The sequence below is a fragment of the Micromys minutus genome (assembly GCF_963924665.1).
Source record: "Micromys minutus genome assembly, chromosome: 1".
Classification (NCBI taxonomy): Eukaryota; Metazoa; Chordata; class Mammalia; order Rodentia; family Muridae; genus Micromys; species Micromys minutus.
Genome location: NC_137969.1, coordinates 92083171 through 92224231, shown reverse-complemented (window position 1 = coordinate 92224231; position 141061 = coordinate 92083171). Strand labels below are relative to the sequence as shown.

Below are 141061 nucleotides of genomic sequence, written 5' to 3'. Positions count from 1 at the left end.
CCCGGGTACAGCAACTGAAAATAGCTTCCTTATAAATCAAGTCAGTTCTTAGTATAGTGAGTTTTATTAACTTCATAAGCCATACCTAGACAAGTACACACACACATACACACACTAGCATGTTAACTTCTATGATCCAATGGCCTATATAAATCCTGTGGCTTCAAGGGCCTTTTCGAAGTGATAATTTGAATTAGATTTCAATATAGTTACTTTTTACATTTTTAATTATGTGTATGCATGTGACTATGTGCATCTGAGTGCAGGTACCCTAGGAAATCAAAGAAGAGTGTCAGATTCCTTGAAGCTGGGGTTATAGGCAGTTGAGTGTTACCTGGTGGGGATACTGAGAGCTGAACTTGAGTCATGTTCTTAATCACTGAACCATCTCTCCAGACCCTAGATTAGCACTCAGAAAAAAACAAAAACAACAACAACAAAAAAAAAACCAAACAAAAAAACATGTAGACATTACAAAGAAGAATCAATTCCAGTCTTTATATTTTCTACTTAATAACAACCCACAAGATCAGATCTGAAATTCTTTCATTATGGCTGTGATTTACTTGAGGGCACCAGAGACCCCAACTGAGACATGCTGCACTCACCAAGTGTCTTGGGCATAATAGGTGTGTCAAGGATCTAGCCAGGTGCCTTAAGGCCCGTCTCCATTTAAGGTCAAGAATTTTAGGGTGAGCAAGTGTTGGTATTTGGTGGTTTTTTTTAACTGTCCTCCAAGACAGCTGAAGCAAATGAACAGCCTTGAATTGCCCAGAGCTGGGATTCACTGGGCAAATTAGGCCAGCAGTGGCAGGCAGAAGATAATAGAGGAATGTAAGACAAATACTATAGAAATAAGTTCAGAAGGAAGAGTCTCAGACCATTCTACATGAAGGAACTTAGCTGTGAAATGGAGCACGGCATAAAAATGTGCTCAGCACCCGTGGTCCCCGGCATGATGCATGTTCACTACACACACCATAGAAAGGCTGAAATGAAAATAGTAGTTCTCAAAACTACCGAGGCAATGCAAACTGGTATGTCTGAATATACAGGTCTCAGCTACAGGTTCAAGGGGAAACTGAGAAGGATTGTTGGGAGTGAGGGGTTTACTAGTGAAGTTATTAATGTCATGGAAAGACTAGCAGATGGTGGTGCGGCTCTGGAGAGAGGAAGTCAGGCCTCCTGTGGCAGAGAAAAGGATCTCTGTTTGAGGATAAGGTGGTTTCACAGAACAAGTCTGCAGCCATGCTCTCTAATTCTCAGGCAGAAAGTAGGAAGGCACTAGAAAGAAGGATGCACCAGTGCCCACTTAGATGTAAACTCAGTCTTCCAGGGGAGAAGCTCCAGGACCAGAAAGTCTGTTAGCTATAGAGTAAATAAACATGTCTCACGCTTCAGTAGGGGCCTGTCATATATGCAAGGGAGGAAGGGTGGCTACATGCACTGTGGCCTGAAAAACTGCTATATTCTAACCTTAAACCCTCACAGTATTTACCTTAGGAATATCAGCTAATGTAAATTATATATATATATATATACATATATAATATGTCCTTTTCCTGAAAACAAAACAAAACAAAATTTCTTGTCCCCTGTGTAAGGATCTTGGAAGCCATCACTCTTTAGATAAGGAGAAAAGAATAAACAAACTGAAAGTTGAGCATCTCATTTTAATATATGCCACAAGTAAACTTGCCTCTTCACTCTATGTCCTGGTTAGTTTTCTTTGTCAACTTGACACAAGCTACTGTCATCTGAAGAAGAGGGAACCTCAACTGAAAAAACTGTCTCCATCAGATTGCCTGTGGTCAACAAATCTGTGAGGCATTTTCCTGTTTAATGACTGGGGGGAGGGCCTGGCACACAGTGAGTGGTCCCATTCCTGGAGACAGGTCCCTGTGCTGCACAAGAAAGCAGACTGAGTAGACCAGTGAGTAGTACTCCATAGCCTCTGCTTTAGTTCCTGCTTCTAAGTTCCTGCTCTGTTTGACTTCTTGCCTTGGTTTCCCTCAATGACAGACTGTGATTGGGATATAGAAACATATATTTTGACTTTCAGCTCCCAAGATTGCTTTTGGTAATGGGACACCATTACCGTAACAGCATTCCCATTATCATAGCAACAGAAAGCAAACTAAGACACCTTAAACGAGAAGACTTAAGTATAGAGAACACAACCTACTAGATATAAGCAAAACTGTAACTCCCAGTGCTGAAGTAGGGAACCAGGCTCCTAAACATGGCAAATCCATCAGATGTAGATGAGTCTGGGAACTATGTGCTCCAAGGAGTCAGGCAAACTTGTGTGCATTTTATGTCTTTGAGTCTTTACCAGAGAACCTCGGTTTTCACAGTGAGGCTAAGGGAAGGAAGTTCCTATGTGCTTCAACAGAAAGCCGAAAATAAGTCAGACCACTCATAAGGCCTCCCTCGAGAGAGCTAGTTTGTCAGAGCCCAGATACAGGCTTGGCAGAGCCTAACTGTCTAGGAGAAGGAACACACCCATCATTATACCTCTGTAGAAATTCTGACCATCTAAGCTTAAGGCATTACTGAAAAGCATTGCATGAACACAGCCTGGGGACTCACCGGTTCACCAGAAGACAGCACAGCACAGTGTACCACAGATAGCTTTTCCAACACCTTCATTACACTAAAGGACTTTTTTTCACATTAAAGAACTATATCATGATAGGCTTTCAACAACAAAGTAACAAGCTACATCAAAAAGCATATACATACACATACACACACACACACACACACACACACACACACATATATATATACACACACACACATAAAGTCCCAAGACAACAAAACCTCTAAACTTGCATACAGAACAGGCACTATCACCAAATTCAGACATGGCTGGAATATTGGGTTCAACAGAAAACGTAAAACAATCATGTAAACATGTTTACAGCTCTAAAAGAAACTACCAATTATCATGTAAGAGCAAATAGCTAATACAAGCAGAAGGGGAGGTCCTAAGAATGAATCAGAAGGAAAAACACTGAAGCAAAAATGAATGCATTTCATAGGCTTATTACTAGACAGAACTGAGTTTAAGGCCATGACAACAGAAAGCTCAAAAATTCAAAAGAATAACAAAAAGATAGAAAGAAAATCAAACAACTATCCAGGAACTGTGGATGATTCACAAAAGATGTGATGTATGCATGGTGGGAACATAGGAAAGAGAGAAAGAAAAAGAAGCGATGCTGGAAGCCAAAGGGACCTTGTTCTCTGTATGCCTGTACACTGAGGATCTGTACACACAGTGACATTCTTGAAAACAAGAATAACCATTCTCTCTCAGATGTACGCTCTGCTTTCCCTGCCTGACTTATCAATTTATCAATTGACCGCAGAGGGAAAGCTCCCCTTTTTACTCCACCGATCAAGCTTTGCAACTTCTGGAAAGTCCACCTTAGGTGCTCCCTATATGACTCAGTGCCATGCTCTCTGCTGATCAATAATCTCATTATGACTCCCCAGTGCACACTTTTAACAACTTTTAGTAGAAGAAATGAGTTGCTGTGTAGATGTTTACTTCAAGCGATCTCTCCTCGATTATAGCTAGCCAAGTCTATTCTAAGAAAGTTTCCTTCTGAAAAATCAGAATGGTCATATGTCAATGCCAAGTGCTCATGTTTGTTTGTTTGTTTGTTTGTTTTTTGACAGTCTGTCCTTCAAAGGTGTAGAAGACATCCATGACGATCATTTTCTATTGTAACAAGAATTTTCAGAAAGATGTCCTTACTTAGTGACCCAGAGTTTATGCATTTCAGATTTTACGAGAAGGAGACTGAAAAGCTGCCATGTGCCCAAGTACAGTGGACAGACAGACTCTGATGTGTGAGGTGGACAGACAGACTCTGATGTGTGAGGTGGACAGACAGACTCTGATGTGTGAGGTGGACAGACAGACTCTGATGTGTGAGGTGGACAGTAGCTTCTGTTAAAGATAACTTCACAGCCAGTAGTTATATTGGGTTGCCATATACCATTTATCCTCTGTAAAACCTTTTGTTGAAATTGAATTCCATTGTGAGGTAGTAAGAGAGTAGAAACAATCTGATTATGTCGTTGGAGGAGGAGCCTTGGTGAGGCGCTTAGGGTTAGATGAAGCCATTAGGGTGGAGATTCTGACCTAATGCTAGCAGCTTTGTAGAAAGAGAAGAGACTAACCCCCCCCCCCCCGCCTCAGACACACACAGACACACACTCGTTTCTCAACATGTGCTACCCTGAACTATCTAGATGCTGCATATGTGTTTTACACACACACACACACACACACACACACACACACACACACACACACACACACTCATTTCTCAACATGTGCTACCCTGAACTATCTAGATGCTGCATATGTGTTTTACACACACACACACACACACACACACACACACACACACACACACTCATTTCTCAACATGTGCTACCCTGAACTATCTAGATGCTACCAGCAAGAAAGCCAAAGCTCCTTGACCTTGGACCAGAACTGTGAGCCAAAGTAAGCATGTTTTTCTCCACTCTTCTCTTCTCTTTTCAGCCTGTACAGTCCAGGCTGCTCTTGTAATCCCTTTACCTCAGTCTCCCAAATAATTGAGGTGCATCTCTGCCTAGTTTTCAACTTTTTTATTACTAACTTAATTAACTATGGTATTATATTATTAGCAATAGAAGAGAGATTAAAACACAGGTTTTCTCTTCCCAGCTGCCTGAGGAAACTTGTATTTAATTCTGGCTGATTTGGAACCAGATACAAATCCTTTGAGCACTTGGGGAGTGCCAGAGAGCCTAAGTATAAGATGAAGCTGTGAGGGACGAGGGCTGAGCATTAGGATTACAGGTTCAGGGCCAGCCTCGCCACATAGTGAGATCTTGTCTAAAAACAAGGATTGAAAGTGAAGGGACAGAGTAAAAAGAAACATACAGGGGGTTGCAGGATAAAAGGAAACACAAAGGAAGATGACCATGACTAAAAACAAAATACTTGAGCACTGATTGTGAAGTTAACAAGAACATTTTTAACACCATTACTTAGTTTTTAATCTTTTGTGTTAGTTTAGGTCATAGCAGATGACTCAGTTGCTGCATAACCCTATTTTAAAGGCATGTGATCAGCATTGCCTTTTGCCCAATCCTAAGCAGCTTCTCCTCCTTCGATCTGTTAACTCCTAGGTGAACCAACGCCAATTGCAGCTGTAGAGAGAGCATCGCTGCCACCACCACTCAACAGACAGATTCTTCAGCCCAGTGTTTCGCCCTTACATTGGACAGGTAGAGCACGTGGCCTGAGAATCTATCTCAGCTTGGGCTATAAAAAAGCAGCAGTGGGGAGCATTCTGTACTAACCACAGGACCACAAAGATGCCCAGACTCAAGTTCAATGTGACCCTTGACTACTCAGGTAAGTTCATCTACTTCTTTGCTATGTTACTGAAATAGTACAGTGATTTCCAGACATCCCACTTAGGACACCTGTTAGGTGTCACCAGCTCAGAACTTCAACTCCATCCTCTCCTAAGGTTTATGTAAAGGTTGAAAACCTTTAACACTGAAAATAATTAAAAACATATTGACCTCCGTGAACATAAAGGTATATGCTTCTCTAGAGTATTAATGTCCTCTTCATCCTGAGAATGCAAGGTATTTAGAAATGCAGATAACTGGTGTTTCAAGGCTTGCTGCCTACAGTTTATAGATTTTCTTCCTTGGATTTCTATTCAGACGTGGCTAACTTGCTTGTACAGGGTACTGGTTCATTATGTTTGTTATTCTGTATTAATTGTACAGAATAGTGGGCTTCCTCTACAGAAAATCTTTAAAAACAAATAACCAAAACAACAACAAAGACAAAGTCACCAGAGAAGGCATATTTAAATACTAGAGGTCAATTGCTGTGTAATTAGACAGGTAAAATTAAGGATTTTAGAGCTGTTCAGGATAGAAAAGCTTTGCACAGAAAAAAAGAAGAAAAAAAAACCCAAAACACTATGACATTCATACCTGAGGACCCAGAGAAGATGGGACAACTGAGATGAACTCTTAGCATTCCACCACTTGTTAAATTTTAGGGCTAAGGTTAAATGACAGTGAGATCAAGTTTACAGGTCAGGGCTGATCAGCTTCTTCAGACCGGACTCCTGTCTCTTGAATGGTGGCACTCATCTGCCTCCAGGCAGCTCTGACTTGGGGCTAACTGGTCCAGGAAACCCAGGGTTCACGTTTCAAAGTTTAATGCCTTTGTCCATGCACTGGCCAGATTCAGCAGCTGGCCTGCTAGTCTTTGACCAGGTTCAAAGCTGGGTCTTCATACCTACTGTACAATGAACTTGCAAATCTAATGCCTTGTAGGACAGCTAGAACATCTTAGTATGAAAACAGGAACAGAAACTTAATTAAGCTGTCAGAACAAAAACTGAGAATACCCAGAGCTTAATTTTAGGCTGTAGGGATTTCCCAAGACCTTTTTTTTTTTTCTTCCTCACCATTTTTTGGAAGCAGCTTCAATCTGCTAAATCCTTCACCAGTCAGTCAAATAAAAGTTCAAGGAAATGTCAAGGAGCTCTGTTTGATCCCTAAAGTCATTGCCAATAATCAAATGGCCTTGGCAGCTCAGCTTAGGAGGCACAGTGGGAGCATCATATGGCTTTTGTCCTTGAGATGCCACTGACTTGATGGCAAATCCACAGTGGCACTCTACTGCTCCTGGAGTCACTGGCCTGACTCTCAGCCTTGCCTTTAAGATACCCTGATGCTAATCTGCAGACTGTAGATACTTCAAGGGAACTTAGGTTTTTTTTTGTTTTCTCTCCTATACTTTCTACAACCCTTTTCTACTTTCTGATTTTCTGTTTATCTTTTAATGGATAAAATTTGACCATACTGTATCAAATGTGACTACTCTTTATTGTCATTTTAAAACTTCATCTCTTCCAGAATGCCAGTTTTCTTCCAAGTTTTTGGATGGCACTTGCCTGATTTTGCTTGTTCATTCATTCATGGTTTCCAGTGCCTAGCATATTTTTACTATGTGGTTAAGTATCTTGTGTCATCTTCCTCTACCACACTGTGCATCTAGAGGTGAAGACATCACATCATATCGATCTTTCCAATTGATTGTGGGGCAGAAAATAGCGGTGATAGTATTTCTTGGTTCACAATACACAGTCTTTAGGTTTCCAGAAGCAAATACTTCAGGCATTTATTCCTTACTTCATTCCCCATTACCCCCCTTTTCCCCCTGTATATCTGTTCTGATAAGTTTGATATATATCATAAATACATAGCCATGTGCTGCAGGACATTTTGGCAAGCAGATTGCACATATGTTGTTCTTATAAGACTGCATCACCGTGCTTTTTGTTGTTCATGTAAATGAATTTTATGATGTTCACATTATGACAAGATTGCCTAGCAATCTATTCCTCAGAACACGGCCCTGTTAAGTGATGCCTGGCTGCATTTTTTCAAAATGTTGGGTTGTACTGTATTTTAATCTACACAATACTTATTTATTTACAGCAGGATTTAAAGACCTTTTAGTATTGCTCTGTGGACATCTGTTAGTTCACACTGTCAAAGGACACTCAGTATATGTGTGACATTTCCTCACCTGTTCTTTCAGCATACACCAAGATTTCCTTTAATACCGGGGTACTATAGTGTGCCACTGACTACCAAAGACCCGATTTCTGTGTGTCAGCATGTGACACAGCCCTAGTAAGAATGAGCTGGTTATCCTAGATTACTGTTGGTGTGATAAACACCATGACCAAAAGCAACTCAGGGAAGAAAGCTTTTATTTTGGCTTATACTTCCCACATCACAGTTCAAGGGAAGTCAGGGCAAGAACCTGGAATCAGGAAGTGAAGCAGAAACCATGGAGAAATGTTGGTTTACTAGCTTGCTCCTCTTCACTTCCTTAGTTTGCAAGTATACACCTCAGGACCACCTTCCCCGGGGTGGTACTGCCCCCAGTGAGCTGGGCCCTCCCACATCAATCAAGAAAATGTTCCCATAGATTTGCCTACAGGTTGATTTTATGGGGGCATTTTCTAAATTAAGATTCCCTCTTCCCAGAGATGCCTAGGTTGTGTCGTGTTAAGCACTTGAGTTGATGAGCACTGAATTTGACTGACTGGTGGTTAAATTCTGCTTTCTCTAGCAGTGTGTATAAGGTACTGTTTTACCATATAATCTCACTTTTTTTTTTCAAATGTTTATCTCATGGATGGCTAATAAATGGTTTCTTGTGAGTTTGAGCATCTGTTAACATATTTTTTTGGCTACCTAGATTTACATTTGTTTAAATTTGTCTCTATATATTCTTTGTCTATTTTTTTTCAGGGGGGAATTTCATAAATGAATACAATGCATTTTGATCATACCAACCCTTTGTCATTCCAACTCCTCTGTCCTCCCACACAAATTCATACCCTCTAGAAGATACTATGGAGCAACAGGTGTTCTGACCCTTTACAATCTTTCCACTCCCCTCCCTTCCAGGATGTTCCATGAACTGTGGGGTCTAGTGGCGAGACTGCATTGTAGATGTCCTAAGTGCACTGGGTATTCATTCCATGGTCACTTACTCTCTACATTTTGACCAGTTCATGGATCTCTGCAGTAGCCTCCATCTACCCTTAAAAAATAAGATTAAGAATAGTGAGGAGGAGGAGGAGGAGGAGGAGGAGGAGGAGGAGGAGGAGGAGAAGGAGGAGGAAGAGGAAGAGCTTGCTTGATGAGGGGTGAAAGCAACATTATTAGGTTGGGTTGGTTCTAAGCCTTGGAGTGTGGGGACAGTTGGGGTTCTCTTGTTCTTAATTTTAAAAGAAAAACACTTTCAGCCTTTTTTTAATCATCAATATGCAGTGGAAGTTATGGGCTATTCATGTTCATGTTTAACTTTTCCTCTAGCCTTAGCTTGTTGATTTGTTTTTTAATCAAAAGATTATTAAAATGTACCAAATGTTTTCTCTGCATCACTTGAGGGAACTATATCTTCTTCATTTGCCAGTGTGGTATAGTGCATTGATTTTTGGATGTTGAATTCCAGGAATAACACCCACTAGGACTTGGTGTCCTTTTAATACACTGCCAAGTTTGGCAAGTGTTTTGTAGAGGGATATTGATAATTTGGCAAGTATTCTGGAGAGGAATATTGATGCAAGTTTTTTTCTTATAGTTTTTTTCCTGCTCTGATAGAACGGTGATGTAGAAAATGAGTTAGGAAGGCTTTTTCTTCCTTTTTCTGGTTTCTCAAGACAAGGTTTCTCTGTGTAGCCCTGGCTATCCTGGAATTTGCTCTGTTGACCAGACTGGTCTTAAACTCAGAGGTCCACCAACCTCTGCCTCTTTAGTGCTGGGATTAAAGCTATGTGCAAGCTTTTTAAATGAGTTTGGGGATGGTGTGTATTAATTACTCTGAGCATTTGATAGAGTTTATCAGTGACTCTAGGCTTTTCACTGTTGGAAGGTTTTTGATTACTTAATATCCGTATCAATTTATGGGTCTATTCAGACTTTCTACTTATTATTTAGTTCTGATACATATGTATTTTCAGAGAATTTGTCCATTTCATCCATGTTATCCAATTTCAGTAATTGTTTATAGTTTTTTACACCTCTGCTCTAATCTTTTTTCTTTTCTCTATTGCATTTCTTTATACTAATAGATTTGTGTATGAAAACGATTTACAGATTATAACCTACATTGTTCAACTCTAAGAGTCTGTACTATTTCTGTTCTAGCTAATATCTGAGACACAGTACAGACTTTCAGTTTTATGAAGTCAGAATCATGAATTTTCTGTTCATTGTTTTATCTCCAGTACTAAACAGAGTTTCCAGCATATTGTTGATTTGCTAAGTAAACATTTGTTGAATAAATGAATGAGTGAATGTTTAAATACTCAGGGAATTGCCAACTTTTCAGACAGTTCTTTAATATTATTAATTCCTTTTTTAACCCTGTCATTTGCTTGAACATTTTTACAGCAGGAAAATAAGAAATAATCATTTAGTAGACTATAATGTCAAAACAGTTTCCATGGAATGGACTGTAGAATATATGTCATTTAAGAAAACATTCACAAAAGGAGACATGTAAATTATGACTGGCTTATACATTCATACCTGGAGTCTGAACAACATACTAGTCCTAGTTGAAATATTCAGCCATTCTTTGTGCATGCCACCATATAAACACTGCACTGCACTTAGCCACAGACCCCTCTGCCCCATTATAGTGTAACCAGCTATCACACATCTTTTCTAGGAATATTGTAGGTGTACTGTACTCCATTTGACTTGGGATATATTCACTAAAAGAAATTACTAAGATACCTAGAATTGAGGTGATTTTCCTTACTTCAAAAATATCCACAAATATTAATGAATGCTAAATGAACAAATTGAAATGGAGGGCTTTGATTAAACAACCCGTGTGATAATTATGTTGTGTGTTAAGATTCTAGGTGCTTGCTTGGTACAGGGACTTTACTCTAGTGACAGCCAAGTGTGACCTCTTTCACCACACTACACCACTGTCTATTATCTTAGAACTGTTTATGCTCAGCAGACATGCAAATCTTCAGAGTGCTGCAGACTTAGTGACTGAAGCAGCTATCTTGGATGAAAAGCAACAAAAAAGTTGTAAGAGGAAGAAGAAAAGCTGGTTTCCTATGGTTGTAAATATACAGGACAATGAGAAGAGAGCAGGGAAATGTACTTTGGGTGGCAGCCTCCTTGCAGGCCTTCAGATTCTGAGAAACTATTTGTAAAACTGAGCTATATAAATAATTAGAAGAAAGAAAAACAAAGCCTATATTTTTCTACAGAAATTGAATGAATTATCGAAATTTGAGAAGGTGTTAACAGTCCTGAAAATATGAATTCTTGGGTTTTGCATTTCCACTGTGTATAAATGGTGTGGGATATTTCAGCCATTCTGTCAAATAATCTATGCATAAGTTGGAGAGAGTGAACAGTTCCCCTGAAAGAGTTGCTTTATGTTGAAAAGCTAGTATCCAGTTTAAAAACAAACTCACTTGCCTTTTACATATTTTTCATATTTCTCACATCTAAATTAATTCCTTAACTTACTTCTAATCAAATACAGTTGAAGCCCACATCTTATTCAAAATGTAATGAGTTTAGGACAAGGTGGTCAAATTGATCTTTGTATTTCCATTGAGAACAAGCCCTTGAGGTTAGAGCCACCACGGGACCCCCTTTACCCTTGTTTCATGGCAGCCACAGTTGTTGCTCACTGGGGAACATTTTTGAGAAGTAAAACTTCAGCAACAATCTTTTCACAAAGTATATAAGCCCATTTGAAATTCTGAATTGAAAAAGTAGAACCACACAACCCCTCTTTTTTTTTTTCAGTTTTCTTTTCTTAAAGAATTTAAGTGATACAAATTCCAAAGACAATCTTCAAAGATCAAATGATGCTCCCTGAAATACCTCAGAGAAAAGCTACCCTAAAAAGAAATCACATGGGCAAGAGGGCCAGGAGAATCAATAGAAATATGCGGCTGATGGAGGTGAGGGTGGGAGTTGGGGGACCTCTAGAAAGTCCCAGAGACCTGGAATGTGAGAGGCTCCCAGGACTCAACGTGGCTAAACTTCGCTGAAATGCTCAACAGTGGGGAAATGGAACCTGAAGAAACTACCTCCAGAGGTTAGGAAAGGCTCCCAGTGAAGGAATGGGGACACCTTCAAAAATTTGAGCCAGAATTGTTCCTGTTGAAAAGAAATGAAGGACAAAAATGGAGCAGAGACAGAAGGAATGGCCAAGAAGTAACATGTACGACTTGGGATCCATCCAATGGGCAGGCACCAAACCCTCACAATATTACTGATGCTATGTTGTGCTTGCAGACGGGAGCCTAGCATGGCTGTTCTCTGAGGGACTCTACCAGCAGATGACCAAAGCAGATGCAAATACTCACAGCCAACCATTGGACTGAGGTTGGGAACCCCTATGAAAGAGTTAGGGGAAGGGTTGAAGGAACCAAAGGGGATGGCAACCCCATAGGAAGACCTTCAGCATCAACTAACCTGGACCCCTGAGCACTACTACGCCACCAAAAATAAAGAGCATGCACAGTCAAGTCCGAGGGCCTCAGCACATGTGTAGCAGAGAACTGCCTGGCCTGGCCTCAGTAAGAGAGGATGCACCTAATCCTATAGAGACTTGATGCCCCTGGGAAGGGGGATGGAGGGGCTCTCACAGAGGGGAAAGGGTAGGGGATTAAGAACTCTGGGAGAGGGGCAACATTTGGAATCTAATAAATAAATAGTTTTTTTAAAAAACTGAATATCCTTCTCAAATTTTAAGAAACAATGGAGTCACACGGAGTATTCATGGGTTATGATGTAACGTGAAGAGTATTGGAAAAATCCTCTGTAAGGTCCTAAAGTATTTCTACCCATAATTTTAAATTATGATCCAGATGGTTTTTTAAATCATGGTTTACTGAAGCTGCTAAAATGTTGTAATTTGCCCATTTTCTCTTATCTTGATGCTACTCAAATGCAATTCAAACTAATTTAATTATTTTCTTCCTTCCTTCCTTCCTTCCTTCCTTCCTTCTTTCCTTCCTTCCTTCCTTTTTTTAAGCCACGGTTTCTCATTGTAGCCTTGCCTGTCCTGGAACTTGCTCTATAGACCAGGCTGGCCTCAAACTCACAGAAATTGGCCTGCCTCTGCCTCCAAAGTGAGGGGACTAAAGGAGTGTGCCACAGCCATCCTGCATCAATTGACATTTTTAAGGAAAAATTCTACTGTAAATAAGCAGTGGATTTTGAGACTTTAATTCCTTAAAGAAAGATACACTTCTTTTTAGGCTGGATAGATGATCAGTGAGTAAAGATACTTGCCGTGCAACCTTGGCAACTTAAGTTCAGTCTTCAGAAAGATAGAAACGTGGAAAAAATCCAACTCTTAAGAGTTCCTCTGACCTCCATGGACACACATGTCATACACTCAATATATCATAACACAATAATAAAAATTTAAAAATTAATAAGACTGTAAGTTTAGTACAGATCAAAACCACATTTTAATTACTTTTTTTTTTCTATTTGGGGAGGTTTTTCCATAGAACTTGTATTAGCTAATTTCCTGTGCTACAATGCTTTTGATATACACGAGGGAACACAAATAAAAACAAAGTTTAAGTGTTACTTATCAACCTTTTAGATCAAATTGTATTTAGTTCAGTTAGCTTTCAACAATTAGTTTTGGCATTAAAAATGTCAGTGTAATTAAGTCTATGCTAATTTACATATTTTATGCATAAGCATATGTGTGAGGGCCCGTGCAGTATGCAGAGGCCAGAGGATATTTAGGTGTCACTCTTAGGGCATCCATTTTTTTGAAAATTTGGAATAGGGTGTTAAATGTTACAGCTCAGATAGAAAGTATCCTGGTAATTGGGAGCCAAGAAATACCACAAAGTTACACTGTACAACAAACCTCACAAGAGAGTTACTGGGAGGGAAAGGCCCAGGAGGGTGGCTGCCTCCACAGTGAGAAGCAGCAGAGGACTGAGTAGAAACAGGGCTTATATAGGATTTCTTGAGTGGACGAAGCTTTTCAGGGTAGGGATTGGTAGGATTTCAAGTCCAGACCAGAATTGGGTCTGGCTGGGTACTCAAATGCTTCAAGGGTCTCACACAGAGTCTCTTACTGTCCTGGAATTCATCAGGTAAACTAGGATGGCTGGCTGGGATCTACATGATTCTGTCATCCCAGTGCTGGTCAGAACTGCACCTGATCATATCAGGATCCCTCCAAGCCCTCTCACATACTACTCCTTGCTCTTTCTCAAATAACTACCCAGAAGGTGCCTGATCTCAACAGACATTTTTTACAGTGCTGGTTCTGCAAGGCAAGCACATTACTGTCTAAGCTATCTGACCAGCCTGCATTTATTGTGCTTACTTAAATATTTTTAATATATTGATTTACATTTTCATTTTAAACAATCTACCAGCAAAGTTGGGCAGTATGTTCTTGTATGACTATACTAGTGTTTTATTTTTGATCATAGTCATAAGTTAATTATATATGATATTGAGCTTTTATAAATGTATCCCATTTATACATTTAAAATTTTGTTGTTAAATTTTTACCTTAAATAAAATGAAAATATGCCAGAAGGAATGCTTTGAATATAACTGCACAGGCAGGTGGGTTTTTTTTTTTTTTTGTTTTGTTTTGTTTTGTTTTTTTTAAACATGGAAACAATAAAACACAGTCCTGCTCAAAGATCTAGAATGGGGTGGCCACACAAGGCTACACTGCTTTGCATACAGTCCTTCCCATGCTTTCTCAGTTGAGACTTTCTTTATTGTTCTAGTACTTTGCCATTCATTTGGTATTTGATGGTTGTCTTAGTCAGGGTTTCTATTCCTGCACAAAACATCTCGACCAAGAAACAAGTTGGAGAGAAAAAGGTTTATTCAGCTTACACTTCCACATCGCTGTTCATCATCAAAGGAAGTCAGGACTGGAACTCAAGCAGGTCAGAAAGCAGGAGCTGATGCAGAGGCCATGGAGGGATGTTGTTTACTGACTTGCTTCCCCTGGCTTGCTCAACTTGCTTTCTTATAGAACCCAGGACTATAAGCCCAGGGATGGCACCACCCACAATGGGCTGGGCCCTCTTCCTTGATCACTAATTGAGAAAATGCCTTACAGCTGGATCTCATGGAGACATTTCATCAACAGAGGCTCCTTTCTCTATGATAACTCCAGTTTGTGTCAAGTTGACACTAAACCAGCCAGTACAATGGTTTACTGGGATGACAAGAAAATCTGTACACCTAAATTTTTTTCTTTCTTACTAAATTTAAACTATTTTTTTTTTTAGCACTTTATACTTAGTTTCACAGTGTCAGTCCCAGTGCTATTTATTCAATGTCCCTTTGAAGTCCTGTCAACAGTGCCCTTGCCATTCTTCACATATGCTTTCATGTAAATCCTTACAATCTCAGTGTTAAAATCTGAGGGAAACCTAGTTAGTAACTTGGCAAGTAACTGTTCTCTAGATTTAGCTTTATTATATTGGGGTTCTTCCAATGATAGGTCTCTCTTTATTGGAGATTTTTAAATTTTAGTATTACCTTACAAATATCTTCCATATATTTTAGATGATTTAGTGTAAGTTTTGTTTATAAGAATTCTACTTAAAATTATATTATAAAGTTTGTTTTGCTGCTGAGTAGAAATATAGTTGACTCATGCTCCCCATTAATTCTTTTATTCTAAACACTTATCAACATTTTCTCATTTTATACATGGCTGAAAATCTTGTTTATGAACAATGGCCTTTATAATTGGTTTCTGGTTTCTTATAACTTACACTCAACATTAGTTTATAAGAATGATTAGTACAATGTTGACGAGAAGCAGCAACATCCTGGTCTAAAATGGAGACAACACTTTACCATTAGTTACAATAGAGAGTTAAGTTAAAACACATTTTGCTAATATTGAATTGAAACATAAATATTTTCTGCCCATCGAGACACTCTCATAATTCTTCTGCTTTGTTAACGTCATAAATTGAACTGCTAAATTTTCCTATTTCAAAATATATTCAATTCTCGAGATAAGTTCTATTTGATTATCCATGCACTAATATTATTATTCAGAATGAAGTTTAGTTGACTAGTATTTTACTTAGAAAATTACATAGAATAAAATTTGTTTATAATTTCACTTGCCACTGAGTCTTTATTAGACTTTGCTGTCAAGGAGCAGCCAAAACACAATGTTGAGGAATGTTACATATCTTACCTTTGTATTTACCTGGAGGTTATCTTATTTTCCTTCTTAAAAAAATTTTTTTTTCGTGAAGTCCTCTGAGTTACAGATGGGTTGTGAGCCACCATGTGGTTGCTGGGAATAGAACCCAGGTCCTCTGTAAGGGCATCAAGTGTTATTCAATTGCTGATCCATCTCTCAAGCTCCCGTGTTATCTTTCCTTAGACATTTTCAGCTACTTTTTGTGTGTGTACATGTGTATGTCTACACATCATTCTCTGTATATGTAGGCCATGAGTTAATGTTGGCCATTTCCTCTCTTATTCTCCCTCTTAGGTTTTGAGGTAGGGTCTCTCTCTGAACCTGGGGTACAGTGCCATATAGCTAGTCCCTCAAGTTTCCTTTATTGATATTGACTCAGGATCTCAAATGTTGGGCCTACATGCCAAAAGAGGGCATCTGGATCTTATTATAGATGGTCATGAGCCATCAAGTGTTTGCTGGAAATTGAACTGAGGACCCCTGGAAGAGCAGCCAGTAACTTCCAGTAACTGGAAGTGCTTGTAACTGCTGAGCCATCTTTCTTTCTGATAGGCCTTTTCAGGATATAGACATTCAATAAACTGGCATAAAATATTTCTGGCAATTTTTAGTATCTCTGAATATTCTTTGGTGCTTATCTTATTTTTCATTTGTAATATGTGAGTCTCTTTTTTCTTAATGCATCTTATCAGTAATTTGTCTGCATTATTAATCCTTTATAAGAGTTTTAGGTTTTGTTGATCATCTCAATTAACTTTAAAAATTCTACAACTAATTTTGTTATTTTTGCTTTGATTCTATTTTCTTAGTTTCATTTTCAATATAAGCATTCTTTATCTTCTATTAATTATTACATACAAATTTTGATATGTAGCATTTCTATTATTAATTAGCCTTTGTGGATATTAAAACAGCAGGACTCATGGGATGAACATGAATGTGTTAATTTATTTACATGATGCTCAATCAAACCCCACTTTGAGAGCCTATTTTTCTCCATACCCCTAAAAGTAGAACATTCCTTGATTCTTTTGGCCTGTTTTCTTCTCCACCACCTGTGGTCATGTCTAGCCACTAAGAAGAGACAAATGGCCAAAAAGTTCAGTTTGGTAATTGCTAAGTATAAAAAATAAGGACCTCAGCCTTCATTTAGCCTTAAGGTCATGGTCTTTTAGAGTCCAGACTTGCTGTAAGTTGTTGACAGTATGTGGTGGTTATTGCTTCATTATATGATTTATGCTTTGCCTGTGCTCCTCCTTCCCAGGTTACTTCTAACTTCCTTAGGATTGGTTTGGGAGATAAAGTAAGGTGTAGCAATGATCTTCCATGAGGTTGTATAAGTCTTAGACATTCTTCCTCCAGGACGTTCTTCTGTATTCTTCAGATTCAACTACTTCCCCAAGAAGCCAGTTGTCCAAGTTCTTACTGGGCTTATCTTGCAATCTCCTCTGGCTTTCTCTTACCTATGACTCACATCTCTTCCAAAGGAAATGTGCATCTTGTCACTATAAACTCTGGGAGTAAGCCTGCCTCAAATGCATGAGTCTTTCTACTGAACTTCACAATACCTTTCATATTTACATAGTTTATGTAACTCTAAGGCTCTCTGCATTAAAGTTTACTTTGTCAGGTCTACTATCTTTATGAGGCACTGAGCATTCCTTTGTTCAACCTTGATTTTATTCTCAATCTTGCTTTTTTTTTAAGTTTACACCTGTCTTGTGACAAACAACTGGATTTCATTTCATTGAGTCTTCTTTAGTCAAACAATCCAGCATGCCTGTTCTTTTTGGAAAGTGTGGGTTGTCTTGTACTATTGGTGTTTTCCATTAATCATAGTTTTACTTATCTTTTCTTCTCTGATGTGCTAGTTTTCTCATCACTGACAGAATGCCTGATTGAAAAATATGAAACAGGATTTATTTTATTCGAAGTTGAAGTAGGTAGTCACTGGCTCTGCAGTTTTCAGGCTCATGGTGAGGCTGAACTCACAGTAGTAGAAGCCTTCTTCTACTTCTGGGATTTGTCTCATTTTAGGAAGGACAGAGAGGGAGAGAAAGGGACAGAAAACCAGATATAACCTTCAAAGCCATGATTTCAGTGACCTACTTCCTGTAACAAAGCTCTACCTCCTAGATTCCAGAACCTTCTAAACCAGGGCTGCCAACTGTGAATCAAGAATTCAGTTGCTCACTGTGGGGGGTGGCACTTCATATATATTCTATAATAACTGCCATTACATTAATTCTGCCATTTAATGTGCATACTTCATCAGAAGTTTACCAATCTGTTCCTCTATCCAGTAAAAACTGTTTACCTTTTTTTTTTTTAGGCTAATCATTCCTTCTTATTTGATTTAATCCTTTAAAAGATTCTCTAGTAAAAGTCCACTGGTCTTGTCTGATAGTATTTGCTTTAATTAAAATCTAGGTTGGCAGTTGTCTTCCCTTGGCACTTTGAAGTGGCTCTCCCATTGTCTCCAGGCTTCAGTGTTACTATGGAGATGCCTGCTTTTCTTGGTGTCATTCCATTCAGAGGTAATCTGACCTTTTTAAGGACTCTCAAGAGTCTCTGCTACTTTATCCTGTAAATTTTACTTCTGTGTCTAATGACACACTTTATTTATATACACACTCTTCATATTTCCCTCTAGCTTTTTGAACTTTTGCACTTTATTTGGGGTCATTCCTTCAGATCTTTCAGTTTGTAATTTTAGATGCCAGTAACTAAAATTTTCATTTCCAGAACTGATTTTTAAAACTCTGTCTTGAAGGTGGGTTTTTGTTTGTTTTGAGACAGGATCTCATTGTGTAGCTCTGGCTAGCCTGGAACTCCCTTTGTAGACCAGACTGGCCTAAAACTTAAGAGATCCACATGCCTCTGCCTCCTGAGTGCAGAAATTAAATGTATATGCCACCATGCTTGGCTCTCTGGTACTTCTTGACCTTTTATTTATTCTCATGCTTCCTGTCTAGTAATTTAAAACCATCAATGCATACTTAACTACAGTTTAAAAATACCTACTAATCTAACAATGGAAACTACCAGGGTTCTACTTCTGTTGCATTTTCTGTACTGGATCTTGTTCATGATGGCTTGATTTTATTTATTTGTTTCAGTTTGGGGATTGTAAACTGCTTGATAGGGCTTTATCTCTGTGGTCTGAAAAGTGTTAAACATGGTTCTCCTGAAAGGATGTGCCTGGTTCTTTCCAGCTACCTGAATGCATCTAATTTGGTAGTTATTGTTTTGGGATTTCTTAGATTGTGTGAATTGTGCAAATGCAAACCCTAAATCTGTCTGTAGATGTAGAAAAGTACCATAGAAAATCAACAGTGTACTTGAGAAAAGATGCTCAAACAAAAACACCCTTCTATTTTTCTATTTAGATTTTTCTTTTAGTTTTTCTATTCTGGAAGGACATTACATTTCAATGTTTTTTTTTTTTTTTTTTTTTTTTTTTTTTTGTTTCTGTTTTTGTTTTTGTTGTTTTACTTTAAATGGAGGTGTTTTTGTTTTTACTTCCAATGTGGTCTTTAATAAGGCTTTGTATGGATGAAGGCTGTATTCTGGAGGCAAGACTATTAAAATTCAAGATTATGTAACTAACATGGCTAATGCTTTCAGGATAGCAGTATTACCAGTATCATGTCAATAAGCTAACTTTCAGTTCTTTACGTAGATGTCCTGTGAGTGTGTAAAAATACATTTTTGAGAGGTAAGCTGTACATCTTGAATAGCCTTACAAAAATACTTTATCTAGTACTTATTGGAGCTTTTTGGTGTGAAAAAAAAATCACATGCTCTAGGAAATCCCTGTTTATATGTGCCACGGAGGCCTGAGGTTGATAATGTAGATCTTCCTTGATTATTCTCTACCTTATTCTTTGAGAACCTCTGTCTGAAACCAGAGCTCACTGAATAACTGGCTGGTGAGCCTAAGGAATCTCCCTATCTTCTTCCCTCTAAAACCAGTGGCAGGGTTATAGATGCAAGCACCCAAACCTAGGCTTTGTATGCAGATTTTGGCAATTTGACTTGAGTTCATTTTACTGATCAAGCCATCTTCAGACACCAGTTCTTTTTTAGCTGCAGAATTTTCAGGCTCATTATGTGACATGAGATGAAATACTACATCAAATCTAAAATTCTCATTATGCTGGGACCATAGCTTAGTGATAGAGCACATCTACCACATACAAGGCCTTTTGTTTGAGACAGCCTCACAAATCTCAAGATGCCCTCACACTTGCTATGTGGCTGAGGATGACTTTAAACTTTGATTTTTATGCCTCTGTGTCCCATGTGTTTTTCACCACTCTGCTTATGAGACTCTGGGGATTGAACACAGGGTTTCATGCAGGGTAGACAAGTATTCTACCAACCACACCAACCCTTCGTTTTAAACGTTAAAGATTTAATTTACTTTTTTGGCAAAGAAGATGGATCTATTTCATTTCTTTTATCTTACTATTATTTATATTTTCCTCCATCTACCTTTCTTTCCATTAGCTAATACAATGTTATCAAGGGAGAAAGGCTACAACCCAAACTCACCTGACATTCTTATGTTGTCATAACTATTGTTTTTCGTGGACTTTTTGATGACTCCATTAAAGATCTATTTGTCAAATAATATATATTTGCCTTTTATATTGTGAACGTAAATAGAAACCAATTTTAATAAAGTATTGCAGGGTTTTTATTAAAAGTCTCTTTGGTATTAAATTCTTTTAAAATGCTTCTTATCATGGCTGTTATTGGGGGCTAGGTGTTGAGCCTAGGGTCTCACACATATAAAACATAAGCTATCCTACAGTCCTATTTTTGTAGTCTAAGTTGGCTTAATTTTGTTATGTTATCAATTGTCATTGGTTTTGAATGCAATATAGTCAATCCAACAATACTTATATTGACTTCAAAAATTCTTAAGTATATCACAATTTCACCTTGAAGTAACTGGCATCCTAGTGATGGAGGTTCACAATATCAGCATCCATACAAGAACAAAAGCCACCCTAAAAGCAGGATACTTTACTTCATGAGGCATGTAATTCTTTAAGACATTTTCATGTTATGACTGTTCCCACTTCATTAAACAGGACAAGCATGACAATGCAGTTACATAACAGGAACTCAAAGGTGAGGAGTCTTCTTGTTAACTAGAAGGGTATTCCTTTAACCAGATGATTTCTTTCATTTAAATCAAAGTTTATTTTGGATTTATCAAGTCACTTGTAGTTTCAGCTTTGTAAGGATTTACATCTTAAATCAACAGGAAAGGCCAGCCTGGTCTACAGAATGGGTTTCAGGACAGCCTGGGCTACACACTGAGAAACCCTGTCTCAAAACCACTGCCTCCACCAAATTTTATTAACTCTTATTTTTTGCAGTTACTCCCTTTTACTTAACTAGCTTAATCTGTATTCCTAAATGTTTCTCTTTAAAGTTTTCCTATTGTTATGCAAACAAGTGACACTCTTGATAAAGCACTCCTATGAAAATAGTCTACTAATTTTTAGTATCTGCAAGGAATGGAGATCTCTTGGTTGAACAGCAATAGTTTATCCAAAAAAAGATGCTACGGTAAACAGGATAATGATCCCCCAACAGAGAAATTTTTGTTTCAAAATCCAGGAACTCATAAACGTTATCTTACATGTCAAGGGGCCTTTTCTGATGTAGTTCGGAGTGTACACCTGAAAAATGAGACTATTCTGGCGAGCTCCTAAACAAACAAAACGCACAGCAAAAACCCAGTTCGGAAGGCTCTGGTAATGCACCGTCCTTGGCTTGGAAGAGGTTAAGTCAAGGAGTAGCAGTTCTTCCACTTTCTAGGATGCAGTTTCTCTGACATTTGGATATTAGCTTTATGGGACCCGTAAAGGAACGGTGGCCAACAAAAACCACAGGATACTTTAAGACTACATTTGGCTTCATGATCTTGTCTGGGAGTCGTCGGACAGGCAGAATCCATTCAGCTCGTGCTCAGAACGCTGTCCTGGAGAAGGCAGCAGGCTGCGTGCGGTGCGCTTCTGCCGCAGGGTTAGGAAAAAACCGAACCCTGGGGCTTTACCTTGATTGTGCACAGGCTGCTGGTTTTTCACTTGCACGAATGAATTACGACAAACTTGGCAAGCCCAAGAAAACGTCCTCTTAAAGCTCGCCTCTTGAAGCTCCTAAGCGACAAAACCAGGGTTCACACTGTCCCTGTCGGTCCTGGAAAGCTGTCACACGCCTGAGGCAGTGGATTCCCCTAGAGAAGAGGTTCAGAAGTAAGGGACCCAAGACCAAATCTCGCGATGTTTGGGCCGGTCCAGGACTGCGCGCGGTTTACTTGGCTTGGAAGGGAAGTCGCTTCCGCCCGTTGAAAGGCTAGCCGGTCTTCTCGCGATATCTGGAGCAAAGCAAGCGCTAGAGCGCTAAGGCGCTCGTTCTCGCGGGATGTACGGGCCGCGGCGAGCGTTGGTTGGTCGCTGAGGTGACGCCGTCGCGCCAGCCCCCCCCCCCCCCACCAGCGCCCAAAGCTCCGGGCAGGCAATGCCGGGCCGCCGGCTCACGTGCCGTGCCCTCCTCGCTGCCGAGAGCGGCGGGGCTGCCGGGCGCCTCCTCCTGGCCCAATGGACGCCTCGGCCCCCCAGCCCCGCGCGGACTCCCGCAAAGGTATGAGCTCCGAGCTCGCGCCTCTGCGCGGACACACGCCCTCAGGGCACTTCCGGAAGAGGCTTCCGCGTGGTTCGCGTGATTGACAGCGGACGATTCCTGGGCTCTGCCACCCAGCCTTAGGAGTGCTGTCCCCCACAGTTGCCCTCTGAGCCGTGGGAACAGATTCCTCGTCTGTAAAATTGAATAAGGGTTACTGGTTTTCTTGACTGTTCGATGAGACGTATGCCAGTGTCTCCACTTTCGACTCATGGAGTCCAGTAAATTGCCATTTTCGTCTGTATACGCTAGTTAATAGTTCAATAGCAGGGATTTGTTAAGTCGACGAGCAAAGGCCTGTTTAGTTCAGTATACAGTATTATGGCGTATTGAAGCAGAATTTTCCCTCTATCTGGTCACCAAGAGCTTTTGAAGGCGTAGTTATCTCACAAGCCATCAGGGATGCAGATGAGCCCCCTAGCTTCTATTAATAAAAGTGATTGCAATAACAGATTACAAAGCTACTCCGCGCGCGCCAGGCGTGTGAAAACCAGAGGCCAGCTTGGGTAAATCAGTTCTTAGGAGTTCAAGGGCTGGAACCCAGGTCACCAATGTTAGCAGCAAGCTGACTTAGAGGTGGAGCCAACCTGCGAGCCCTTACAGAACTGATTTGCAATTAACTGTTCTGTGCCCAGGAATCACCTGATAAATCTTGCCTTTCCTTTGAGGAATATATCTCATGAAACAACCCCCCCCCCCCCGCCCAGTTTCACCTTTCAGAGAGAAGTCCTCCATGTTCAGCATATAATTTCTGTAGTAACACAATTATTCCTGGCTCCAATTTCCATCTATTTGGTTCTAGAAATCACCCAAACTCAGGTACAAAGGTGCCCACAAAAGATGTTGTTCTGGTGTGTTTTCCACATATAGTCCTACCTGAGAAACTTCTATGGAATGTGTCTCCCAATACTTCTTTCCCATAGCACTCTGTTCTCTGCTTCCAAAGCACCTTCTTCCATTCTGTTTATGCCTATGAGTTTTTAGGGGCTGTCTGACTCGGTAGATCAACAATTTGTTTTCACTTGAAATTTCAGTTTATGTTTGTTAACTGCTTCGTGTGTGTGTTAGTCTAAGATTCTTTTTTAACCAGAGGCTTGATTATTTCAATATGTGTAGATAAAGAATTAGATATTTAGAACAGTTAAAATATATTTAAACTATTGATACCCAAAGGTTCTTTGATAAGTCAAACTAGAGGACATGGTATTAGAAAGCAGTAGTACTAAATACTCATAAATTGATGGTACAAGTGGGAGGTGTATAAAAGAGGAATAGAGAGGAAGGATATGAATAATATATTTTGGTCACTGAGGTTTTAGGCATATTTACATGAATTGATTGATCAATTGAAAATCTCCCTGGGGACATAGTCTTAAAAAAGCAGTTATCTCTAGTGGAAAAAAAAAACAGACAAAACCATATAAACATTAAACACATTGTAAATGCTCTTGTCATAAAATGCTGAGAGAGAATAATGGGCTAGCTACTAAATAAGGTGGACTAGAGAGATTGCTTGTGAGTGCTTCAAGATAAAGTGATGGTGGCATATACTGAGAAAAGTCATCAACTACTTACTAAATCAAATCTGATGCTGTCTTTCAATATAAAATTTTATTAGGACAGAGCCATGCTTGCTTAGTTATTCTCTGTGGCTGCTTTCTGCTTTAAAGAGTAAGAGAATGTATGGTCTCTAAGCTATAATTTAACAAATAGCTGGTAGCTGGCTATAGAAAAAGTCTGCCAGCTCTTGCTTTTCCCAGAGATGTTGGCATAGAGAAAAATGATAGTTTTTGTTTGTTTTCATTTATTTTTTGAGACAGGGTTTCTCTTTGTGGTCCTGGCTGTTCTGCTCTATAGTACTTAGTCAAGACTAGCCTCTAACTCAAAGGCAGAGTTCTGATGGCCTCTCCCTCCTGAGTGCTTGGATTAAAGATTTGCACCACCACATCCAACCGTGATTTGATTTTGAGGTAAAACAAGAAAAGAGATTATAATGGAATGCATGCATGGTAGGAGTAATAGGAAAAGAGATATAAGGGCTACCTTAAAAAGTTTTCTATGAATGATCCTTGTTAATAAGATGCAGGGAAACTGCTCACCACCATTTTTGACACCATTCTTCATCTTATGCCCATTATGTGGTACAGTGTTTGATGAACAATTGATGTTCAAAATATGTATGTTCAGTGTCAAATTAAGGAATTAGGTCTTTAAAACGAGAGGGTATATCCTAGGTAGGGAGATGCATCTTTTAAAACAGAAATGATGTGTTAAGAATGACTATAGTGGTATCATTAGCTTAGGCTTAGGATGCTTTGCACATCTTATCTGTATAGTAGACTAGGGTGTTAATTTCCTAATAGTTCTCAGTTTGGATCTAAAAGAATAGAGTAGAACATGTTTTTTCTGTGTGTACTTAGGATAACTATGGTTAAAAAAAAAAAGCCACCTCAGCAAAGTTAGTGGGACTCATGTTTTGAGGAGCAAATTGATGGAGACTGTCACAGTGAGCTTTTCTTGCTTTAGACAGCATATACCCATCATTGTAACCACGAATGTTATGAAGCTCTAACTGGAGCTCTGTAAGAAGATCTCAGAAAGCTATTGATGCTCTTGTGGGATTAGTGTGGAATGTGTAAGAAAAATAATTTCCATTATCCTTACAGATACAGTGCTATATTTCTTGGATCCTTGCAATAAGGAATTCCATTGGAAAAATTATTTTTAGTCAGTGTCTTCTATTATTACCCTTTAAATGTGCTTTGTAGCATATGTTAGAAGACCTTTCTTCCACTCATAGTGCTGTGCCTTTGGCATAGAAAATAAAATAGAAGGCTGGATAGTTAGCACAGAATAAATTCATATGTATAGGAATCAGAATCTTCAGTGAATGACAGGCTCTTACAAAAGGATCTTGGAATTCATCTCTATTTTTAAAAGACTTATTTTGTATGTATGAGTATTTTGCCTACATATATATGTGTATGTATATATGTACCGCATGGCTGCCTAGTGCACAGGGAAATCAGAGGAGGGCGTTGGATAACCTAGAATTTGAGCTATGGTTGGATGTGAAGTACCATGTGAATACTGGGAATTGAACTCTGGTCTTCTGCAAGAGTTTTAAATGCTCTTAACTTCATAGCCATCTCTCTAGCCCCTAGAACTCATCAACTCTTACTACTTGAAGTATTCTAAGCCCAAAAGGGATAAGCTGTGATGGTTGTGATGTCATTGTAGTGAAATAAGAGGTTCCCTTAGTTGGTTGTATACCCTGTGTCCATGGAAGGATAGAGTAAATATAAAGCTCATGCCACAGAAGCATTCCTGTCCTGAACATCTCCACTTACTCCTGACTGCATCTATTTCTTTTACTGTATTGTATTAGGAGAGTATGTATAATGTTCATGAGCCAGCAAGACTATTTAAAAGAGTGGTTTTCAGCTCTGTATATCAAATCCAATAATAAAATTCAATAACCCAATAAAATCCAGTACCAAACAAATAGTGAAAATAAATGTTTGTAGCTCTCATCCATTGATTGGAACCACCAGAGGTAGTCTCCTGCCAATATAGTTTTAAACCTGGCATTTCTACTTTGAATGACAAACAGCCAGGACAAGAACTACAGAAGATAGATTATATTGGTGATTATAGGAAAATATCTGATAATATAATCTATTTTGTTTCAGTTATTTGGAATATGCATTAAATATATTGTGTTAATTTTTTTTTCTCAGTAAGTAACTAAGGTGTGACTTAAGCTTTTTGAAAAGTTAATTTTCTTCCTTTTCATAGACAGGTGGTGTCCAGGAGAAAGATGTCTTGCTCCTTCTTTGGATAATAAAGAGCTTTGTGAAGCAAGCATAAAATCTATCACTGCGGATGAAAATGGGAAGCCTTTCGCAGTTGTCCTGTATCCAGATTTTCAAGAAAAGAAAATACCTCTTCAAAGACTTCAAGAAGTGAAATCAACTAAAGATTACTCCAAAAGTCTTATATTTGATGATGAAGATTTAGAAAAACCATATTTCCCAGATAAAATTCCATCGTTGGCTAGTGCTTTTCACTTATCTGAAGATGGAGACTCAATTCCTTATACTATTAATAGGTACTTACGAGATTACCAAAGGGAGGGAGCTCAGTTTCTCTACAGACACTACATCGAGGGAAGAGGGTGTATTCTTGGTGATGACATGGGACTTGGAAAAACAATACAGGTATTTAAATTAATTACCTTATAATTAAAGATAAGCTCATATCATGTATAAGAATGAATACACTATGTGAATCTCTGTAATAGCACCTGTTACTGTGAGTTTTTATTTGTGTTTATCTCACTAGCTGGATGGAAAAGTTTCAAAATTGAGGAAAGTGACTCAGCATCTCATTGTTTTTTCCTCAGTACTTCATTAGTATTTGGGGAAAAACATTTTTAAAAAAAAGTTTATTCTTAGAGAATGTACAGTGTACATTGTAAAGCTCCAAGTTCTTTAAAACAGAAACAAAATAGCCCTTGCATTTTAAAGACAGATTGTGGTTTGTAATTCATATTGTAGGACTAGAGGTTTGTAAAGAAAAGTTAGATCTCCTATCAAATGACACTTAATTTTTAAAAAATGTATACTATTTATAAATTATAAATTTATAATATTCTTCCCCCTCTCCCAACTCCTCTGAAATCTTCCCCCTTTCCCAACTTAATGTTCTTTTTTTTCTAAAAAAAAGAAACAAACAAACCAAGGAATCAACTAACCACTCAAGCACACACACTCAAAAGAAAAACAAAGCAAAGAAAATCCATGGAATCTATTTCATGATGGTCAACTACTCTTGAGCATAAGGTCTGCCCTAGAGTGTGGTTGATGCATCCAGTGTCACTCCACTGAAGTGACACCATTTTCCCTGTGATCAGTCTGTGGAAGTAGTTTCTTGGTTAGGAGTAGGCTCTGCCCACTTCCATTGGTGTGCACTGTGCAGGTCTTGTATCCTGTTGCGGCTTCTGAGTTCATGTGCACAGCAGCCTAGTACAGCTAGAAAGTGCTGTTTCCTTGGAGTTGTCTGTGACTTCTTACAGTCTTTCCATGTCCCCTTCAGCATCGGTCTGTGAACCTTGAGGGATGGGGTGGGATGGAGACATTCACTTTGTGCTGCTCTCCAAAGTCTCTCGCTCTGCACTAGCCCTTTTTTAAAAGGATGACTCTGAAGCACTCTCTGTTTCTTTTTATATTCTGTGAGATGAAGAAAAAGGAGGAGGGAAGGAATGTGGTTGTCTCTTATTTTTTTATGAGAAAAGCTTTTGTGGGGGTTGGGAAGAACTACGCCTTTTGTGTTTGAATGTTTGAGGTGCTGTTTCCCAGCCTCATATTCTATAGCATGAGGTGACTGCATGTGAGGAAAGATGGCCTATAAAAGCATTTGCTTGCAGAGTTTGGAAAGGAATGTCTGTGAAAACAAAACTTTCTCTGACTGGTTTTTTTCCCACCCCTCTCTGAAATACAAGGTCATGGTCTTTTATTATTCTAGATGTGGCTTAATTTTTTATTTTATTTTATTTTTTTCTGTAAGCAACTTTGTAAATATTCCACAAACAATAAAGCACCCTTTGATGTTTGAAATTAGTTTTGTAAATCTTCACTCTAAATTTGTCATAGATCTACAAATTCTGGTTTTTATAGGCCTATACTGTGCCAATGGATTGTGGTAGAGCAGGCCTGAACTTTTCCAAATATTCATCATGTTCTCCTTGCTGCTGAGTATCAGCCTGACTAAAGTGTTTCTTTGATCTTGTATGTCAGTGCAGCGTTGGACAGATTTAGGCCAGCAAAAATAACGTAGTCATTAAGGCCCTGGTCCAGGAACCACCTGTATGATTCTTCATGTCCTCCTTTTTTCCCTTTGGATATTAGCATGTTATAGTTAGTGTTACTTTAATTAACATACTAAGCTGATCGATTTCCATGGTTTTAATTTCCCTATTCACTTAGAGAGTATATTCTCAGCTAAAGTCAAGTTACCCTAGATTGGAGTTGTTATGTCTCCTTTGCTCCCACTAATCCCGTTAATCTCTAGCTGGCTGGCTGGATACAGACATACACACACAGACATACATACACAGACACATACACATATTTATTTGTGTGTGTGTGTGTGTGTGTGTGTGTGTAACACAGTCATGCACATGTGCTACAGAGGATGACGCGTCAGGTACCAGAGAATTGAGCTCAGGTCATCAGGCATGGTGACATGTGCCTTTGTTCCCTGAGCCCTCTCTCTAGCTCTCCCTGGATTCTTTAATAACTAGTTTCAGTTTGTCTCTGTCTGTTTTTCAACTGGTCTGCAGTCTGTCTCCTGTCGCTTCTGTCCTCTTGCCCCCTAATCAGCTGGGTTTCATGTTGCTAAGTAACCAAAACAGCCTGTTACTGGAGTCACTAGACTGTCCTGCCTTGTCATGGGAAGCACATGTGTGCTGTCTATGTGGTTGCTTTAGTCCTTTTTAAAAATCTAATATTAAAGCTGTATCAATTTTTATTTGGTTTCTGTTTTTATTTTCAGTCTTTTTCAATTTTCATTTAATTACAACTTTCTCTGTCCTTGCTCTTTTATCTTTTGCTTGGCTTACATATGTTGTGTCTGCCAATCCTTGTCTTTGAAAAAAAATTATGATATTTAAAAATATTTGAGTATGTGTGCTGTCTGTCTGTCCACATACAAGCACATGTTAAGGTCAGACAACTTTCTGGAGCTCTCTTTATCTACCATATGGGCATCAGATCTAACTTAGTCTGTCTTGCGACCTTTTTACCTGTTGAGTCACCTTGCTGGCCCAGTCTTTGCTTTTTATGTAGAGCATCCTGTCTGCTTATACATAGTGTGTTGTTGGGCTATTTCATTATTTACTTTTTATTTATATGTAATCCTTTTTTTTTCTGTCTTTCGGATAGATTGTGTTGCATTGCCTTGAACCCTGCTTGTTAAGTAGGTAGTTATCTTTTCCTAGTGATTACCCTAGAGCTTCTCATAGATGTTTTCTACTTAGCAAACATAGCGTAATTTTTTCCCCTTTGTGGACATAATATGGATCTCAGTAACTATAACTGCCCTTAACCCTAACCCTGGCTTAGATAAAATAGTTGTAGCCTAAATTCTTGTTATTTGATGCCAACAAAAGGTGGTTTGGTTTTATTTTTAAGTCAGTATACCTGTTTTCCTACCTGTTTACCATTTTTCTTGCTCTTACATTTGGCTGTGCTCTTTCACATAGAATCATCTACTTGTGCTTAGATGTTTTTCACTTAGCTGCTTTTATATTTTATATTAATACTTTTACATTTTACACATTATAAGAGTGTGGTTCTTTTTGTGATGAATTGGCTGGTTTTGGTTGTCTGAAAATATTTTCACTTTACATTCTTTAATATTGTTACTAAGTATAAAAACCTAGATTGTATTATTCCCCTTATTACTTACTTTGAAATTATTCTACTGTATGGTGTCTTTATTATTTTGTATTTAATTATTGCTGTATTGTAGGTAATCTGATCTTATTTACTCTAGCATCTTTTAAATCAAACTTTGTGTCTTAGTTTTATTTTATAAAGTACATACTTGTGAACTTTTGTTAATCTTTAAACTTTTGCCATGGCGAGTGATGTGTTTATAAAATGATAAAGAGAGGGGGGATATATTCTATGGAGGTGTGGTCAGGTATGGGGGAACGGGTGTCTCCATGGGCCCATGTAGAGGCATCCTTTTGCTTTGAGGGACCAGCCACAGGAAAGTATAGTATAGAATAGAGTTTATTCAGAGCATGGATGGAGATGGGAGTTAAGAGAGTAGTAGAGTCAGAGAAAGGTGTGGGGGGGGGGAGAAGAGGAGAAATAGGGGAGGGGAGGGAAGGAGAGGAGAGGAGAAGAGAAGAGAAAAAGAGAAGTAGAGGCCAGCCATGAGCCCGTGGAGGGAGGTGGGAAAGGGAATGGGGAGAGAAGGGGTAAGGGGAGGCAAGAGCCAGAGAGAAAGGAGAGGGCAAGCAGTCCCTTTTGTAGTGAGTCAGGAATACCTGGCTGTTGCCAGGTAACTGTGGGGCGGAGCTTAGACAAAATGCCAACAACATCTAATTAATGTTCATTACTAATGAGCCTATGGTTTAATATATTATTTTAAAGGATCAATTTTTATTTCTTCAAATCTCATTACCATTTCTTTTATCATTTGGAATTTAGATCATAGATATCTGTGTATTAAAAATACTTTTCCTATAAGGTGTGTACTGACAAGAAATTTTATGGAATTACAGACACATCTATAATTTGTAAACAACCTGGGAAAGTTGAAGGATTGCTAAAATTTGAGGCCACCTTGACAGGACTACAAAGTGAGTTCTGGGATGCATGGGGCTTGAATGAGACCTGTCAGCTCCCTTATTTAGCCCCAAATACGAACATTCCTTTATAGGTTTTCTACTTCCATAATGTGTAATTTATGTTTTAAGGTAATGAGTTATTTCCTTATATATGGATATCCACATGCATATTCACCCCACATCTTTAAAATAATCCTGCTGATATTATTTTTGTCATTTTTACAGAAAACTATTTAGGAAGTTCAATTACCCTTACTGAAATTCTCATAGTTGCCCAATAACCAGAGCTAACATTTGAACCAATCAGTATCTAATTGATTGTTTTTTTGCCATTGATATTAGGCTCTGAATTCTTTTCTTATTTTTATCCTCCTCATTTATATTTTGGAGAACAGCAGCTATTCAAATGCTATGTTTGATGAGTGTATTAGCCTATTATAAATTAACCTCTGCTATTCATTAGATAAACATAGGTACAAACTTGTGAGGCAAATACTTTCTCCTTGAAGGGATTTATTTTCTACAAGAAAGGAAAAAGTGTATGGTTTATTCTAGAGGATTTGAGTGGGTAGTTTCCATGGATAGAAACAAATATTAAGGTACTATCTCAGATGATGGAACCAAGAAAGGACTCACTGGGTGGCAGAATTGTCCTGAGAGGAAATGGCAGTGTGGAGCTTTGTGTGTTGCTTGTTAATTCAAAGAAAGTCCCAATGTTTTTATGTTGCCGCTAACATCTTTTTGTCTGTAGTGTGTTTCTGATTGGGTTGTCACTTGTATAGTAAAGTTATACAAAGTGATAGAAAAAGTCTTTTTTCTTTCAGGTTATTTCATTTCTGGCTGCAGTTTTGCATAAAAAGGGAACACGTGAAGATATTGAAAATAACATGCCAGAGTTTTTACTAAAAAGTATGAAAAAGGAGCCTTCTTCTACAGCCAAAAAGGTGAATATCTACATGTGTTCAGCTTATAAAGCAGACATTGCAAACACAGAAGCATTTAAACACAATATAACGTATCTTACCCTTTTAATACAAGAGTTTGGACATAAAAATATTTATTTTTGAAAGGTGCCAATATCATCTGCTAGTTAAGTTGGGATATTTCTCAAGAATGACAAGATGAATTTCAGCTTAACCTTGTTTGGGAGTTTCAATCTATTATTGACTGTATTTCCATGGCTTACTTGTTAAATTTCCATGTATATGTATGTAAAGTTAATTCAGATCTTGATTAATTTGTTTTTAATGTATGTAAGAACAAATGGAGACAATGCAGATACTGGTAGCAAAGGTGTATCATGGATATTTTGTTTATTCACATCAGAAAATTGAAAAGACCAGGTTTGTGGTTCTCTCTCTTCTGCTCTTGTGACAATGAATGGTACTCATAAATATGTTTATAAATATATATATAGTTTTTATACAAACCAGAGATTTTTCCTATTCAGGTAGCTAATCAGGCCTGACAGCTGAGATTAGACAAGATTGGGCATGTTCAGGGTGGAGTGATTATAGACAATAAGAGATTTGTGATAAAACAATAAAATTATTGTAGAGTGCTATGCTTATGTTCTTTTTGTGTGTACATGCTTGCATGTGTGCATGTGCATGCAAAGGAACATGCAGAAGTGTCTAAGAGAGTCAGAGGCTGATGTCTTCTTCTTCACCTTAATTGTTGAGGCAGGGTCTGTCACTTAATCTGGAGCTTGCTGATCCAGCTTGACCAGCCAGCCAGTGAACCCCAGGAAGCCTATCCTTTATTTCCTCAGTGCTGGGATTACAGATGTTCACTCCACCCAGTTTTTTAAAACATGGATGCCGAGGACTGAGCTCTGGTCCTCATGCTCCCACAGCAAGTGCTTTACCAACAAGTCTTCTCCCCAGCCCCTGTGTGCTTTTGTGCTGTCCTTAGTCGCTACAGAATTGGACAGGAGTAAAGATGGAATGTTTTGATGAAAACGGTTACTATTTTATAAGTGTAATGAACTATTCCTCAATTTCTAAGATATACTTTATTTTATATAAGTTTTATTCACAAGATTACTGAAAAGTTTAAGTTTACTCCAGTGACCTCAAAAAGGCCATTTTTATATAAAAATTGGAAAGTACTGATTTTGGGTATTTTTGTTATTATTTTCAATTGTCTTACTATTTTAACAGCATCCATGCATACTGAGTGTCAGATTCAGTTTTATCCTAGAGTGGTGATCCTTAAGGTGTTTAAATATTGCAAAGATTTAAGCTTACTTTTTTTTAGCTCTGGGTTCAGTTCTGTGGTGCTGAATGGCTCTATAGCGCTTATATACCCCATTATATACCACTGTGACAACTAGACTGGGAGAGAAAAAAGACTAGTGTGATTTAAAAGATAAGCACAGTTAAATATATTCAGAATGTTCCAGCAAGAGTGAGAGTGGAAAAAGAGAAATGTATCCGCTCTGTGGCTGACAGTTGACAGTGGAGCCTCCACTTCTTTCCTTCCTTGCTTTCTTTCTCTCTTCTCTCTTTGTATGTGAGTGCACACACACTCGAACATATACTGAATTGTATGTGTGTGCATAGATACTGAAATCCTTTGCCACAGTGTACATTGCTTTTACTAGATGTCCTGAAGGTAAAATTTTATTAATTTGTGTTGTTTATATTCTAATAAATTCTATTAATGTGCAAATCTTTCTTTGAGCACTACTTTAGCTCCATTCCAATTTTGGAAAGTAGAACTGTTTTCATTATTCTTTAAATATCTGCAGCTCCAATTTTATTCTTTTTACTCAAGTACTATTTAAAAGAGAAGTCTTCAAATTTCCAGATGATTATACTATTTGGTATAGTGATGGAACGGCTTAGCTTTGTGTGTTTTTTTACAGAATAATATAACCATATTTTTATTATAAGTATTTTTAATGTTTTGATGTTTTATTTTGTGTACTCTATTGTTTGGAAATAGCTACTTGTTTCTTTGTAACTGTCACCACATAATTGTATTTTTTTTTTTACTTAACCAAGCTTCATTGCCTTGTTAAAAGTCTTAATCCTATAGTAAAGGCAAATTAGAAGTTCAGTGATCTCTTGCCTGCTGAATTTCAAGAATTCCAGCACAATTAGTAGATTACTATGAGGACTGCCTGTATACAAACGATAGGGACATTCCAAATACGAATACCAAGATAATGAATTTTACATAAGACCTAAGTTTACATTGTAAAGGAGCTTTGAGTTTGCCTTACTCTTTTGTGAGAGGCTGACTAGACTATAAACTTTGTTTATGGGAAAGCCTAGATTTATGGGGGAACCTTGTGACCCAATATAATAAGGATTCCTTCAACATTTGTCACCTGTAAACCTATGCAGTATATCTCAGGAAATACCCTATGATCTCATTTACTGAAAAACAGTTTGGAGGGAGGGTATTAGAAATTATTTAACATTTAAATCTCATTTCCACCAGCATTATTTATATGGCTACTGCTGTGCTAAGGCACTTAAGCTCAACTCTCTTGAGAAGCTATTGTCTATAAGTGGATATGCACTGCTCTTTTTCTAAATACCTTTCTCTATGTTAAAATCCATGCTTGAACCTAAGCTGAAATCTCTTCTTAATAAACTGCAACTCTGTTTCATACTTTCTCATCAGCTGATTGGATTTTTTGTTTATTTCAGCAACTGAGTTCTAAGAAATCTACGTTAAATTTTCTGTTACGACTGAGATTGTCTCTTTATATTGTGTTTGTGTTGATTCTCATTAATCTCTTTAAGTTTGGTTTCATAAACTTCATTTGTCCATTGGTTACTCAGTTGACAAACTATGTGTTGATTCCTTTTTATCTTATAACTTATCTAAATTTTATCTTATAACTTATCCAAATAATTATAAACTATAAAATCAAGATAAAATTATTATTTTTCTATTGCATATTTTAGGTGATGGTTCAATGCTAAACTTTTTTTTTTTGTTGTTCTTGAAGGGAATACATAAGATCCCATCTTTGAAATCTCCCCATTCCTCCAAATCCCTAATATTTACTGTAGAAATTCTACCAAATAAGTTCACTTTTGAAAAAACTGTGCCCAGGGGCTAGAGAGATGGCTCTGCAGTTAGGAGAATTTACTGCTCTTGTAGAGGACCATTGTCCAATTCCCAGCATCCACAGCTCACAATCATTTTTAACTACAGCTCCAGGGCATCTGATGTTTCTGACCTTTATAGGCTCCTGCATGCATGTGGTGCACATATGTATAGAAACATACCTTTAGTAAATGTTTTTTCTTAATTTAAAAATAGTCAGTACGTTTTTATAGGGGATGCTAAGTATTGGTGGCAGAGTAGACTTTTTTGACAAGGGACTGATTTCCACTGATTTTTTTTTTTTTCTTAAAATCCCTGGGCATTGCTTTTGTTGACCCGGTCCTTCCAACTGCTTCTGTCTGTTGCATTCTGTTATTGTTTTTATGGATGCTTGTCTTGTGATTCTTTTCTTATAGGTACAGCATGGCCTTCTCAGTTCTGTGAGAGATGGGGTGTTGTACTCATTGCCATCTTCTTGAACTGTTCACTCAGCTGGGTTTTCTCCAGGAGTCACAGCCCAGTTATAGATTGGTGTTCATGTTTATTCTTTCTATTGTTGGCCACATGCATGTGTGTTTTCAGAGAGTCCATTTGAAGTAGCATACATATGCAGCTGGAGCCATGGGTCCGTCCATGTGCACTCTTTGGATGGTGGTATAGCTAGCTTTCTTAGACAACCCAGGATAGCTTGCCTAAGGATGCTACAGCACACAGTAGGCTAGGACTTCTACATTGATTAATAAAGACAGCTCCCGCAGACTGTTCCAATAGAACAGTTTGGTCTAGAAAATTCCTCAATTAAGGCTTCTCTTCTTAGATCACTCTAGGCTATGTCGAATTGACAGTTAAGGCTAAACAAAACAAACACTAGGAAGGAAAAGTAAGGAGCCAAGCAGGTTTAAGAAGGGTCAGTTATGGGGGTTTGCATTGCAGTGGTGATGCCACTGTGAAAATCCTTATGTATACATCTCATCAGCTTCTGGAGTGACAAGTGTGGGTTAAGTTCTTAGCACTACAGCTGTAAGGGTAGCAACTACTAGAACTGTAGAAAACTCCTGAGGATACAGATGGAATTTGTACCCAGGATTTTCCTATTGTAACAAACAAAATTCAAAGAGAGGCATCACAATTGGCCATAGCATTTTGAGCCTTGACTTTGTATTTGAAAGTAGAAGAAAAATTAAATTGTAAGCTAAACTACAATAGCAAAAGGTATTTGAAGCGAAGCCAGATGGGTAGGTGCTCCTGTGCTTAGTGAATGGGGTAAAGAGTTAGCACCAGCTAGACTTTTCTTCTTTCTCTTTACAAATATGGTCACATATTTTGTTTGTTATAGGTCATAAGTGGCCTGATGAAACATTATATAAAACCTTTTATTTCATAGTATATTTTTTGCTTCATCTCTTGGGAGTGGGTTATTATAAACCTCATATACATAATAATCTAGGAGTATTGGTCATAAAGAAAAATAAAAGCAAAAACTTTTAAGTAATTGAAGAGAGTGATATTCAGGGTTAAAAAATAAAAGTGGAGCCTCCAAGTACAACTGCAAAAACTAGACTGCTCTAGTTGAAAGCTGAATTAATCAGCTTTCTGTCATTGTGACAAAGTACCTGAGATAAGTAACTTCAAAGAAGAAGTTTATTTTGGCTCTTAGTTTTAGAGGTTTTGGTTCATGATCAGTTGTCTTCTTGGCTTTATAACCTGTGGTGAGGCTGTACGTCATGAGAGGAATATGTGGCAGAATAAGTAAGCTGCTCACTTCATGGAGGACAAAGTGAAAAGACAGGAGAGATGTTCTCCAAGGGCATTGACCTGCGTCCCAGTAGTTCAAGTTCCCTTCACAAAGCACTGTCTTCTAAAAGTCCCAGCATCTCCCGGGGAACCAAGCCTTTACCACACATACCTTTGGGGAACGTTTCATGTCCAGACTGTTGCTTATTTCAAAGTAGCTAGAGGTTCAGTGGAAAACCAGGTTAGAGGTAACAAGTGTGGGTAAGTCTTGAGAACATAGCTCTGAAGGAAGAGCCTGGCAGTCAAAGATGTGCAGTGGAGAAAACATGCTCTATCTTGTTTCAGTTTGATTTTTGTTTTGTTTTGGAAAAATATGTCAGTTGATAAAAGTAGTCCTTTATAAAAATAAAGCTGTTGTGTGGGGAAGGCTGGGGCCAGTTTTACCATGTTGATTTTAGATTGATAGACAGGTGGGCGCCATTGAGTGGAATCAAACCTTGTGGTCTTTGAAGAGCATACACAAGGGGGAAGTAGTCACAGGGGGAAGGCAGGGTGTGTGGAAATAGACACAGGTAAAGTTACTAACAGAAACCTGGGTGGAGGCTCCCTACTTGGTCCAGTTTTTCCGACTGAGAGTCTGGGAAAAGGGAGTAGAAAAGAGAAGAAGAAAGCAGCCCGGAAGACTGTTCCTTTTAGTGGGTTATCTTCTTTGTTCTGACAAAAAACTAATTAAGCAGAGAATATTTTTGAGGATCTTTTATTTTGTCCACATTCAGCAAACCAATCAGTTGTATTAATTACATATAGGATCAAAATTAAAGAATGGGACTATTGATATTGTACCATTTCATGTTGGAGTTCTTATTAAAATGTGGATGCCTTTCTTCCTGTTTTTAGATGTTCTTAATAGTTGCTCCACTTTCTGTCCTCTACAACTGGAAGGATGAGTTGGATACCTGGGGATATTTCAGAGTTACTGTTTTACATGGTAGCAAAAAAGACAGTGAACTGGTTCGCTTAAAGCAGAGGAAATGTGAAATTGCTCTGACGACCTATGAAACACTGCGCTTGTGTCTGGAGGAGCTTAACAGGTAAACTCATGAGAGTGGTGCTGTCAGTATGCTGCCAACATCAGTCACGTGCATCTTTACAGCATGGCTCAAAACTCAAGCTCCTTAAGCCTGGTTTTCATGTATGTGATAGCTGGCTCCATCTGGACGGCTTCCTACCACTTCAGACCGAATTTGCTAAACCCAGAACAGAAAGAACTCTTTTCTAAGCAGTGCATTTTAGAGAGTGGAAACATTTTTCCTAAGTCCCATGTACATCACTTTGCATAGATGATGCCTACAACAATATTGAAAGCCACTTAGAACATTTGTATCTGCTCCTTAGATCAGTAGCACACCCCTGATATATTTCCAGCAGGTTATGGAAAAAGCCCCTGTTGGTATGTTGAGCCACATTGATGGAAGTAAACCAATTAAGAGATTTGTTCTGACCTAGTTTGTGTCCAAATTCCCAATTCATGTGTACAGGTCCCAACATTAGAATGTAATCATGTTTAAAAATGTGATTAAGAAAAAATTGGTCTGTTTACATAGGGATATAATATATAGTATATACTATAAAGTACATAATATATAGTATATAATATAAAATGCAGTGTCCTTACTAGATAACAGACAAGTACCAAGAGCATATAAGCAGAGGAGAGGTGTGAGTTACCTAATGAATCTTCCAAGTGCTAGCATACCATGGGTTCCACATGGCTAGAGAAATGTATCTATAACAAATAATGATTTTCCTAAACAAAATTTTTATATAGCATTTACATTGTGGTGGGTATTACACATTACACAGATTATTTGAAGAATACAGGAAGATACATGTAGATTATATGGAGATGTCATGTTATGTGAGAGACTTGAACTTCCACATACTTTGGTCCGTGAACCAATCCTCAGATACTAAGGGCACCTTATAGAGTGCCGTGAACATTGACCTGGCATAGTCAGATTTTTTTTTTTGGAAAGGCCCAGTTAGTAAATACTTTAGGCTAGACACAGTTTCTGTGGAATATTCTTTTTTATTTTTCAACTTACTAAAAATATGAGAGTATTCTTAATTTGTTGACCATGCAAAACTATTCACAATTTGGGTTTAGCCCAACAGCCACAGTTTACTGACACCTGTTTTGAAAAATGAATACTTGAGCTCAACCCCTGTCCTAAGGAAGAGAGAAAATATTTGTATTACCCCAAATGTCTTCCTCCTTTCAGTAAAACATTCTGTAGTTCTCACCATGAACACACATCTTGATTTCTGTCAAAATTTCCTCATTCATCTTTGCCCAACATGTTTTTAAGATTCATTTGAACCATTCAGTAAATCAGTAATTATTTTTTTTAAATGTTGAATTGCATTCCATCTTATGAGTATGTTCCTCTTTTGGTTACCCATTCATTTGAAAGTAGTTATCTGATTTGTTTCTTAGTTCTTTATTGTTACAGGTAAAATGTCAAGAAATATATTTATGGAAGTTCTTTTTGACATATGGTTTTTATTCTTGTTGGGTGGATAAATGAGTGGAAATTTGAGCTTTAGAGTAAGTGCAGGTTTAGTGGAAGACACTGCACACTTGCGTCCACAGTGACTATGTCATCATCCTTTAGTGGGATTATATAGGGTTCCGTAGCTTCATACTCTCACCAGTATTAACATTGTGAGTCTTTTTGTTTCTACTCATTTTAGTGAGATATAGTACATGACATCGTGATAGAAATTGTATCTTTGAGATGCATGTGTACCTGGAAAGTTTATTCTGCGGATGTTAGGTATAGAGTTCTCTAAGTGTCAAGAAGCCTAGCTTGATCTGTGTAGTTTTGACTGTTCCCTGTCTTTGCTGATTTTTTTTTTTTGGGGGTTGGCTTATAATTTCTGAGAGGAGATTCGAAATCATATATAGTTAGTTAATGCTTCTCAGTTCTGTAACTTTAAGTAATATATTTTTAAGTTCTGTTTTTAGGTTTACATGCATTTCAAATTTTTATTTTTTTCTGGTGAATTATTCTTAAAAATACCTCTTGTTTTTATTTCTTATGTTGTTTGTATAATACTAATATAACTGCCAACAGTCCTTTTATGCCTACTGCACAGCATAGATTTTCATCCCTTTATTGCAATATTTTCTATATATTTTTATATATAGTGACTTTCTTTACAAGTAGAATTTAGTGAACTGTGAGATTTTTTTTAATGTCCATTCTAATAGATAGTCTTTGCATTTGTGAGGTAGGAATTTAGACCACTCATATTTAATTTAGTGTGGGTAAACTTAGATTTTCCTAGATAGGCTTTGGTTGTGATTTTTACCCCATGCTAAGTTTGTATTTTACTGTTTTATGGATTCTGGAAAAAGACAATAATCTTGGTCATAAAGAGATTATTAACTAATTTGTTCAAACTTACACAGTCAAATCAGTAATGGACATGAGATTTTAACATTGATTACCAACTTAACTCCAGACCTCAGTGTTTAAAGCAGCATGTTACCTGAAAAGATGTTATTCAATTAGATAAATGTAATAAATTCTCTTTATAGACACATTTTAATTGTTTATCCTTTTAGAATGTATTCCTTGACATAGATTTTATATTTAACTTACATGCTTCAATCCTTACTGCATTTTAACATATATTTGCTAAAGTAATGTGTAAGTGGTTATTTTATGTGACACAAGTATTAAAAATTCCAAAAATTAAGTAACAGTAAACTATATATTTATAAAAGTAGAGGAATGAGGACATTCCTTTTTTGTAGTTACCTGTTAGTAGTTCAGATATCTTTGTTGTAATATACTTTAAATGTCTATTTGATCTGAGTGATTCTATTTTGTGTGTGTGCCACTCTGTGTATTTATAGTGAACAATCCACAAAGTAGATAAATGCATGGTATACTATTACTATTATATTCATTATATTCTCTGAAGTGTTGATAGATTTAATATATCTAAAAAGCCAAACAAGACTGCATTTTTTTGTGCACTCCTCCTAACCTGTTTCTTGAGCTCTTACAGACACTACTCAGTCAGGCTGTCTGTCTGTCTGTCTCTCCTTTGTCCATGCTCCCCACTCCCCGACTTTGTTCAGTTTGGTTTGGTTTTCAGATAGTTCATATAACCCAGGCTAGCCAGACTTTTCAGTGTACCTCAGGCTAGCCTTAAATTTTTGACACTTCTGCCTCTACTTTCTGAGTCCTGGGATTAGAAGTGTATATCATCATGTCTGACTTTTATGCCCACAACTCTAACAACATAATTTTGCTACAATTTTTAAAGATTTTTGTATATCAGCTGTCTTTTACTTGGGTAAAATTAAGATTTTTCTCTGCTTTGCCTTTTATTTTCTTACATGAGAATAATTTTTATGTATGCATCGGAGAGTAAGAATCACTGTTTTTGAACTTCTTGAACAAGTGGTTGGGTATTTGTGTGACTCCAGTTTCCTGAGTCATCCAGTATCACCACCTGCAGTTCTCTTAAGAACTGCAAATGTGTGTCAGTCAGAGTGCTTGTTGACTGCTGCTGCCTACAGAGTGTTTTCTGTTTCTCTAAGTCATCTTGTCTGTCCTCTTTCCATTTCTTCCTTTCTGTGTCCTTGAGAGGTTCTATCTTTTTGTACCTTTAAATTAAGGGATCTGTAGAAAAGTTGGACAAAGGTGTATGAGTATTTATCTACCTAACATTTAGAGCCCACAGATCTTTCTGTGAATATCTGTGTATTCATGTGTGTATATAAGCATGCATGTGTATTCACATATTAAACGCACATGAATATACACATTGAGTACACTAGTGAATCACTTCAGTAAGTCTCACATAGCATGGCAGCTTGAGCCCGTACTTTAATTTTGTTATCTATCTAACTTAGTGTTCTTTATACTTGTTATTCTTGTCATATGGATGGGTGACTTGGTAAAGTGCTTGTTATGAAGCATGAGGACCTGACTTTGATTCCCTAGAGCCCACTGAAAATTGTGGCACACATCTGTAGGGTTGAGACAGATAGATCCCTGGAGCTCCCTGGCTAGCTAATTTTACCTAATTGGCCAACTCCAGACCAGGGAGAGAGCCTGTCTCAAAAAAAAAAAAAAAAAAAAAAAAAAAAAAAAAAACAAGGTGGACAGCATCTAAGGAGTAATACCTAAAGTTGACCTCTGTCTTTCACATGGCATGTGCACACATGTGTACCCATATAGGTAGGTATATATGTACATGCATACAAGCGTGCATACATACATGCATATGTATATACATATATACATTCACAAAGGAAGACAAACAGAAAGCAAATAAAATTTTCTTTAATTGTTCCTGAGATATTATTAATAGCTAATATCTATAAAGCAGGATTCAATAAAGGTTTGGGTGGTAACTTTAGTTATGAGTCTTTTATACTCTGAGGATATAGAGTGATCCCATTTATTATTTATATTTCAATAAACTCAGCCTAGCCTAAAACCTTTGTTGCATGCAGGTTGACATTGTTGGCAAGGATGCTTTATGAGTATTGTGTGAACTTCACATTTGTCACTTTGGGGAGTGCCATGTTGTTCATTGTTAATACACTAAATTTACCTATAGGGTAAGAAGGGAAGCATCCATACAGTATCTTCAAAATACGGTCTATGCTTAACAATAGAAAATTAATAACACATTTATGTGTTGGCATCTAAAATTTATCCTTACTTGAGTCCGTTTATCTTATTGGGTCCTATAGCATAATCTGCTTCTGTAGTTCACCATTCTCTTTATCTTAGTAATGGTATTCCTCTATAAAGAAGAGTCTCACTGGTTAGGAATTAGATACAATTTTAACTTAAAGCAAATTTGAATGAATGTCTGATTGTGGTAGAATGAGGAGTTAAACCAATGAGTAAGTCTGCAATGACGGTAGTTTGTCCTTTTCTGCCTGAACTATAGACATGCTTAACTGCAGTGTGTGTGTTTTCAGTCAGTAGAAGTAACTTGCCCATCTTAAGTTAGGATGTTGTGCTGTAGTAGCATATAGTCCATAACAGATGTTTTATCCAATTATAATTTGCAGATGTTTTCTCTCAGGCTATATTTTTCATTTTCTAAATGGTATCTTCAGAAGGGCAGAAGTTTGTGACTTTGACAACATCCAATTTATCACAAAAACTTGTGAGAAGTTTATGTCTGACTAGAATCTGAAAGTTTGACTTTTTTAATATTTAGATTTATAATATATCTTAAGTTCATTCATGTATGGTAGGTATCTGATTTTTTCTCTTTAGGTCCTAGATATGTATTTAATTATTTTACACCCAATTGCCTATTCTACTACTGACCTTTTTTGCAAACTGTGTTTATTACAAGTTTCAAAAAGTACTGAGGTCTGTACTGATGCTTTTCATTCAGATTTAACATAAAGTTTCTTTCTTTGTGTCTTTCTGGTTTGTTACTTAAAGGAGGAATTGTCATTTAATGAAGCTTACATTTTTTCCATAATTATCAAGCTTCTCTAAAGCAGTTATAGTATCTATCATATACAATTTATCGGGACTTACAAAGTCACATCTTTTCTCATTTCTCATGGTTTTTATATTTATCTGTGGTGTTCTGTGACATACAGTCACCTAGTCTGATGAGAACTCAGTAGGACCATCAAAGGATGAAGGTGTTAGGGATTTAAAAAAAAAAATGTTGTGTAAATGTCTAAGGTAAGGAAATGTTCTGTTTCTTCCTCCCACCCATTCCCCTTTCTCTTGTAGTTTGGAATGGTCAGCTATTATTGTAGATGAAGCACATAGAATCAAGAATCCCAAAGCTCGAGTTACAGAAGTTATGAAGGCTGTGAAGTGTAAGGTCCGCATTGGCCTCACTGGTACTATCCTTCAGAACAACATGAAGGAGCTGTGGTGTGTCATGGACTGGTGAGTGAGGTGCATGGACATTTCCAGGCTAGCATTCAGCTGAATGCTGCCCTCGTTTTCTGACTGCTGGTTCTTTAAATCACAGCCCCTTCCCCAGAAAAGTGGTCACTTAACTGTTTACAGAAATACCCATTCCCAGGCAGGTTCCAGTGTTCGAAGTCCTGTGAAAGTCTTAGTGTGTTATTGTTGACCCCCAAAGTAAATAAATGCTGAATTACCAGTCCATCATCTTCAGTTATAAATAGTCATAAAGAAGGAATGCTGTTTTCCTGGGACTTGTTTTTGTTGTTATTAAGTAAGCCACTGAATATATCCCTTAAAAGTAATAGAATTGAATGCTTTTCTTTTTAGATAAATTAATAAACTTTGTTAACTTTTCTTTTGCTGCCTTCGTGAAGGGCTGTGCCAGGACTTTTAGGTAGCAGGATTCACTTCAAGAAGCAGTTTTCTGACCCAGTGGAACATGGCCAGAGACACACAGCAACAAAAAGAGAGCTTGCTACTGGCCGAAAAGCCATGCACAGGCTTGCAAAAAAGATGTCTGGCTGGTTTCTCAGGCGTACCAAGACTCTTATCAAGGGTCAGCTGCCTAAGAAAGAAGACCGGGTGAGAACTGTATCTGTGTATATTAATTCCTTGTCACACTTTTTCCCTGAAAAGCATTGCATTCCTTTTTAGGGTTACTTCTGCAGAATTAATTTGTTATGTGTGAGATTTCAGGAAATATGGATTGTACCAGTGTTATTTCTTTCCTAATTTTACCAACCTGATAGCTAATAGGCTTGTAACTAGTACATGAGTTTGCTAGCTTTCTGTTGCTATGACATGCTCTGGAGATAAATCACTATACAAAGAGGAAAGGTTTACCTTGGTTTCATAGGTTTCAGTCTGTGGTCCCTTGGACCTGTAATCCCTAGGAAAACATGGTAGAACAAGCACTTACCTCACCATATTGGGGAGAAAAAATGATACAGGAAGGGGCCAGGAACCCAGTGTCCCCTTCAGGGAAAGTCTCAGTGACCTCATTTCCTTGTAAAGGCTCCACCACCTCCCAGTGGATCCAAAGGCCATTGAGCTGGATTTTGTGGACCTAGGTGGGGTAGGCTTTTGGATCCAAGCCATGAGAGAATGTGTCTAACACACATCTTAAGCCAGGTGTTGTGGCTTGCACTTTTAATCACAGCATCAAAAGGCAGAGGCAGGCAGATCTCTGAGTTCACGACAGCCTGGTCTTCCAGGTCAGCCAAATGTACACAATGAAACCCTTTCTCAGAAAAGAAAACCAGATCAAGTTCTCATGTCCTATTGTGGCTTTTGGTTCATTTCTTCCTTAAATAAGTAGGTAGAGCTTCCCTTTGTAATGAGTTTTTCCTTCATACACATAGTACTACTCAGTGTGCTCTGGCATCTTAATCCTAGTTACAGGGCTAAAGTGGTTAAGAGCTTTTCCTTTTGGCTTTATGGGAAATGCTGATTGTAGGTATGCTACTGACCTAATTTTTTATCTATAAGAAAGTAATATTGTTATTATTTTAAGAAAGTTGTTGTCTAGGATTTAGAACTTGGGCTCTGGCTCTCCCAGTTAAAGGTTTCCTGGGTTGATCAGCCCACTGAGACCAGTGTTGATTGTTTAGTGGAACCAGTGGTGTCAGGTAGGCTTCACATGGTTGTTCTGAAATGCATAACATGTAAGGAACACTTAATAACTGTTAGTGTTGAATATTAGCATAAATATACTGTACATTTAGTCACTGACTGTCACCTTCTATGTTCTCCTGCTATTCTTGAATACTTTAATATCCAAGACTGAGCAGCAAAGAGAAATTATATTCTGTAGACATGTTTATAGCATTGTTTTTTAAAAGATATTCCTTTGCTGAATGTATACTTTTTAAAATACTCTCCCATTGTAGTTATATAAATACTGAAAAATTGATGACTATTCCTTATTGTTCACACTTCTATGGCTTGTTATGGATACATTTGATTTTGACACTGGTAACGTGCATGTATAGAGGAATTTTATTAATTTCTAGTGCTGCCAGAAGTAAGAGGGAAACTGTGTTCCTTATAATTTGGTGGCATTGTTATACTATTTTGTACTTGAATTTGGACGTACAATAGCAAATTATGTTTGCTTTTACATATATTTAATTACGTTCCTCACTAATTTTAGGAATGTATAGCGAGATACTCAGAACAAGCTACTAAAGTAACATGAAGTTTTTAGTGTTTTTGTCAGTTTTTCAATATTTCAGTAGCATTTGTAATTTATACTAATGTTCTAAATCTTTTGTTTTACCTTATCGTGATTTGTTTGCATGATAAACTGATACAGACACCCAGGGAGACCCACGACACACTGAGGCTGTATAAGTCACAGTATTTGTTTTTCATGTAATTTTTTTCTTTTAAGTGAAAACAAGAACAAATGAAAAGTTTTGTTTAAAGGTGCGGTGGTAGTCTGCACAATATCAAGTGGGTTGAGGAGGTGGAGTAACTGCCAGGCAGACATAGACAGAGGTATTAGTGTAGGTGATGGCACTGTCCCCTCATCAAATCCATTGTGATGATTTCTCTCACCACTACAGGAACCCTAATGACTGTCCTTTCCTTTGTGCACAGATGGTGTATTGTTCTTTGACAGACTTCCAGAAAGCTGTGTACCAAACAGTGTTAGAAACAGAAGATGTGGCTCTGATCCTCACATCCTCTCAGCCTTGTACCTGTGGCAGTGGCCAGAAGCGCAGAAAGTGCTGTTACAAGGCAGGCATTTCCATTCATCTCTACTGTTCACTCTTGTGTCTGCAATACCACTTTTCTTCACATCTTTAACTTTAGAAGTGATGTTTTTAAAATGTTATCAAGGGGCCAAGCCTGACAGCTTAGTTCTGATCCCCAGAACCCACTCACTCGGGTTGCAGGCATTAACGCGTTCTGTCGTCCTACCATTCCTTTGAACAGTTTGGGGGCTGATGGAGAATCCTGGGAGCTTGTGATCCCATAAAAGAACCTGCTTCAAAACCGGTGGAAGGCAGAATCTGGCTCTTAAAAGTTACCTTCTGGGGCTGGAGAAATGGCTCAGTGGTTAAGAGCACTGACTGTTCTTCCAGAGGTCCTAAGTTCAATTCCCAGCAACCACATGGTGGCTCACAACCATCTGTAATGAGATCTGATGCCTTCTTCTGGTGTGTCTGAAGACAGTGACAGTGTACTTATATAAACAAACAAACAAATAAATAATCAATCTTTAAAGAGGAAAGGTTATCCTCTGACTTCAGATGCATGCCATGGTACACGCATGCCTGCATCACTCACTCACACATAAACACAACTTATTAGAAATGCTTTACAATTTTAAATTACCACATACAAAATACAATTTTCAAATAGCTATAAAGTGTAGTTTAGAAACTATACTTCAAATTGGTATCTTCTTACTTTGTATTAGTAGAATGCTTTCATCTTAATTTTTTTTTCTTTTCACAAATTTCCCATCACTACTTTTGCTGGGAAGACATGACTCTTAGCCACAGTGTCCATTTCATAGAGATTTGGGTTAGTAAAATAAAATGCTCTTTTAGAGACAAAGAGTCACTTGGTTTTCTATCTGTCTGCTCTTTATATTTCTTGCTCTTCTTTAACCTCATCTGTCATAAATCTGTGATGATTACAGGGACCCTATGCATTTATCTAGATTGCTTTTTATGTCACCTAAGTGGTTTTGCTCTTTTCAGTCATTTCCATACATGGTTAGTTTCGTTATCATATTTAAGGGCCACAACTTGTTCCACAAGTCGGATCTGGCCACTCATCCGTAATACATTAAAAAAAAAATTAAAAGTGGAAAGCATAAAAAGGAGATTTAGTCATTTCAGTTACATTGGTCCAGCAAACTCCTGTCCAAAGTTTAAATAGAGGGCAGAGGACTTGTATGTCTAAGCAGTGTCAGTCAAAGCGAGGTCCTGCCCACTACTGATTCATCAGTGCCTGGGCTTCAGTCTGTGAGGTGGTTTGACAGGTTGTTAGAACTGAGTGCAGTCTCTCTTCTAGGAGTTCCCTTTCTGGCTGTGGCTTTTTTCATCCTCTCAGTGTGAGATTCCTGGGGAAATTCCCATTTTCTTGGGCTCTGTAGTTTCAATAGTCTGATAGATTGAGAAACAAATGTCTCTAGAATATGTTCATTTCTGCTAGGATGTAAAGTTTTCTTTAGAGCACTGTGATTCTAGTGTTGTTCCTAGTACCCCTTAGTGGCCCCTTTCTGTCACATGTGTCAGCATGTTATTAAATTTATTAAATAAACATCACTACATATGGTCACTGCATCACCAAGAGTGATTTTAGGTCAGCGATTCATGGTATCCTCTGAGTACTTGGCCTTTACCGTCTCAGATAATTAGACAATGAGTACTAAGTGGTGCATTTTGTAACTGGTCATATAGCCCTGTTTTTAATGCTTTTCTTGTTGTGTTTTTTGTCTGTTCTGTTACAGACCAACTCACAGGGTGACACCGTAAGAACCTTGTGCCTCAGTTACCTGACTGTGCTTCAGAAAGTAGCTAACCATGTTGCACTGCTGCAGGCTGCTAGCACCTCCAAACACCAGGTTTGACTTTATATGTCTTGTGATACTGTTGTTATAAAACAGTTACTGTACACTATTGTTGACACAAAAATCATAGTTCTTCTCATCTAAAAGAGAGTAAGAGATACTTTATTCTGGAGCCATTTAGTGATAGAGCCTGGGAACAGAGAATTAGATTATACCAAATTTCTATTTTAACATGGAAATGGTTTTATGAAGTTTTCTAGTTTATTGAAGAAAGTCAGAAATAAAGGTGTTTTAAAAATATATTCGTGGGTACATCAGAGAGATGGGTACAACAAGATGGGGGAAGCTTTTCTATAGTTCTAGGATGCTGTCTGATAATAGTCTTAGCTTTTGGAATGGTAGAAACTAGAATTCCAAAGGATTATTCTGTTAGTCACAGGATGCTAGTTCTGACACAGAGGTGGGCAAGGAATGGCTGTTAGGGATGTGGGGCTGAAACTCCACCCAACCAACATAAGATAATTAACCTCTGAATGTGTAATATTCCAATCTCTCTGCAGTGTTTCAGCTCTAATCAGTCAGTCAGTCAGTCTCTTCAGACACAGCTTTTTTCCAGTTTATCTTCCTGTAGCTAAATACTCTTTTAAGTGTTTTAGGTAAGGTTGAAGAGGAATCTGACTTGCTTATTTTGTAATTTAGTAGTTGAATGGCATAGCCTTGTGCATGTGCAAGGTACTGAGTTCATTTTCAACATCAGTGCTAATAATGTTTTAGTAAAACTTATGTATCAAGAAACATGTGCACTTACATTTTTAATCAAGCAGGAAAAGCTTGAGCTTAAAGTAGTAGCTGTTTATGTGTCTAATAGTGTTTATGTACTGTTCTTATATGTTCATATGTTTATATGTTTATGTGTCTAATAGTGTTTATGTACTGTTCTTATATGTTCTGGTGTAATTACTTGGATATCTGATAAATCAATTCCATTCTGCTAATACTATGTTTTAATTTATATGTTTTTAATCCATTTTCTAAACTGCCAAAGATCAGTCCTCTCCGTGTTGAGTCTTGAATAGGCATTTGCTCTGGTACCTGTAATTGTGTCTCACTCTAGAGCACAGGTCTCACCTTCATTTAATAGTACTTGCTTGTGATGTAGCTGTGTGTTTAAACTCATCTTGAAAATTGTTAAGAGTCTAGTACAGTAGTCTTGGATAGTATTATTTATTCTCTAAGGAATGTTTTTTTCCTTGTTTTGGAAATCTTAAGGAAGTAATGATATAGTATCTTAATCTATAGATAGTATCAAGAATTCATCAGTACCATACATGTTTAACATACAGCTTAAGAATTTTCTGAATTGTTAATTTCACTTAAAGAAGGCAGATTACATTTCTGTTTTTCAGAAATAAAAATTTTTATAAAGTTTTTTTTTTCAGGTTTAAATATGTATTGAAATATTTTCTTCCTTCTCTTAAGGAAACACTTATCAAGAGGATATGTGATCGGGTATTTTCCAGATTCCCAGATTTTGTGCAGAAAAGCAAAGATGCAGCCTTTGAAACACTTTCTGACCCTAAATATAGTGGGAAAATGAAGGTATGAACTCTTCCTTCAGTGTACAGACAGGGATGCTGCACAAAAGATCAGATTTATGCAGGGATACAGCAAGCATGCCAGCGAACCAGGACAGCCACCCAAACAGTGAATCAGTTAGTTTATATTCATAAGAATATCATGATTTATTCCTAGTAATTAAAATAATTTACTTTTTATAAAATTTCAACATATAAAGTCCAGGTTCATTTAAAGTTTTATTTTTAGAAATTATACTGTATAGTTAAGATAATGATTATATTTCATTTCTATTCTGATTTTAGTTGTTGGAAGCTGAGTAGACATTTTGGTTTCTATGGAAAATACTGATTTGCAAGTTCTAACTGATTGACAGTCAAACAGATCATGACAGTAATAGCTGGGGATATGTATCATAAGACTATTTTTACACACTTAGTTATTGTTATTATCTGTGATATTTACTGATTTAGTGATATACAGCCTATAGGCTTTACATAGACTTATTGCCTGTGTGGTTAAGATCTTCAAGTCCTTGATTTGTGTATCTCTTGTGAATTCGATGTGTAAAGGTTCTGCTTCTCTTGTAGCTCAGCCTTCAACTGCAGAGGCTTTGACACACAAAGCTAGTCTGGACACACAAAGCTAGTCTAGCTGTCACGGCCTTAGAGCTACAGTAGTGACCTGGCTTGATGTCAGTTGCTTACTTACCTCACTTGCCTGGCAATGGAATAACCACAAGCTGCACCCATTTAGCTGAGGATATTTTATTAATTAGGTGACACCAGGATCACAAATCCACTTACAAAGAGAGTAAGAAAGACTAGGGAACGCAGCTAACTGCTGTGGGAGCATAAGCATTTCTGACTAATTTGAGAAAGTTATTTTCAAAAGTTCTTTGCTGTGAATACTCTCAAATTCATAGATAGATTGACATATGCTATGGAGGACAAGTAAAATCTGTATTATTAAAGTTACAACACACATTGATGTATTGTCAGTTTTGAATTGCTTTGTATGATTTTTGATTTAGTGAATTTTTTCTTTAAATTAGCTTAAGGAAGACCTACAATGAGAAAAAAATTCTCCTCTAACTACTTCTTTTTTCTTTTACTTTTAAATACCCCAAATTATAACAGATCTGAAGCCATAGCCAATGACAAAATTAGATTTCTGTTTAGCTTATTGCTGGTTTAACACATTAGCATCTTCCAAGGGATTAAAAAGACAGACACAGACCAGAATATCTTCGCAAAATAGTGAAGAATTGGTATCTAAAGTATACAGAGTATACTTTAAACTCGGTAGTAGAAAGGAGACAGTCTAGCTTAAAAACGGGGAAAGGATCTGAACAGACAACTCACTACAAAGAGAAGTGCGGATGGCAAGGAGGGGCAAGGGGAGATGCTGCCCACTGTTAAGCACCCACAAGCACAGGTGCTGCTGACCTTCTTCCAGCACAGGTGAAGCTGCACAGTGAGTTGGTCCCTCTGGAGAGTCCTGTGGTGGCTTTTGTCAGAGTTTTCACCTCAGTAATGTCAGTTACATCATTTCTAAAATGTGTTCCACATTTAAAATATGAAAATGAAATATTCTTACCATGTTATCCATTAAGTCACATTATTTATTTATCTAAGAGATAAGTTTAGTGAATTTTACTAAACTTATGCCCACATAAGAGCCCCACATACATTTATTCATAATTTTCAAAGTTTAGAAGCAATCAAGATATCTTTCATGGGGCAAATGGATAAACTGTGGTACAAAAAGAGTAAGAAGTGGTGGTGCGTGCTTTTAAATTCACTCTGGAGACAGAGGCTTGTTGATCTCGTTCAGTGAAAAGGCAGCAAGGTCTACATAGCAAGTTACAGGCCAGTCAAGGCTACACAGTGAGACCTTCTCTCAAAACAAAAGCAAAAAATTCAAACACTTGGAGAACTATTAAGTGTGTATTGCTAAATTAAAGAAACTAGCCTGGAAAAGATACATATTGTGTGGCTGTGTGATCCCATCTGTGTGACCCTCTGGAAAAGGAAAAAACTCAAAGACAGATCAGGGGTTCTGGGAGAAGAAAGGTACCTAGGCAGAACATCAGAGATTTTTAAGCAGTAACACTATTTTTTATGGTGTAATGTGAAAACATCATGATACATTCATCAGAATTCAGAACTATAAACAAAACGAGTGAACTCAAACACAAACGGGACTCCCGTTAACAATGGCAGGTCAGTGTTCTTAATCAGTTGCATAGATACCTCATAAATAATAATGACAATCATATTTTAATGACATTAGCTTTATATAAATGCTAATAGGAGGCAATGTATGGATAGATAGCTCAGAAATAGTGTTTGTCTCGCATGAACGAGGCTATGAATTAATGCCCAGTACTGCAAAAAGAGAGGTGAGGGGTGGTATGTAGAAGATTTCTGTAATTGTACTCAGTTCTGAAAACCTAAAAAATTATGTCTATCATTTAAAAGCATTAGTCTTATATAATATAAAATTAAAATGCACATGCTGCATAAAATCAGTTATTTCACTTAAAAATAAAACTAAATGCAAATAAAAATTTATATATGTCCAGATATTAAAATATTTCCTTAAATTATAACATTTTTACTCGCCATATGAGTAGATTTTTAAAAAACTTCCAAAGCATGTTTTTTCTCAAAGATTGAAGGTAGATTTAGAAAGAAGTTTTTACTAAATAAACTATTAAGAGATTGTTGTATTGAGTATATTTTGTTTTTATACCAAGTTTAGTAAAACTTGATACAGAAAATTCCTCTTCCCTCTGTGGATTGTCTTTTCATGGTGTTTCGTCTTCCCAGTGTAGGAATGTCTGCTAAAAACAGCAGCTTCTGCTGTGCAGTCTTTGGACTTGCTTCCTCTCTAAAGAATTAGGGCATATCATTAGCAGTCTGAGGTCAAAAATCATATCTGAAAGTCAGGGCTGGCTGTAAGTAAACAAAGAGGAGAGAGTGAGAAGGGATGGGTATCTCAGAGGGGAGCATCAGGCCTCAACCTGCACAGATGCAACTGTGAGCATTGCATGTTGTCTGTCCAGAAAGCCATTAACTTGCTAAAGGTAAGTTTTTGCTAATTTAGTCTTAACATACTGTGGGTATAAAAGTGTATTCTGAAAATTAAATTAAACATCATCTGAAATGTTCCTTTTAATAAAACCAGATGAGATGAAACAGGCTTTGGGAGCTTTACCTCCTTACTGACAACAAGGTGATGAATAGTATTTGGTGTGATAAATAGTGTACTTGGTAATTTTGAATCTATAAAGGGAGTTAGCAGAGATGACTGTGGTTAATGTTGAATAGAACACTTTCAAGAAGTCTTCAGTGCTTTCTGAATGTTTAATTTTGTAGTTGGCACCAGTTCACTGATACCCTGTGTTCCTTCCCAGGTCCTCGAGCAGCTTCTGAATCATTTTAGGAAAAGCAGAGATAAGGTTCTTCTCTTCTCCTTTTCTACCAGGGTGAGTTCCCACAGTGTTCTTGCTTGGTTGGCCTGGGTGCCTAGGCCCTAAGCACAGGGAAGTAGCAGATTACTGTCTCCACCTCATCCACACAGTAACTCACACCTTTCCAGCACACTTAGTTATGTGTGAAATTAGAAAGGGGTGCCATCATCCTGTGAAACTGAGAGGTAAAGCTGTATTTTCTTTTGAGATATTTAGGAGTTTTAGAGTTTAGAAAATTACATAAAAATGGTTTAAATAGGTTATTTGACCAATGATTTTCTTTTTATTTGGTTTCAGTTTGTTGTTGTTTTTAAAGAAACACTTGCTAAAAAGAAAAGAATTCCTGTTTTACAATAACAGAAGGAAGAAATGCATGGGTTAACAGTGAGAAAAAGGGTTTTTTTGGTACTGGAAATAGAGCCTAGGCCTGGTACATATCAGGGAATCAGTCTCCCACAGTGTGACACCCAGGACTTCATATTTATCTCCTATTAAGTAGAAGAAAGAAACTAGCCATCGCCTCAGTGATTGGACAGAACTTGTGACAGAAACTTTGCCTCCCTGCCTTCCTTTCTGCAGCTGCTGGATGTGCTGCAGCAGTACTGTATGGCGGCAGGCCTCGATTACCGGAGACTCGATGGAAGCACCAAGTCGGAGGAAAGGCTCAAGGTTGTGAAAGAGTTTAACAGTTCACAAGACGTGAACATTTGTCTTGTCTCCACAATGTAAGAAAATAAAATAAGACATGATAGCTTGATTTCCATCTGGCTGTTTTCTAAACTATATTAGGATTAATTTTCAACGAATAGGCTAATGTTGCTTTGTTTCATTTGATTTTAAAGAAATGGTAAAAAACACCGTCTATAAGCAGAATAGCAGGCTCTTATTTCCTTATCATTCTGGCATTCCCTTTGTAAAGACAAGCTTAAAAGATAAGAATAAAATCAGGAATGTTGACTCCCAGGAATCCCTCTGTAGTATGAGTGTCCTACCAACAGAACAGATGGGTTTCTTACTCAGAGCTCACCACTGCTGCCTTCTCTGCCTTGTCCCAACTGGAGCTGCTGCTGGATTTTACAAAGAATAGATTTATTCCAGCACCTACTTAATGAATCTCTAATGAAATGGCTTAAAAAAATGCATTCATTCGAGAAAGATTTCAGTCAGTAGAAATGCCTGCAGAAGGCATCTGGGTCATAATAAATATTTCTGACATTGTGTGTGAAAATTTATAGATTTGCTATCACTGTTTTCAAACAGAGAACCAGAGGACTTTAGAAATAAACTGCAAAGTGCAAAAGTAGAACTCAAACTAAGTGCAGGGATGGGGAGTGAAGCTGCTATGGCGTGACTGCCACGGGCTGTTTTATTGAGTAAAGGAGAGAAGCTTTGAACTCATTGCTGAGGATGAAATCCAGCCTGTCCTCACCGAGTTCTTACGTACAAAGCACTGAGTGATATACGCATGACGGTCTTTGGTTGGTCTCTATAGTAAGCCTGATTAACTTCTGATGTGTCAACTGTGTCTGAAGAAGTACTATGTGTCAACACGTTCCTACATTGGAAGAAAATCTTTCCTTTTTAAAAATCCTGTTAGATCTTTACAAACCCACCTTATCATTTTATTTACATGTTGGTTTCTGTAATTTCTAGTCTTTCACCTCTTTAGTAATTTTAGTCACATTTAAATTTTCTTGAAATTATGTAGGTGTATGTGTGTGTGTGTGTGTGTGTGTGTGTGTGTGTGTGTGTGTGTGTGTTATTGTTGTTAGGGAAGGCTTATGCCATGGTACATATGTGGAGGTAAAAGAACACCTTTATAGAATTAGTTCCCTCCTACTTTTATGTGAGATTAGGGCAGTGATTCTTAACCTTCCTAATGCTGCAACCCTTTAATACAGTTTCTCATATTATAGTGATCCCAACCATAAAATGATTTTTCTTGCTACTTTATAACTGTAATTTTGGTGCTGTTATGAACTGTAATGTAAATGTCTGTCTTTTCCATTGGTATTAAGTGACTCCTGTGAAAGGATCATTTGACTTTCAAAGGGTCTCAAACCACAGGTTGAGAACCACAGGATTAGGGCATCAAATTCAGGTTCTAAGGCTTATGTGGCAAGTGCCTTTACCTGCTGAGCCATCTTGCTGTTTCTAGTTTTCTTTAAAAGCATACACTACCATGCCCAGCCCCTAAAGCCTTTTTATTAGAAGTAACTCACTACATTCCATTTGTTCTTGGGGATGCAGAGCATCTGGTTATTTCCTCAGGTTCTTGTTTTTGGTACATGTTTTTTTCCTACACTTTATAGTTTTTATTTTGTTTTCCTGGTGGAAAGCTTCGGAGAGCAATGGTTCTCCACTCAATGTGGTTTCCCTGTGCCTTTTAACTGTCTTGACCAAGACAAAAGGCAAGTTTTCTGTGTGACTGAGTTCACCAAGTAATTCTTAGTATAAGCCATTACTTAAAGAGCCATACCGACTGTGTCTTTGGCCTTTGTCTTCTGTCTGTATCTGCTAACTAGGGTCTTTTACTTTGTTGGAGGCTATTATTGTTTTTAAGTCCTGAAGTGTTAACTAGATTAGTAGTAACTAGGTTAGCACTAAAAATTTGAAAAGTAGAATCTGGCACTTGAATTGTGATTTTCTGAACATTGTTTAATGTAGGATTAAATAGAACTAAGCTAGATTCTCTGTTACTTTTTAGCCAGTTCAAGGGATATAGTCCAACCATAGCCAAACAGCTAGCTCTCTGTTCTGATACTTGGTCCATTGTTTCATGTTTGCACAGTTGAATTCAGTTTATATCTCAATCAGGAACCTTTGGCCCATTTTTCCCCTCTATCAACTTTCCCCTTTGCATTTTCTCTTCTTTTGAGTTCACTGTATTCTCAAGATATTTTTGCTACCATCCTTTGATCTCATTGTTTTTGACTAAGCTAATTATTTTCCAGGCTGGTAACATGGTCGTTTTCAGCCTTCTTTACTAGATTATTGCATCGGATCCTTTACCCGTATCCTGTACCATCCTTAGTCTGAATTTACTCCACTGTAGTCTTAGAAAGTTTTCTCAAAGAACTTTGTAAGTCAAAGTGTGCAGAAAATAACTGTCTGTACCCCTGAATTCAGAAAATGTCATTTATTCGCCTTCCCTTTTGAATTCATACTTTGGCAAACTCTAGAAATGTAGATTGGAAATAATTTCCTTTCAGGCCTTTGAAGGCCTTTCAGCAGTATTGTCTAGTATTTAGTGTTGCTTAGTACTTAGTCCCCTTTGGGTCTCAAGAATTTTTCTTCCTCTGCAATCTACTAAAGCTTAACAGTGGTGTTTGAGTCTTACCTTGGGTGGTACTTATTTCTTATACCACAGCCTGGAAGCATGTCATCTCCATTTGGGGAAATGTTTTTATACTTATTTTGAGTGCTTCCTTTCCTTCTACTTTCTTTGTAGTTGCTTTGGGATTTGACCCAGATAATTCTCTCTTGATCTGTTTTATGGGTCTTATTCCCCTTACCTTCCACTTTCTTTAGCTGCTGTTTTGTTTTAGACCAATGGCTCTCAACCTTCCTAATGCTGTGACCTATTGCTACAGTTCCTATGTTGTGGCGAACCTCAACCATAATATTATTTTTGTTACTTCATAGCTGTAATTTTGCTATTATTATAAATTGTAATGTAAATATTTGATGCACAGGATATCTGATATCTGTGGTCACAACCCACAGGTTAAAAATCACAGTTTTAGATGATGCGCTCATCACAGCTGACATTGAGCTTGCTGTCTTCTTGCTTTCTCAGTTTTGCAGTAAAACCTCATACATTAATTCTTTAAGTCAGATATTTCACATTTTTTACACCTTATTCTGTAGTCCGTGAGTGTCATTTTCTAAATCTTTATTTTATTTGAAGCAATCATATTTTTAACCAAAAATTTTTGTGCTTTCTAATCTCATTTTTCTCTGAGTTATCTTTTTCCTAAATATTAGCACCCTAGCTCCTAGATTTCCATAAATGCACTTGAAACATGTTTAAAGAAAACTTATCTGTCATTTTCCTTGGAATTATGTTTAGGAAGTTCATAGATGAGTACTGACTGCAGTTACATCATCTCTCCCACCTGGGTCTAGGGTTTCTGTTGTTGTTGGGTTTTTTTTGTTGTTGTTGTTTGTTTGCTTATTTGTTTTTGTTTTAACTTAAAATCATTGAGTTTATAAGTGACTTTGAGGAAAGTTAGTATCCTTATGATATTGTCCTTTCTACCCATTCGGGGGTTTTTTGGATGAGCTGTTAAAGCAGATACTTAATTTGACTCATTATAATACTTAATATTATAATAAAATGCGATTTGTTAAAGATTTTTTTTGTATGACATTAAGTGTAATTAAAATTGATGTATTCACTTGGTACAAAAGTAGAGTGTGAAAGACTTTCTTAGACAGACGATATGCTTGGTCATTAGATTTCTGTCTCAAAAACTAGTCTTTGGCCTAAAATAAACAAGTATTGCTTTTAAATAAGTCCTTGTCATTAGCCATGTGACTTACAAGTAGGCTTTAAATTGTTTTATATCAGGAATCATCTCATCAGAGATCTAGATTAAAGAATTTCTTCTTTCCTCTTTGCCTCTGCTTTAGCCGGCTACTTTCAGTTCATTAGAAGATGGTCCCCCCAATTAGGACCTAATTAGGAGAGGACTTTTTGAAGCTCACTGTGGTGTCTAAGATGTATCCGTGTCTGCTTTCTCCATCAAGAGCCTACCTGGAACAGTTGGAAGGTTATTAGACAGGTGCTCCTGTAACTTATACTTCTGCGCATCTGAATTTCTCTCATGTTTATTCTGACTTTACCATACTAGGATTTTATTGTTATCTTTTCCAAAACTTTTTCTCTGTCTCACCTTTCTGCTTTAAGAGTTTGTTTAAAACTCTCTGAAATCTTCTTTGCTATCATCTTTGGAAATTAATTCTAAAAAGATAGAATTCAATTCCTTTTGAGCACTAAAATTTAAGAGAATGCTTCAATTTGAATATACTCAGACTATTTAAGAAGATCCTTTGTTCCTACCTGGAAAGTGTTTGGTTCTGAAACTCACCTTGAGGAAAGCCAGGCCTATTGATGCACAGCCTTAATCCCAGCACTTGGGAGGCAGACCCAGGCCGATCTGGTCCACATAGTGAGTTTCAAGTCAACAGATCTTCACAGGGAAATCCTGTGTCAGGGAAAAAAATGCCAGATGTGTCTTAAGGATTAAAGACATGAAAATGTCTAGCATGACTCCTTCTGTGAAGAGGATGCATAGTCAGTGTGAATTTCTTTCCATTTGGCGCATGTTTTAAGGAAAGAATTATTGCCGATTTTTGTCTTGAGTGTCAGTGTCGAATAGCCTGAGTGTAGGATGATATTCCTGACAGAGTGGGAAGCTGGTGAACGAAAGGCTTAGAGATAAAGTTAGGGAAACAAGAAAACCTCTTTTCCTCGGGTTCAGTTTTGCTGTTCCTTTTATTTAATGCCATACATCAGAATTAGCCAGACCCAAAGTCTAAAATTTAGTGAACTGCTAGACAGTTAGAACAGAAGCTATGGAGTTTTACTTTTACATTTTACACTTCATTATTGAATATACTTTATGTACTAAGCCACCACCAAAACCCGAATGTTCGCGGCAGGCTTAGAACTAAAAGAATAACTGTCTTTACATCATCTCTCATGACTCCTACCCATCACCTCACTGTCCTTCCCCGTCTCTGTATCTTTAGCCTTTCTTGTTTTTTTCTTCATGTTTTACATTTGTTTACGTATATCTTTGGCTGGATTCCATGTGTGAGAGAGAGAACATTTTTTCCTTTCTGCAATTATGTGATCTTTTTTTAATGGCATAAGTGCATTTTCATGCAAATCCCTAAATTTCACTTTTCTTTAGCACTGAGTAGTATTCTGCTTATGTATGTATGTATGTACATATATGTATGTATATGTACACATATACAGTATAATGTTCCTTTTAATTCACATACAATTTTATCACTACTGTAAATTAACTGTTAAAAAGGCAATGTAAAACTAAAAAATTCACAACATGAAAAGGCCATAACCACTGTTACACAAGATATACTTCTGTGTGTGTGAGAGAGAGAGAGAGAGAGAGAGAGAGAGAGAGAAGAGAGAGAGATACAAGCACGTCAGTCTTGGTACTTGTGTAAGTGGGATGCACACACATCAGTCCTGGTACTCATGTGAGTGTAATGCACACACATCAGTCCATGATGGAGTTCTACATTTCTTTGGGACCAGCTTTAGTAGACAAATATTTTATAACTTCTATTTGTTTCAGGCGATACTAAAATTATTTTGATTGTATTTGAAAATCTCATAGAAATAGTATTTGAGTATATAAAAATCTAAAAACTAGCATATCAACATATTTATATAGATTCAAATGGCCAATTTGTTTAAGGGTTTTCTTGAATTGTAGAAAAAGAATATGCCATAGGTATATAAGCGTATTTCTGTTTGAATCGCCCACTTTTATATAAAAGATGGCAATGTAGTATTGTTGACTGCAGAAAGTGGGTATCATTGTGTTGTAGCACAGTGGTTTGTTCTGTTGTGAATGGTGGCTTGGTTTGAGATAGGGTCTTACCATAGAGCCTAAACTGGCCTGGAACTTTGACTCCTGCTACTGCCTCCTGGGTGCTGAGATTACCGTGTGTAGCACCATCCCTCACAACAGTTTATGCTGTTTTCTTTCCAGGGCTGGTGGACTAGGTCTCAATTTTGTTGGTGCCAACGTTGTTATATTATTTGATCCAACTTGGAATCCAGCTAATGATCTTCAAGCTGTTGACAGGTATGATACTGACAAAATGTAAATGACCTGTGAATTCTTATCATCTAAAACCCAGCTTTGAATGTTATAGACTGCTTATAGGACTATTTAGAAAAGTTGGGTACTATTAAGAATTTATATTAAAAGTGACCCTAAACTTCTTAGTAGCCACGTGCTTCCTATATCCACGTCCTACCAATTGTGACATAAAACCATAATAACAAATAAAGCAGAACAGTTTGTTACTAGTAATTCAGAAATTTTAAGAAACTCCTGAGAGACTCACCAGAGAAAAGCCAAAGTCAGAGTTTGCAGAACAGAATAGAAACTGACAGTTGGCAGTTGCTGACATGCATTGAAAACTGTGGGGTGTGGGGAGATGAGGGTGCTAGTCCTGGGAAACTCAAGAGTAGTGGGAGACCACTGTAGATTCTTCTCTGTACTCCATGCGTGCACACGGTTTGTCTAGAGTATGTTCCTCAACCATCTCATGAGTTAAGTAGGACACTGAGACTAGAAAAATTCCTCGTGTATTAGACTCAGTGGAGCCATTCAAATAATTCTAGATCTTCATAGACCACAGTACGGGAAGTAGTTGAATAATCTGTGGCCTGCATTGGAATCCAGACCATCTTTCTCATGTAACCCATGTGCGTTTTGATTTTAATTACAAGAGAGAAAGTAAGAATTATGAGACATTTTCACAAAAATAGTAGAATAAAATGAGCCATGAGGAAAAGCAAGTATTGAAAGGACTAAAATGAGGAAAAGACAAGTATAATATAGTAAAAAAAAAAAAAGTATGTATAGTTAGTAAAAAAAAAAATCTCAGAAATTAAAGCCTTTGCTGAGATAAAACTCATTAGCATGTCTGAATAATAAAGTAGGGAGCAATATGGTAAAAAGGTTGCATATGTAAAACAAAGTGAAATCAGATAGATGTAGGATATGAATAAAGAGAAAGGACTTCCCCAAAAATTTAACTGTTTGTTCAGAAATAAAAATAGCAGCCTGAAGGACAGGGGAGGAAATTAACAATATATCTGAAGAACGTGGTTAATTTTGAAGAGCTGCCCAATAGTCAGTAAAAATAATGGCAAATTATTTTGGGAGATGGAATCTTTATCTTTGTTATATTTTCAATTCTGAAAATAAAGAGGACTGAAAAACCCCAGAGTGAGAAATAAGAGGATTTATAAAAATAACACCCTCTCAGTCAACTTAGCAATAGATGGGAATCAGACTCATTTCTGCAGGTCATACTTCTCATCTCTGACTGCAGTTAGGACCCCATGAGAAAGAAAACTTCCTTGACTTGTAGTTGTGATCAGTGACTAACTGACACATTAGCATGTAGGTCTCTGACACCAGAGAACTCAGGAATGTACTGCCGTGGCCTGAGCACAGTGTTCAAGCCACCAGATGATCAGAGAAGGGTCTTATGTGTATAGTCAGAGCTAAAATTATTGACAGTGTCACTAAGAGGCTTCCTGCAATTAATTAGGAAAAATTCTCCCAAACACTGAAGGGTGATATAAAAATATCAATAGTTAAGAATTGGAGCTCAACATAATTCTGGCGAAGTATCAGGATTGTGCTGGAAGAAGAACTATTAGAAGTTTCGTTTCCTTTCAGGAAACAATATCCTGATCAAGTCTAAAAATTTGTAACAATGCTATTTTTAAATGCTAGAAAACATTAAGGAGCAAAACCTGTAAAACTGAGGCACAGTGGTCACTTGGTCCCTTTGAATACACAGTGGCTAGTTCTGCCTCCATACATCCTGCTTCTGTAAGTGGAGGACAACTCTTCAGCAGTGGCTTTCAACATGTGGGTCTTTCACGGTTTACCTAAGATCATTGGAAAAACACATTTTTATGTTCTGATTTATAAGAGTAGTAAATTATAAAGTGACAACAAAAATAAATTTTGATTGGGGGCACCACAATGAGGCACAGTGTTAGGAAGGTTGAGAGCCACTACTCTGTGGTTTCACTATTTTATTTCACATGTGTGTGTATATCTCTGTGAGTGTGTATACATGTGAGTGTGCGTGTGCATCTCTGAATAGGTTAGAACTCTTTAAGAAGAAACAGTGAAACAGTGATAAAAAGGAAAAGTTAGATTCAGACATACAGTTATCATGAAACTTGTAAAATAAGAGAGATGCAGAAGACTGGAAATAAAAGTTATGAAATGTGAGGGCCCACAGAGGATGGCTTCCTGATTAAGACCCAGATTCTCTTCCCAGAACTCATATTGGGCAGCTCACAACCTCCAATGTATCTTGCCTCTGAGTCATTGCACTTCTGTGCACAGATTCACACATGCAGATTCATACACAGAAAATACACATATATACATGATTTAAAAATATGTAAGATACTACTAGAAAGATGGTAATCAAACTTAATGAAGAATGGCAATATTAGTGTTAGGTAAATTCTTAATAGAATTTAACCAAAACATTGTAAAGCAAAGAATACCTTCTGATGCATCAGAACGGTGTAACAGTTGCTTCACATCCAAGCCCAGAGTCCTATGGAGAAGAAAGGGCAGAGAAGAAAGGAGAACAGAGAAAGAAAATACAATGGCAAGAACATGGAAGAGTCTAGAAAAAAGAAGAAAAACTAGAAAAGGCAGGAGGACAGAGGAGAACAATATAGAGAAAAGAAAAGAGACAGAGAAGAGGGAGGAGAACAGTGGAGAAAAGAAGCAAAGGAAGAGGTGGGGCAGAGAGAGCCCTGGGCAGGGACACTCCTGTTAGGAACTCGTGATAATCTTTCCACATACAACAGCCAGGTATAAGAAGGGACAGATGATAAGAATTCCAGCTTAATGCTATAACTTAGTAACAAAATACTCAATATTTTCACACACAGGACATTTAAAAAATGACCATGCATTTTAATTGAAATCACAAAGGCATGTTCTATGTATCTAAAAGATAAAAGCCCTCAAATAAGAAACATGCAGCCAATGTAGTTTAACCAAATCAAAATGTTGAGATATATATTAGAAACTCAGCAGCAAAGAATGATGCTATAGGAATTGTGAACACAGACGGTACCGATACGTGCTCCTCTCTGTTGTGTCAGTGAAGCCAACCGTCTCAAGCAACAGTGAACTCCCCAACAAAGGATACACTGGAAATTTTATGTTTGTACTCATCCTTGCTAATCTCTTCCCTCTTCCCTCCCTGCATACATAATTCAGTGCAACAAAGAAAGGAAAAATCTTGGTCCCCTCGTGAGGCTGTAAAGGACAGTCCACAACTCTTACCTTCCAACCTGTCTGGGCTTCTTGGAGAATTGGTAGAAGGCTGGCAGAAGCTGTGAAGGACAGCAGTTCGTCCAGTTGTACATGGAAGCCACTGTGGACTTAACAACATTGGATACTTAGGGTGAAATAGGAGATGGAGAATAGCTTAGTTACATCCTTTAGAAGAAGCTGCTCTAAAATGGTTGGAAACTAAGACATTTAAAAATAGTCATACATACGGGGACATTTTAAACATATCCGGACATATGTTCCACGTAAGTCTGCAAAGATTTGGAGAAATAGCTGCTTTTGTAAATGATAAATTTTCAACAGAAAGCCTTTTATCGTTCATCTAGAGACATGTACTATAATTTCCATTACAATGTATGATCATTTTATTTCCCAGTTCTTAGCATGGCAAGACTGTGCACATGACATGCTAAGCAAGTGCTCTACTACTAAGCTAATCCCAACCCCTGCAGTTGTTTTTAAATACTGTGCAAGTGTTTGGAAGTATTGGGAGTATTTTACATTGTTCTGAAGTTATAACAGGAAAGGATGGTCTCTTCAGAGTGACAACAAACCAATCTCAAACTGTCCTTAAAGACAGATAGCATACATACAAGACAGATGTTAAAATAACCATCTAAAAATTGGAAGAACACACAGAGAAAGAACAAAAGGATATTAGAAAAATACTGGTGGACAAAATGAGAGTATCATTATGAGAACAAAAATATAAATATTCTGGATCTGCCATTTAGTTCTGGAATTTAAAAATGCACTAGATTTGGCATTGACTTAGACAAAAGAAAAATAATCTGTGACTTAAACTTATCAAGCCTGAAAAGAAATCTTTTAAAATATCACCAAAAAGACATATTTTCCTGTATTATTCTTTTCTTCTCACCAAATAGATCACTTTGTTCATTATGAAAATTTCAGCAGAGAAAACAAACACATAATTATTGAAAAGCTTCTTGAGTTTGAAGGAAAACACAAGAAAGAAAAAATTCCATGCTGAGATAATTCTAAAGAGATCCATACCGAGACAGGGTATCAGCAGATAAGAACAAAAAGAAAGGCCTGCAGTGGCAGGATTAAACTGCATATTGTGTGGACCTGATCTCTAAAAGGCTTAGCTACAATTAGCTCAGCTAAACCTAGAGATCAGAAAACAGTGTGCTAATGTATTTAAAGTGTGTGTATATATATATATATATATATATATAGATATAGATATAGATATAGATATAGATAGATAGATATATATAGATATATATGCAAAACCAGAGCTGGTTCTTTGAGAAGATTAACAAGATTGATAAACCCTTAGCCAGACTAACTAGAGGGCAAAGAGAGTATCCAAATTAACAAAATCAGAAATGAAAGTGGAGACATAATAACTGAAACTGAGGAAATTCAAGAAATCATCAGATCCTACTATAAAAGCCTATACTCAACAAAGCTGGAAAATCTCGAAGAAATAGATGAATTCCTAGACAGATACCAGATACTAAAGTCAAACCAGGACCAGGTAAACCATCTAAATAATCCCATAACACCTAAAGAAATAGAAGCAGTCATCAAAAGCTTCCCAACCAAAAAAAGCCCAGGTCCAGAAGGGTTCAGTGCAGAATTTTATCAGACATTTATTGACGACCTAATACCAATACTCTCCAAACTATTCCACAAAATAGAATCAGATGGAACACTACCTAACTCATTTTTTGAGGCTACAATAACCCTTGTTCCTAAACCACATAAAGACCCTACAAGGAAAGAGAACTTCAGACCAATCTCACTTATGAACATTGATGCAAAAATACTCAAAATCCTTGCAAACCGAATCCAAGAACACATCAAAATGATCATTCACCATGATCAAGTAGGCTTCATCCCTGGGATGCAGGGATGGTTTAATATACGGAAATTCATCAATGTAATCCACCATATAAACAAACTCAAAGAAAAAAAAAAACCACATGGTCATCTCACTAAATGCTGAGAAAGCATTTGACAAAATTCAACACCCCTTCATATTAAAAGTCTTGGAAAGAACAGGAATCCAGATGTCCTTCAGTAGATGAATGGATACAAAAATTGTGGTGCATTTACACAATGGAGTACTACTCAGCTATCAGAAACAATGACTTTACGAAATTCTTAAGAAAATGGATGCATCTAGAGAATATCATCCTGAGATAACCCAGTCACAAAAGAACAGACATAATATGCAGTCACTGATAATTGGATACTAACACCAGAAAGCTCAGAATACCCCAGAAACAACTCACAGACTATATGAAGTTCAAGAAAAGAAAAAACCATTATGTTTAATCCTTACACACCAAGAAAACTGACTAATTCCAGGTTACATCCTGTTTTACATGTACTTTATGCTCATTATAACTAGTAAGATCTTAATGCACACTATCAAACCTTAAAAAAAAAAAAAAAACAAGCACTAACAAAAATGTATTCATATACTTTTATGCAAAAATGCTTAAAATTTGTACATTTATCTTTGTTTTTTAAAATAAAGTTGTTAAAAAAAGAAAAAGCATATATATACATAAATACATATAACTGCTCCAATATATATTCCAATATATCATATATTTATATACTTATTGGATATATTAAGATCCAATATAATACTACTTTGAATATATATTTAAAATATATAATGTATGTTAATATATGTATCAACTTGTCAGCTGAGAAACAATGAAAAAGAAAGACATAAATTTAGAATTTATCATTGTACAAGATAGTCACTGACAAAGAAGAACTTAGGTCATTCTCACATAAACAAAAGGTGAACAAGTCATTGGCTGCTAGTGCTTCCTATAAAAAACTTCTGAAGGAAAACTCAAGTTGAAATGAAAAGAAAGACGACAGTAACTAAAAACCCTATGGGAACAAAATTCACCAGTATACAAATACAAAATACAAAAATCAATAAAATTGTAACTTCTGTTTTCAATAAAAATCAAAAGAAAAATGCATAACATGTTTATGAATCTATCTGTGCATATATATATATATATATATATATATATATATATATATATATATATAAAGATGTCATTTGTAACACATATATGCATGTATATTTTGTATATATGTAAACAATAGAGTCAAGGATTCTCACCAAAAAAATCAACTAAAAACATGAAGGAAAATCAATAATGTCAGAAGTGTAACAGTTAAAAAGAGATGGCTTAGCATAGAGGTGCCCTTCTTTAATCTTGGCACCCGGTAGACTGAGGCAGGAATATTTCTGCACATTTTAGTCCATCTTGGTCTACACAGTGAGTTCCAGAACATCTAAAGAGAGACCCTACCTCAAAAAAACAAATGAACCAGCAAAAGCAAGATCTCCTTTGTTTTCTTGTTCAGACATTGTCTTAGTCAGGGTTTCTATTCCTGCACAAAACATCATGACCAAGAAGCAAGTTGGAGAGGAAAGGGTTTATTCAGCTTACACTTCCATATCACTGTTCATCACCAAAGGAAGTCAGGACTGGAACCCAAGCAGGTCAGGAAGCAGGAGCTGATGCAGAGGCCATGGAGGGATGTCACTTACTGACTTGCTTCCCCTGGCTTGCTCAGCCTGCTTTCTTATAGAACCCAGGTCTACCAGCCCAGGGATGGCACCACCCACAATGGGCTGGGCCCTCCCCCCTTGATCACTAGTTGAGAAAATGCCTTACAGCTGGATCTCATGGAGGCGTTTCCTCAACTGAGGTCCTTTCTCTGTGATAACTCTAGCTTGTGTCAAGTTGACACAAAACTAGCCAGTACAAACATAGATGGATTCAACTCCCAAATCAAAAGACATAGATCTAAGAACAGATTAAAAAGATTTAAAACCTGATATCTATAAAAGTCTCAGTGTAGATTTAAGGATATGTGTAAGTTGAAAGTGAAGGGATGGAAAAAGATACTCCATGAAAATATTAACAACAACAACAAAGAGCAGAGGTCTTGTTAATAGAAGGCAAAGTTCAGTTTTAAGTCAAAACCTGTTACAAGAGTAAAAAGGGGACATTGTGCAATGACTTTAAAGTCAGTGTAACCCCATCAGCAAACTGTGCTTTCCTCCAGTACACATGAAATGTCCTCTAGAGTAGCATCAAAATCATCAAAAGACTTAAAACAAAAATAAATTTTCAGTGTTTTTATTTGCAGTAGATAGCTATTAGAAGTTAGCAACAGAAGGAAAAACTCAAGTATTCACAAATAACATTAAATAAGACAACACACTCAAAACCCTTAACTGGTCAAAAACAAAATGCCAAAGGAAATTTAAAATATCTTTGAAACAAATGAATACATCGTTTGAAAGGTCATGTGATATAGTGAAAGTGGAAATAAAAGGGAAATTTATAGATATAAATCCTTACCAAGAAGGTTTAAGATCCGTGATCAGACTTTCAAGAAGGAAAAAAAAAAATCTACCAAATTAATCCCCAAATTAGAAGGGGGGGGGGGGAGAGAAAAGAAAGAAAAATAGTTTGGTTTTTTTTTTTTTTTTTTTTTTTTAAGAAACATGAGATTCAGTCCTTGAAAATATTGAAAAATTGACAAACTGTTGCCTAGATTGGCTCAGAGAAAAAAAAAAGAGTTAAGGCTCATATAACAGAAATCAGTAAAAAAAAAAAAAAAAACAAAAAACAAACAAACAAAAAAAAAAAACGGCATTACTGCCTAACTTGCAGAAATCTGATTTTCAGAGTACTGTGAACAAGTTTATGCCAACACATTGAATGGCCTAGGAGAAATGGACAATTTTCTAGAATTGCACAACCTGGCAAGGCTGACTAAGAAGTACAAAACTATGATACGTCTGTATGTAAAGAGATGAACACACAGATACAACCCATCAAAAGTGAAGCCAAAAACTGGATGGTGTTATTGTGAGTCCTACAAATAATCAACACCACTACAAAAATTTCTAAAACATTGCTGAAGAATCACTTCAGTTGTATGTTGTGAGACCTGCATTATATAACCTAATCTGAATAAACTCACTCTATAGGAGAATGAAAGACCGGTGTCCTTGTACATGGTAATGTAGAAGAGTTCAGTAATCAAGTGTGCAAGCCAAACTAAGAAGCAAGTTGAACAGATGATATAAAGAAGGATTACTTTTGGTGTTCAGGGATGGTCAAACACTACACACAAATCATTGTACACTGATAAATGAGGAAGGACACGTGCTCAGTTATCTCAGTTGATACAGCAAAACATTTGACACAACTAACAGTCTCTCATGACTTAGAAAGCACAACAAATTAAGAATGGAAGAAAATTATCTCCACATCAAAACCATTTATAAAAAAATAAACTAATGCCCTACTCATTATTAGTCTAGATTATCAGCAACAAGGAAAGTGCATTTTTCTGCCTAAAAACATCACACACTATTGTTTCACTGTCCCTCTGTATGGTTTCACTGTCCCTCTGTATGGTTTCACTGTCCCTCTGTATGGTTTCACTGTCCCTCTGTATGGTTTCACTGTCCCTCTGTATGGTTTCACCATTCCGCTCTTTGGTTTCACTGTTCCACTGTTTGGTTTCACTGCCCCCCAGACAATGACAATCAGTAGAGAAAGTGGCATAGTATTGGGAGGGAAGCACCACAGTTTGTAAGGTGCTGAGGGCATGACTTTGATCCCTCAACCAGTGTAAAACAATAAAACACAACACTGGGCATTTCAAGTTTGCCTGTAATCTCAGTACTGGGAACATAGAAACAGGTAGATGCCCTAGGGCTTGCTAGCTAGACAGGTCAGACAAATTAGCAGAACAGGTCAGCGAAAGATTGTCTCTAAAACAAGATGGTGTCTAGGGAATGCCAGCAGATGTTCTCACCTCCACACATACTCATACATATACCAAGTAGAAAGGTGGCTCCTGGGCACTGCTGGGCAGCAATAGGGAATTGCTGTTTAGTCAGTAAAGAATCTTCCTTATGAATATCAATACAAAAATACTCAATAAAATTCCACAAACTGAATCCAAGAGCACATCATAACAATCATCCATCACGTAGGCTTCATCTCAGAGAATGCAGGGATGGTTCAATATACAGAAATCCATCAATATAATTCACTGTATAAACAAACTCAAAGGTAAAAAAAAAAAAAAAAAAAAAAACCGCATGATCATCTCACTAGATTCTGAGAAAGCATTTGACAAAATTCAACATCCCTTCATGTTAAAAGTCTTGGAAAGATAAGGAATTCAAGACCCATACCTAAACATAGTAAAAGCAATATACAGCAAACAGTAGCCAACATCAAACTAAATGGAGAGAAACTTGAAGCAATCCCACTAAATTCAGGGACTAGACAAGGCTGCCCAGTCTCCCCCTACCTATTCAATATAGTACTGGAAGTCCTGGCCAGAGCAATTAGACAACAAAAGGACGTCAAAGGGATACAAATTGGAAAGGAAGAAGTCAAAATATCATTATTTGCAGATGATATGGTTCTATATACTTAAGTGACCACAAAAATTCTACCAGAGAACTCCTACAGCTGATAAACAATTTCAGCAAAGTGGCTGAATATAAAATTAACTCAAACAAATCAGTAGCCTTCCTATACTCAATGGATAAACAGGCTGAGAAAAGAAGTTAGAGAATTGACACCCTTCACAATAGTCACAAAGAATACTAAATACCTTGGTGTGACTCTAATCAAGCAAGTAAATGATCTGTATGACAAGAACTTCACGTCTATGAAGAAAAATTTGAAGAAAATCCCAGAAGATGGAAGGATCTCCCATGCTCATGGTTTGTCAGAATTAATATAGTAAGAATTCAGTTTGCAATGAGGAAGGTCTATATATCATATTGGTTCCAAAGCACTGAGTCTACTTTCTGTGTTTCAGCCATAAGCTCAGAATGATTAGGTTTGTTGTATATATTTTTATCATTTTGAAAATAAAATAAAATAAGATGTATTTGATTTTGTTAGAAATAAATACTATTGAAATCACTGTGGGTCACTTCATTCTCACATTAATTTATATTTTAATTTCTTCTTTTGAGATTTTATTTGTATTTTTGAGTGTATTAAGTATGTATGTATGTATGTATGTATGTGCACTGTGTATATGCAGTGTCTGTCCATCTACTGAGGCTAACCTAGAACTATAGTTACAGATGGTAATAAGCCAGTTCAGTGGGTATTGGATGTCAAGCCCTCTGCAAGAGCAGCAACTACTTTTAATCACTGAGCCATCTCTCCAGCCCCTATTTTTAAATTAATTTCTTTGAATAGACTGAAAGTGAATGAAAAAGATGGTAGAAAACAAGCAAGCAAACAAAAAAGCAAAGAAGTTGTAGAAGAAATTACTATTATTAGCATGACATAAAAATTAAATCATTAATTGAGAAGGATACAATACAATTTTTGAAAATGGCAAATGCACAGAAGAGCCTAAAGGCAGAAAGGTGTCAGGTGTGTTAGCACACACCTTCAGTCTCCGAATTCTGGATGTAGAGGGCACCCTGGTCTATGTAGTAAGGTCCAAGACATCCAGAACTACATAGGGAGACCTATCTTTTTATTTTTATTTTTTTTAAGGTAGAAAGGCTACTAACCAATAATTTTTTTTCTTTCAGTATTGAACTTTTTATATAAGACTCTGTGCTGATGCATTTAGAAAGACACAAGACAATAATTGCACTTATGTTTATTATGAGCCAGGTACTCCATGAATTCTCTCATTTAACTTGATGTAAGTGCCTGTCCTGTCTTACTTTGTAGGGAGCTGAGACAAAGTGACCTTAGTTACTTCCTCAGGTTCATAGAATGAGAGTTTCAGGTTCTGATTCCATGCAGTCAAGTAAAATCCTGAAACAGAAATCCCCCCTCCCTCTCTCTCCTTCTCCCTCCCTCTCTCTCTCCCTCCTTCCCTCTGCTCCCCCCTTCTTTACTTGGCACATTTGGTGTGACTTTGCACTTTCTGTGCATTTGTTTTTATGTCCATGTGTGGCATGAATACTTTTCTTCAGGAGTGACACCTTGTTTCTTGAGACAGGATTTATCATTGGCCTGGACCTTGCCAAAGCAGCTGGGCCTGCTGCCCAGCCAGCCCCAGCCCAGGGTCCTCTTGTCTCTCCATACACAGCACTAGAGTCACACGCACTTGCTACCTCACCTGGTTTTTATGGAGGGCCAGGATCAAACTTAGGTCTTCATGTTTCATGTGTATCACTACGGTTTATTATCCTGCTCCCCCTCAAAGCACAGTGTATTCCCCTCCCAGACCATCTTCTTCTACTTACTCTCTAGGAGAATACAGAGAAATCAAGGTATTTACCTGTGTGTTGTAAAGCTAGTCCTTTTATATTTATCTCTACATAGTAGAAGACCCTTCACTTGCAAGCCCCTGCTTGATGAACCTGATGAATGAATTATAGGTACAGAATAACGTGCGTTCAAGGATAAGCATTCTAACTCAAAATAATGGAACACACACACACACACACACACACAGTCACAAACACACAGTATATTCTTGGATCCTTTTCTGATTTTTTTTTTATAGCCCCTCTATTCCCTTCTGCAGAAACAAAGTTTGCAGGACTCAAGTACTCTCCATGAGAGAATACCAAATATTCATAGAGCCTTGCCCATTCGCCTCAAGAACTCAGCAGGTGCTTAGGGATATGACTCATTCAGAGCATCCAATATAGCCTGTTTGAGAAGTAATAAGGAACAGACCTGTAGGTAAGCACTGTGGCAAGTCAGCATAGAGTGTTAACTAGTGTCAGTCTGCAACACAACCTGGGGAATTAGGCAGCCAAGTGACTCACTCAGACCCAGGAGATGGGTGTCAGCTCTTAAATCTGCATATCATAGACTTCTAAATTAATTATGTTTAACAAGATTGATTGGTGTTATGGGTGTATTCTTTTAATCTTTTAAATTTTAGCCCATTTTATTAAGGTATGATTGGCATATATTACAGTAAACTTGCCTTGATGTTTACAGTTGGTAAGTTTTGATGATTGTGTACACCTGTGAAACCATTGTCACAGTTAAGATAACAAATGTATCTCCTGCCACAGGTTTCTGTACACCTTTTGTAGTTTATTCTTCCTGCCCTTTACAGTCTGTTTTAGTTGACTTACTGTTTTTAATTTTCAGAGCATATAGGATTGGGCAATGTAGAGATGTTAAAGTGCTTAGGCTGATATCCTTGGGGACTGTGGAGGAGATCATGTATTTACGACAGGTCTACAAGCAGGTAAGAATGTGCCTCATTCTGTGTAAGAAGTTAACATCTGTCTATTTTTAGAAATTAGAAACAAACTTATATAAAGAAGTTTTAAACTTTACCCTAGTATGGAATTTACTTACATTATCATATATACTCTTAAATATCCTTCTATGACATAGAGTAATTGTTAAATTTATTAGATTTTAATCTGTAGTATTTTTTATTTATTTTTCTTTTTTCATGTGCATTGGTGTTTTGCCTGCCTACACGTGTGTCTGTTTAAGGGCATTGGATCCCCTGGACCTGGAGTTACAAACAGTTGTGAACTGCCATGTGGTTGCTAGAAACTGAGCCAAGATCCTTTGGAAGGGCAGCCAGTGTGCTGTGATGAGCCATCTCTCTAGCCCCCAATGCAATGCTTCTTAACCTTTAATGTGCATTCAAATCACCTAGGGATTTGTTACTCTGACTAAGTAGGTCTGAGGTACAGCCCAAGACTGCTAGTTTTTAACTAGTTCCCAGGAATGCCAGTTATTAATCCACTGATCACAATTTAAATAATGAGGCACACCTCCCCAGATGGTGAGCCAGGGTGTGGTATGTGTGCAGTAGGTGAGTTTCAGGTATATCAAGGCATTGATCTCAGTTCATGGCAGAGAGAGTGTCTGAGCAATCTTACAGCCTTAACAAACCTCCTCTTTTCACCTCAGGCTGTTGTCCATATGTCACCCTCTTCTGTATGTGCCTCGGCATGAAAAAGATTGAGGAGCACTGCCTTAGAGAAATGATATACGCCATTAACTGACTGCAGAGATGCCCAGTAAATGAGGTTGAGCAGCTTTAGCTGCTGCTGCTTGGTTCTCTGCCTGTTCATCTGAAATCTCATTGGCTCTTTAATGATGTGTAGGATGTTAATTTATGTTCCCTTTATACCTAAAAATAAACATTCATTTAGAGCTGCTCATTTGAGAAGCTCTGGACTGAGGTTCAAGTTTAATTACAAGTATTAAATTTGAATTGCTCCCTGTATATTTGGCTGGCATCTATTTAAGAACAAACATCTGTCACATGTGGTGGTAGTTACTAAAAATGATCCAATCTTAAAACTCATGCTAACTTCTTCATTCTAAAAATAGGATTTGCACAGCAGTTTGTGTATTTTCTTAAATCATTTAGGTCTGAAGGAAACAATTTGGTTTCTGGTCTTTGATATGACACAACTACTTGAGAGAATTTCTATTCTAACCTAACCACTTGTGAAAAACATGAGGCTCTTTCTTAGGACCTGTTGTTCTGCATACTGTCTTAAAGTAGTCCTCATTACTGTTTCCTTAATCGTGTGTTTCTTTCAACATATCATTAAATGCATTTTACTTTTATCTAAAAGTGCTTATTATGTACTGTATAATAATATACAACAACATTTTCAGGAAACAGTGTGATTTAGTGTTTAGAACTTTATATGGCATATACAAAGATAAGGTACTCGTCATATAAGAGAAGGTGTAACACATGGTTTGAAGATACCCTGGAATTTGAAACAAGGATGCATATCAACATACATATATTGAATCTCACAGTCTTTGGAGAAAGAATAAAATGAAAGAAAAATAAAGCAACTATAAATGTGTTAGAACACAGAAAGTTTCTCAAGGGTCCAGAAATTGTTTTGAAAACCTTTAAAGACAGAAAAGAAAGAAACCCAAAGAGACTCTGCCAGGGGGAGACTAACAGAAAATCAGACACAATTTACACATTCTCATTGCAGTGTCAACGACTAACATAAAAAAGGACTCCTGGGATTATTTGGAGTATCGAGTGACACACTTGAGAGATGCCTTAGCAAATACTCTTCTCAGCTGTACACAGTGTAATCAGCAGTTGTCTGTTCCAAAGTGAAGGCAACAGATAGAGACACTGACAGTAAACAACAAATACAGCTCACACTTCTTTCTGGTGTGCACAAGAAAATCACTCTCAATGCCCAGAAGTACATGACAAGCCATTTTAGGTAGGACTTGGATTGATAAAGGGGATTTGAATGTGCTGTGCTCACATGCACTGACTCAGAAAGTCTGTGGTTTAAAGTAACCTTTATCTACAACCTATGCTCCTTCATTTGGAGCACCATATGCAGTCAAGTTTGGCATTTTAAAATTGTCTCATATACCTGGGTTACATATGTATACACATACATACCATTTTATATAGAAAAAACGTTACAGAAAAACAGCTCACAGAACTTCAAATTGCCCAAATTTTCTGATGGTAACATTTTCCTTGTTTGCCTTCCTTCCTGAAGCTATTACTTCTTTTTCTGGGCCATTTGAACTCGTGTGTCACAGGGTTTCCTCAGAGTTCATGTTTAGATTTTACACGTTTACATTATGTTATGAAATAGTCAGCGGTGGAGAGTGCATCCACATGGTTGTGCTAAAATGGTATGCATCCTTAATGGCTAACTGTTGGTGTTCTTAAAACTCTTGAGGATGGCACTTCTAGGGTTTTCACAGTAGTTGTCAATTCGATTAAATCTATAGTTAGCTTGGCATCGGCGTGTTTATTGTATATTTTAGATTGTAACATAAGTGATACAATAATTCTGCCAATATTAGTTTTTAACATAATAATTTTTTAAAGAAGAAAAGTGTCTTCAGATGTCAGTTTTCATTACTAAACATTTATAATAATGTAATCTTGATTCAATGGTGAAATAGGAAATGTAAGATGCATGCTAGAGTGAGGTGGCCAGATTATTATTATTTCACCATAATGACAACATCTGCAGGGAAATTAAAACAGAATCTCTTCCCTAAGGCTGTCCAGTCAGCCACAGCTAAAGTTGTGTGTATGCAGGGAGTGCCAGGAAATTCTGACATACTGTTGGAGCAAACACTTCGAAAATATCTTGTATTTTTCTGTTATAGCAACTTCACTGTGTGGTGGTTGGAAGTGAAAATGCCAAGCGATACTTTGAAGCAGTACAAGGATCAAAAGAACATCGAGGCGAGCTCTTTGGTGTCCACAACCTCTTCAAACTAAGGTCCCAAGGGTCATGTCTTACGAGAGACATCCTGGAGGTGTGAAGTTCTTCTGTGATCTCTTTAGTAATATTTTATGTACAGTTTTATCATTCAGGAATTTTGAAATTGGTGTCTCCTTTTTAGAGAAATTTCTAGTCTTTCTTATCAAAAATACATGTTTAGAATTTCTACATTTAAAGAAATGGGAAATTAATTGTACCTCAAAGCCAAAGCTTACTCGTGGATACTTATAGATAATACACATGCATTATGAGTCCAATCTACATATGAGATAGTATGCTCTCCATGGCCATTTCCAAACAGACAAAGTTGAGAGTGGTTTATTAGTTTAAAAACAGCTGTTGAAATTGAGAACTAAAAAATTAAATTTTTTTTCCTAAATAAACAAAACTGTAAAATATGTTTTGATTAGAAGTTACAAAATACTCCCTGAGATGGACTCTCATGTCTCTGAGAGATTTTTATTTTCTGTTCCCAATAAAAATTCCACACCAATATTTCAACCCTCTACTATGTTCATGCTCAGTACAGATGTTTCTTATTCTTCAAATGAGACACTTACATGGCTTTAAAAATTCCTTTAGTTCATTAATTTACCAGAACACTGAGAATATTGACCTGTTTTCCAGCTGATATTAGTGTGGAGATCATAAAGCCCTGGCATATCCTTTTCCATCTCCTTGCTACACAGATAAGGAATCAGCTAAGGAGAGCTCCAGATTATTTCCCTTGGCTTATGGGACTTTGTAGTAAAATTCTTAATTGTATTTCATCTAGTAAGCATCGTAAATAAAGTTCAAGAAAAATTATTCCCTGTCTTTGAGCAATGCCAGTCTTGACTGAGGTGGAGGACATTCACACAGGGGCATGTACTGTCCGCGCTGCACTGCTTCAGTATCATCCATGATGAGCACTGGCCAAGGTGCAGGACATTCATGTAACCATGTGCTGTCAGTGCTAGTATAGTGTCAGCACGTCTGTGACCATTGGGATGAGCACCTGTGGATGGAGAGAAGGCCTGTACTGTCTGTGTCCATGTTCTACATAACGACTGACTCCAAGTAGTTGAACTGCCCAGTAATGTTCCGTAGTAGATAAGAATAGCAAATGACTAGTGGCACAAGCTGGAGCACCATGGTTTTTACACTCAGCATGGTGATGCTTGGCTGTGGACGCATTATGGTGTACTCGTTAGTGATGTAATAGCAGCTGATGTAAGCAGAATTCTTGGGGAAATGTTTGACACTTTTGTGCCTCCCAGCAGTGCTTTTAGTGAAACTGAACACAGGCACTAGTCTTTATTCTGTGAAACTGCATGAGTTCCTTACTTTGCAAATAAGAAAGCGTTGTTAAGAATGAAAATCTTCACACTAAACCTGCTTTTGCTGTTGTTTTGTTTGGTTGGTTAGTTGTTTTGTTTTGGTCTTGCTTTGTTTTTTTGTTGTTTTCACTCTGTATTTACAGCTGTTTATATTCTTCCGTGTGGACATTACAGAGAGAAGGCCAAGTGGAAGCTGGCATCATGACAGCCACAACATGGTTGAAAGGGGAACCTTCAGCACAAGAACTAGAAACAGTGAGTACCAGAAAACACGGACTGTGACATCTTTTTCCTTTACTATTTTCCTTCATTCTTCAGTATGAAAAAAGAAACTTCTAAAAACTTAGGGACACAAAGTGAATGAAATTAATTATTTAAACTGATCAATATTTATAAAAACAAATTCAGGAGCAGTCAACCCCAAATTAATCACCCTGTGTAAATAAATACACCAGCATCATTATCATTATCATTATTTTACTAAAGGGCAAGTTAAATAGAGAAATGATCATTAGTGTTTATCAAAACCATTCTGTAAATCAAAGCAAGTATTGTATTCATTGAGTCTGTGACCTTAGGATCTCATCACCCATTCATGAGACCTATGCTGTCACCAGAGGCCATTTTAGGTGTAAGATGCAGAAAACATGCAGATTTTTTACATTGCTGTTCTTGCTGGATTATTTGTTTGTTGGTTGTTCTTAGTTTTTGTTTGGGGGTTTGTTTTTGTTTTGTTTTCTGAGATTTAAATGTATGTGAAACAAGTGACTTTGAACTTAAGGAACGTATTTGTATTCACTTATTTTGTGTGCACACTAAGTTGGTTACTGGAGAGCAGGCTCAGTTTGTTAAGCTTGGTGAAAGGTGCCTGCCTCTCCCTCTGAACCATCTTGCTGGCACAGGTTGAACTTTTTCTTTTTTTAATTTAGATAAACACAGATGTTAAGTATTGGCAGAAGTATCAAGTAACTTTCCCAAAATCTCAACAAATTAAGCCTCAATCTTAAGGAACTGAAAGTTATCCTTAACTTGGATTACTGAGAAAAGGGGAATTGGATAGAATTTTGTAGCAAATTTTCTTCTTGAGACAAGGTCTCATGTAGTCATGACTGGCCTATCATTCCAGGTAAAGTAGAGGATGGTCTTAAACCCCTGATCCTTCTGTCTGTTTTTCAAATCTTTTGCTTTTCTTACGGCAAACATGCACTGCTGCATACAACTCTTCCCTCATGTTTTCTAATGTTTCTTTCTGCTTTTCATGTAGCCTAGAGACCCTGACTGTCAAGAACCCACAGATGTTTGTGAGCTCTACAGTGACATCAGTGATGAGGAATCAATGGGCCATTCTCTGGGAAAGACTACTAAACCCAAAGTCTCTGACGCCAGTAGAACTCCAGGTTCCACAGCACAGCTTACTTTGCTACAGTGTGGATTCTCTAAATTATTTGAGGCAAAGTGTAAGGCAGTCCAGGATGGCAGTGGAAACCCTGGCTCCAGTGACGAAAGTTCTGATGAGCAGCCCATGTGCTTTTCAGCAAAAGCCAGACAAGCTGCTTGTCAGGAGACTTGGGACTCTGTTTGTACTTCAGAGCATCAGAAATCAGATAACATCCAAACTCCAGATGAAAAATGTGTTTCTGATAAAAGCAAGACTGTAGAACAGAATGTTTCTTCTGAATCTGATGATGAGACAAAGGGTCACAGTGCAGCTGGACATCATTGCATGGGACAGGGTGACACAGAGTCAGAAGACAGTGATGTCATCTTTCCCACACAGTATCCCACTCAGAGAATCCCTAAGAACCGTATACGCTGTAACCTGCTGTTGAGTGACTCTGAAGACTCTGAAACAGAGAACCCTGTGAGGGTAAAGCATGGTGCTGGCAGACTGAACAGTGGCAGAGATGGACCAGCTTTAAATCTCGGGTGTCTTGAGAAAAAGACCTTGAAATCTGTTAGGAAAAGAAAAGGTACAGATGATATTAGCGATGAGTCTGATGACATTGACATGTTCCCCAAGTCAAGAATAAGAAAGCAAAGAGCCACTACTTCTTCGAAATTTAAGAGAGAAAAGGAAAACAAAAGGAAGCTTTATAATTCTCCCGTAACGGCAAAGGAAACAAATCAAGTGTGTGCAGCAGATGGAGACTGCAGCTCTCAGGTTATTGAAGAATTTTCATCCTCAGATGATGGTTTACCTGTCAGCCACCTGAGTTTCACTAAACTAAGTCACAGAGCAGAAACTGTAAAAGATAAAATTAGCTTGTTCCCCAAGCTGCATAGCCCAGATAAGAAAAATAACAGTTTTATACCAAGAAAATCAGCAAGCTTTTTAAATGAAAGAGTTGTCAGTCAAGAGCAAGTATGCAACTCGATGGATAAAATATTAGGTAACTAAACATTCTGAAAACATTCCTCTAAATAACTGTTTTGTTTTGCTTTTAAGGTATATATTTTATGAGAGATTACTCAGTTGGCCATAAAATTGCTCTAAAGTCAAGATGCTGCTTTGAAGCAGCAGTAATTAAGTGGCAGGATTCAGGGATGGCTACCTGCAGGAGGAGAGAGAGTGCTGCTGTTTCCCCTGGAATGCTCTTCCATGTGGCCTAGCCTCAGCACAGCCTTTCTGTGTCAGACAGCCAATTATTCTGGCTTGTCTGGTAATTCCTTATATTGCCAAGGTTTTGTTACAGGCATGTATATTCTGTGATAGTATAATTTAGTCTTGTCCACTTAGTTCATTTTATGTAGTCTGCAATCTGTAAGAATCTTTCTCCATCCTCTCAGTACCATAGAATTTACTTCCAGTTTCTCTCAATCTGCATGTTCTCACTATTCTCAACAGTCAGACATGCTTGATGTCTGTATTACCTGTGAATGAGTAGTACTCCTGAAGCTTTTCAGTGGTCATATGTAGAAATGATGACCTTTTGTATGTATGCCTTTATATTTTATGTATATTTATGATATACATAATGATATATCTTAGTACGTATATTATACACTTACACATATATAAATGTGTATACATATATTTATACATAGTATATGTGATGATGAATATACCTCATGAATTATATTTATATTTTTGTATTTATATTGGTAGTTAATTAGAAAGTTCTCTTTCTCATCTATTATATTTAAATACTATTTCATTCATCTCTATCATTCTGGTCACATACAGAGATTGATTTTGTTATAATACTCCATCACTGCTTACTTGCTTTAAGCCATACCACACAGTAATTAAAGGATGAGTTGGCACAGTACAGTAGTAAAGGCTGGAGGTGCATCTAGTAAGAGAGCACTTGCTCAGTGCTACTACAATAGTAGCATCACTAGAAACAGTCTTTTCCGGTTTTTGTTTTTTTAAACATACCATTCTGTTTCTTTCCATTTTTACAATAGATACATTATGTCTAACCACTCCCTCCTGGTGTATCGGTAACTAGAAATGTTACAGTTGCTTTCATCCCTGTGTCAGTGTCTCTAAAGCCTTTGGATCATCTGGACCTTGTTTTCTAGTAAATTTTTCAAAACAGTGTTACTGAGGGACTTTTTTTCCTCTGCAGCTCTTGTGATATCCTTTCCTGTCCTGAGTATAAATCCTTGACTGGCATGTTGAGTATTTTCTGTACACAGCTTCATTTTCATCCTTCCAATATGCAGGAAGATTACTTCCTTTCCATTGCTGTTCAGTGGTTTCAGCAGATTGTCTGTATTCTCAAGTACAAGTGTAGTTTCCTCTCTGTCTCTCAGGAACATTTGTGCTGCTGTTAGTTCACCTCTCTCAGTTGTTCAGATGTTCCTTCTTTGTTGTGTCTTGAGAGTTCATCACTCTAAAATTAATTTTTTGTTTGTCATTATCGCATTTATTTCTTCTTCATGTTTCTTCTAGATTATTAGTGTTCATTTACAAAGAATATTTTCTTAATGCCTAAGTCTTTTTGAGATATTCCATCACTAATTTTTAAGTTATTCTAATTATGATTTATATTGTTAATCTATTTCTTCCTTCATGTTCTTACCTTGTTTAACATCAGCTGTGTTTTCATTCGTTTTTGAGCCCTTCATTTCTGGCAGAGATGTCTCTGCTGCTTTGTCATTTTTTTCCTGCTTATTGTTGAATCCTGCTATGTGAGAATTTATATAGTCAGCTTGCTACAATGCTCCTGATCCCTGCTTAGGGCCAAACTCCTGGTCCACTCAACTCTGGTGAGCACAAGCCTTCCCAGAAACTGCTTACCTCTGAGTGGCCCTTTGTGCCTTCTAATTCTCTCGGAATGTTGCTATCCTGAGGCCTCCTGTTCTTAGATCTGTCATACACCACACCCTGTTGCTTTTCTCTTCCATTAACACAGATGCTGATACTATATAGCAGGATTCTTAACCTTCCTATTGTTGTAGCTCTTTAATAGGGACCCCCATTCATAAAATTATTTTCATTGCTACTTCATAACTGTAATTTTGCTACTGTTATGAATTATAAGTATCTATTTTCCAGTGGTCTTATCTGACCCCTGTGAAGGTGTCATTTGACACCCTCTAGGAGGGTCAATGCACAGGTGGAAAACCACTGTTATATAGTTTCTATTGGAAGATTGCCTTCAGTTGATTGTAATTTAGGTCTCATGAGATATCTTGTCATCAAATTTTGTTTTCATGTGGTTCATAGGTGTCCACTTGTGTTATCTAGTTGCTGTTTGAGTTCACTTGAGGCTTCTGAGGGAATGAACAACCTCTGTTCAGACTGCTTATTGATTGTTTTACATTGCTTTACTTTATCTTACTTCCCATAAGTCACATGGACAAGTATGAAATAAGGTGCTACAGGCACCTTAATTGTTAAATTTCATTTATTTACACATTAGACTTTCTATTATGGTTAAGACTCATTTAAATTTTCCTGTGATATATATGTATATTTTGGTATCAGTATTAACGTGGTACAAGATTATCAATGGTTTGTTTACTAGAGCGAATTCAGAGGCTTAAGAAATTATTCCAGTGCTTTTATAAATAATCATTTGAGTTTTTCAGCTGCAGGTGTCAGCAGTTAGAAGTAGTGGTATTTTATGCAGCATGTAGGTAACTTTTAATCACACACGGTATCTTGTGTTTTGTGTGTGGCGATTGCTGGGGAGTTCAGGGCTAAGGCAGCAGAGTGCTGAGGCCGTGCCGGGCCGTCTGAGGGATATTGTACACGCCGCAGTTCTAACCTCCTCTTTTAGGACCACAGTTTCAAAATAAATTATTAGAGCCTAGAAGCAAAGCAGTAAATATATATATATATACTTTTTAAATCTCTTTTACATAAAAGCTGTGAGTTAATTTTTTTTTCATTTCCTAAAGAGCTCTCATCTTGACATTCTTTGGGCATGTGTACATGAAGGACAAAACACAAACAATAAAACAAAGTCCCGCTGAACAAACACAGTTCTCTGGTCATAAACCTCATGCTCCCTTCTATCTGTATCATCAAGGACTTTTTAAAGGAGCAGGTAAACCTCGGATACTTCCTTAAATGCGCAAACATTTTGAAATTCGCAAAGAAGAAAAAATCTATGGAGGACCATTAATCATGATTTGCATAGACAAATCTATTTCAGATTTAAATTTTAAAATTTTTACTTAATCTCAGCACCTCTCATATTGGTTAAAGTAGAAAGTCATTTCCATTTTAGCCTGGACCAATATATTTGAACTTCTTTTCTGTTTACTTTTGAAAATTGTAGATATTGAGATAGTAACAATTTTTTTTAAAGTTTAAAAATAAAGCAATCAGTTAAACATAGAGGTTGATACCTGTCAGGAAACTAAGATAGAATTGGCATGGGTTGCAGGCCATCCTAGGCTACAGAGTTAGCCTTTGTGTCAAGAAAACAAAAGAGATAATAATTTTAAAATAAATCGAGCATACTCAGGTGTCATGGTGGACCACTTTAATCCCAGCACTGGGGATTCAAGAGCCAGTAGATTTCTGTGAATGAAAGACCAGCCTGGTCTGCAAAGTGAGCCCCAGGCCAGCCCAGGCAGCAAAGGCACTGTGGGAATAGAGGGGAAGTGAGGCAGGCAGGCAGGCACACACAGCTAGGAGGCTAAAGCAGAAGAACCACAGGTTTGAAACTAGCCTGAGCTTCTTAGCAAGGCTGTCTCAAAAACAGAGAAAATAATAGAGTAGGTATTTCCTGTTCTTAGTGTGCTGTTGACACTTAGAACCATATTGCTTCATAGTAACAAACATTGTTGCCTCCTAGATGGTGTTCAGGAGGTGGCATATATCCACTCAAATCAGAATGTGATCGGATCAAGCAGAGCTGAAAACCACATGAGCCGATGGGCTACACGTGATGTATTTGAGTTGAAGCAGTTTTCCCAGCTCCCTGCTAATGTGGCAGTTTGCAGTTCTAAGGTAAGAAAAGTTAGTTTTTAATCTCACAAAAGTTTGTCAATAAGATCCTCTTTATAACGTCAAAAGTAGCTGTTAAATCTGCTAAGAGACATACAGCTAAGTGTTGAAAAGCCATATATAACATTATAATAGTTGTAATCACAGAATACGCTTGGGATTTGTGGTGGTTTGAATGAGAAAGGTCCCCATGGCTCATATGTTTGAATGCATGGTCCCCAGTTTGTGGAACTGTTTGGAAGGATTAGAAGGTGTGTCACTGTGGGCAGGTTTTGAGGTTTCAAATGACTTTAACCATCCCCAGAGCTCTCTCTGCCTCCGAATTATGGATCAAGAGTTCTTAGCTTCTCCCTACTTGTACTTGCCTGTCTACCTACTAGCAGCCTCCCTGCAGGTGGTCACAGACTCTAACCCTCTGAAACCCTAAGGCCCAAATAAACCTGTTTACTTTCCTAAGTCACTTTCATCATGGCATTTTATTACAGCAAAGTAACTAAGACACATTAAATGACAAATCTGAATTAAAATGCCCAATAATACTGAGTTGAATAATAGTTTCACTTTTTAAAAATGTGCTTATCTCCCCAAATTCAAAACAACCTGTAACAGTTGTACATATTAAGTCTTAACCCCAAACTACTTCGTCTATGAAGTATATGAAGAAAAGTATATGATTTAGTTTCCTCAGTTTTGCTGCTTGTATTTTTTCTTTTTCTAAAAGTTCTAGGCTTTTATGAAGGATTTTTGCAATTTAAAGTAATAAATCCTGTGGATTTTTCCTGCTTAAGATTGCTGTTGCATGGAAATAAAGCCTTGCATAAATATAATTTTTTGTTTATATGTGGTCATTTTCATCAAAGGCTCTAAAATATGTATTCATTGGTGTATTCATCTAACAGCTTAATTAATGTTTATTGTTTTATGGGTAGGAACTAAAAGTACATGCTGCATATAACAATGATAAAACGTAATGTAGCTTTTAAGGATGAAGAAGGGGGAAATCCTTCTGAACTTTCCAGCTGTCTTCATTAGGATTCAGATTGTCTTAACAATAAAACCAGAATGCAACGTAAAACTCATGACTAGGGAAATGTGAATTTAAAAGCCAAGAATTGGGAGAAAGGTATAGATAGAGCAATATATTCCTACTTAGATATCTCTTTCCCTTTTTTAAAATTCTTCTCTAAGATTTATTTATTTTATGTATGTGAGTACACTGTAGCTGTCTTCAGATCAGAAAAGAGCATTGGCTACCATTGCAGATGGTGTGAGCCACCATGTGATTTCTGGGAATTGAACTCTGGAAGGGCAGGCAGTGCTCTTAACTATTGAGCCATCTTTCCAGCCCCAAAATAAGTCTGTTTTAAAAGAAGAGAATTAAACTCATGGAAGCTTTCCAAGTTTCCCCTTGGGTTAGTTGGACTGCAGACTGTAAGTCATTATAATAAATCCCCCTAGTATATAGAGACATTCCATAAGTTCTGTGACTCTAGAGAACCCTGACTAATACACAGCCTTTAGATAACTTGCAAAGAAATATATATACCAAATAGATTATATAAGAAGTAACAGGCACACAGTGCTAGATTACTTCTGTGGCCTCTCAGAGTTCCTTAGTATTATTAAGCTAATAATTGATAACAAAAATAACAAAAACTCAATCTACTTTAAAAATTCATTCATGTCTTTAGGAAAGGCCTTAAATACACTAGCTTTTTCATGTTTCTTCCTGATTTGTATAGTTTATACTTATTTATTTTTATTAATAGAACATTTTATAGATGTCCTAAACTAAAACCTCTCTCAAAATATGTTTGTAATCATGCCTTCACTATTTGATAATACAAATTATATGAAATAGTATGCAAAATAAGAACATGTTTTACTTTATTTTTTTTCTGAAACAGTTTCTCTGTATAGTTGTGCCTGTCCTGGAACTCGATCTGTACACCAGGATGGCCTCGAACTCACAGAGATCCACCTGCCTTTGCGTTCTGGGTACTGGGATTAAAGGTGTGTGCCTCCACCACCAGTGAGCGAGTTTAACCTTTAATTATACTAGTTTTCTTTTTCTTCTTCTCTTTCCTCCATCCCTTACCATGCCCACTCACTCCCTGTCACATTGGTGGCCTTTTTCTCTGATCATCGTTGCATACACATTTATATGTGTGTATGCATAAATATTATAAATACAACCTGCTGAGTTTGTTTTTGCTGTGTGTGTATATATAATTCCAGAGCTGACCACTTTTTTATTAAAAAATTTAAGGGGTCACATCTCTGGAGAGAGAATTCTATATGTCAGATGCCACTGTCTGTGTGGTGTGTGTCACAGACTTCACTGGGTCTGCGGTGTATGTGTCACAGAACTCTACCTGTGGTGATGTGTGTCACAGACTTTACTGGGCTTTTGGTGTGTGTCACACAGTTTAACTGCACCTGTGGTGATGTAGTGCCTCCCTTCTCAATCAGCTGCATGTCTTCAACTTTAGTTTACTTAAAGCTTTCTGAAAAGAATGTACAAAGACAGCATTCAATTAAGGATTAATCACTATGGCAACAGAGATATGGTGACTAAAGGAGGAGGATGTGTCCTCCCCTGAGTTTCCTGCCAGCTGTCATAGTCAACCTCTGCTGCCTGAAACCAAGCCAAAATATAGACTGTGACCAACTCTAAGAAACTGTATCTGTATTTTTATAAACTGGTACAAGTATCAGACTATAAAAGAAGACTTAATCCCCTGAATTGGATGACAGACACTTGGCACTCCTGCCAGTTTTTGACAGAAAAATAATGGGTTGCTTTGTAGTAAAACCTGGATTAATAGTAAACCCTTCTTTATATTATTGCAGTGTTCTGTAAATGAGAGAACTAAGCGAGTTGTCAGGCTGTGGTGGGAGTGTCACTTTTTTTTTTTTTTCTTAAAGCAATGCAGATTTAAGTATTGTTGAATACTGTAAATTCAAAATGTTGTGTTAGCAGGAACTTCTCTTGTATATGTGTTAGACTGATGTGTTGTAGATTACTTAAAGCAGGATTTGTGAGCTTTGGTGGGTTTGATTGCAGTGTGTTTATACAGCTTGTATAAGGAGGGATGGACTGTTTAGAATGAGCAGACTTTGGGGAAAGAGCGCACTCTGTAACTCTACATTTCGGGATACTGAATTGTCAGTGGTATAAAGTAATTTACTAGCTTATGAGGTAGCCCAGTAGGTAAAGTTTATGGTTTCAGCATGTTAACAGAATTAACTCTTAGTAGGACTTTTTCTTAAGCCTACTAATTTTTTATCTCAATATTAACTTTATGTAACTTTTATCAGATAGTTTTTTTTTTTTTCCCAAGTAACAAGTAGGATTAAGGTTTCTAAGATGGCTGTGTTTATGCAAGAGGTTGGCATGAAAGGAGGAATACTATAGGTAACAAACACTGTTCCACAGAAACAGTGTCATCCGAGTGAAGAATGCTCATTTATTCACAGGAAAAGGACAAGCCAGTGCTACTTGTACACATAGCTGTTCCTTCTTACAGTTAAGGTCCAGGACAACCTGTGGCATTCTTCCTCTTAATGTCCAAAACATATATACCTCTTTGCAAAAAAAGGAAAAGGTGCAGAAATTACTTAAAGCAGAACATAGACTCTTTATTATTGTAATTATGATGTTTGCTTAATGATTACACGAGGGGTAAACTCTTCTGTAGATCTGTATAATTACTTATTAATATTTTTTGCTCATTGTACCAATAAAGCTTTTATAATACTTTATAAGCTACCTGGTTAATTTTATAAAAGAACCTTCCCTGAACTATGGCTGTTTTCCCATGAAAATAGATAGAAAAAACATACACACACACACACACACACACATACACACACACACAAGAGGCTACAAACTTATCTAACATTGGATTAGATTAACAAAAGTAAGTTTTCTTATTAGGAAGTTTTATAATTCTAACTTTTTTCCTAGCTGGTGATCCTTATTTTTGAAGAGAGAAATTGACTTTGAGCAACTTCTTGGTTTAGACAGTTGTAAGATTTTAATAATTAGCAAAATGTCATTTCTTCAGATAATACCTTGGTAATAGGTTAGAAGTCCAGAGGTAAAATAACCTCACTGAACTCTTGGTGATTCTACCTAGCAAACTAAGGAATAATAGGCAATCAACAGTACTTTTTCAGACTATTTTATTCCTCAGTGAAAACTATGGTGTCAGTCAGACACAGCCACTTAATAGAAACATCTACTGTCTTATCTGTCATTTGAGAACATTGCCTCTGCACAGGAAATTCTGAGTTATTATATAAACATAAAATTTGGAAAATAATCATTACTTTTCAGTTTGAAGAATTTGGGGAGAAGTATATCCACACGTTTTACTTATTTTTAAAATGAGAAGCTAAAGGTCTCTTTCAGGCCTCAGGAATGGCTATCAGCTTCCATCCTGTGGCCTCTCTTGCTATCTTTTTTTGTGTTTTCCTTTTAAGTCCTTTAATCTGTGCTTGAAGATTTCAGAATTGATTTTTCTAATGTGTAATATATTAATCTTATTTTTAAATATATGTAGTTTTTGAAAAATGTATTCTAATTTGACCTATAAAAGCAAGCCAACAACTAGATTGAATTCATACTTCCTTTTTAAAATATGTATTTCAAAGAATTAAACTCTGTCTGGACTCAAGAATATCACTAAGGATTAAAGATGTCACTTGGTGGAGAAAGTGGTGATTGATGCATAAGCCTGATAAGCGTGAGACCTAACTTTGAACCCCCGAACTCATATAAGCTGCTGTAAGAACTCATATAAGCTGCTGTAAGAACTCATAAAGCTACTGTAGTAGCAGACGTCTGTAATCCCAGTGCTCCCATAGAGAGATGGGAAGTGGAGATCAGAGAGTTCCTAGAAGCTCATGGCCTGGCATAGGCATATCCATGAGCATACACATTAGCTAACAACAAGGAAACTGTGCTTAGAGGTAAAAAGTAATGATCCACATTCAAGGTTTTCCTCTGACCTCCAAACACCACACATATATAAGAAGCATGACAAGACTATAAAGAATCAACTCAACAAAAGATATTTTTGGCAAAGGCATCATTTTACTTTTTCTAAACATTGTGATAGTTAACGTTAGTTATCAGTATGACTGGATTAAGAGATGCCAAGAAAATTAGTAGTCAGCCTCTGATGTGTCTTTGATGGTATTTCCAGATAATTGATATGGGGATTGGTGACCTTGAAGGGGAAGATCTGCCCTCAACGTGACCTGAACTCTAGCTAGATGAGAAAGTTCCCTCACATCCTGAAGTGATCCTTCCTGAGTGGGTACTCTGCTGTTGCTATTGCCAGTGGCCATCAGACACTGACAATTCTTTAGCCTTTGAATGCCAGCCCACATCAGCAACTCTCCAAGGAACTTCCAGATCTTCAGCCCTGATTGGAGCTGCTTGATTGGTCCTTCTTGTTCTAAGGTTTCTAGCTTCTTTTTTTTTTTTTTTTTTTTAATGGTTTCTAGTTTCTTTTCTTTTTTTAAAGATTTATTTGTTATATATAAGTACACTGTCACTGTCTTCAGATACACCAGAAGAGGACATCAGATCCCATTACAGATGGTTGTGAGCCACCTTGTGGTGCTGGGAATTGAACTCAGGACCTCTGGAAGAGCAGTTAGTGCTCTTAACCACTGAGCCATCTCTCCTGGTTTTAGGTTTCTAGCTTCTTAGACCAAGTATCTACTGCATTCTCTGGTTCCTCACTTAGGGATGGCCATTGTGGGAGTATTTAACCTTTGTTTACACAAGCCAGTATATCTTTTATTATACTGTGTGTGTGTATATATGTGTGTATGTGTGTGTGTGTCTTTTTCTTTGGAGAACCTGATCTATACTTGTACTTTTCCCTTAACTAGAGTATCATTCAGCCTTGCATTTATATCTCCTGAGTCTCTTCCAAAATGTACTACCACAAATGTATCATCTCTTCCCCTAGGCCTTCACTAGTTTCTCCCTCAGCTGGAAATAAACTGCCCTTCCTCTTAGGTTTTTCCTTCACTCAGTAGAAGAACTTTGTGTGTCCAGTTCTTGCTTTAAAATAGGTTTTTGAGAGTAATGGTATAGTTGGGTTAAGAATTATCTCTTCTTTTAAAAATTAAAATATGTCTTTCCCATATACTATTTCTTCCTTGCTCCCTGTCAAAAATCATTGTCTTTTTTTCTTTATGGGCACTCATGTGTGCACACACATGCCTACAAATATAAATATAGCCTCCGAATTCTGTGTAATGTTATTCATATGTATATGGTTTCAGAGCTGCAGCTTGGTTTTAGGTAACTCATAAGGGGTTATCCTTGGGGAGCATGGATATTCCTGTTCTCAGCATTTTTTAGGTACCTATAAGAAATAACCTTCAAATAAACCCTAAGCTTAGATTTTCTAAGAAGATGTATCGCTTACTCCATTTTAATAACCTAAAACGATATTTTGCATAGAGTTCATATCTGAACAAGTACTTTTTCAAAAATGTGTTTAGTCTTGTCAAAGTCCAGTGGCTTCAGACACTGTTTTGGTCTTGAGGTGTCAGACTTGTTGTTGGGTATAAGTGGTTTTGTCTAGTTTTCAGTAAAGAGGATAAATGTGGGATATTTGTACTTGCTGAACAGGCAACCTTCCAAGTCTTACCCCTGTCTGTTCTAAACACTTGAGGTGGTTTGAGTCATTTTCTATGAACTATTTTATAATATCCATGGAAATCACCTCACTCAAAGATGCTACTGACTGTGTACAGACTGGGGAAGGAGAAATCGTGATATTCTCACACATATGTTTTGGCTTTGGGCACTGTTTGGCTCATAATGCCCTCTCCAAAGTGGGTTCTAGCTATCCATCTTCCACCAACACTTTTTCTTTTTCTTTTTCTTTTTTTTTTCCCCTTAGGGTCACCTTGCAGAAATTCCCTGATTTAAAACCCTCATTCCAGAAGGGTCCTGTCCTATCCCTAAAGGAATAGGCTGTGAAGAATGATGGGGCAGATAGCCCTTGTTGGTTTCCCCATTCAACCTGCTAGCAATTATGCCTGTGGAATAAAATACCAATAAAGCCCAAGGAGAATGGGTTTTGATCTTCTGAATAGCTGAGTATGTGAGGGTTACTGCAGGGTAGTACACCCAGACTAGGCCACACCCCCCACAAATTTGCCTCTGCATATTGCTTCAGTATGTAGAATATCCTAGGTAATAAACTAGTGAGTAGAATCGAGTTGTGAGCTGTTCTAACAAGCACAGCTATGCTAAACTAAGGCGCAATTGGTTTCTGGAATCAGGGAATCGCTAGTCTTGGAGAGATGGTTAATTAAATTAGAGGATACCAACTGCATGCTCACTGCTGCTTCTAGTGCAGAAAATCCTTATACACTGAGAACAGAACCCTTTGTGTAGACTGCAGCGTGAGACCAGAGGGAAAACACTTTGCTTTGCTTAAACATAAATTTGTGTGTAACCCCACACCTCCAACCAGACCTGATCTGCTGGCTGACCTCCCAATTCACATTTCTCAGTGCTGGTCATCATTGCTGATGTGATGTGAACTTACTATAACTTAACCTCATGTGTGTCTGTTCTTTATGTATGTTACAAGACTCGAGAATAAAGACCATAACGTACACTTCGAAACATGACCACCACTTGGCAATAGCAACAGAGAGTGGGCATTCAGCAAACACTTTTTACTGATAAGCCCACACTAAAATACTGCATAAAGCAGATCCCTACTACTATTTTCACAATAAAACACCTTCAAGTCAGCTGCTCAAATTAAAGTGGTCACAGTGTTCCGTAATGCAGAATGGGTTAGTCAGGTTTGAGCAACATGCATGCTTGTTATACTTCATTGTTGGTCATAGTGCTGTCAAAATAAGCTCCTTAATAAAGGAGCTTGTGGAGAACGGAGTAAGGAAGAAGGCCCAGCCTGTGTATGGAGTGACAGTGTGTGTGTGTGTGTGTGTGTGTGTGTGTGTGTGTGTGTGTGTGTGTGTTACATGTACATGGAGCTTGAAGGAATCAGTCTTCTAATTCCACCATGTGGGATCTGGGGGTTGAACTCAGGTCATTGGGTTTGGTAACAAGCACCTCTGTCTTCTGAGCCATCTGCCAGCCAAGTTCCATGAAGTCTCTCACTACAGACTGGGTATGGAGATGCACATCTATACAGTGCCAGCACTCCAGAGTCTTACGCAGAATTGTAAGTTCAATGCCATCCTATGTTGCATGCTGAGTTTTAGGCTAGCCTGGGACACAAAGTGAGAGATCCTGTCATAAAACCAACACAAAGTTGTGTTAGGTTGCAGCTATTGTACCTTCTGGGAGGAAAGGAGCTAGAGTTGCCAACCTCAGTCCCCCTCTTCCTTCCACAACATGTTTGTGTTCTTAATCTGCTTGTGTTTCCAGGCCTGACTGTCAGTTTTAAACATATGCAGAAAATGTGGCTTTGGTATATATTTGGATTGGATCCTCTAACCACTTGGTTTTTTCCTAGACATTGGTTTAAGGTTCAGGAGTAGCTTTTAGCCTTAGGTTTTTGTTAAATACAGAGACCTACATTATGATAACCTTGAATGATTAATTTGGGTATTTTTCACTATTGCACAAAGATAGTTAAACAGTTTTATCACTTTAGATCCTGTGGCCATTTGCATGGGCTTCTTTCACTATTCTGTGCTTTGATTGGTCTCCCAGTTCCTTGCATTGCAAAGATAAGCAAATTTATGCCTTTGTGTGTGCTTACAGTTTGGCCCTTAACCAAAGAGATCTCTTTTTAAGTCTTGTTTGAACAGATGTGTAAACAAAACATTGCTGCTTCAGACCTCACAGTTTAAGGCTTGATGAAAACAGAAACTGAAAGAGCACTTGATTTGTATTCTTCATGGCATACTTGGTATGATCAGGATGATGGAGGGGATGATGACCTTAGAGTGTGTGCTTAGAGCTCTGTTTAGCCTTGGGAATGAGCTGTAGGCCCCAGACTTTCCTGGGATAGGCAGGCCCTCTGTTCATCTTAGAACCAGCATTCTAAGTTTAGCCTTCTGCTGTCATGACTATCCACTGCCTTTGAAAATCTCTTAGTTTAACCTAACCACCTCCCTTTAGGGACATTAGTATGGATGATGTATACACTTTTCTTGTGTGCTTTGAAAGGAACCAGCTCCAAAGCCAGATCCATTCAATACCTGCCTAGTCAAAGTTTTCACTAGTTCCTGGTAGCCTGCCTCCAACAGGCTATCCTGCCTGTGCACCACTGTGAGCTGCCTTCCTCTGCAGTGTGTAGGATGAGGTGAGCTGGGAAGATACTGTGTGCTGGTTATGGATATGGTTCCAGAATTAATCCCAGTAGAGATTATCCATAATACTTTTTCTGTAAATGGGAACTAGAAGCTTGTCTTAGTTTGGATTTTATTACTGTGAAGAGACACTATGACCATGTCAACCCTTGTAAGGGAAAACATTTAATTGGGGCTGGCTTACAGTTCAGAGGATTAGTCCTTTATTGTCACAGTGAGTAACATGGTGGCATTCAGGCAGACATGTGCTGGAGAGGTAGCCGAGTGTTCTATATCTAGATCCGCAGGCAACAGGAAGAGAGAGAATCACTGGGCCAGCTTGGGCTTCTGAAACCCCAACTCCAGTGACACTTCCTCAAACAAGGCCACACATTTCAGTAGTACCTCTCCCTCTAGGCCTATGGGGGCCATTTTCATTCAAGCTACAACAAGGCTCTTCATGATTTCTTCAAAAGTTGGCCTCATGGTGGCAAGCTTGTATAACCGCAAGGCCAAGGCAAAAGTACCCAAGTTCAAGGCCAGCTTGGACTACATCATTAGTTCTAAGGCCTCCTGAAACTACACTGAACAACCTTGTATTTAAGGGGGAAAAACAGTTCTTCACCCTCCTGGATTTTAAACTCTTGACCCATATGTCACAGGATGTGGTTATGAGGGCCTTTCCCTGTCAAATTCTTATTTCTATGTAAGAGCCTTTCTTGAGCAGTTTACCTCCAAATTTATATTTCATTTTAATTAATGTTAATAAAAGGTTTGGGTTTTTTATAAATATTTTCCAAACTATGAAGTCCTGTTTTCTAATATATACATTCCATATGTGGCCGAATAAACAGAAAAATGCAAATGTGATCATAAGAGCCGAGAGCAGAAGGAACCCTTCCTTTGAAAGTATATTGACATTAGGATTGCTATCTACAGTTTTCTTAACCCTCTCATATTGAGAAATCTGTAGCTGTTCTTCTTTTAGTTGCTTGAATAAAATAACGCCCCTATTGCTTTGAATTACCGACCATGTAATTCACTAAAGGAATGATGGTTAGGGAGACACTTAGCAGGTAAAAGCCAACAACCCTGGGACCTTGTGACAGAAAAGAAGAGCTAACTCCAAAAGTTGTCCTTTGACCTCCGCACACATGCTTTGGCATGTGAGTACAAAATAAACAAATGGATGTAAAGATACCTCCATGCCGTCACCAGTGTAAGCCTAAAACTATAGTAAGGAGTGAGTTCTTCAGAACCGTGCCTGAGAAGACCTAGTGTGGATTCATTTGTTTCTTCAAGTTTTGCTTTGGAGATTTTATTTGTGTGCTTTCTACCACCCTACCCACCCCCACCCCATCCTTTTTTTCCTATTTTATCTTCCTAAGTGGAAAAGGATTGATTTGCATTGCCTTGAGTTCCATATTTGCAGAATGTACAAGGTGCATAAGATTCCATGTGTATGCCCGTATGTAATGTGAAATAGAAGGGAGGGTGCAGTGAGCCCATCCCTACACAAGTGCCTTCTTAGTTACTATCCTCACATGTGTCTTTTATAATTTAAAAGCACAAGTCATGAATGCATGCATTATCCAGCTTTAAATAGCAGTTTTATATTTTGAAGCACATTTTATTAGAAAATTAGAAAAAACAACAGTGATTCAATAGTTTTATCAAAGCTATTGCAAAGTGATTCTTTATGGAGGTTTTGAAGTAAGCAATTTCCAAATTTAGTGTTTAATCATTGGTAGATAGGAAGACTGGTTTGGCCAACCTATGTCAGGGCAGTTGTTCTTTGTAGAAGTGTTTTATATAGATTAACTTTTGTATACTGATACTTAATTTTAATAGCAATTATTGTTGTAAAGACAACACTGTGTTTAAAGTTTTCGTGATATATGTAAGGCTAGGGTCCACATAATTAGCTTAGCCTATTATTTACCTTTCTGTCTTAATCTAAAAGTCTAAAGGGAAAACAGTTCTTCCTTATTTCCCCACTTTCAACTGACTGTTCGGTGTAGACTCCACATGCCCAAAGAAGAAAGAGATGTTACTTAGTGCTTATTAATTAGAATTATTGCTTTAGTGTTCTCTGGTAAGTTCACCTTTATGAGTAACCTCCTGGCTTTTATTCAGTATATCTTTTCTTCAAATTTATTTAACTTTGTGTTTATATTGAGGAATGATTGCTGCATTTCTTAAATTTGTTTAGTAAGTTTTATTTTTTAACAAAGATTCTAAAAGTTAGATTTGAACAGTGCTGCATAATTTATGGTCTTGTTCTCAACTGGAAATACCAAGTAATTGGCTGTTGGAAGTGTGATGTAAGAATTTAGCAGAAATTCTCCTACTTAGTGAGCAGTAAGGGTCTTACTTTCATAACTCCTTTCTTATTTTTACTATACCCATACTTAGAATCAGAATTCGTATGTAGTGGCAGCTTCCAAACCTTTAGTATGTTAGTTCCTTCACTTTGAGAAAGTACTTCAATAATGAAAATGTTTTTTATTAATTTTTCTTTTTAGATGATTTAATTTTTTTTTCTTTTGAGACAAGGTTTTATTGCATAGCTCGGGCTGGCCTCAGATTCACAACCCTCCTTCCTCTACTCCTGACTGCTGGAACTACAGATGCCCACCACCATGCCCAGCCTCAAGATTCCCCTCCTCCTCCTCCTCCTCCTTCTTTATCAAATCATGTCTATGTGTTTTGCTTGCATGTTTGGTGTACACAGAGATCAGAAGATGGTATTAAATCTCCTAGAACTGGAGTTGTGGATGGTTGTGAGCCATCTTGTGGGTACTGGGAATCAGACCCAGGTCCTCTTCAAGAGCAGTGGTTACTCTCGACTGCGGAGCCACCTCCCCAGTCTCCCACTCTTGATACTTTTAAACATCTGCATTCATCACTTTTACTGTCACTGTGACAAAATACATGATGGAAGCGACTTAACATAAGACAGATTTTGGCTCAGAGCTTCAGTTGTTGTGGTGGGAAAGCGTGTCAGAGTTCATGGCAGCAGAAGTGTGTGGTAAGTCAGGAAAGGGGGAGATCAAAAGCAGGGCCAGGCTGTAACCCTTAAGGCAAACCCTAATAGTCTATGTCTGTCAGCAAAGCCTACATTCCAAAGGTTCCACAGCTTCCTCAGACAGTGTCACCAGCTGGGGACCAAATGTTCAAACGCACATGCCTGTAGGAGCATTTCATATATAAACTTAAAAAAAAAAAAAAAGTTGGAGAAACTATTAGAGATGCCAGGTTCATGTCTGTAATTCTAGCACACAGGAATCAGGCAAGAAAATGTGAACTTAAGACCAGTATGGGGCTTATATAGTGAGTTCAAGGCCAGACTGAGCTACATACTTAACAATGTCTCAACTAATTCACTGGTCCATAGAAAGGGACATAGTTATGGCTGTGCAGAAACAGACTTTTGCTTTCTTCCTTCACCTTTGAATTGTAGCTGTCCATCCAGTTTTAACACAGTGATCAGTTTGCCTGTCTTACTCTCCTAGCAGAAGAAAGGTGCTTTTAGCTTGCCTCCCTCTTTGTCCTAAGTATTACTTTTTAAATTCCTAATCTACTTTGTTCTAGGGGCTTAGTGTTATTTCATCGTCAAGACTCCATACTTTCAGCTCACAGAATCTGGAATTGCTCTGTCCTGGCCACATATTATCAGTGCAGCTGAAGCTTTGTGGACACTAACTAATTGCCCATCTCAGCTGTTATGAAGAGTTCGATATACTTCCTTGAAGCCACCTCTATAACAAGAGCACCAAGATGTTTATAAATTAATATGGAGTTTTTTCCAAAAGGAATATGAATTTTTAAAACTATATAAATGGAGCTGTGTAAACCAGCAGTTCATAATTCTTTTTGCTTACACATATTTTAGGTCAATGATAAAACGTCCTAGGCTCTTCTGTCTCAGAGATGTGTGGATACTCACATACATACCTTGTAAATGGAGCTTCAAAAGGCTCAAGAGTACCCTGTTCTGTGTGTGAACCTTCATAGGATCAGTGGGCACCAGCAAAAGACTGTTAGTAAGAAAAAGTCCCCTAATTCCTAAGATTCCTGCCATGGCCCAACTCTGAAGCTTTTTAATGTTACCTTGCCTGATGACAGAGAATTAAGGTTGTAGGTGCAATTCAGGATGGATCAAGCTGACCTTGTTGAATTAACTAGATGGATACCATAAAGGACACTAGCTAACTGACCAGAATTTTTTTAGTATATTCACAATCATTCTCACTAGGAATCTTCCCTGGCGGTACTCATAGTGTGGTGTAACCCTGAAAGAAGTGTTAGAGGAAGACAGGAACTTCGGTCTACGTCTGAGAGTTAGGAAAGTTTGGAAATGAATTGTCCCATAGAGCCTCAGAAAAGGAACATAACTCTGCCAGCACTTTGATTTTAGCCCAGTGAGACCCGGGTCAGACACACCTACAGAAATGTAAGGTCAGAAGTTTATGTTGTTTCAAGCCAGTAATACCATGGTAACTTGTTAAACAGCAATCAGAATATAATTCACTACCTCATTCCATACTTATAATTCAGTGTAACTGTGACAGCACATATATTCCTGAAATCTTAATACATTTGGGCTAAATACAAATTTATGTTCTACAACTTAATTTCAATAAAAATGGTAAGTTTATCTACCTAGTAGCAATATGAAGTGATGTCTTTTTAAAATAATAAAAGCTAGGATAAGGAATTCATGTGAGGGAAAATGATTTTTCTCCTTTTAAGAATCTTGTTTTAAATTGTAGAATATGTCACAAAAATCCAATAACCCATATGTCCAGCATCTGTGTTTGCAAAGGCTGAATTCCTGAAGGATTTATAAAACTGGTTCTTTAGATGTGTATAAAATGTGGAGCTTTGTAATGTCAGAAAGAGCAATTGCATAAACAATTGAAGAGTCATTGCCAGGCGCCATCTCTCCATGGCTTCAGAAATCACAGCGTGAGAAGGAGAGTTCTTGGTTGGCCCAGTTGCTCTTTCTGCTTATTCCCTTTATACTCATATTAATATTCTCATCACTTAAAATAATGAATAATCGTCTCTAGAGATCAGAAGTTGTCATTAACTGTAGCCCTCATCCTGATTCTAATGGAAATACATATCTTTTGGATTTATCTTAAAGATCAGTATTTTCCTCTTTTTATTGATAATGTCTTCAGATAATAATGATATTAAAAGCCTGATGGCCTTAACAAAGCAGCCTCAGCATTGCTGACTGCTATCCACTGTCTGCCTATCACTGTTTGTCCAGGAGCATCTTTGTTGCTTTTGAAGTTGTCTGTTTATCTTCAGTTGCTTTAAGTAGTCCTGGAGGGTTTGATTCTAAGTTATTTGTGTTACACAAGAAAAGGAAGGGACTAAATTTACATAGTTTCTAAGTGCTCTTTTATCTCTGGAAGTAGAGCCTCCGTGTATACTTATCTTAGTGTGTTTTGTCTCAGCTGAATATTGACCTTGAAATCCCAACCCTGCTTCAGCTCCCCAAGAAGCTGGGAGTACAGGCACACCCTGCAGGGCCTGGCCTTAGCTGTGGTTAAACTGTAGATGTGATTGTAGGTGGTGCTACCTTGTGTGCATGGGAAGACATTGCCCTGTTCTGTTTGGCAGTACCAGTTAGAAGTCTTACATTTGCTGAATTCTTTTTTATTCTCTTCCCCCAGTAGGTTTTAGAATGTTTCCGTGTCTGTAATCTAAAAGAGGAAACATTTATTTTCATTTTTCTTAGTAAAGATCCTCTCTCCCTTTTTTAATTAGAAGTTTTAATTTTTTTGTTCTTATACCGTTCTAGTATTTGCACCTTATTGTACTCTTGTTTTCAATGGTTCTTTTTTATGTGATTTCCAGTATAGCTTTTCTTACCACCCAGAATGTAGAAAATCAGATTCTCCAGTTGTCACCTCTGGCCATTCTGTTTTGTCTCTAGACATTCTTTCTGTCTAGAGTAAGAAGGTAACTAACCCTGCTTCTCTGCTGTATTCCTGTTTAGGCTTGTCTGGCCTCAAAATGTTAAATCAGCAGTCCTTGTAGAGGGGAGTGCTTGTTGTGGAACCTAAGTCCTCATATGTTTGGGGCGAGCATTTGACTGCTGTGTTACATCTTCAGTGTCTTGCCATCCTTGAGGCAGTGAGCCCTAGGATCTTCCTGCTTCCTTGCCAGCATCAGGATTACAAGGGTGTACCTCAGTACCCAGCTTTGATGAGTTCTGTGGATCACACTTGGCTCTTTTATTTATAATAGAAGTATTAATACTTTTCATTTAGTTAAGATACATTTGTGCACAGTGGTCAGCGAGCAATTTTTAGAAATTGATTCTCTTCATCCACAGTGTTTTGTAGGAAAATTAGGTCATCAGACCTTGCAGCAAGTACCTCACCCTGCCAAGCCGTCTAGCCAGCCCCAATGCAGATCTCTGTGCTTGTGCAGTAAACATTTTGCCAATGAAGCTGCCTTCCCAGCCTTTTTCTTTGGTTTTTAAATTCTAGGGCATTAAATCATGCCCATCCCCCAGCTCCATTACAGGTCCTCAGGCTGTGTGGAGTGCTGACCTGTGGCTGCTGGGCTCACACGCATTGCTCTGTCATGTCTTTGGTTTTGGAAGGCTTGATTTTTCTCACTTTTAAACTTAATATGTTTTTGTTGTTGTTGTAAATTTGTATCTATTATTTTTATTTTTGGAATGGAGTAGAACTTTTCACCTGGTCACACTTGTCATTGAAATTAGACACATATGACAACTTTTTCCTTGCCCACTATTTCATGTCCGTTCACAAACAGCCATAAAATTATTATAAAGTAAGTTTTGTTTTCTTTATAACTTAAATTATAGATAATATTTTTAAATATTGAATATTCTTTAGCCTAATGGAGTTTGAGAAGTAGGACTTTTAAAACTAGTTTTTCTTTTTGTGACATAACAGTTTTTTTTTTCTAGTTTATGTACTTGCATAAAATTAAATATACATTGCTTCATAATTTTTAGAAAAACACAAAATTTTTAAAATTAGGCAAACTTTTTCTTTGTTTTATTTTTAAGTATTATTTATGGAGCATGCCTGTATACAATAACTTACATATGTAGGTCAGGGGACAAGTTTCTGGTGTTGGTTCTCTCCTGCCTTGTGGGATCTCTTTATAAGGCCTTATGCAAGAATCTCTTCCTACTGAGCTGTCTCTTTAGTCCTCTCTTGTAGCTCATGTTGGCCTAATAGCCCAATGTTGTTCAAAATAACCTTCAGTGCCTGATCCCCTACCTGTACCTCCAAACTGCTGAGATTACAGGTTTGCACAACCATACCTGGCCTAGCAGAGCAATTCTGAGCCTCATTCGTGTAATCATCTGTTATTATCCTTAGGGTAGTGGGATCAGTCCGTCTGTTTGTCAACTATGGGCATGACAGTAGCCAATACCACATTTCTCATATTCTGCCCTTTTAATGGCCTACACTAACATCATCCACTCGTTGCTTCAGTTAGATAATGTGATCTGCTTCACTGGGAAATAAGTGTGACATTCTTTGTCATGTCAATCCAAAAAAATTGTTTTTCAGACTTAGGTTGTACTTTCTTTTTTTCAGACATACAAAAATAAGGTGAATGCAAACACAGTGGCACGTACAGAGAATGACCAGCCACCAAGTGATGGAGGCATTTCTTCTCCTCTGTACGTATCCCACCCTGTAAGCCAGAAAAAGAAAGATGTCTACCGTACTAACCACACTACCTTCATCATTGGAGAAACACCAAGGGGAATCCGCAGGTATGTTTGCTATGGCTAGACCTCAGGCCAATTCTCAGAAGAAATAGAGTTTCATAATAAAATATGTAATAATCATACCTCACATCCAAACTTCAGAGAACCCAAACTTTTATATTTAAAAATAAAATCAAATGCTTTTGAGGATCTCACTGAATAGTTCAGACTGGCCTGGAATTTGCTGGAATAGTCCAGGCTGATATTATGAATCTCCTGCCTTAACTCCTAAATTCTGAGATCACAGAGATGTAGGAGTATGGGAAAAACATAAGACTGAAGCAGTCCCCAGGGGTCAGGTGAAAAAATGAGTGAGCCAGTGGGGTCTCCACACACAGCTATTAATATTCCAAGAATAATGTCAAGAGATGGACCAGGCACAGTTGGTTCCTAAGCTACCTGGAAAAGGAGTAGCAAGCCCCACAGTAACCCATAGAGCTGGCATGAGGCAGCACCTTGTCCTGCCTGGCAACAGCAATTTCTGCAGGGTATGCTTTTTTATTATTGTCAGTGATTCTTCTAGAAGACTGACTACATTGTCCCAGTCTTTAAATAAACTTGGGTCTTGGTCCCTTTACTGGCTGGTTTTGTGTGCCAACTTGACACAAGCAGGAATTGTCATAGAGAAAGGAGCCTCCTTTGAGGAAATGCCTCCATGAGATCCAGCTGTAATGTGTTTTCTCAACTAGTGATCAAGGGGGGAGGGCCCAGCCCATTGTGGGTGGTGGTAGACCTGGGTTCTATAAGAAAGCAGGCTGAGCAAGCCAGGGGAAGCAAGTCAGTAAGTGACATCCCTCCATGGCCTCTGCATCAGCTCCTGCTTCCTGACCTGCTTGAGTTCCAGTCCTGACTTCCTCTGGTGATGAACAGCAATATGGAAGTGTGAGCTGAATAAATCCTTTCCTCCCCGACTTGCTTCTTGGTCATGATGTTTGTTCAGGAATAGAAACCCTGACTAAGACCTATAGTGGTGTCTGTTCAAAAGGAAGCAGGTATAACAGTGATTTCTTATTGCTTCCTTTCATTGTTTTCTTACCCAACCAAGAGAGGAAATTTTTCATGCTAGAGAAAGGTAAAGAGTAGTATTAGAATTCAGGACACTCCACCCCTTCCTGCCACCATCACAGTCAGTCAGAGTTGGCTTACCTTGTAGTAGCTGAGTGATAAACTTCTAGGGCTTTCAGCACATCTAGCCTCAGAAAGCAAGGCAGTGACATGGTGGTGTCAGATACAGTCCAGCTCCTTCCCACTCAGAATGTGCTTTAAAATTTTAGTCATCATGACTTCTGATAGACATACTAATGGATTCCTAACTTGGTTTTTAGTTTCCCTTTTCTTAAAGCTACTCTACTAATTTTTGTCATAAAAGTGGTTAGCTTGTGTTTCTATTATTCATTTCATTTTCTTAAATCCAATGAATTTCTTGAATAGTAAATTCTGTTGAGGTTCCTGAATTAGGAAAATTAGTAGGAAAGCAAAAAATCATTCTGTAAGGGGCAGCCATAGGCAATTTATTCAAAGGCTCCTTGGGTTAAATATCACCGAAGCATCACTCTTCCCAGGGGTGACCTGCCCCAGGGTCACGGGTGAGGTTATGTGCTTTCTTAGCATAGCAAAAATAAAATTATTTTGGCATCTGCTGAGAGTTCACCAAGTCTTAGATAAATGAAGGATATTACCTAACACCCACTGGTTACTAACTCTTTATAAATAAGTGCAAACACTTATTGAGCCCTGGAAATGGATTTGGTGGTGAGTAATAGGCAGAACAGTAACATCCTGTTAACTTCCTTTGACATGACAAAGGAACCATTTAAGAACATGATTGTGTTCCAACAAGAACATTGGCAGTTTCCAGACTAGAAATTGGGGATTTTTTAATTTGTGGAATAAAATATATTGTCGTAGGTGGGTATGACTGTTGGTCAGGTGTGGAACATATGGTAAGACATGAATGAGCTCCAGAAGCCATGGCACACCTCTCATCCACAAGAGTGTGGGCACTCGCCTTAGGCCGCCACTGTAACTACAGAAGACTGTCACCTGGCCTGGGAGGCAGAGACAAATGAACAGGAAGTGTGGCGTTAATGCTCCTATATTTATACATTTAAGAACCATTGCTTTACCCTAAGAATGTCATATGTAGGAGAAAATTCAGCCGCAAAAACCTGCCAATGCAGACCCATGACTGCTGGCCAGTTCTGCTTTTTCACCTGTTCTGGTGTGTTCTAGGTCCCATGAGAACAGTGCTTGAATGGTTCTTGGCTCATCTTTACCTAACAGGTAGAGGTGACAGCAGAGAACCTCTCCCTGTACTCCTTGCCTATCAGCAAGTACTTAGGCACCCACTGTGAGTCCCAGTAGAGCTAAATGTACCCCTTCGTTGGGAGACTCAACAGTGATTGTATTGCTTTGACTCCCTTAGCCAGATGGAACTTTGTGAGGCTTCGGACTGAGTCTGTCTTGCTATTATAGTTTGTACAGTGGTGCTTGGACATAACAGGACTCTGTAGAAACTGGTAGACTTGTGTAAAGTGAGTGGGGCCTTTGACATGTACTGGAGCACTGGCTTTGGTTTTTATCTGAAGACAAATCTACAAACACTGAGCTCTCACAACTTAAAACCCAGGCACAGCATTAGTTTAAAAAAAAAAAAAAAAAAAAAAAACACTCAGTCTATCTTTTTTTTTTTTTTTTTTTTTGGTGGGGATGAGGATAAGACAGGGTCTGGTTATGTCCAGACTGACCTCAAACATCCATACAGCTGAGGATGATTGAGAGTCAATCCTCTGCCCTCACATTCAGAGTGTTGGGATCACAGACACGTTCTACCAAGCCTGGCTCAAAACTGGGACTTTAAAAATACCGTTGGGTTAGTTTTCTTTTCTCTCACCCTAGAAAGTAACCCCGGGAAATTTCATGCTCTTCCCATGACCTAACGTTGATCCCATAGGTTCTTTTGCCAGTATTCTCACATTGGACTTCAGTGTGGTTTAGGGAAGAAGTACAATTCAGACTTCAAATCCTTCCCTGCTACCTCCACTTTCCCAGGCCCATTTGTGGGTATACATATTGAAGTGTTTGTTAGTATGTTATTCAAGAATGACAGTTCACTTCTTCAAATAACATCTCAGTCTCTCTTTGGTTTTGAAACAGGGTCACCCTACATAACCCACACTACCTCAAAGTTTCCATCTTCTTGCTGCATGAGAACTAGGCTTACCATTCATTGTGCACCGCCATGCTTAGAAAGTGGTACCTGGCTTCCAGGATTAGCTGACTGCAATAAAGGTGAATCAGAAGGGATGAAGAACTACTCTTAGAGAGCTTTCTTTTAAACTCAATGAAGCGTCATGAAATTCTGTACAGTGAAAGAAAGGAAAGGGGAAATTTAATTTTTCTAGAATTTTCCATTTATCAAAGCCAATCTTTAACAATATTATTCTATGGGGCTTGATTGCTAAATAGAGTCTCAAATACAGATTGTATAAATGATGATTCTCATGTTAGTTATAAATTGGCTGACTGAAAGAGTAGCCTGCTGGGCTCTCATAATTCCCAGGAAATATATAATAGTATAAATCAGAGTTACCTAAAGAGCTGTTGATTTAATGAGCTAAAAGACCATTTCTGGTAGCACTGGGGAAGAGGCATGTTCTCCTAGGATGGAGTTAAGCTGATGTTCCAGAGGGATGACACATGCTGCCTTTCTTTGTGTTTCCTGTCACAGCTATGAGCATGTAAACATTCTTAACTCCATTGCAGTGAGCGCAGGCACATGTGCCAGGGGACTGCTTTGTGGAGTTGGCCCTCTTTCCTCCATTACAGGCTCCAGGGACTGAGTGCAGCTTGTCACTTGGACCTGTTGAGCCATCTCAACAGCTTCCTGATGAACTCTTTAAAAATAAAATGTAAATATAATACAAAAAAATGACCACTGGCTTAATCTGTCCTATCTTTAGAAAGCATTTTGAAGAAATGGCCTCTTACTACAAGCTGTCTGTGAAGGAGTTTGCTGAACAAGTTACTAGTGCCACATCTGAAGAGCGGCAGAGATTGCTCAGAGATTTCTACAGTCTTCAACACCCAGAGGTAAAGGAGTTCTTCATGGATTCTGCTTCAGAGTTGATGAAATCTGTCCATAAGGAAGAAGAGAGGGTGAGGAATAAATCTAAAGGAAAAGAATCTCTTTTAAAAGAAAGGCCCTCAAATGATAGTACTTTATCATGTAATGATTCCACCAATAGAATGTCTCAAGTTTACAACACACAAATATTCGAAAGAAAATCAGTCAGGTTTCAGAATTATGGCTCCCTTAGAGAGACTAAGAAATCACCTGTCAGCTTTGCTCAAGAGATTCACAGTGAGAGAAACAACCATGTACCCAAGGATACCGTGACACTCTTCTGTTCAAACAGCAAATCCGAAGCCCTAGAGACAGAGCTAGAAAATTCCTCAGGACACCAGGGGGATCTCACGGGAGCATGCAGTTCAAGAAACAAGCTGAGAAACGAAAGGGTAGAAAAGCCAGTGTCAGAAAACACTCCTATGGAAGGCTTACTTGGTGACACCTCTATTCTTAACGACCTCTTTAAAAGCCATGGGGAAGGTCCTACACGGCTGCCAAAGAATGTTCTTTCAGGACCTATGGCAAAAGCGAAGCAGAGACCAAAAGATTTCTGGGACATCCTGAACGAGCAGAACGATGACAGTCTCAGCAAGCTCACTGACTTGGCGGTGATAGAGACACTGTGTACCAAAGCTCCCCGAACCACCGCCTCCAAAAGGAAAGATGAGCTGGAAGCTTCCCTTTGGAAAGCAAACGAGAAGTTTTTGTGGAAGACATTTAGCTCAGATGTTGATGATGAAAGCATAAGCAATAAAGAAAGAGAGAAGGACATGGACATGCATTAAATTAGGTACTGATGAGCTGCTGGCCCTGGCTATGAATGCTCATGCATAGGGCATGCTGAACAGTTGTTTGCAAACTTGTGTATTAAATTATTGCTTTAGTCTCATTTTAACAACTTAGGATGTTATCATGGGTTGTCTTTCCCTAATACCTGTTTTAATCATTAACACCCAGTTTATGCAGTGCTGGGGGTCAAACCCAGGATTTCATGTATACCAGCAAGCACTCTGGGCAACTGAGCTACATCTCCTGCCCTGGATTTGATCTTCCAAACAAACATAATTGTATCGTATTCTAACTTATCATAATTAACTGGGCATCTTCCCTCCTGTGTGAATCCATGGCGTTATGTGAGTAATTTGCCCTGTGTGTGCCCATTCATTATGTGAAAGATAGTGGAATTGAACAAGACCAGCACACAGCCTTTCACTTTTAAACTTCAGAATGTCCCAAAGTCAAGTCACAGCCACTGCACTCTCCTCATTGGCATGAGAACTTACTGTTTTCCTTCTTCCTTAGAATTACGTTCTATTCCTATTAAATTATTTAGATAAAGTTATAATTAGGACTCAGTATATGGTATTATGTTAAAAATGCTAATTTTTATAACCACTCAGAGTTTGTGTGCTGTGATGCTAAAGAAATGGGATTTTTATCTTTGGCCAGGATACCAATGCCTTAACTAGTCACATTACTATGACTTAGTGAATATAAATAAAGATTTATAGCCTAACTTTGTATTTCTTAAGTAAACATAAGTAAATAAACACTTAATTTTAATTTAAACCTCTTTCATTCTCTCTCTCTCTCTCTCTCTCTCTCTCTCTCTCTCTCTCTCTTTCTCTCTCTCTCTCTCTCTCTCTCCTTTCTTTGTTCTGTTACTATAAGAGCCTCATGAACCTGTTACCAAGGTGGAACACAGTATTTGAGGTGACTCAAATCCTGTGTTCCAGGGCCGTGGTCACTCATACTTTGCTGCAGGGGCACATTGGAGAGGGGCTGTGTTTGCATGGGCAGAAATTAGTACCCACCCCACCCCCCAACCCTCCTGAAGCACTCTCACTGATGGAAACAAGAAGAAATGGACTCCCAAGGGCTTCTCCAGTCTTTGGAGGCCTCTAGTCCCACTCCTCCGGGAGCAGGCTTTGGATTAGTCAAACTAAGAACTGTTAACAAATTAACCCAGGTTGTAGGGGTAAGTCAGAATCAGTACAGGGATAGATTTGCCACTCAGTAGGTGTCTGACCTTCCCTGGCTGGGCAAGATGCAACTCCTGGACTTTTCTGCCTGCAACAAAATGGACCTCAGCCAACTGAGCTTGGCCGTACCCTGTGGGCAAACTGCAGACACTGTGAGCCCCAAATGAGGACTTCTGTGTACTTCCGGTGGCTGGCAACTCCCGGAAAGGAGCCACAAAGCCTAGCCCTGCTCTCCCTCCCCCTTGGCAGGACAGGGACTCTGCCCTAAAAGAGAAGAAAGGCTAATGGAATTATTCTCTGGCAGTAGCGATGGAAAACTCCTGAGCTCAAGCCAATGGGGGGCGCGTTATCTGCCACCAGCCACAAGCCAGGCGGCTTCCCGCATCCCTCACAGCGTGAAGCCGTGGGTGGTCCAGCTTTGGTGGTGCAGGAGCTGGAAGAGCCGGAGCCCTGAAGCACGTGGTGAGGGGAGCCAGGGCCGGAGGGGGGGATGCCAGGCCGCACGTCAGCAATCCTGTGGAGTCCCCACAGTATCCTGGCAGGAGGTTGGTGATGTTCACCTAGTGCGGATAGTCTGGCGAGAGTCCAAACGGGTATATGGACAGTCAGTCATTAGGTGGGAGCAGGTGGGGAACCCCGCGGGGCACAGCTTCGCAAGTGGACCTCAGGCTTTAGAGGTTCTGAATCCTGGAGGCCGGAGGCGCTGGTTTCTGCTGTCTAAATCACTTTCAACTGATCTCCAAAGCACAGTCTTGGGAAACTGCCAAGTGAAGGCGCCCCCTTTCCCCGCAAGCACCTAGACAGAGCTGCAAAGCAGAGCTAGGAAGGAAGTGGGAAACTGGCAGGGTGGATGGAACTCCTGGCCGGTTCCAGGCGCAGTGTTAGCAAGGGCCCTGGGGACTCGGCCAGGCAAGCTTCACAAACACACAGCAAGCCGGCCCAGGAGGAAATCCGACTTAGCACCTTGGCGAACTCCACCTAAGATTCCCAGGCCAGCTGCCCCGGAAAGCGGCCCCCCACGTCCAGAAGAACTCCCCAAGCCGGTGCAAGCCTTGCCCTTGTGCTCGTTGGACCGGCTGACTGGGACTCCAACCCTTGGCCACACACCCTCCAGGACAGGCCCTGCGGTTGCCTTCCCTGCCCTCCCACCTTCATCCTTCCCTCAAAGTCAGAACCTTCTGCCAAGCCTCCATTCCCAACCTGTTATCACGTCCTGGAGAGAATGTCTCTGAAATATTTCCTGAATCCCACTGCCAAGAGCCTGAGTTTCTGTCCCTCCACCTCCCATCTGGATGCCTGCAGACTTCTCCCTCGGTTCTCAGACTTCGGCCTCCTCCCTCTCTAATCCATTTTCCACACCGCATCCCCAAAGCCTGTTGAAACATAGAGACCTCCGCTGTTGTAAACCTCTCATTTCCTCTGTTGGGGAGGGTAAAGGGGATTGCCTGGGGAATAACTACATCAGTTCACATTTATTGAGCATTTATTTTGCCGTTTGTTTAACGTTTCAAGTGCTTTTCACGTTTAATCTGCCCTGGAGCTCCCCTGAACAGGTGTTATCTGTTTGATTGAGGCACAGAAGCCGCACGGCCAGATATTGGCAGTAGCTGCTCCAACTGTTTCTCTTTTACCTGAGAATCTCCCGGAAGCACCACCGTCCTGAGTGGAAGGCCCTGCCGCAGTTCCTGGGAGCAGATGAACACCAGGGTCTAGTTAGTAAGAACACCAGACCGTTAAGTCAGACTAGCACAGCATTCGCAGGGTGCACGCGAACACTTGCACATACATACACACACACACACACACACACACACACACACACACACACACACACACACATTTGGCTTCTGAACACTGAAGTGTCCCTCCCTCCCTCTGGCCATACATTGTTCTTGAGTAGCACTGTACAGGAGATACCCCAAGACAGATTGAGGCACAGAATTGTAACCAGGTATTCTGCAACCTTATAGTTTTCAAAGTTGAGTTCTCTTTTCCCATGAAGACTTCTGTCCAGAGAAGGAGCCTACGGGGCTGTGTGCCTAGCAATGAGAGAGAGAGAGAGAGAGAGAGCTGCTAAAAGGTCTGTGATCTACCAGGTCTATGGATTTTCCTGTTCATTGGTATTATATATCAGCAGATGCCTGTGGCAAATGGTTTGAATCTCAAGCCCACTTAGTCCCTTGGCTGATCTCAGGATGCCTCATATTCTGTGTCTGGAGCAGACATCTTCATCACCTTGTCAGTAACAACTCCTCCTCCTCTTCCTCCTCCTCCTGACCCAGTTGGTGACAGCAGAATCTGCTGGTGTATTCATTTTTCTCCTCAAGGACTCTTCTCGGGAAGCCAGTCAGTCCCTGAGCTTTCTCTGCTTAAGTCTTTTAATCTGACCCCTCTGCCAGTCCAAGCGGTAATCCGAGTTCTTCTGCCATCACTATCACCATCCACTGTAGATCTTCTCTTTGTTAGGCTTCCTAGAGAAATCTATTCTTTTCTTGTTTGTTTGTTTGTTTGTTTTTCTTTAAAATTTTGCATCTATCCTTTGGTAATCCCACACATGGATACAATGTATTCCACCCCCTCCCTGGACTCTTCCTATAACTTCTTCTTCCCCATTCCAACAGAAATCTATCATTTCTAAAATTTGTTGCAAACATTGAAAGTTAGTGGCTGGTGTTAGGGCTGAAGGTGGGGCTTGACAGAGCAGAGATGTCAGGCCTAAGGTCTGCATTCTCAAGCAGTGTTGCCCTGCTCCCAAAGGCTGACTTAATTTCTCTATGCTAAAACATTCAAGTCCTCATTTGCAACTACATGGTTTATACAGGGTCTGGTGAAGCACAGACTGGACTCTAACCCTGTGTAGCTGAAGATGGCCTTGAACTGACACCACACCAAATTTATAACTTACTGGGCATGGAACCCAGGGCTTCATGCAAGCTATGCAAGTACCTTACAACTGACCTAAATTCTTAGTCTTCCTACTCTTCGGCTGATCACCAGAACTAACTCTGATATCAACAGGTAGCAGGTTAGTTGGGCACCAACGACGGTTCTTGTTCCTGGAGCGGAGATGGGCTGAGACACAACGCAACAAAAAGCATGAGCCTTTAGGAAAAGATACATTCCAAGGCTAGAGCAGGCCAGAGCAGGCCAGAGCAGGCCAGAACGAGAGTTGAGCAGCTTTTATATCGCCCAGGTCAGCCATATCAGCTCATCTGCACACAATCTGTAGAATATAGCTATACATACAGACTCCATGCGGTGCACGTCTCATTAGCATCTTGAACGTTCAGATGCTGGGGTATGTGGGCTTTAGTTTGGGCTGAGAGAATGCAGGGGCTTCTGGCCTTCATCTCGGACAACTTTTCTTTTTCCTCTTTGCACTTACTGTGGAGTAAGCCTTCTGATCTCATTCTCCATCCCACTCTCTCCCCTCAACTCCTTCTGTGTAACCTTTAAAGATTTATTTATCTGTGTATGTATGAGTGTTGACTGAGGGTCTGTGTGTGTGCATCCTTGCAGAGACGAGGGGAAGGCATCCAGTGCCCTTGAGCTAGAGTTACAGATGATCCTGAACTGCCATGTTTGTGCTGGGAATGGAACCCAGGTCATCCTGCAAAAGCAGCCATTTCTCTAGACAGTTGAGCCATTTCTTCAGTGTTACGCCTGCCTAACTTTTCTTAGTACCCACTGCTCCTGTTCGTCCCTTAAAACTACCATTCTCTCCACTAGCGATCAACTTTCATCTTGTACCTCAAAGCGGGAGCACACAGGCCCACCTTGTCTATTCTTCTGTACCTGGCTTATCTCACTTAGCATACATAGCTCCTCTGTGCTAATCCACGCCCTCACGGTGTGTTTGAGGTGAGTGACACACATGCTGACTGCCCAGAATTGGTGGGTATAGAGCATCCCTTTTTGTCCGTTCATTTGCACAATTCCAAGGCAGGTTTTAAATCAAGTGCAACCCATCTCACCTGACCCATGCTGCCCCCTGCAGAAAATGTCTCAGGACAAAGTTTGCCAATTGAGATTTTCTTAGGACGATTTTCATTCTTCAGTAAATATGCAATTGTCCTGTGTTGAGGGTTTGTTTGCATTGATATTTCTATCAGTAAACTTTGGTGGGGATAACTTTTTTTTTAAGTATTTCTATAGTTGTAAAGTTTCAGGAGTTTCTCTGAGAGGTGGCAGTCCTGTGGTTAAGAATCTGTTAGGAAGGAGACTGGAGAGATGGCTCAGTGGTTAGAGCACTGACTGCTCTTCCAGAGGTCCTGAGTTCAAATCCCAGCGACCACATGGTGACTCACAACCTCTGTTTTTTAATGTATTGGGAAGGCCTGGTTTGGTGGCAAAACACTTTTGATCCCAGCACTTGGGAGGCAGAAGTGGGCAGATCTCTGTGAGTTCAAAGCCAGCCTGATCTACATAGCTAGTTCCTGGCAGCCAGAACTACATAGTTGGACCCTACCCCCCCCCCCCAAAAAAAAAAATGAAGTGTCTAGTTGGAGAAGACAGACTTCGGCAGAGGACCACGTGAGAACACAGCACTGCAAAGGGATGCAGATACAGTGTTCTGCAGTAACAGCTACCATGGCCAAGGAGTAGCCACTCAGTAAGTTGTAGAAGTAACCACAGGGCCTCCCTGGTCCTGGAACCTGGCACAGAACACAGCCCTCCAAGCAGTTTGTGCTGGTTTGTTGAAGCAGCTTAGGGAGTTCAAGAAATGAGTGAGCATCAGAAAGAAGTTCCCCTGTTGCTCCAGGGAAGCAGCAGCAACTGAGTAGAGCAAGTTCCTTCCACCTGCTCAGCCAACAGCTCCCAAGGCCCAGTCGGCAAAGTCTCTCTGCCAGGAGCAAGTCTGGGCTGGGTGCCAACTGCACAGTTAGGAGCACAAGGTGAAACCTCCTTAACTGGCATAGGAGAGAGACATGGAATGGAAGGGTGGGTGCAGCAAGGGAACTCGCTGTGTGAGGGCCAGCCTGTAGGCTAGCTGCTCTGGGTGTTCTCTGCACAGAAGTACACCCACCAACAACAGCAGCAGCTGCTGCTCTTCAGCTTCAACTAACTCCTTGACACGTGCAACTGTGCTTTCATTTGCTGTAAGCACACATCATACCTACCATATACACCCCACGCCATGCACAAGGTGTATACACCACATACCAAGGACACACACCATACATCAGGTACACACACACCACACACCAAGTACACATACCATACACCAGGTACACATACCATTCACAAGGTGTATACACCACACACCAAGGACACACACCATACATCAGGTTCACACACACCACACACCAAGTACACATACCATACACCAGGTACACACACCATGCACAAGGTATACACCACACACCAAGGACACACACAATTGTACTAAGTACATATACAACACTAGGTACACACATACTATATGGCCTTAACCATGCCATGTACACAGCACAACTGCCACACACAGCCTACACAATATAGGGAGCCTAGGAAGCCTTGGATGAATGAATGTGTATTGTTGATTTGGCACAGCCATAAGGACCTGATGTATCAAACCAATGGTAACAGTAAATCCTTCTCCATTCAGGTCAGGCTCACAATAGGCAAAGCATTCATTTGGTCTGAGTGTTAAGTAACAACAGCAGGTTCCTCTCTGGGATGACCACAACCGAAGACTGATGGCCTACAGAGAGCAGACACACACACACACACACACACACACACACACACACTGGGACTGGCTGACTCTTCTCCCTGTGATATATATAATAAACACATTGAAGGTTTGGGTTATCATGGTAGTTGGTGCAGCTCCATCCGAGCACACAGAACCCACCCAATCCTCGATTTTCTGCACCTGTTCCTGTTCTTTCTCCACTCCCTTGTCACCTGTGATGGCCATTCTAGGACATCAACTTGACTACATCTGTAATCAACTAAAACCCTAAACGCCTGGGCACACCTGTGAGAATTTAAATCACTGGAAGTGGGAAGACCAACTTCTAATCCCCATCTTTAGGAAGACCCCCTTTTTTTTTTAAATCTGGACTACAACTTCAACTGGCAAACAGAAAATCGCTAAGATAGATAAATTAAAAGGCACGCTTCATATTCTATAAAACCAGGAAGAATGTGTCGCTGCATATAACCACGTGAACAGCACTGTTGCCTGCTGAAGTTATATAGCAGCTGTCTGAACTTGTTTATGTTTACGTTTGTTTATGTGCTTGTTTGTGTTGTGGATGCATTATGTGTTTGCAGTGGTAATTTTACTGAGCTGTTACAGAGCAGGCCAGAGACACTTTTACGGACTCTGGGAATGAGGTGTGCTATAATTCTTTCATGAGGACACTGGACACTTGAGCCAATGGTTTAAAAATAAAGAGAACACAGGTGTACAAGACAAAGGTGAATGGAACCCCTCCGTCTCAGCAACATCTCATCACACAAGTCGAAACTCGGTCCACGCTGCTTCGAAGCAGCTGCATCCATCCTGCTCGATTTGACACTGAAATTAAAATTGAAACAAACAACAACAGAGCCATATAAAAAAACGATTGCCTCGGAAGTGAGGAGTCATCGGAGGCCTCCGGTAACTAAGGCCATTAACCCCCTTGTTCTAGATTCGTGTCTCCTAAGTGTGTTCAGTTTGTGAGCACTTGGGGACCTTCTGCTCTTAAGACATGAGATTTTCTGTGTAAATGTTTTTCTAATAAAGAGTCTGGAGAGGTCATCAAAAACATTATCTTTATTGCAGAGACCATTCTGAAAAGCTACTCAAAGAAAGAGTCTGATTTCAAGATCAGACTTGAAACTGGCCATACCCTGAGCCCCATCCCAATCCTCACCTACCCTACCCTCACTTCCAAACTCCCTCCCCAACTCTGACCCTCACCCCAACCCACCCAATCCCCACTCCCATCCCTATACTGACCCTCACACCTGCCTCAATCCCCACCCGAGCTCTATCCCAATCCCTACCCCATCCCAAACCTCACCCCACCCCAACTCCCATCCCGACCCTGACCTTCACCCCTCAACCTCCACTCCAAATCCCACTTCAACCCTGCCCCGGCACTCTGATTGTCTTAGCCTCACTTCAAGTACTTTTGTCTCCACTTTGGAAAAACTATTTCTGCCCCTCAGAGAGAACTGACCATGGATCATGTTTGTTTCTAAGACTTTATAGTTGCAAGTTGGAGGCTTACAGGAGCTGCCCACTTCATTGTTCCTACAGACCGACAGCACACTGCCGACTAGTCTAGAGCACACACTTCACTGCGTGGTGCTCACACTTCCCTACCCTAAACACCGGGTTCTGAACAACTAGGGACCACAGTGCAGCCCAGAGCTTTCCGGATCATTAACTACTCAATTGGAAGCCTGCTGAGCTGGGGCATACATTCCTTCCCATGAAGTCATAGTTCTGTTTTTAAAAATCTAATTTGTGTGCGTGTTATGCACATGCACGTGTGGTATGTGTTCGCTTGTGTGTGTGGTCACCACACACATCCGAACAGAGATGTCACCCAGTGTCCTTTCTCTTTCATTCTCTGCCTTATTCCCTTCAGTCTATCACTGACTCTGGAACTAGGTTGGCAACAGTGAGTCCCAGAGTGATTTTTCTGGGTTCTCTGTCTCTCTGCCCTCCCGAGCACTGGAGTCATGGGGCACAAGACGACACCTCACTTTTTACATGGGTGTTGAAGATTCAGGTCCTCATACTTGCGTAGGAAATGCTCTTACCACTGAGCTACTACCTCCCCAGCCCATGAGCAGTTAAGGTTTTTACTCATACTTTCCAGTTCCCTTGGGCTTCCTGGCCAACTCTGGTCCCTTTTCATGACTCTTCATGGCCTGTGGCCTTGTTTCTAGGGATCTGTGAATACAGACTTCTTCATTTGCACAGTGAGTGTGAGCTCCTGTGTGCGTGCATGTGTACTTGTGTGCCTGTGCATGTGTGTGCACTTGTGTGTGTATGTACATGTGTGTATGCATGTGTGTGTGTGTGTGTGTGTGTGTGCACCTGTGTGTATAAGCAGTGCTGGGTTCAAACCAAGAGCCTTACATATACCGAGCAGGGATCTACCACTGAGCTATTTTTTCCAGTCTTGGTGTTTTTGAATCAGGGACTCACTGTGTTAACTCAGGCTGGTCTAAAGTCACTGAATAGTTTAGGCTGGCCTCAAATTCTTGATTCTTCTGCCTCCACCTCCCGAATGCTGGTGTCAAAGGTATGCATCACCATGCCTGGGGAACTCTATCTTCTTTTTTTGTTACATTTGATATTTGCTTATATATTTACCTGTTTATTTAATTATTCATCTATTGAGGGGGAGTACGCATGTGCCACAGCACATGTAAGAAATCAGGAGACAACCTTGGGTGTCATTCCCCAGGTGCCTACCACCTTTTAGGTTGAGACAGGACTTCTCCCTAGCCTGGATATTTTCCAACTATGCTGGACTGGCTAGCTAACTAGTGAGCTCCCAGGCATCTGTTTGTTTCTGCCTTCCACTGCCCATGGCTGGGATTTACAAATGTACATGTACCAGATGTATATAAGGATGGGATAAGCCATCTCCTTAGCCACGCCCCTTTTCCTTACATGTAATGTAGGCTGGGCTGGTCTTAATCTCCCTGGTTTAAGAAGGTTTTGTAGCTGAAGGTGGCCTTGAAGCTCCGGTCTCCTGCCTCTACCTCTTGAGTGCTGGGATTGCAGGCCTCCAACACCATGCGTGGCTTCTGTGGTGTCACAGATGGAGCCACAGTTTAGGCTAGGTAAACATTCTATCAACTGAGCTACGGCCCCAGCCCTAGGCATAATTTTAAATACCAGAGAGAGAACAGTGATCACTCAAGGCCCCTGAGCTCACGGGGTTGACAGAGACCATTCACAAGCAAAAGGACAGACACGCCGTGTCCAGATAGAGCTGCATAGTCTGAGTGTTCTAGACTGAAGCAGGAGGATTGCTGTTCACACATCAAGGCACCCAGAGGTCTGTACTGAGTGCCTGGCAGATTCGAGAGGATGCAAAACGTTTTATCTGCTGTTGATGCTCAGCCAGGATAAATGCTGTCTCTTTCCTAATAAGCAAATGAGGGCTTGGATCCAGGAGAAAGTAATTTCCCAGCATCAACATTAGCCTTCCCCAATCAAGTGGCTTTCCAAATGCTATAAAACTGAGGCGCCCAAGCTTAAGGATCCAAGAGATGGGCAGGCCTCATGCCAAGACTCCAAGGCCTGGCCCAGCTTGTTTGAGTGTTCACAATTTGTTTGTAAATAAAAAGTCACTGTGAAGATCTCTGGACCCTTTTTGTTTCCATATTCCCTGGAAACCTACTGCCTACCACTGTTTCAGAGTGGTACCAGCCAGGCCAGATGTAGGAGGCTAAAAGGCTGACCACCTTAAGACTCAAGTCTCTTCCTCTCATTTCTCTTTCTCCATTTTTTTTTAATTTTATTCCTTCTCCCACTTTCTCCTTCCCTACAGAGTCCTAGAACTCACTATGACCCTTGCTATGACCTTGAACGTCCTGAGTGTTGGGATTTACAGGTCTGTATCACCATTGGCAGGTGCTGGGGATAAAACCAGGATTTTGTTAGGCAAGCACACAACCAACTGAGCAGCATCCCTAGCATCGCTCTTTTGTAAAACTAAATCTTACTATTAGAGGGAACTATTGGAATACATATATGAGGAGTAGAAAAAGTTGACATCACAGGTTTCAGTCCTGTCAGTCACTGGGAACTTGCACACACACACACACACACACACACACACACACACACACACACACACACGGGGCCAGCCAAGGAAAGACCAGATCTGCAGATCACCTGGGGCTTACAGGGCTTGGGGACTGAGTGACTACAACAAAAGCTGCTGTTTGTGCCTTGGCCCTGGTTCCTGTCTGCAGCCTCCTATCTTCTTGTAGTTTCAGTGCAAGTGGCAGCTCCTCTTCAGACATCTCCTGGGTACTCTGGGGAGGCCTGGCTGCGTCAAGGCTTCTTTATCTTCTCCTGGAATTCTAGGAGCTTATCTCCCACCATTGATCTCCCCGGGAGGTTTGTCTGTGTGTTTAAAAACGCCATCCATCTGCGTGGATAGTTGAGTTGTCCTCTCAGAGTCTTTGTCACTCATGTCATACTCCAGAGCTAGCCAAACACTGAAGGATTGGTCCTCCTTGCAGCAATTAAAGACCAGCAAGCATCCTCCCAGGAGCTTGTGACTTGTGCCAGGGGGAGCCTCTGTGTGGCCAGAACACAGCTCTACTCATCTCTAAGCCAATATTGTCTTCCCCTTACTCTAGGTCCCTCCAACTCTGCCATTTAGCCATTAACAGCCTGGAAGTGGCTCCATTCCTCTAGGACAGAGCTTCTCAAGGCTCCCAACTGGCTTAAGGATGTCAACAGAGAATCTTTGTCAAGCACGTTCAGTACATGTGTATGAGGGGGTGAGCAGGAGTGTGGTATGTTGAGCTTATGTGTGTGTTTACATGTACAAGCAGGCACACATGTGCATATGTGCATATGAGCGTGGAGGTCAGAGGTCAGTGCTAAGTGTCTTGTCTGGCCTGGGAGTTTCAGTCTGCTCCAGGTTAGATGTAGACAGGCACTGCCGTATTTCAGGGTTTTTTTTTTTTAAAAGGGTCTTTTAATAATGTTGACTGCTACCAGAGAACTGAATCCCAACTGAACAAACATCCTGGGAAGCAAAGGGGATTCCTTTTGTGGTTTGGATGGCTACAGTCTGGGTTGCTATGTCAGAGGTCAACATCAGCACTGAAGGGTGGGCACATCTCAACATGGCTACTCTCAGCAGACAGAGCTTCTAGAGACCTCAACTCAGACAAACCAGGTTTTGCAGCTTTCATGCTGAAAATTTCAAGACTCACGGGCAAAGTGAAGCCGAGGTGGAGATTTTACTAAACGTATTGTAATAGTTGCTGGAGGGAGTATCATTCTTTCCTGAGGATGTGGCAACTGGTAGTTGTTTTATGCTCCAGCGAATGGCCTCACACCCATACCCATGTGAACAGCACTAATTGAATTGGATCTAGTGAGTTATTTTTAAAAAGCATGATGTTTGAAAGGGTTGTGATGGGAAATATGAAGATATTGGAAGGGAAAATGGAGGGTAGGTGTGACCATATGGAGGGAAATGGAGGGTAGGTGTGACCATATGGAGGGAAATGGAGTGTAGGTGTGTCATATGGAGGGAAATGGAGGGTAGGTGTGTCATGGAGGGGAAATGGAGGGTAGGTGTGTCATATGGAGTCTCTGCTAACATTTCTGGAAACACCCTTACAGGTGTTTCAGAAGAGTGTTGTGGAGGTGACTAAGTCTAATAAAGTTTACAAGGAAGATTAACCACTACATCCTTTTTCCTTTTATTGGAAATAGATTATTTTTTACATATATCCTGATTGCAGTTTCCCCTCCTCTCCCCCATTTTCTGTCCACATCTCACATCCATATCCACCCCCTTAGAAAACAAACAGGCTTTTAGAGCTGACAGGAGAATAGAGTAATAAGATGCGATATAATAAGACAGAACAAAAACTTACACATCGGAATAGGACAAAACAAACAGAAGGAAATGAACCCCCCGAAGCCCATGATATAGATACAAGACCCTGATGGAGATCATATCAATGGCTGGTGTCACAAGCAGGTTAGGGGCACTGGAAGGCTGAGCATTCCTCAAGAGATTGGCACCTGTTCTAAAACACGTAATGCATTCTCAGTTGTATGTGGGACAGTCGTATCATATTAGGCAAAAGTATGACCTGGCCATTGTTGTCATTTGGAAATTAATAAAACCATAAGGAAATACGATTGTGTGTCAAGCTGACAGGGAGAACTCCTGGTGGCTAATGCTGGCTGTCCTCTGGAGCCAACTAAAACCTGAGCTGCTGGGCACTCCTGCGAGGAACCTTATTCTCTCCTCTTTCCTTTCATTGCTCTGTGTACTTACTCACTTTACATCCCAACTGCAGTGAGGATGAAGCAGGGAGACCCAACCTAAACCTGAGCCAAACGTTCTAGTGGCATGGCTGTCCCTATAAAAGGGTTGTGGAAGAAGGAATCTTTGGTTGGTCTCTGTTTGCCCGCACTGACCGACAAGTCCATCTATCCTGGTGCTGAGGCATCCCTTCTGTTGTACTGGAGCCTACGTTGGGATTTCAAGGTAGACTGAAGACACCAGCTCTCCAGGCATCTCACTCTAGCTTGTGATAGTATATAGACAGGCTCATAGACAGAGCAACTAATGGATTCTTGGCATCCCAGTGTGAGATGGCCATTGTAGGACTAGCTATGCTGAATAAATCCTTTGAAACATCATACACATCCATTCCATCGCTTCCTTTAGAGAATCTCACCAATGCAAACACCCTTGCCAGCTTCCTCGGGGTGTTGTTTTGAGAAAGAAACCACACTAACTCAGGCCAGGCACTGGCATCAACAGTCTCACCCACCCAGATGGCCAGCCCCAAGTGGCCATCTTGCCCTGGTTCCTGGGGCCAGCCTGCTGCCAACCTAGCTCTCTCTGTCTCTGCTTGGTATGGTGATGAACCAGTCTTTCCTGAATGCCTGGAGCTGTCATTCAGCAACCTGTGCTGGGATGAAGCATGGGACCTGTTAGTGGCATTTGCTCTCTCTTCTAAGGCAGGGTCATAATTATCTTCCTATCCCTTTACCCCAACACCGCACTATTTATTTCTCAGTTACCTCCTGGCTCTGACTTCAGCCAGACAAGCTATTCTTATCAACCATACCTTCTCTCACCATCCTCCCCTTTCTGGGAATTGCTCTCTTCCCCAGGCATGCCGTTTACGCTGAAGGTTCCACCACTATGTGTCATTGGAGTCACTACTCTGTTGACCTGGCTAGTCAGATAAACTTAGTCTTCATTTAGATGAGTCTATCCCAGAGGGCTATGCTGTTTCCGGATGGACTCGGTTCTCATAGGAGCCTGGGCTCCAAGTCCAGCCAAGTCTGAAACAGGATGGGGCAGAGTTCAAGACCTTGAGTCAAGCATTAACTCCTCATGGAGAACTGGACATTCACCCTGAAGCCCTAGGATCATCTCTCCTTCATAAAACTCACTCAGGTTCCATCCAATCACAGAGCTTTGAAAGAACAATAGTGACTCTCTTGTTACCCTTGTCCCTTTTTGTAATGTGCACACACACACACACACACACACACACACACACACACACACACACACACACACCAAGAGGAGCCAGCACCTCTGTAAAGCACGAGGCCCTCCACACTGGGACTGTCTTGCCCTCGGACCTCAGCTTCAGCCCTCTGCCCCTCAGTTCTTTAATGTTGAGACAAGTCAACTTGAAGCTGGATAATAAATGAATTCCAGCTTGAGTCTTGGCAGGATTTGTTTTGCTTGAGGGAAGTTGTTTATGCTAACGGGTCCCCCCTCTGCACAGTTAGATTTATATTAAACAGAGTCTTGTCCATCATCTGGATTCTGCTGTAAACAAGATAATCTTTGTCTACCAGGAATGAGCCTGATGCCAATAACTTTAAAATAAACACAAGCACCAGTTTTGTATTTACATTGTCTGAGGTAACCGCTGGCAAGAGCTGTTAATGGCGCCATTGGCCTTTCTCTGGCTAAGGTAGTGTCGCCTTTCTGACCTTGCTCAGATGGGACCAGCTCTGGGGGACTAGGGGTGGAGATCTACTTAGCATATGGGTGCTACACCCAGGTCTGCATTCTTTTGTGTGGTTTTGCCAAAGTCCACTTAAATATCATGAACTCTTTTTGTGCTGGGTGAAATGGGGCATGAATTGTTGTGGGGGGCAGTTATTAGATACAGGAAATCAAATCTTGAACTTGAGCTATAAATGCCTCCAAGGGCCAGGCTTATGGGCACAAGTAGGCTCCAAGGATTATATTATTAATGAGGCCATGACTCAACTCTGTGGAAAGGGTCAGTATACTGCTTTACAATCCAGTTGGGGCATAAATGAAACTTTGCAGAAATCTGGGTTTCTTTCTTTCTTCCTTCCTTCCTTTCTTTCTTTCTTTCTTTTTTCTTTCCTTCTTTTTTTTTTCTTTTTTTTTTAAATTGAATATTCTCTGTATTTACATTTCAGATGTTATCCCCTTTCCCCCATCCCATCTCTCCCCCCCCCCCCCCCGCATTGCCTCCGTGAAGGTTCTCCCTCTCCCAACCACTCTCTCCACCTCAGCACCTTGTCATTCCCCTACACTGGGAAAAAGAGCCTTTGCTGGACCAAAGGCCCCTCCTCCCATTGATGCCAGAGAATGCTGTCCTCCACTGCATATGCAACTGGAGCCATGGGTCTCTCTGTGGGAACCCATTGGTTGGTGTTTTAGTCCCTGGTTTGGTATCTTTGCAACTCTGGATCAACAGCAAAGCCACAAGACACTGACTCTTCATACAGTGACAACTGCTCTCTGTAAAAGAATAAAGACAAAGCCTTTCTTCTTTCCTTCCTGGCCTAATCTTCCTTGCAAGGAAAGTAAGAACTAGCTGAGTGTAAAATTCACACTCTGCTACTAGAGTAGTCTACTGGAATGTTGTTTTGTGACAGTATGTGGCCAGGTAACCAGGCTGTCTTTGAAAGCCTGCCTTTGTCTCCTGAGTGATGGGATTTCACCACCTTGCCTGGCATTAAAATGTCTTCTGTTAACAGTCCAGACTTCTAGTACATGGTGCTAAGAAACAAGTGTCTTTTTTGTTTGCTTGATTTTGGAGTTTTCCATGGGTCTCATGTAGTCCAGGTGGGCCTCAAACTCTCTGTGTAGCCAAGGATGACCTTGAACTCCTGGATTCCCGCCCCCCCCAGCCCCTTCTTCCCAGTGCCAGGATTAGAGGTGCAGCCTAGCTTAAAAAGAGCTAAACAGCCTACTTGTAGTAGAATATCGTCAAGATAACATTGGTAGGAGGTGCAATAGGAAAGCAATGCCCGGGTATTCCGTGAGGAAAGTCTTTCCAGTTCCTGTCTGAAACTTACAGGGGAACGAACTGTTTCCAAGTTTGAAACTTAAGATCAGCAAAAAGTAGCACCCCAACCAAACAGACAAAACCCAAACCAAACTAACAAAAAGCCCAACCTACTCCATAACTACACAGATGATGGTATTTTGAGTTAATTTTTTTATGTGAGTTATCGGGCTGGGCATGGACTGAATGACTGTGGGATCCACATGAAGGCTACACATTCTAGAACCAGGCTGCCTGGGGACAATCTTGTATGTCTCTAAGTGACCTCGGGTGAGAATTTAATCCACAAGGGACTTGGCTTTCTTATTCTGTAGTAGGAGTAATTCTTGAACAGTTGTGACTCACTTCACAACAGGGATGCATTCTGGGAGCCACCCCACTGGGTGATTTTGTTTACTTACATTCTGGACTGTACCTATACAAAACTAAATGGTGTAAGAAAATCTCTGAACTTGCCTTCTACACATACACACGCACACGAGACATGGTGTCTTACACCTATAATTCAGCACTCAAGAAGCTGATGTAGAAAGCCAGGACTACATAACAAAACCCTGTCATAACAATGGAAGGAAGGGTATGTTGGTGATAGGATATTTGTGTACCGGCTGGTTTTGTGTCAACTTGACACAAGCTGGAGTTATCACAGAGAAAGGAGCCTCAGTTGAGGAAATGCCTCCATGAGATCCAGCTGTAAGGCATTTTCTCAAGTAGTGATCCAGGGGGCAGGACCCAGCCCATTGTAGGTGGTACCATCCCTGGTCTGGTAGACCTGGGTTCTATAAGAAAGCAGGCTGAGCAAGCCAGAGGACAAGAGCCAGTAAGTGACATCCCTCCATGGCCTCTGCATCAGCTCCTGCTTCCTGACCTGCTTGAGCTCCAGTCCTGACTTCCTTTGGTGATGAACAGCAATATGGAAGTGTAAGCTGAATAAACTCTTTCTCCCTAACTTGATTCTTGGTCAAGATGTTTTGTGCAGGAATAGGAACCCTGCCTAAGACAATTTGCCTAGCATATTCAAGGCATGAGGTGAGGGGTAATTTTCATATAAATAGAAAGTATATGCTCTAAATAATGCTAAGTAGACAACAACAAATCCGTAAGACATAGAGGAGTCGCTTCGCACTGTTATGCAGTGTGTGGCAGGCTCTCACGTGGTAAAGAAGTAGACTTTGCTCATGCCAGCAGCACCGCAGGCACTGAGCAGTATACTGGGCATCACCTCGTCAAGCCTGAGGAGATGGCTTAGTTGATGAAATTCTTTCTGTGGAAGGATGAGTACTCTAAATCCCTGGTGCTCATGTGAGTAGCCAGTCAGTGTGGTGTATGCTGGTAATCCCAGCACCGGAGAGGCAAAGACGGGAGGGTCCCTGGGGCTCACTAGCAAGCCAACTTAGCTGAGTCAGAAAGTTCCAGGTCCAGTGTGACCCTGCCTCAAAAAAATAAGGTGGAAAGTGATTAAGAAAGACACCTGACACTGACCCATGGCTTCCCTGAGCATGTACAAACACACACACACACACACACACACACACACACACACACACACACACAAGCTACACTCTACAATATTCCTAGGTAACAAGAACCTTGGGGAACCCCTGGTATATATACTGTCTGCCCCTGACAGTACATTATTGTGTGGCATATGTCTAGAATTTGCTCATACGTCTACTAAGAATTACACTGATGTGCATAATTCTTCAATGGCTCTATCTTACTCAGTACAATGTATACTGACAGACGTTCAAAGTACAACATCATCTTACAGGACAGTTATGTCAGGCAGACTAAACTGCAGAGAGACAACCCCCATGCACTGTTCTCCCTAAGGTGAATATCCCTCCTCCCCCCAGGACCTCAAGGTGGCAGATTTTTAGGTCCCTGGGGGGAATGCAATGATAGGACCCCTGTCTCCTCTTCTTTTCCTCTTTCACTCCTGGGCTGTGGCTTGGACATGACTGGACTCTCTGTCAAACATTTCCACCATGCTGCCTTTCCTTCCCACAGGCCCCAAGAACTGGGCCCAGTCCATCACTGTCCCGAGCCTTAAAACTGTGAGTTAAAAGAAACCTTTGTGTTTTATAAGTTGATCATCCTGAGTGTTTGCTACAGTGGCGAAAAGCTGATTCACACAACAAAAATGTGCGAGCCGACTTCTTTAATCAGAAGCTGTCCTGCCACAGCTCAGCGAGCCAGGGCTGTTCCACACAGTGGCTGTGCTCCAGGCTCTGCTGCCCAGAGCTGGCCTCTCATGCCAAGTCCTGCCTCATTTCGTCTCAGCAGCACCATAAATACTTCTTGAATTTAACTGCTTCATTCTTTCTGCACACACTGGAGCTCACACTGAAATAAAAGAAGCTCAACATCTTTCCAAGTTCCCACAGGGCTCCAGTTGGATCCAGCTTACTCCTGTTTGAAGTCTGCAGTCCAGGATGGGTACTAGTGAGGAGAAAGTAAATAGTGTTTCCTAAAAGAAGTTCACACCTAATCATCTCCTCCCACAGCCTCAGTCTCCTGCGCCCAACAGGTCCTTATTTGACAAGCACAAATACTACATCCAGTCAGGCCAAAGGACTCCTCCAACTGTGCAACTGTGCTGGGGAGATATTCATGTCGGGGATGGGTAGTGTGGGAAGGGGTAGCTGGGGGGGGGGGGGGGCAAACCAGCCCTATTCTTGAAGAGAGTATACTTCTTTCTGTAACCCCACAAAAAAGGTGATTTTAATAATTCTGTTTGGCTCCCATGTCTCATAAAAGCTCTTTTGGGGTGGCCCCAGCTTTGTATGTGTGTGCTCTCTTTAGTTATATGAGCACACACTTTGGTAATCCATTTTTTTTTATTCATCTCCTGGATACCAAAGGGCCCCCTAAGCCCTGGAAGCCCCCCTCTGACTTCTATTATGGATTTTTCTGGTTGCCAGTTGTGGCCAGTTTGTTAGAGTGAGGGCAGAGAGGGTGGGGGAAGAGAGAAGAGGGGAAGAGAAAGAGAGGAAGGGGGGGGGGGGGAGAAGGGAGAGGGGGGAGGGAGGGAGGGAGGGAGAGAGAGAGACAGAGAGAGAGAGACAGAGAGAGAGACAGAGAGACAGAGAGAGAGTGAGAGAGAGAGACAGAGAGAGAGAGAGAGAGGGAGAGAGAGAGAGAGAGAGAGAGAGAGAGACAGAGAGACAGAGAGACAGAGAGAGACAGAGAGAGCACAAGCGAGCACAAGCAAGCAAGCCAGCTTGGGCAAGGGAGGAGGAAGCAGGGCAGCCTTTGTGTGTGGTCCCAGGCTGGTTCTCCCTTCATGAAATCCTGGGCTTCATTCCTGGCTCTGGTAAACTTGAGAGTCACTGAATGAGTACCTTATCCATTTTCTAAACACTGAAGAGGTTTGAAAGGGCTCTGTGGGCAGACTGTTACTATCGGCAAAAGAAAACAAGCCAGCGTATTTAGCTAAGCATTTTTAATATTTAAACATCATAACCTTCAGCTATGCAGGAGCAGTGGCAGGCAGCCAGGAAAGCTGGCTGAGGGGACTGGAGCTGCAAGTGTTCCTTCAGGTGGGTCTGCTGTCCCTTTGAGGGGCCAACGGGGACCTCCAGGCTTCCCACTGGCTCCAGGCCTGTGTGCTTCACAGTGGCAGCTTGTAAGGGGAGAGTCATCCTGTCTTTTCATTTGAGCCCAACTCAGTGCTTCCCTATTCAAAAAGTCTCAGCAGACCCCCAGGAGAAAAGGAAACTGGGATAGCGATGCAGGAACATGAACTGGGGAACCGTGGGTTCAGCATCAGGACCAGGCACAGCAAGTATTATCCCTGTGGATGTGGCCTGTGCGCCCCACTCCAGAGCTGAGGCCATAAAAACCCGCCTGGCCAGGGGCTGTGACAGACCACAGCTCCTCCACGGCGCTGAGGACCCCTCCCAGCCGGGACAGGATGGCACCAGACACCCGCCCACCAGACTCCATCCCACCAGCTGGAAGTGGCTTTCTGGTTTATGGAGCAAGACGGACCTGTAAGTCAGTAATTCTCAGCGGCCAGAAGAAAGTCAGCGCCCCGCCCCCACTGGAGCCTGGGGAAGCTTCTGGAACCCCGCAGGCCACTGAGCCTGCCGGAGCTCAGCCAGCCCTCCCAGGCCAGACACCCCCGGTGCCACCCGAGGGGCTGAATGGGCTCCCTGTCTGCCAGAGCAAACAAGACCCCTGGGCGGGGCGCTGGGGCACAGCCTGGCTCAGAGCAGGCCGGAGGTTACAGAGGCCACAGGGGAGGACAGGGGCCGTTTTCTCTCTGGACATTCCACTGGGGAAAGCCTGCCAAGGGCTTTGCCAAGGAGCTCAGTCGGCCCCACCATTACGGATACACCAGTAAATGGCTCCATTCACAGAGGACAAGGCCCAAAGGGCCTTTCTAGTGCGGTGCCTGCCCATTCCCCAGCCAGAGCTACCTCTTTGCCAACCATAGGCTGCCACCCAAGGTTCCTGCTCTGGCTCAAGATCACCCAGCTGCTTTGGGTTCTGAGATGCATTTCCTGGCACAAAATTCCGGTTTCCTATTTATACACTATAAGTGTGGATCTGACCTGAAGGGCTGGGGCTGTGAGGATTAGTGATGGGCCAAAGTAGTTCCTGGTCTAGAGATTGTCTGCATATGGCTGTCATTGTTCTGACGGAAACTTTGGAGTGGGTTTGCAGGGTCTCTAGCTTTGCTGACAGCCCTAGGGCTGACTGGAGGCAGGGGGTAGGGGGAGCTCGCACTGGCAGGATGCTGGCATGTGTGGGAAGGGGCAGAGGAAGGCACGACTGACTATTTCCTATCTTTTAGTCTCTCCAACTTGCCCTGGATGTGAAATCGCTTCCCAACGCCCATGGAAGATGTACTCTATGACCCAGACACCCCCTTTTAGGAGCCAAAAATCTCGGGGAAACAGTGCAGTGTTCATGTGTGTATCATCTCTAGACTAACCGTAATCCAAAAGCGACGGGTATGCTGTGTACTGAATAATTCAGGGAATAATTTTTTTTTAAGTGTCAGGGAAAGTTCAGTCCACAGATTCGATTTTTCCTTATCTTTCATTCATACAGGCAGTTGAATTAGAAGTGGAAATGGAGGTCTAGCTGCACTACCATCTGCCTCGCATTGTTCTCTCGGCCTCACCCACAGGCAGCTCTGAGGTCCCACCATTGGCTGTGACAGCCAGCCTAAGACACACCTCCTGAAGTCTGCAGGAACCTCTGCTCTGCACGGGAGGTAGGAAGACCTTAGTCATTTAGTGTGTCAGGAGAGTGAGTCTTGTTATAAAGAGATGCTGTGGCCCTCCAGGGAGGCTTTTTGAATCTGTGATCTTAAAGCATCCTAATTCGGATGCCTACAGAATAAAGTGGGCAAAAGGGGTTTGAACACAGTGAGTACTCAGAAAAAAAATTTTTTTAACTTCATTTTACTTATTCTAAAGGTAAGAAAAAGTTGGAAAGGTGCAGGTGAAAAGAGTGCAAAAGAGAGTTGAAGGAACATTTCCCAGCTCAAATTTAGTCTGAGAAGTGACTGCAGCAAACGCCCAGGTCAGGTTTGCTCCAGCTGCTCAGGAACTGAGGACACTGTGGTGTGGAGGAAAGGTGACTACAGCTGGAGCAGTGACGCTTTCGCTTTGCAGAGGCAGGTCTGCAGCCTGTGTTCTCAGGCCCCGGAAGCCAGTCATCACCTTCTTTGGTGGTACCTTCGTCACCCCTGGCTTCTAACTCACACCATTTGTCTTTTCTTTATTTTATTTTTTTAAGATTCTGCTGCCTCAAAGGCTTCAAAGCTAGTTGTGACATCTTCCCGGGGAGTGACAGAACAATATACAAAGCCAATTTCTCCTTCTGACCACTGGCAGCCCCAAGTTCCATTTAGGGGATCCTCTGCTCCTAAAGTTTTCATATAAATTTGGTCTCAGCTAAGAACTACAACAGACGCATGTACACACATACACACCAAACAAAATACCAACCCCCCCCCCAAAAAAAAGACAAACCATGCATTAATGATATGACTTTTCCTGGGGAGTTTATGTCAATTTACCTCTAGGTCAAAGAAATGATTCCATCCACATTGATGTGTCAATTCTTTTAATTAGGGTTACTGTACATGCATGACTTAAAGGTGACTTAGAGGTATAGACAATTTATGAGCAACTATACCCCCAAGGAGTCTTCTTTACCCCCTTCAACTGTGAACTGCTTTTGTATCCATGAGGGATGGTTGTGAGTTGCTTGTTCCCGTCCACAAAAGAATGGTGACCGGCCCAATTTTGTCTGAGTGTCTCATGCAAGTACTCAAAGCTGTTCAGATCCCAAGATGCTGTACTTGATGGACAGTCCCACAACACTCTACCCGTCTCTAACTTACGTTGTTCCCACTTTCTTTTCCACATTTCCTGGACTCTGGGGAGGAGACCTGATAGAGATGTCTTGTTATTTTCTTTCATTTGTGGCTGGAAGCACTAGACCACCATGCGTCGGCATGTTTTCAACAGTATGACTAGTGTTGAGGCTCTGTAGTAACTTCTTCCCAAGAGAGAGGAGCTTCCCTGACCAGCACCAACAGTAACAACAAGACGTTGGTTGTAAGCATAAGTGTTTAAAAGACATTGTATCTTCTTCACTAGGGCTATGACTTCTCGTGCCACAGTGTTTGTTTGTTTGTTTGTTTGTTTTTGTTTGGCCTGGATTGTAGTACACACATGGATTCCTTCCTGAGGAGTGATCATTAAATCCAATGGAAAAGTAGTTGGTTGCATCCCATATCTGTTGGACCGCTGTTGCACCCACAAACACATATTATCTAGCAAACAGTATTAGCACTCAGGGTCCACAGATAAGAAAGACCATTAGCAACAATCCTTTACCAGCAGTCTACATATCCCCTTCCAACACTACAAAAGCTTGCCAAAAGGAAGAGATTTTTCAGCCCAGTCCCAGCCCAGCTTCTTCATGCTGTGAAAACAATGTAGTCTCTCAGTAATCATTCTGGCATGCAGTCAGCAGCAATACCTATCTATAGCCTGCATCTCATATGTGGCTTCATCCATCTTCTTGCTCCCAGCCCAACAGCTCATAGGATGGTAACCTACTCCTAGAACTGGTATCATATTCAACAACATTATGGTTTCTAGATGTGCCTTTCCCACCCATACAGGATGCCTTCAAACCTTAAACCCTGTAACGAATATTCTTACATTAAGAGGCACGGGATGTTGTAGGATTTTTCTCAGTCACTCTGTTGGGTACCATCCACTCTTGATACAATAAAAAACACCCAAATGTTTCCCAGCTGTGTCTGGCCTATGCAGCCTGGGTGGACGGAATCCCCCTCCTTGCCTCTTTAGCTACATCTATACATCTTTCAGACGCCTTTCAGAATCTATAAAAGAATCTCAGAGGTAGCATGCCACCTACATGGCAAGATCTTTGTACAAAGGATGGGCAGGATGTCTGAAAGATGCCACTGCTGTACCATATGGTCTTGATATTCTTCAGCTAAGGGTATAAGCTCAAGTTCACAAACATTATCAAGGTTCAATACAACATAGAAAGATTCAATTGCAAGTGTGGACCATTTCCTCAAAGATGCAATAGTGGGTCATCCCTGTGCTCTGCCAAAGCCTCCTGAGACTCTCCCCAGCCCCAGGGACCCAGTAAGGCTGCTTCTATTGCTTCCTCCAGCCTGAGACAAGAGGAAGTAGGGTCTTAGTCTTGTTTGCCATGCTACGACCTGCTTATCATCCAGCATGCAGTTCTCATATCCTGAAGGCAAAGACTGAGGATGCTGCCTATCTGCTGGCCACACTTGGCTATCAAAGCTTAAAAGATTCCAGGTTGGTCAGACTCCCTCGGAAACTACACACACACACACACACACACACACACACACTATGCTTTGTTTTGGGAGAAAAATGTACACACCACACTTCTGAGAGCTAATAGCCAACCCCTGGACAAGTGTCAGCATTTTCCTCTCTTCAGCTGCTTTTATTCCTGTGTGGAATCATCACTTGGGTTCTTCAGCCTCCTTGGGGCTCACAAGCGCTGACAACTCACAAGACAATTTAACTTCTTGTCATTTTCTCCCCTAGGAATTCTGGCTTGTCACCAATGTTTTCATTTTCTTTCCAGTGACCTGGACACACCCCTTGTCTGCTCACCTCCCTCCCTCCCTCCCTTCTTTCCTTCCTTTTCTTTTTGAGACTGTCTCATGAAGCCCATCCTGGCCTGGAATTTTCTATGTAGTCAAGGATGACCTTGGAATTCTATCTCCCTGCCTCTACCCCAAAGGAGTGTTATTGAACCCAGGGCCTCATTCATTGTAGAAACGAACTCTACCACCTGAGCTTCATCTTCAGGATTCTGTGTTTAGCTTTTCCTTTTCCCTCTTGATTGCTTAAGCACTTTACAAACTCAATTTACCCACTGATTTAATTTACTTTTTATTGCTTTTTCTTTTTGGCTTTTCAGATAGGGTCTCTACAGAACCCTGGCTGTCCTGCTGCCTGGCTGTGTATCTGTCTGTTCGTCTGGGGTGCCTGGAGCATCACCAGAGAGCCGCTGTCAGGCTGCTGGGGTTGCGGGGAGCAGAACACAGTCTGAAATGGGGGTCCTTAGTCCGTGTTTTCTCGAGTGGGAAGCAGCAGGCCCTGGGAGCGTTGTTGTGGTTCTCAGTCTCCTGTGTACCTGCGCCCCACTGAGGTACCTTGGGAAGGAGGCGTGGCCTCTAGTCAGCACTTCCCCTCAGGGCGTTTATGCATCAAACCCCAAGGGCAAACCAGAGCCTGGGATGGGGCAGAATGGTTTGGTTGCGAGTGACTCCCACCCCACTGTGAGGATTCTTGATGAAGGGACTGTCCTTGCTTATCCAAACTGTTTTGTTTGAGGGCAGATGTGAACGCATACACTTTAGTCAAGGTGAACCAGGGATTAAATTCCTTTTGGGGAAGGAATGCCCCTGGCCTATCTTGATACTTCATTAGCTTAGAGAACTCCATGTTTTTGTGGCCCAGTGTCCATGGTCCTTGGTGAGGCATCGTAGTTACATGTTCCAGAGCAATAGAGGCAGGTAGGGAATGGTTCTTCTCCAGCCGTTCTCAATTTGACATTCCCCAGGGTCTGAGCCTGCTCAGCCTTACCAGTTCTGTCTGGTGCCTCACATCCTGGAACTTGTTGTGTAGACCAGGCTAGCCTCAAAGTCACAGAGTTCTACCTGCTTGCTTCTACCTCTTGAGTACTGATTAAAAGTGTGTACCACTATACCTTGCCTAACTTGTTGGTCTGTTTCTCAGACCTTCCATACCCTTTTCTACTTCAAAAAGACCATGGCCTGACATGAGGATCAGCAAGGCCACTAAACTCCCATTCTACCCTAATATGGCTTTGCTGTCCTGAGGTCTCTGCTAAATTAACTTCTTTTTTTTTTTTTTTTTTTTTTTAAACTGTATTGTGATCATGGAGCTATCTGGTCCCATGAACTGGGAATCAAACGCTGTCTCTTTTATGCCCAGCTCCCTTGCTCATGTGTTCCAGTCTATGATATTTTGGGGGAACCTCAGCTGGAAATAACCAAGTATCCCAAATGGCCTGTTTGGGCAAGCCCAGTGGGGTTTGATTTCCCTCAGTCCTTCAGGTCCTGACACCCTTATCTCAAGGAAGGATAAGGAATTAAGTCTCTGTGTTTCTCTGCTTTCACGACACTTGACTGATTCTACCAGCACCTCTCGGGCCAGGTTATAAGCGCCTCTTTCAAGTCTTGTTTAAAAGCTGTTTCCGGTTCAAGCAGTTCAGTGGTAAAGTGTTCCCTAATTATCGGTTTCCGGGACGATGACTGAGGTCCTGTCCGCAGCTGAATCATGGATTGTCCCCTTCTCTGTTCAGGGTGTGACTTTAGTGGTCTTCTCCCTTATTTGTATGCCATTATTTCCCTCCCACTATCCAATGTCCTCCACCTGTCTCATTCCAAACCACATCCATGGAACCTCTCCCTCTCCATAAGTGGGTTCCTTTTGGAAGGGGAGCTCGGTTGCATGTCATACTGCTATAGCAGAGGCCACAAATGGCTGCTGTGGTCTGCTTAGGATCTCACCCAATATGCCCTCCATCTAGGGATGGCAGTGCCATCCTTAATTCTTGACCCATTTTTGAATCACAGTCTTTACACAGAGAACCCTATGTACCAAGGAGGCATGCTACTTTATACCTTACAGAAGAAAACCATCTGGGATTTCCCCCTAGGCTATTCCACATTCAGACAGTTCAGCCTTAATTATGAGTTTTATATACCTAACAGTAGTAGGGACCTCACAACTGTGGCTACAGTAGGAAGTCACACCACCATAACTGTAGGAGGCAGGAAACCCATGGTGGGATCAGTCCATAGATAGGCCACCCTCAAACACTTGGCCTCAGCTGCGTGTCTTGCCACACCTAGCAAGGGCCATGCATTTGTTCTTCCCCGTTACCTCCAATTCTGTCCTGTTCATGTCCAGGTAGCAAGTGTTGCTTGACTTCCTGGGGAGGACAAAAAAATATATCAAACAAGTCATTCCATCCAAGTTCCAAGCTTGGTGAACCAATGAGTTCAATTGACATAGCATACAAGAGTATGCATAAAGGGCTTCCTACAGGACCATAGATAACTTATGGGCAGCTAAGGCAGCTATACCACCGAAGAAGAGTCCCTCCCTCAGCAGTTGTTAGCTACTTGAACATCCTAGAAAGTAAAGGACATCAGGAGCCTGTGGGTCAACCATTCAGTCCAGGAAGGAACCTTATAGGGGTCTCATGAAAGTAGTCCTTCTGATTTCAAGATGGCAGCAGTTACACCATGTTAAGACAACAGTTTTCCCAAAAGCTACACCTTTGACTGAATGGTTTTTAATCCATGTCCCATCCCAATCCTTCATTGTGATGGTTTTAGGAGATCAGATTTGGGGAGGGTGATTATGTCACAAAGGGATCAGAGCCTTGTAGGAAGAGACATGTGGGGAATTAGCAAGACAGAGGAACCAAGAAGTGGGTTTTTTGTTAGACCCTCAGTCTGACAGGAAGTCTTACACACCCCAGCCTACAGAACTATGAGAACTGAATTGCTGTGTTTAAAGCTACACAGTCTGTGGGGTTTGTTACAGAGCTTGAACTACAGCAATCAGTGTATTTGAATTCAGCATACAATGCAGTGCAGTCGAATGAACTAGATCTTTAGTATGTAGTAAGTACGATCATGAAGGGCTCAAGCTATGGGTATAGAAAAATTACTTTTATGTAAATAAAATGTACATAGCCTTTACTGGTTGGAGAGTAGACATTTTTTGCTAGTATACAACTATTAATATTTCTTGGGAGGAGGACCACCAGTATCTTCAGTGTACATTTATTTTTAAATTTAACTTAATTGCATGTGTGTGGGTGTTTCTGTCTGAATGTATGTCTGTGCACCACACACACGCCTGATGCCAATGGAAGCCAGAAAAGGCCATTGGATCTCTCAGAAACTGGAGTCACAGTCGTGAACCACTTCGTAAGTGCTGTGAATCAAACCCAAGTCCTCTGGGAGAGCAGCCTGCAGTCCAGGCTTCTGAGACATCTTTCCAGCCCCACTGGACTTTTTTTTTTTTTTTTTTTTTTTTTTTTTTTTTTTTTTTTTTTTTTTTTTTTTGGACTGCTTGGGTTTGCTTTTGTTTTGAACCGTGTAATGGTGCTTTACGTCCAGATGAGAGCCATGTACTCTGGCTACTGAAGCCGACAGACACTTGAGGAAGGGTTTGACCTGGAGGAAAGGAAATGGAGACCTCGGTCTGAGTTCAGCATCCGTATGACACTGCGGGCAAGTTGAGCTCAAGCTGTTTTCGATTAATATCGCAGTCTTCCAGATGAACGGAATGTAAACCACATACCAATTATAAGAATCCCAAGAAGGAAACTCCCTCTTCCGTCTGTCTATCCACCCACTTGTTTGACCACCCACCCACACAACTACAGTGTCTCTCAAGGGCAGAAGAGGAGAGTGAGCATGGGAGGGGAGTGGTAAATGGAGGATGGGAGGTAAATGGGGGATGGGAGGTAAATGGGGGGGTGGGAGGTAAATGGGGGTGGGAGGTAAACAAGAGAAAGTATGAGTGCTCCTGGAGCTAACAGTACTGGGTCTTTAAGCAAACCTCTTTCTTTCCTTTCTTCCTCCCTTCCGGCCTCCCTCCCCATTCCCCCTCCCTCCCTCCCTTCCTTCCTCTCTCCTTCCCTCCCTCCCTCCCTCCTTCCTTCCATGGCAGGGTCTCATTCTCTGGAGGGTAATTTATATCCATAAAGACTTTTGCCCACAGTCACAAAGCCACGTTACAAAGTCAGCAGTGAAAATAATTTTCTTTCCTGTGCTGAAACAGAACTTGCACACTCTGAAGCCTTCTCCGGGGTGGCAGGAATAAGCAGGTAGAACCCCCTGGCTGAAGCACCTCTCGCAAAGGCTGCACAGTTGCAGCTGAAAGTGTGGAACTCTACTTCCCAAACTCGTCCATCTTCAACCCCGTGCTTTGAAAGGAGTTAAAGTTAGAATCCTTCTCTTACTGTGTCCAAAGCTATCTTGAGAGTGATCTTGCCTCCTTCTTGGAGGGGCCAGTCCTGTCAGCCACTGGAGAAGAAACACACTCTTGCATGGCCGATTGGACACTACCAACAGGGTGGCTCTACAGTCTGCAGTGTCTGTTAGGAATCCTGAAATTATGATTGTATCCCTGGGATTAGAACTCGATCCGGCTCACTTAGACTATGTCTGTTTTGCTCCTGGTCTCAGCTGTGATGAGGGTCACTTTATACTTTGTGTGTGTGTGTGTGTGTGTGTGTGTGTGTGTGTGTGTGTGTGTGTGTGTGTGTGTGTGTGTTGGGTGTGAAGCCCCACAGCCTACTTGGTAGGTAAGCACTCTCTCACTGAGCAAATTGCTCAGCTGTCTTGTCTACAAGACATTCCTTAGCAGAATGTAAATCAGCCAGCCAGCAAAACCTTCCTGGGTATCTTTGTGTAGGGAGACCATGCGGACTTTGGGAAACAACAGGAAACACCCACCAGGTCAAGGGAAGGTGGGAAGAGGAAACTACGGTAAAATGTGAAACTGTCAGAAGCATGGATCAGAGCCCAGAAAGCACATGCTGGGACTTGCAGGTTCTTGTGTCCAGAAAGAACTCACTGGACGAAGGATGCATGGATAGTTGTAGAAATAGACAGCTAAGGAAGGAAAAGACACGCTCTAGAATATTAGCCAGAGCCCAGAGGTTTAGAAGCTCTGGTTCACTAGAGTCTCAACCCTTTATGGGTCACTCTCGCTTACCCACAGGTTCACGCTTTCCTGCTGTTCTCTCCTTATGTATGGGTCTCGGTTGGCTGTGGTCTGTCCTTTCTCTGATTGCTTGCTCCCACATGTTAATCTTCATCCCTTTCTCTTCCTGTCACAAAACCAAAAGGGCTATTGTATGGGAAAGAGAGACGGTCACACACACTAGGTACTGTGAAGAAAAAGGAACCAGCCTAGATCCTGCTGGATCCTGGCAAAAAACTGATCTAAGATGAGGTGCTTGGGCAAGAAAAGGGACGCATAAAGAAGACTGGCAGGAAGTGTGGAAGTTGATCAGATGCAAGGAGGAGAGATTGGGAGCTTGTTGAAGAACGGTGAGAGGACCCTTGAAAGGCAGGAAGCCTCCCTTCTCTCTCTCTCTCTCTCTCTCTCTCTCTCTCTCTCTCTCTCTCTCTCTCTCTCTCTCTCTCTCTCTCATCTTCAGAGCTGGAAAGAATTCTCTCAGCTGCTTCATGGCACAGTTCTCCGATACTCTGCTGGCCCCTACAGGAATGCATTATAAGGAATATGAATGTAGCAGATATCCACAGCTGTGCTGTGCTCCTGGGCTCCCATATACCAGCCAAAGTGCTACCTGCCCTTTCGATGGTGCTGAAAGATCCCCATGTGGAAGAGACACAGAGTGTGACAGCTGGTAGCCAACTGTCAGAGAAGGTTCTGGGCGAGGCTCCCAGGCTTTGTGCACTGAGAAAAAAAAAAAACTCGGGGGGGGGGGGGCAGCAGGAGCAATTATCACTGCTGATCTCTGAGAAGGCTGCTCCTGAGGGGGCACAGAATCTGCTGGTGCTCTAAAAATATTAGCCAACATTTATGTGTGGCAAGTTCCCTGTAGCTCGGATGGCTTTAAGCACATTCCAGTGAACTTGCTTCATGCTCTCCCAGGCTTGCAAAGTTAGCTTAATCTCCACGCTCTGGACGAGGAAACTAGGGCATAAATTGACTAAATGACTTTCTCAAGGTCATACTAAGAGTAGATCCATAGTTATCTATTATTGCCTACAAGATTGCTACACTGTTAGCAGAGGAAGCATCCTCTGCCCTTATCTCCCAGGGTCTGAGGGTCTGGATCTAAATGATCTAACTTAGGGTCTCTCATGAGCTGCAGCCCAGGGGTCGGCCAGCGCCAAATTTTCATCTGGGACACCAGCAGGAAAGGATCTGTGGCTGTCAGCAGATGGCTATTCCTGCAGTAGTATCAGAGTGACAGCCTCAGCACCCAGTGACTGTTGGCCAGAGGCCACCTTGGCCCCTTGCCTTGTGGGTGTCTATAGGATCACTCACAGATATCATCTGTGTCCTCAGAGCCAGCTAAAGAGAGCACCTGCTCTAAGGAAAGCCAGCCCTGGGCACCACCAGTGTGCACACGGCATCTCGTCATAGCTGCTGTGTTGATGCAACAAAGCCCCGTGCATGTTTAGGATGAGGAGCAGACAGCACTGGGGAGCCAGGGCCTCTGCCGAGCTTCTCTGAATCTGTCAGAGCAATGGCCTGTGTCCGAACCCAGACAGCTTGGCTTCAAAGCCTTGCGTCACTCAGTGGTTTGGGGGGGAGGGATTATTGTGTTATTTTACCGCCATGACAAACACCAGATAATGGCGTCTTATAGGAGGGTAGGTTTGTCCTGGTCTGTTCTGGCTCGAGGCTTTCGCCTGCAGTCCAGCGTAGTGAAGCAGGAGTGGTGACAGAAGCTTGACGCAGCTAACTCCTCACATTTTGTCCCCAGACTGGAAAAGAGATGTGAATACAGGGGCCAGGCTGCCTTTTCCTCTTCGTATAATCCAGGACCCAAGCCTGTGAGATGATACTACCTACTTAGGGTTTCCTGCCTCGATTAATCCAGTTTACAATGAACCTCACAAGCATGCCGTTCATTTGTTTCCATGGTGATTCTAGAGCCTGTCAAACTGACCATCAGTAGAAACCAGTACAGCCTCTGTAGCTAACCACTGCGCTCACTGTTAGCTTCAGCGTTCCACTGCTGTGAGACAATACCTAAGGCAAAGGACTCATGGAGGCTTTGTCTCCATTTCAGAAGTTTCAGTGCACAACGACTTGACCACCATTGTTTTGCAGGGGTGAAGAGGGAGTTCATTTTGAGAGAAGCCATATGTTTGAGAAGACTTTCATACCGCAGTGTCCGGAAAACAAAAGGGCCCCGATACCCCCTTCAAAGGCCCTCAGGTGACCTAACTTCCTTCCACTAAACTCCACCTCCTGTGCTTAGGGAGAGACAGAAACACACTGTACAGCTTATGCTGGTTAGTATAACATGACACAGCACTAGGACGTTAGGGATGTTGCACAGTTGTGGTTTAAATATGGAATGCCCACCAGCTTGTGGCACTGTTCCGGAAAGCGGTAGAATCTTCAGGAGGTGGTGTCTCACTGAGACAGTGGGTCACTGGGGCTTGAACGGTGTGGTTTTATAACTGGGTCCTTCTGTCTGTCTTCTCTCTGCTTTCCTCGCTGCTGGCACAGAGTGACCAGCTACCTCACGCTCCTTGAGGCATGGCTTCCCTGCCATATTAACTGTAAGCCATCACAGAGAAGAGAGAATTAGTTAACACAAATGTCTGAGTTAGGGTTTTACTGCTGTGAGCAGACACCATGACCAAGGCAACTCTTGTAAGAACAACATTTGACTGGGGCTGGCTTACAGGTTCAGAGGTTTCTACCCAGTATCAAGTCGAGAACATGGCAGCATCCAAGCAGGCATGGTGCAGGAGGGGCTGAGAGTTCTACATCTTCATCTGCTGGCCTCTAAGACTGGCTTCTAAGCACCTAGGATGTGGGTCTGATAGTTCACACACACAGTGACACACCTACTCCAACTAGGCCACACCTACTCCAGCAAGGCCACACCTACTCCAGCAAGGCCACACCTTCTAATAGTGCCACTCCCTGGTTTGAGCATAGACAAACCATCACAAGAAGTATCCTGAGATACCCTGCTAAATAGTCACTAAATTAATCAGTTAATTAAATTAAGTAAATGTAGGAGTCAGTTAACCTGGATAGATAGATGGTCATCTTCTATGCTACATAGAGAAAAAAAAAAAAAAAAAAAAAACTTAACAGAAGAGGGCTTCGGTGAGCCCTGGTGTGATTATCACTTTAAAACCCACATGTACTTACTGTGCAGACAAGAGACTGAAAATACAAAAGAAAACTCCTTTTTGGGATGTACTGGACATACACCAGACCCCCAGTAGGACACAACTGAAGGGGATCCAGCCACACTGTGTTCTCTGACCCTTCAAGTGCACTGCTGAATTCCAGAGTCTGCCCCTTGACCCCGCCTTGTACTCATCGGAAATACGTACTATAAACAGCAAAGAAGGGTTGGAGGTATAGCTTGACTGGTAATATGCTTACCTAAAATGCACAAAGCTCTGGGTTTGATCGCCAGCATTGCATTAACTGGGTGAGGTAGTGCAGACTTGCAATCACCAACTTTGCAGAAGGTGATTCCCTGGTCCTTCCTTGTTTTGAGGCAGGCTGTTGCTCGTTTCCACTGCTGCATGGTTGAGCTTCCAGCTGATTCTCTTGCCTTCATCTCTTCAGGAGTACTGGGATTACAGATATGGTGGGGTCCTGGGGATTGAACTCATGTCCGTCAGACTTGGGAGGAAAGTGCTTTTGTCTGCCGAGCTATCTCCCTGGCTCCTTCAGCCTTTAGAACTGTGGAAGATAAACTTCTATCTGACTTCTTATCTATTTTTTGGTCATTTCATTTGTGAATACAGTGTGTTTAGATCACATCCATCCTTCCCTTCTCTCAACTTCTAAATCCTTCTATTTCTTCACTAAACATCTCCCCAAACACCCCAGACTCATCATTTTATTATACTGTGGGCCAAAGAAAGGGAGGAAAATGTCTCCCATGAGACCCCTGAATCAAGGGCTCTAGCTTTATGGATATTTGTGCGTGTGCATATGGGCACAGTGCTAGGGCTGAAACTCAAGGCCTTGGGCTTCCTAGACAGATGCTCTATTCCTGAGCTACAGCCCTCAGCTTGTGATGGTTTATATATGCTTGGTCCAGCGAGTGGCACTAATAGAAGGTGTGGCCCAGTTGGAGTGTCTCTGTGGTCATGGGCTTTAAGACCCTTCCTTATCCTAGCTGCCTGGAAGCCAGTATTCTGCTAGCAGCCTTCAGATGAAGACATAGAACTCTCAGCTCTGCCTGCACCATGCCTGCCTGGATGCTTCCATGCTCCCGCCTTGATGATAATGGGCTGAACCTCTGAAACTGTAAACCAGCCCCAATTAAATGTCATCCTTATTAGAGCCTTGGCCATGATGTCTGTTCACAGCAATAAAACTCTAAGACACAGCCCAATGCCATAGACTTAGATCTGCATTTAGGTACTGGTGTCTCAGCAAACTTCCCAGTTCATTGATAGTTTGTCTCCATTTCCAAGAGGACTAGACCTTGAGTCACCCCGGGCAACAGTATCTCTGGAGATAGACCATAGCTACCATGTTTGATCATGCTTAATGGCTCACTAAGACCTCAGTGGAGCTATCTCAGCATTTCCAAAAGAAAACAGGAGCCACACAGAACTCCTTTGGCCCCTTGAAAGACAGCTAAATGGGACTTGGTATTCATCACTTCAGGGAAATATCTGAACACAGCTGTTACCCTCCTTCCTGCCACCCATGTGGCTATGTTTTTTAAATATGGCTTGAACTCAAAGCTCTTTCCATTTATAAAAATTCTTTCCCCAAATGCTCTTTCCAATAACAATATTCCCCTGTGTGCCTTTTGCTTCTGATATTTTTCTTATAAATCAATTTGCTGAAAGAGTCTTCTTGTCCCTAGGATTTTGTGTCCACAAATGATCCTATCCCTTACCCCATGGCAAGAGACCGCAGAACTTTTAGGCTGATCTCTCCCATCATTCCTTAGAGGTTTATAATACAGGGTTATGACAATCTGGGCAGGGCTCCGGACCCATTTTGCAGTGACAGTCCACACAGATACAGCGCCTGTGAGCTCCAGGCAGGGTGTCTAAGTACAGTGTATGTTCCTGTCCTGCCTCTCTCCACAGATCTCCACCTTTGGAAAAGGGGAGGCGAAAAGATAGGTTATCTTCATAACTCCCACTTCCAGATACCAAGAGCTGGAGCAAACCCTTATTGTACATGGGATGAACCCAGACCCATTGAGGGGCTCACTCGGGCCAGCAGGTGAGCATCTCTCGGGTAGGACTCCATGGGAGTGGTTTGGAAGCTCCTTGGGAGATTCTAGTGTGCCAGTAAGATCGAGACCCACTTGCAGGACACCCAGGCAGCCTCCCTTCATCTAAGGAAACGGCTGTCATGTTAAGGCACAGGTGTAGCCATCTGATTGGAGGTAGGTTTCTCCTCCCAATGGTTGTCCTTTCTGCCATATGGAGACTTGGATCAGGTCCAGTGGCCCTGTGGCTAAAGGCATATAACTTTATTTATTTTCAAAGAATGGTTCTGGTCCTTCCTTGCCTTGGAGACATGACTACTGGGTGAGGCTCTCTCTACATACCACACACACACACACACACACACACACACACACACACACACACTGGGGTGGGGGGAAGTGTTGTGGTGAGGCTCCACACACACCCCCACCCTGCCCATAGCCATCACAAAACACCTTGCATTCATTTAGAGCCTTCAGTACTTGGTTTTCACTTCTTAGTCAATATTGCATTTTCCTGGCATAAACAGACATGTGAACATATACACGTATGTACATAATTCATATATTGTACATACATGTATATGTAGAACCGAACTCTGTATAATTACATTCATGCCTATGAATTATGAATGTGTGCACATGTGTGCATGTGTGTGCATGCACATTCACACACACACACATACACCTATAAGTGATTCCAGAATAACTAGACTGAACAGAATCTAGCAAAGGAAGGCTGGGCAAATTGTCATTCTTATCCAGAAGCAGCATATTGTTTTCTCTTTTATATGATCTTTGTTTATGTAAATAAAGCTTACTTCAAACTCACAGAGATCCACCTATCTCTGCCTCCTCATATTGGGATTAAAGTCATGTGCCACTATGCCCAGCCCTTTACTTTAAAGGCATATTTGTTTTTATGTGTGAAGAGTGTATGTGTGT

The 141061-nt window shown here is 40.1% G+C and overlaps 1 protein-coding gene across 3 annotated transcripts; it reads left to right on the top strand.

Annotated features, from left to right (window-relative positions):
• Positions 1-22377: 22377 nt before the first annotated feature.
• ERCC6L2 (ERCC excision repair 6 like 2) lies at positions 22378-106071 on the top strand (the record flags this gene model as incomplete). Of its 3 annotated transcripts, none has more annotated exons than XM_080926993.1 (19): positions 22378-22507; positions 26345-26766; positions 31733-31852; positions 37608-37801; positions 43508-43669; positions 44068-44275; positions 46295-46435; positions 48162-48275; positions 49701-49820; positions 53218-53289; positions 53854-53999; positions 60027-60122; positions 72536-72635; positions 75536-75688; positions 77148-77228; positions 78238-79363; positions 83231-83385; positions 100299-100480; positions 104437-106071. In XM_080926993.1, the coding sequence occupies 19 exons, from the start codon at positions 22465-22467 to the stop codon at positions 105386-105388; spliced, it is 4587 nt and encodes a 1528-aa protein (XP_080783119.1). The 3 variants fall into 3 exon arrangements, with proteins under 3 accessions (XP_080783119.1, XP_080783121.1, XP_080783120.1); XM_080926994.1 differs by lacking the exon at positions 22378-22507 and adding an exon at positions 30843-30920 and having other exon boundaries at positions 26677-26766; XM_080926995.1 differs by lacking the exons at positions 26345-26766; positions 60027-60122; positions 72536-72635; ... (4 more) ...; positions 100299-100480; positions 104437-106071 and having other exon boundaries at positions 22385-22507; positions 53854-54003.
• Positions 106072-141061: the final 34990 nt, after the last annotated feature.